General features: G+C 50.6%; 2 protein-coding genes across 6 annotated transcripts; one reads left to right on the top strand and one right to left on the bottom strand.

Moving 5' to 3' along the window:
• The first annotated feature begins 581 nt into the window (after window positions 1-581).
• Window positions 582-8,564, top strand: PAFAH1B3 (platelet activating factor acetylhydrolase 1b catalytic subunit 3). The gene is made up of 5 exons (XM_060257883.1): window positions 582-841; window positions 1,646-1,735; window positions 1,849-1,965; window positions 7,582-7,704; window positions 7,987-8,564. Exons 1-5 carry the CDS (start codon window positions 761-763, stop codon window positions 8,251-8,253), a joined length of 678 nt encoding a protein of 225 aa, XP_060113866.1. The 5' UTR covers window positions 582-760; the 3' UTR covers window positions 8,254-8,564.
• A 5,760-nt stretch (window positions 8,565-14,324) lies between these two features.
• CIC (capicua transcriptional repressor) lies at window positions 14,325-90,291 on the bottom strand. Of its 5 annotated transcripts, none has more exons than XM_060258148.1 (21): window positions 90,181-90,291; window positions 80,668-83,256; window positions 50,482-50,631; window positions 49,677-49,893; window positions 48,027-48,156; window positions 47,074-47,259; window positions 45,958-46,117; window positions 44,658-44,848; window positions 42,059-42,278; window positions 37,447-37,547; window positions 34,350-35,619; window positions 33,436-33,659; window positions 33,042-33,208; window positions 32,730-32,923; window positions 32,284-32,553; window positions 29,975-30,450; window positions 29,005-29,255; window positions 27,108-27,262; window positions 24,111-24,242; window positions 23,653-23,784; window positions 14,325-15,570 (listed from the first exon to the last, which is right to left on the bottom strand). In XM_060258148.1, the coding sequence occupies exons 2-21, from the start codon at window positions 83,222-83,224 to the stop codon at window positions 15,233-15,235; spliced, it is 7,521 nt and encodes a 2,506-aa protein (XP_060114131.1). In that variant the 5' UTR covers window positions 83,225-83,256; window positions 90,181-90,291; the 3' UTR covers window positions 14,325-15,232. The 5 variants fall into 5 exon arrangements, with proteins under 5 accessions (XP_060114131.1, XP_060114132.1, XP_060114130.1 ...); XM_060258149.1 differs by lacking the exon at window positions 90,181-90,291 and adding an exon at window positions 88,930-89,067 and having other exon boundaries at window positions 47,074-47,256; XM_060258147.1 differs by lacking the exon at window positions 90,181-90,291 and adding an exon at window positions 88,930-89,067.
• Between the last annotated feature and the right edge of the window lie 43,789 nt (window positions 90,292-134,080).

The following is a 134,080-nucleotide window of genomic DNA, read 5'->3' on the forward strand; positions in this document are numbered from 1 at the left end:
GGACCGTACCAATAGGCGCGGGAGGGAGGACCGGGCAGAACCATTATGACCGCAGGCGGGGGAGGGGGAAGCCGCAGAGGTATTGTTCTCCTGCGCTGCTTGGGGCTCCCGGGTTTTATTGGCAACTTTTGCACCCCTTGCAAGTGTGCCCTTGTCTTAAAAAGGTAAAACTGCAACCGATATAGCATTTATTGTACTAATTAAAATAATAAAATACTATATGGGAGGGTAGGTAAATACCCCAAATGGGAGGAATCTCTCCTTATGAATGGAGCACCGTTGTGCACCTAGACTTAATGGAGAAGGGCGGGGCGGGGGCAGGAATAGGTCTCGCTTGGCGCTTAGCCCCCTCGCGATCCTCCGGGTAACTATCTCCACCTTCCAGGGCTTGCACACTTTCGCAAAAGAGGGTTTTGCGAAAACGACACATCTCCCCCTTTCTTTGTGGAATGGGCCTGCCGGTTCTTTGTGAGGTTGAGGAAGGCTGGATTAAACCACTCGCCTTGGGCGGGGGTGGGGTGAAGGAGAATGCGAGCAGTTTTGATTGCTGAATTATTTGCAGCAGCGATTGCTTTGGACTGATCCGCTGCGAGCACAATCCAGATTCACCTCGCCTAGGCTACTCCTCGTTTTGTTGCGGTGCAGCCCATTCTCCCACCCTGCAGGGGGAGAACAGAAGAGAGATGTGACGTGTGTGTGTGTGTGGTTTGTGCCGTTTCTTCCTTTCCTTCCCTTCCCCTTGCAGGAACCACAAGAGACCATGGGTGACGGAGACAAGAACCCAGCTGCCATGCCCACCTCGGTCGTTGATGTTCATGGAGATGGGCGGTGGATGTCCTTGGTGAGCAATTGGGGTGGGGAGGTCAGACAGCCACTAGGAGGCGAGGTGCTGCAGAAAACAGCTGGGGATTAGAGGGGGGAGGTGGTCTAAGTGGGATTCTAGTTGTCATTTCTGTCTTTTGTCCCTATTCCCTGGAAAGAACTGATCAGCAGCTGTGAACCTTTCAGAAGAGCTCCTGTCACCAGCTCTTCCAATTCCTTTAGATTGCTCAGATCTCCCAGCTCTTTTAGATTGCTCAAATTAATTTAATGCAATTGCTGTGTGGGTTCGGAATTATCCCTAACTTAACAAGGAAGAACAAAGTTTTGAGTCCAGTGGCACCTTTTAAGCCAACAGAGTTTTATTCAAGGTATAAGTTGTGTGCAGGCACACTTCTTCCAGAGTGCATGCAGATAAAAGCTTACACCTTGAATGAAACTTTGGTGGTCTTCAAGGTCCCACTAGACTTAAACTTTGTTCCGTGGCTTCAGACCAACATAGCTGCCTGCCTGCGTGAACCTATTAACAAGGGAGACAGAGCCATAGAAAAACCCTTCCAGCAGAGGCCAGATGCCTTTATGACCCACCTCATGGGGCGTTTGTTGTGGGGGAGAAAGATTGTGAGCCACTCTGAGATTCAGAGTGGAGGGTGGGATAAATCCAGTATTTTCTTCTTCTTCTTCTTCTTGGAGGATTGGCTACATCAGGGATGTGTGGCCTAATATGCAAAGGCGTTCCTGTCACAAAAAAAGCCCTGGCCCCCCCTTGCCTCCTCCATGGGCATCGTTCTCTTGACACTCCTCCGCTTGTCTCCTGTCTACATAGCACCAGCGCTTCATCGCCGACAGCAAAGACAAGGAGCCCGAAGTTGTGTTCATCGGTGATTCTCTGCTGCAGCTTCTGCATCAGTTTGAGGTGAGGCAGCCTTGGGGGACATGACCTGCAAACTCCAGCCGCAAGAGGGATGGGTGGGGTGGAACGGACTAGTGGGCTCTTTGACAGTCGACGCTCCTTCCTTTTCTTCTCAGATTTGGAGGGAGCTGTTCTCTCCTCTCCACGCGCTCAATTTTGGCATGGCAGGAGACGCGACGCAGCACGTCCTCTGGCGCCTGCAGGACGGGGAGCTGCAGCACATCCGGCCGAAGGTACGAGGCTGAACGGCAACACGCGCCGTATGCTTAGGCAACCTGTCCACCTAGCCCAACGCTTTCCAAGATTATGCATGAGATAGAGAAGGTAGAGAAAGAAGTCCTTTTCTCCCTGTCTCACAATACAAGAACTCGTGGACATACAATGAAATTGCTGAGCAGTCAGGTTAGAACAGATAAAAGGAAGTCCTTCTTCACTCAAAGGGTGATTACCACGTGGAATTCACTGCCACAGGAGGTGATGGTGGCTACAAGCATAGCCGGCTTCAAGGGGGGATTGGATAAGCATATGGAGCGGAGGTCCATCAGTGTCTACTAGCCACAGCGTATTGTTGGAATTCTCTGTCTGGGGCAGTGATGCTCTGTATTCTTGGTGCTTGGGGGGTCACAGTGGGAGGTCTTCTAGTGTCCTGGCCCCACTGGTGGACCTCCTGATGGCACCTGGGTTTTGGCCACTGTGTGACACAGAGTGTTGGACTGGATGGGCCATTGGCCGGATCCAACATGGCTTCTCTTATGTTCTTATGCTTAGCAACCATGAGCCAAGGTTTCCAGTAGATGTTCTCCCGCAGTTCTTGGTACATGATATCCTTTAACTGGGGATTGCCCCTGGGACTTTGGATGTGCAAAGCATTTGCCCTTGTAGTAAACAGAACGCCCTTCGCATGAGTTGTTTCTCCCATCCAGGAGATTTCTGAAGCATGTTTAACAGAAAGAGGTAGAGGTCACCCTAGGGCAGGGGGTGTCAAACTCATTTGTTATGAGGGCCGGATGTGACGTAAATGAGACCTTGCCAGCCCGGGCAATGTGTGTCATAAGATGTGATGCTGGGTAATGGAGATGTAAACTTTATAAGAGACATGGACAAACACAATGAAAGGTTTTGTATCTCTTCCGTGTGATCGAGGGAACTGGGCAAAGGAAGCTCTGGATCTTTCCCTCCCTTCCCAGGGAATAAGCCTCAGCCGATAGAAGGAATAGAGGTTTGGCACAGTAGCTCTGCAGTATGATTGAGAGAGCCTGGCAAAGCAAGCTCTCCCTCCTCTCCAAAGGAGGAGCCTCAGCCAATGGAGAAAATAGAGGCTTTTCTCTGTAGCTGCTGTGCGATTGAGCAAGCCTGGCAAAGCAAGCTGTGGCGCAGAAGGAAGCAGACTTGCTCACGGGCCTGAAAGGACGCAGGCTCCCAGGCCGCATGTTTGACACCCCTACCCTAGGGGACAGAAGAGGAGGCAGAAATGATGGATGTCACAGATGAGTAAAAGCCCGGCCAAATTGACACATCCAGCAGTGCTCGGGAATTCCCCCTGCTGTGCTGTCACGTCTGGGTTTCCACCTGGATATGGCATTGACACGTAGAGTGATGTCATTTCTACCTCCTGCACTGCTTCCAGCTTTTATGCCCCCTGCAGGTGTGCCCTTTTCTAAAAAGAAAGGTAAACACTCAGGCCTACCTAAATAAAATAAAAGTAAAGGTAGTCCCTTGTGCAAGCAGCAGTCATTTCTGACTCCGAGGTGACGTCACATCACGACATTTTCACGGCAGACTTTTTACGGGGTGGTTTGCCATTGCCTTCCCCAGTCATCTACGCTTTCCCCCCAGCAAGCTGGGGACTCATTTTACTGACCTCGGAAGGATGGAAGGCTCAGTCAACCTCGAGCCAGCTACCTTAAAACCCAGCTTCTGCCAGGGATCAAACTCAGGTCGTGAGCAGAGAGCTTGGGACTGCAGTACTGCAGCTTTACCACTCTGCGCCACGGGGCTGCTCTAAATAAAATACAAGCTCTGTATTTAAGAAAACACACAACTGAAATGATCTTGATACTAATCTCCACGGCTCGTACTGCAACTGCAGCAAAGCAGATGGAAAAACATCCTCCCACCATATCCCAACGATTTAATCGCATCTGGGATTAATTCATTCTAAGCAAATAACATACAATATAACAGACAATAACCCTGAACACTGTGAATCAAGATTTGTCACTATTTGGTTTCCCTTCTTGACGTATGCAGCTGATAAGGAAATAATCCCAATAAACCCTCCAAATAAAAAAATCGGTGTCTTTAAAAGATGAAACAGCTATTTAAACAACTTGGATATTGTTACAATTTGTGTTTATTTTTTTGATATTATGGTTTAAGTCAGGGGTGGCCAAGCTGTGCCTCTTTCACACGCATTGTGCTGCTCTGCAAGCCCCCTCCATCCTGTTGGCCAGCTTGGAGAAGCCATTTAAAATTAAAGTTGCCTTCTTTCCACCAGTGTGGTGTAGTGGCTAAGTGTGCGGACTCTTATCTGGGAGAACCGGGTTTGATTCCCCACTCTTACACTTGCAGCTGCTGGAATGGCCTTGGGTCAGCCATAGCTATCGCAGGAGTTGTCCTTGAAAGACCAGCTGCTGTGAGAGCCCTCTCAGCCCCAACCACCTCACTGGGTGTCTGTTGTGGGGGGAGAAGGTATAGGAGATTGTAAGCTGCTCTGAGTCTCTGATTCAGAGAGAAGGGCGGGGTATAAATCTGCAGTCGTCTTCTTCTTCTCTCCCGCCTCCCCTCCTCCTCCCTCCCTCCCTCCGTCTTGCAGCTCTGTAGCATCCAGCATTCATGCCTCACAGCTCTCAAACATCTGACATTTATTTAGGTGGCTCTTACACTAAAAGCAAGTTTGGCCACCCCTGGTTTAAGTCCTGATGTTTTATATCAGTATTGTAAATTCAGATTTTTTTTAGGCTATAACAATGGAAAAATGTAGTTAAAAAAGAGAAAAGGTAAACACCCAAAAATTTTCCAGTGGCTGGTACCATGTTTTCCAGGACACAAGATGATGATGATATTGGATTTCTATCCCATCCTCCACTCCGAATTTCAGAGCCTCAGAGTGGTTCACAACCTCTCTTATCTTCCTCCCCCACAGCAGACACCCTGGGAGTTGGGTGGGGCTGAGAGGGCTCTCACAGCATCTGCCCTTTCAAGGACAACCTCTGCCAGAGCTATGGCTGACCCAAGGCCATTCCAGCAGCTGCAAGTGGAGGAGTGGGGAATCAAACCCAGTTCTCCCAGATAAGAGTCCGCACACCTAACCACTACACCAAACTGGCAGGAGGGAGGGGACACACTGCACGGAGCTTGCACACCCAATGTAGGGGAACAGTAAGTCTAGAAAGTCTCAGTTTCTTTTCCCCCAAAAGATAACCGATATAGCTAATGCAACTGTTTTGAGAGGAGGGGTGCATCTGTTCTGCACCCAAGGAGGACCAAATAAATCATGCAGATTTGCTTGAAATGGTTTTTCCAATTTATTCTCCCTCCAGAAATAAGATTTTTGAGAACAAATTTTGTTCTTTCCTTTTTGCAAGCCTGGGAGGGAACGATTAGGAAATTATATCAGCCGCAGCAGCCAAGGAACAGTATCAATAGAGTGCCTCCCCCCCCCCCCCCCGAATAGCCGGAACTCTTTGGCAGTGCATACAAACTAAAATAGGCATGTGCCAAATCCATCTTGCATAATTATGGTTTATTTTGGAGAGGGGCCGTTGCTCAGTGGCAGAGCCTCTGCTTGGCGCATGGAAGGTCCCAGGTTCAATCCCCACCATCTCCAGTCAAAACAACCAGGTTGTCGGGAATGGAAAAGACCTCTGCCCGAGAACCCTGAAGAGCCAGGCTAGTCTGAGTAAGCAATATTGACCTTGATGGACCAAGGGCCCGATTCAGTATAAGGCAGTTTCATGTGCGCAAGCTAGAAGGAGAAACTGAACTCCTGTTTCACTGTTTTCTCTCTCATCATCTATGATGGCATTGGTGGCCAAATCAGGCCCCCCGAGGCTCCTATCAGGCCCTCAAGCAACTGGCTGTCATCTGCTTCCTTCTTCCTGTCTCTTGCTCCCTTCTGCATCACAGCTTGCTTAATCACACAGGAGCTACAGAGCAAAACCTATTTTCTCCATTGGCTGAGGCGCCTCCCTCGGGGAGGAAGGGGGCGGGGAAGCAGAGCTTGCTTTGCCAGGCTCTCTCAATCACAGAGCTACTGAGCCAAGCCTCTCTTCCTTCTATTGGCTGAGGCTCCTTCCCATCCTGGTCCCCTGGGGAAGGAAAGAGCCAGAGCTTCCTTTGCTCAGTTCCCTGGATCCCATGGAAGAAATACAAAGAAAGCATCTTTTAAGACCAATAAATGCTAACGTTTTAAGCATGTTTTAAGGTTTTTTTAATCTCTGCTGCCTAATCTTAAATAGATACACGCGTGGCCTGGCCTGACATGGCCCGGCCGTATATGGCCTGGGACCTGCCTACCTGAAGGACCGTCTCCCCCCACATGTTCCCCAGAGAGTACTGAGGTGGGGAACCCAAAACCTTCTCGCTATCCCTGGGCCAAAAGAAGCCCGCCTTAAATCGACTAGGGACAGGGCCTTCTCTGTTATGGCCCCTACGTGGTGGAACCAGCTACCGGAGGAGGTGAGGGCCCTGCGGGACCTTATTCAGTTCCGCAGGGCCTGTAAGACAACCCTCTTCCGGCTAGCTTACACCTAACTGATATGGGAAAGTAGTGTAGCTTACCAGATTCTTGCTATTTATACTGTTATAAGGTTTGATGTTTTAAGGTTTTAAATGTTTTGACTGTTTTAACTGCTTATATATTTAAATGTTAATTTAATTTTTTGTTTTATTATCTGTTGTGAGCCGCCCTGAGCCATCTTTGTGGGAAGGGCGGGATATAAATCATAAATAAATAAATAAAACAAGGTCTCATTTATGTCCTCATAACAAATGAGTTAGACACCCCAGGACAAGAACCAGGAAAGAAAACAGAAGCCGAGATTTGTCTGGTTGGTGAATTCTTCTGCTCCCAAATTATGTTTAATGAAATCCATTGTTTTCAGAATGCATCAGATCCCTGCTGGGATCCTCTTTCCCTGGTCATCTATATCAGGGTTAACGAATTCATTTGTTATAAGGGTCGGATCTGACATAAATGAGACCTTGTCAAGCCGGGCCGTGCGTGTCATGAAATGTAACAGCAGGCAGCAGAGATGTAAACTTTATGAAGCGCACAAACACAAAAGATTTTTTTTTAACCTAAAATAAAACATGCTTAAAGTATTAGCACTCTTGCAGTATTGTGGTATCAAAGCAAGCTCTCCCTCCCCAAGAGAGGAGCCTCAGCCAATGGAGAAAACAAGAGGCTTTGCTCTGTAGCTCCTGTGTGATTGAGAAATCCTGACAAGGCAAGCTGTGACACAAAAAGAAGCAAGAGAGAGGGAGAAGGAATCAGACTTGCTCGTGGGCCTGATAGGAGCCCTCCAGGAGCCTTGTCTCACCCACAGGCCGCGTGTTTGACGCCCCTGATCTATATCCTGTGACACTTTTTATGGGTTTTTTCCCCTTGGCCTCTGCTCTTTCTGCAAAGGTCTCTCAATCCCCACCTCTAAAAACTAGTAAGTGGCTTTTAGGGGGGAAAGAATTACTGCTATAACATTCCAAGTTTTGCACATCTTGGCAGCCAAACCAAAACCTGCAGAAGGCAGGCAGTAGTTCTTGCATTAGGGGGATTTTGCAGAAGGAATGGCTGCGGTGAGCAAAGCCGCTAAAACGTTCTTGTTTTGCTTTCTCTCCCCCTCCGCAAGATTGTGGTCGTCGGCGTGGGCACCAACAACCACGGCCACACCGCGGAGCAGGTGGCAGCTGGCATAGAGGCCATCGTGCGTGTCATCCAGCAGCAGCAGCCGCAGGCCCGCGTGGTCGTCTTGGTGAGTGCAGAGCTCTGGGTGCGGATCTCTAGGGGGTGGGGCTGCCCAGGGCTCTTTTTCTACTTTGCATATTAGGCCACGCCTCCCTGATGTAGCCAATCATCCCGGAGCTTACAGTAGGCCCTGTACTAAGAGCCCTGTAAGCACTTGGAGGATTGGCTACATCAGGGGAGGCGTGGCCTAATATGCAGAGGAGCTCCTGCTAGAAAAAGAGCCTTAGGGCTACCCCCCCCCCCCCCGACCTGCTTTAGACTTGCCTTTGTCACTTCTGTCTTGGTCTAGGGTTTGCTTCCGCGAGGGAAGAACCCCAACCCGCTCCGGGAGAAGAACCAGCGAGTGAACGAACTGCTGGAGGCCAAGGTGCCGCAGCTGCCCAACGCCACCTTCCTCAACGCCGACCCGGGCTTCGTGCACTCGGACGGGACCATCAGTCACCACGACATGTACGATTACCTCCACCTGAGCCGCCACGGCTACGCCCGCTTCTGCCCGGCGCTGCACCGGCTGCTGCTGAGCATGCTGGGAGAACGCAACACCAAGGCCTCTTGACCGCTCTGCTTCCTGTTCGGCAGGGACGGAGGGCTCCCCCCCCCCCTCTCTGGGCCCAAGGAAGCGGGACCACGGCCCGCCTTCGGTCTTCCTTAAACACAGATCATCCAGAGGTTCCTCTCCTTCACCCACCTGACCAAATTGGATACGTTCGCCTGGGCATTCGGTTCTTGAAACAGTTGAAGCTGCTGGGTGACAGGGTGGTGTCAGAAAGCGCGTCGGCTGACAAAAACGCCAAGAAGTTGAGCAGAGAACGAGCCAGAGGAAACTTGCTTTTTGTTTACTTAATAAAAATGGTGCATATTTCCAAATGCGGTGTGTTTGAGTACTTTCTTCTCTCCCCCCCCCCCCCCCACCAGCGGTGGTGGTGGTTGGAAGGGTGAGTGAAAGGTTAGGGCAGGAGTGGCCAAACTTGCATCACACGTTTGAGCCACAAGACATGAATGTCATCAGTTCCATGCTCTTTAACTTGTTCATTAATGTTTTGGAGTTGGGAGTAAGCAGTGAAGTTTGCAGATGACACTAAATTGTTCAGGGTGGTGAGAACGAGAGAGGATTGTGAGGCACTCCAAAGGGATCTGTCGAGGCCGGGTCAGTGGGCATCAACGTGGCAAATGAGGTTCAATGAGGCCAAGTGCAAAGTAATGCACATTGGGGCCAAAAATCCTAGCTACAAATACAAGTTGATGGGGTGTGAGCTGGCAGAGACTGACCGAGAGAGAGAACTTGGGGTCATGGTAGATAACTCACTGAAAATGTCGAGACAGTGTGCAATTGTAATAAAAAAGGCCAATGCCATGCTGGGAATTATTAGGAAGGGAACTGAAAACAAATCATCCGGTATCATAATGCCCCTGTATAAATCGATGGTGCGGCTTCATTTGGAGTACTGTGTACAATTCTGGTCACTACACCTCAAAAAAGATATGGCTTTGGAAAAGGGCAACTAGAATGATTAACACTGTCCCTATGAAGAAAAGTTAAAACGCTTGGGGCTCTTTAGCTTGGAGAAACGTCAGCCGCGGGGTGACATGATAAGAGGTTTACAAGATTATGCATGGGATAGAAAAGGTAGAGTAAGAAGTACTTTTCTCCCTTTCTCACAATACGAGAACTCGTGGGCACTCAATGAAATTGCTGAGCAGTTGGGTTAGAACAGATAAAAGGAAGTCCTTCACCCAAAGGGTGATTGATGTGGAATTCACTGCCACAGGAGGTAGTGGTGGCTACAAGAGGCGACTGGATAAGCATATGAAGCAGAGGTACATCACTGGCTATTAGCCACAGCTTATTGTTGGAACTCTCTGGGGCAGTGATGCTCTGTATTCTGGGTGCTTGGGGGGGGCACAGTGGGAGGGCTTCTAGCCCCACTGGTGGAGCTCCTGATGGCACTGGGTTTTTGGCCACTGTGTGACACAGTGTTGGACTGGATGGACCATTGGTCTGATCCAACATGGCTTCTCTTATGTTCTAATGTCAGATGCTTGAGAGCTGGAAGGAAAGGTGGAAAGAAAGCAACTTTTAAACTTTAAATGCATTCTCCAAGCAACTGCCTGGCTTCATTTGGAGAAGTGATCTAAAGAGAGAAATGCCTTCTCCAAGCTGGCCAAAGCAGGGGGGGGGGGCTTTGAGAGCCACACGATATGTGTGAAAGAGCCTCATGTGGCTCCCAAGCCACAGTTTGGCCACCTGTGGGTTAGGGCCTTCACAAATTCATTGTACTAAGCTTTGGTGGCTCCCAAAGATTAAAAGGACGGAGAGGTTCCACTTGCCCCTCTCTTAGTTCTCACTGGCTGCTTTGCTGATCTAAGGGAGTTTCCTGGAAGGAACAGCCAGCTGGACTGGCGAGATCTGCCCTGGATTATCACAGAAAGCCCCTCCCCACCAGAGGGGCAGAAGGCACTTTAGTCCAAACGCACATGACTCCTAGCATGTGAGGGAATTCGCACAGCCATGCAAGTCACAGGTCAGAATCCTGCCGCTCTGGCATGTTTGCCAGGGCAACTAATAGAGCTAATCTCTTGCGGATGGGTTTCTGAGCTTTTAGACGCAAATTGATAGAGGGATGATGCTTCTGCACTGAATGGAGAATAAAATGGAGGAAAGATGAAAACCAATATCCACACTAGAAGAAATTAGATTTATACCCTGCCCTTCTCTCTGAACCAGAGACTCAGAGCGGCTTACAATCTCCACCCCACCCCCCCCAACAGACACCCTGTGAGGTGAGTGGGGCTGAGAGGGCTCTCCCAGAAGCTGCCCTTTCAAGGACGACTCTTGTGAGAGCTATGGCTGACCCAAGGAGGCCATCCCAGCAGCTGCAAGTGGAGGACTGGGGAATCAAACCCGGTTCTCCCAGATAAGAGTCTGCCCTTTCAAGGACAACCTCTGCCAGAGCTCTGGCTGACCCAAGGCCATCCCAGCAGCTGCAAGTGGAGGACTGGGGAATCAAACCCGGTTCTCCCAGATAAGAGGCTGCCCTTTCAAGGACAACCTCTGCCAGAGCTCTGGCTGACCCAAGGCCATCCCAGCAGCTGCAAGTGGAGGAGTGGGGAATCAAACCTGGTTCTCCCAGATAAGAGCCCACACACTTAACCACTCCACCAAACTGGCTCTTAGGGAAGAGGTGGGGTATAAATGATTAAATAAACTACCCTCAACTGGGGGCCCCTGCAGGCTTATTCCTTCTCCGTTGCTCAAAGTATGGGACGCTGGGCCTTCTTTGGGGCCTGAATACGATCCTGGAAAAGGAAACGAAGAAAACAACAAAATCCAGCAGGGGGAGGGGAGGTGAAGTTACAGTTTGCAGGTCAGGGAGAAAGAAGCCCGAAAGACAGTTGTTTGGTTAAAGAAGTCCACAGTTCTCAATGCCAGGACAAAGTTTTGAGTCCAGTGGCACTTTTAAGAGCAATGAAGTTTTATTCAAGGTAGGTGCTTTCATGTGCCTGCCTACTTCCTCAGGTACAATGAAATGAAATTGACCAGTTCATACATAAAACGCAGAGGTCAAACAGCAAATCAGCATACCGCATAATGAAGATCTTTTAGCAGGTGTAAACAGGAACGGCTAGCTGAGTTTATAAAGTCGCCCCTGCTTGGATTTAATTCCGGGGCAAACTCAGTGAAGCAATAAATATGTCAAAACTGGAAACAGATGTGCAAATGTATCTTAATTGTGGAGTGCTAAAAGTAATTAACTGAGTCCCTATTGTTGACACTCCCATCTGTCTCCTTCTCAAGCATGGAAACAGCTAACAGCATCCTTTTCTTTTCTTTTCTTTTCTTTTCTCTGGAGTGTAGTCGTTACATCTCACCAAGAAGGGTTGTACATTCTCTTTATTTTAGTGTCTTTCTTTCTTACTTGGAATAGTAGATTGGAAACGTGATTGTTCTTTAATGCAATGACTATTAGAATCATAAGAGTTGGAAGGGTCCTCGAGGCAGTCATCTAGTCCAAACCTCCCCCCCACAAGCACAATGCAGGAAACTCATAAGTACCACCCTCCCACACACCCCATGACCCCGCTCCATGCCCAGAAGAGGTCCAAAAAACAACACCCTCCAGGATCCCTGGCAAAACCGGCCTGGAGAAAAATCGCTGCCTCACCCCAAAGTGGTGAACAGCACTTCCCTGGGTGTGTAAGAAGCGGCCACGGGAACTACGCCTTTCCTGCCCGCCCTTCTCTTATCTGCCCAAATCCACAGAATCAGCACTGATGTCAGATGGCCATCTAGCCTCCGCTTAAAAACCTCCAAAGGCGAATCCACCACCTCCAGAGGAAGCCCGTTGCACTGAGGAACCACTCTGTCCGGAAGTTCTAACTAATGTGTAGCCAAAATCTTGATTTAAACCCGTTGGTTCTTGTCCGACCTTCTGGGGCAACAGAAAACAACTTCACACCATCCTCTACATGACAGTCAAGTACTTGAAGACGGTGATATCACCTCTGTCGTTTCCTCTCCAGGCTAAATATACCCAGCTCCTTCAACCTTTCTTCATAGGACTTGCTCTCCTGACCCCTTCGTTGCCTTTCTCTGGACCGTTCCAGCTTGTCTATATCCTTCTTAAATTGTGGTGCCCAGAACTGAACACAATACTCTAGGGTGAGTTCTAACCAGAGCACAGTAACGTGATACCATCACTTTGTGCGATCTGGACACTATACTTCTGTTGATACAGCCCAAAATTGCATTTGCCTTTTTAGCTGCTGCATCACACTCTGCTGACTCATGTTCAATGTATGGTCCACTAAGACCCCTATCTCCACTACCAGGGGTTATATTTTATAACAAACACGGCCTGGCCTGACAAAGTTTCATTTATGTCAGATCTGGCCATCATAAGAAATGAGTTCGACACCCCTTCCCTAGATCCTTTTGGCATAAACTACTGCCAAGACAATTCTCTCCATCCTATAATTATGCAGTTGATTTTTCCTAGCTAAATGCAGAACTCAACATTTATCCTCATTATAATTCATTTTATAAATTTTGCTTGCTATTCCTGTTTGGCGTAGTGGTGAAGTGCGTGGACTCTTATCTGGGAGAACAAGGTTTGATTCCCCACTCCTCCACTTGCAGCTGCTGGAATGGCCTTGGGTCAGCCATAGCTCCAGCAGAGGTTGTCCTTGAAAGGGCAGCTGCTGTGAGAGCTCTTTCAGCCCCACCCACCTCACAGGGCGTCTGTTGTGGGGGAGGGAGATAAAAGAGATTGTGAGCTACTCTGAGACTCTCTGATTCAGAGAGAAGGGCGGGGTATAAATCTGCAGTCGTCTTCTGTTTGCACCTGTTAAAAAATTTTCATTATGTCATATGCTAACTTGCTGCTCAACCTTTTGCCTTACACGCATTGACTGGTCTATTCCATTTCGTTGTTATCTAAGAAAGCACACAAAAGCTCCCACCTTGAATGAAACCTGGTCAGTCTTAAAAGATGCCCCTGATTCTAACTTTGTTCTGCTATTTTAGGCCAACACGGCTGCCTGTCTAATTCTAAATGTCGACGGCCCAGTCCTGCATGCCTGAACTCTGAACCCTGTAAAAGATGCAAATGTGCACAGTTTATTCTGCTGCTGCCAAACTTAAGACCTACACAGAACACACCTGAAGCTCAGCCCCTGCGGCCCAAGTGGGATCTCTGCTTTCGACTCCTGTAGGCACCACGTATCTATCCCTTTAAAGGCACGTGGCCTAAAACACCGCCTTTGGCAAAACCAAGCAGCCAACCAAACACCCCTGCCAAAAACAATTAACACTTCCGTTAAAGCAGAAAAGTATCAAAGTATTGACAAGTACACAGGCATCCATTTGAGAATTCAGAAATGGGCGTGTACAAGAGTTACGTCAGGATGACACTACAAGCATATTTATGCGGCTTACGAAAAAGCTTTATGCAGTGAAACGTGGTATCAAACTGGCGATCGCGTGAAGGTGGATTTTCCTTGGAAGCCGATTTCTGTGGATAGGCTCCGGACTGCAAATGTCTTGGGAGTTACTACAAGTTGCAACCCTCCGAGGACTGAGAATTCTTCCGGAGTCATGCAGCGAAATTGACATACTCTTTATGGGACTCTTGTAAATGTCGTACTAATTCCTTGGATGCTCGTGCACTTATAAATACTTTGATACTTTTCTATTTTTTAACAAGAGTGTTAATTGTTTTTGGCACAGTTGTCTGGTTTGCTGCTTTTTACTGTGCTGCCACTCTCTCCTCTCTTTCCCTGTTTGACGAAACCAAAGCAGCAGAGCCGGGGCTTTTTTTTGTAGCAGGTACTCCTTTGCATATTAGGCCACACCCCGCTGATGTACAGTAGGCCCTGTAAGAAGAACCCTGTCTGCTCCTGGAGGATTGGCCACATCAGGGGGTGTGGCCTAATATACAAAGGAGTTCTGGCTACAAAATGAGCCCTGACCACAACAATCTTAGGGGGTCGATTTCTAGGCAGCCCAGTGCCCCCCCCCCCCCCCACTTCTGGCTGCACTTCTTGCAGAATTACCCAAACTTGCAACTGAAATATAACGAGGAATGATGCTTCGGGAATATTCGTGACGTACAACTCCGCAGCCAAAGCGATTGTTAAAGAGCTTTAATAGCATGTGAGGTGGGGCCACCCCGATACAGAAGGGGTTACACATGGTCAACATGTGGCTTCGGCCACCAGCGCGCTCACGCCTGGGGGGAGCCCCCGCCTGCTGGCACAGCTCTCCAACCGGGTCACCTTCTGCACCCAAGGACCATCTCTGCTCCCGGCTGGATTCCGGCTGCGCGCTGCTGAGTCAGCAAAGTCTCATCTCCCCCCAATAACTCTACTCCGCTCCCAGGTTTGACCACATGGGAAAAGTCACCTTCCGGTACGCGCTCTGCCTCCTCCTCTCCTAATCAGGCCTTTCCGAACGAAGGGCCAAAAGCAAATTTCCCGTGAAGGAGGCACGTCCCTCCCTTCTCTGCTGCAGTGGGTGGAAAGACTTCCCTCACCCTCCCCGGTTACTGACACAGAAGCAACGAGTATGCATTGGGGGGAGTGGGGTACAGTCTGAAAATATTTAACATTGTTAAAAGGAGGAAGAGGACTAGAACCCGTGGCTTGACATGTATCCGCTGCCCACGATCTACTGCACCCTCCCCCGCACGCCCCGGAGATCCCACGGGCATCTCCGCTCATGTCCTGGAATGGCTGCTATTTCCCCCGTGCCACCCCTCCTGTCCGTGGGAGGGACCCGAAGGAGCCCACAACCCCCCCCCCCCGCCCAACCAGCAAAATAGCCAAGGAGGAGCATGAGGAGGGAGGCCAGGAAGAGTTCGCGCAGGACAAGGGTAGCCAATATCCCCCCTTTCCAGTCCCTTTTGGGGAAGGCAAAAGTTAGCAGGGGAAGAGCATGTGTGGGGAGGAGAGATGGGGAGGGGGCAAAGCTCCAGGATCCCTCCCTCCCTCCCCGCAAGGCTGTTTTATATCTCGCTCGGCCGCTCGTCGCCGTCCGTTCATCTGCTGCTGGTGTTGCTGTTGCCGCCGCCCCCAGGGGAAGACTGCTGGTTACAGTCCCAGCCGGCAGCTGCGGTGGAAGGTGGGGCTGGGGGGGCTGCGGCCTCTGCTCCACCCGGCGTCGAGTCCTGTGCCAGAGCCAGTTCCGAAGGCTGCCCTTCGGCGGAGCCGCTCTGGCCGGCAAAGCTGCCGGGCTCCGGCATGCTGGGCGCCTGCTGCTCCGTGGGGGTGGCCGCCTGCATGATCTTCTGCCGCACCTCTCGGATCTTGAGCTGCAAGCAGACCTTGGTGGGGAAGATGTCGGAGTAGCGGGTCTGGAACGCCGCCGTGGCCTGGGCTGTGGAGGAAGGACACGGCTCCCGTCAGCCCCACGGCAGGAGGGGGGGTCAGATGACCGTACAAGCAGCCCACCCCACTGCAGACGGATATGGGAGCAGAAGGGAAAGGTGCGCTGTCCTGAAGCAGCAGCCCAGCCTCCTGGGAGACCTCTTGGGGATGACGGACGGGAGGGCAAAAATGCCAACGGAATGTAGCAAAAGTGCCTCTCCACCCCCACCTCTCCGGCTAGGTCTCTGCCATGCAGATACGGTGCTCTCAACAGAGCTTTTTCTGCAGCAGGAACTCCTTTGCAGATTAGGCCACAAACCCGATGTAGCCAATCGCCCAAAAGTAGGCCCTGTAAGAAGAGCCCTGTAAGCTCTTCGAGGATTGGTTACATCGGAGGGTGCGGCCGAATATGCAAAGGAGTTCCTGCGAGAAAAAAAAAGCCCTGGCTCTCAAGGCAGTACCTGTGAGTACTAATCAAACTGCACTATGTATTCGATCAAGACGGGTAACTACCTTTGCCTGCAGCAGTAGAAAGAGCAAGAATCCAGGAGCACCTTGAAGACTAACAAAATTGGTGGCAGGGCACGAGCTCTCGTGAGTCACTGCTCACTTCTTCAGATGTTTATCTGAAGATGATGATGATATTGGATTTATATCCTGCTCTCCACCCTTAATCTCAGAGCGGCTCACAATCCCCTTTACCTTCTTCCCCCACAACAGACACCCTGTGAGGTGGGTGGGGCTGAGAGAGCTCTCACGGAAGCTGCCCTTTCAAGGACAACCTCTGCCAGAGCTGTGGTCGACCCAAGGCCATTCCAGCAGCTGCAAGTGGAGGAGTGGGGAATCAAACCCGGTTCTCCCAGAGAGTCTGCACACTTAACCACTACACCAAATTTAGGTGGGGAGCAGTACTCCCTCTTAAGCTGTGGAGACTTGTGAGCAAAAATTCTACTTAGTGAGCTACTGCCGTTAAAAGTTGTGAGCGAGCAATTTGGCTGCTGCATCAATTAGTTTGCTCCAGGGCCATCTTTCCTGAGCTAAGACAGAAACGTGTGAGCCGGAGACTAAAAAAACCCAAGTTGCTTACCTGTAACTTATGATCTTCAAGTGGTCATCTGTGCCGTCCCACACATGGGTCTTGCCACTGGCAACGGATCCGTACCTCAGAGTCTCCACTAGCTCGCCTAGAGCGCTTTTTTTGGCACGCTCTCCCGCTCGCCCTGGGGAGCAGGCATCGACTGCGCGTGCCTGGAGCAAGCGGGAGGCACCCCTCCCACTCAGTTTCTTCCAGCCACTACTGACAGTCTATGTGGGCAAAACCAGAGCAGAAAAGCCAGCAGAGGGGAAGGCTGGGTGGGAGTGTGTGACTGCACAGATGACCACTCGAAGGTCGTAAGTTACAGGTAAGCAACCTATTTATCTTCATCGTGGTCTCTGTGCAGTCCCACACATGGGTGATTAGCAAGCTGAAGATCAAAGAAGGAGGTGGGTGCTGGCAAGAAAAATTAAATACTTACAATGTATGCAGGCACTCACCTGGGATGACTTCAATGGAAGATGGCCCTGAGAACCGCTTGGCCAAAAGAGGTGTCACGTCTGGCATGAACGTCCAAAGCATAGTGGGAGACGAACGTGGACGGAGAGGACCATGATGTAGCAGAGCAAATGTCCTCTAAGGAGACGCCCTCCAGGAAGGCCGAGGAGGTCGAGACCGCGCTAGTCGAATGAGCCTTGAGACCCTCCGGTAAAAGTTGCTTAGCAACCTCATAGCACAACCGAATTGCATTGAATAGCCACTTAGAGAGTCTCTGGGTAGAAATTTTACAACCTCTGTGGGGATTGCTGTAGGCCACAAACAAGTTAGGGTCCTTATGGAAGGGTTGTGTACGAGAGAGGTAAAAGGACAAAGCCTGTCTGATGTCGAGAGTGAGCAGAGCTCTTTGTCCAGAATCTTTAGGTTCAGGGAAAAACGTTGGTAATGAAGTAGAACTCGAGAGATGAAATTTTGAAACAACCTTTGGGAGGAAGGCCGGATCCGCCCTTAGGACTACCTTGTTCCTGTGAAAAACTGTATAAGGAGGGTCAGAGCAGAACCCACACAAATCACTAGCTCGCTTGCCGGAGGTGAGTGCAACCAACATGGTAGTCTTCCAGGAAAGGTTGAGATCAACGGTAGCTAAGGGCTCAAACGGAGGTTTCATAAGCTGTGCCAGAACTAGTGACGGACTCCAAACGGGCACAATAGGTTTAACAGGAGAGTGAAGGTGTAACATGCCCCTGAGAAATTATTTGGACAGTCTATGGGAGAAAACAGCCTGACCGTCGACAGGCTGATGGAAAGCCGAGATGGCTGAAAGATGAACCTTCAAAGAGGAATAACTGAGTCCAGAAACTTGTAATGACAGAAGATATTTTAAGATCGAAGGGAGAGGCACAGTCTCTGGATCAGATTGTTCAGAAAGCGCAAAAGAACAGAAGCGCTTCCATTTACACTGGTATGAACATCTAGTAGAGGGTTTCCTGGCATTTAGGATAACCTGTGCAACATCTAATGGTAAGTCTACGGCCGTATTCTCCATGCTGTGAGCCCCAGGATCTGGGGGTTGTGATGCCATATCTGGCCCTGATTCTGGGTGAGAAGGTAGTCTGCCAAAGGAAGGCGATGGTAGGTGTGATGAGCCAGCTGAAAGTCTCGTGAACCACAGTTGCCATGACCACCATGGCGTTATTAGGATGCAATCTGCACCATCCCGAATGATCTTGAGAAGCGATCGAGTAATTAGAGGGGTTGGGGGAAAAGGTAATGTAGTGGTCCTTTCCAAACGTGAAGAAAAGCATCGTTGCTTCTCCTGGAGTAAAAGCGATGGCATTTTGAGTTGGCCCTCGCTGCAAAGACATCTATTCGTGGGACTCTGAAGCATGCGAAGATGCGATGCAGATAGCGTGGATTGAGGGACCATTCATGGTTGTCCAGGAAAATCCTGCTGAGGGTGTTGGCCAACATGTTCTCTCTCCCTGGCAAATGGACAGCAGTCAGGTAGATGTCGTTCCTGATGCACCACTCTCACAGGGCTATGGCTAATAGACATAGATGGACGGACTTGGTCCCGCCCTGCCTACTCACATAGAAAACTGTAGCCATGTTGTCCATTGTAATCTGAACATGCTGGTCAGTTAAAGACGGAAGGAAGGACTGAAGAGCCCTGTGAACAGCAATAAGTTCCAGACAGTTTATGTGCATGGCACTCTCCAAGACAGTCCACAGACTTCTGACAGTCTTGTCCTCTAAGTGGGCTCCCCATCCCAACTTGGAGACATCTGTAGGTACAACTGCAGAAGGAGGGGGAAAAACGAAAGGCATTTCACAGAGCAGGTTGTTCGGAACGGTCCACTAGGAAAGGGAGAGTAGAACTCTCTGAGGTACAGTAAGGATGGTGCCCTGAGGTTGTATGCGAGGGTGGTAGGCACGAACAAACCAGAGCTGGAGGGGCCGCATACACAGTCTGGCAAAATGGAGTGCCGAAGTAGTTGCAGCCATGAGGCCCAAAAGACGTTGAATGATGATTGCAGGTTGTGTCAGAGAAAGTATGACATCCTGGGCCAACGGTTTGGGCCCGATCCAAGGGAAGAAAGACAAGGTGAGGGCACGTGCAAAGATGAGCACCTATGAATTGTAGATCCTGTGTTGGGGTGAGATGCGACTTGGTAACATTCACACACAGACCCAAGGAGGCCAGAAGAGAAAGGGTCATTTTGAGATCCTTCACAAATTGATGTGCTGTAGGGGCGATTATCAAACAATCGTCTATGTACGGGAAAACAAAGATGCTGCAAAGACACAGGGCAGCAGCCACCACTGCCATGCATTTCATGAACACTCTAGGGATGGTGGACAGCCCAAAAGGAAGAGCTCGATACTGGAAATGTTGTCCCATGGCGAAACGCAGATATTTGTGGTGTTGAGGTCTGATGGTCATGTGGAAATAGGCATCCTGGAGATCCAGGAAAGCCATCCATGAATCCTGAGGTATTAAGGGCAGGATCGACTGAACAGAGATCATTCTGAATTTTTTGTAGACTATCCGTTTGTTTAGTCTCCTGAGATCCAGAATGGGTCTCTTGCCCCCATCCCTCTTGGGAACCAGAAAGTACCGTGAATAGAAACCTGTTCTGCAGTGGTGATGGGGAACAGGCTCTATCGCATCTTTTTGGAGCAAGTCCAAAATCTCTTGCTGAAGATGAAGAGACGGCGGAGTGGCAACGAAGTGGTGATGGTGTGGGGGTAAAATGAACTCGATGGCGTAACCTAGACGAATTATGGTGAGCACCCAAGAGTCCATGGTGATCGAATGCCAAATCTGGTAGAAAGGGAAAAGTCTGGTCTGATAGAGAGGATCCAGCTGTCGAAAGGGGCAGGGAACGAATTCAAAAAGACTGCTCGGATGGCGGGGTAGACTTCTTGGCTTGTTGAGAGCATGATTTCTGGTGGAAAGGCTGCTTGGATTGAGGGGCTTTTCACTTCCAGTATTCACTGTTTTGGAGAACGCTGATGCCTTTGATATACTGGTTTCCAAGGTCTCAGCCGGTTTGACTGCTGTGGAACGGGTTTGAGTGACTCCAAGCCGCTTAGCTCTCTTACGGCCGTCATCAATAGATGTGAGAATCTCATCAGTGGAGGCGTGAAACAATCCAAGACCATCAAAGGGGAGGTCCTAGATTGTCTGCTTGATATCTGGATGCAGATTTGCGGATTGAAGCCAAGCATGGCGCCTTAACACAACCGAGGATGCAAAAACTCTAGAAGAGCACGAAACAGCATGCCTGATGGTATTTATTTGCTGCTTAGACACTCTGGAGAGCTCAGAAACTAAGTTGGAAGCCACCCTCTGAGAAGTCTCCAGGAGAGAAGAGATGAGTGGTGTGAATTGGTTAGCAAGATTGAAGGCGTAGGCGAAGTAAGCCAAGTAATTATTGATTTTAGAGTTGGTAGAGGCAAGATTGTAAATTTTGCGGGCTAGAGTGTCCAACTTATGTCCCTCACGATCTGGTGGAGTAGGATGTCTTGAAGGTTTCGCTTTAGATGCGGAATGGACAATAATGGAATTTGGAGCTGGATGTGAGGCCAAAAATTTTGATTCTGGAGCATGGATCCTATACAAGGAATCAAAACACTTCAAAGTAGGTGGAACCGAGGCAGCTTTGTCCCAAGCCTCACAAAGTCCTTCCAAATGCATTGGTAGCATAGGCAGGAGTGATCCAGTAGGACAATCAGCCTGAACTAGATCATGCACTACATCTGAAATCTTGGGCGAGTCCGATGGGAGAGTCACATTTAGGGCCTCAGCCACAGTGGTGATGAGGTTGAGGTAGGCTTTAGATCCATCAGACGGGGAAAGATGGTCTGGTTGAGTAGTGTCAGAGCTGGGGGAACCCGGTGGATGTTCAGAATTGGAAGTGCATGAACTTTCATTCTTGGATTCAGAGTCGTCTGGGTCCCGAGGAGGTGTGTTGGGTTTAGTTGGTGCAGCCTCAGAGTCCTCTCGAGGAGGAATAATATTAGAGGGCGAGGTTTGAAGAGGCTTAGGTCGTGATGGCAGAGTGCTTGAAGTCGTGGCAGGTACCGCAGGCATAGTAAAGCAAGTTGGAGCATAATGGATTCCAGGTGGCATGTGAGACTCACAGCACCGAGAAGGTTCACGGTATTGAGACGAAAGGTAGTCGATGTCTTGGGTTCGAGATGGTGAGGGTTCGAGGTCACGGAGTCAAGGAAGTGCAGCTTTGAAGTCTCTATGAGAAGTGACATCTAGTTCACGGTACCGAGAACATCTGAATCCCTCATCCGAAGGTGAGCGCGAGTAGCAATGATAGACTCGACGTGTCGAGGAGATGGAGATCTAGAGACCGAGGAGTATTCGTACCAACCGGCGCGACAGTAGTCGCGATAAGTCGCAATGAGATGGAGAGCGGAAGCAGAAATCGCGGCGACAAACCGGGGAATGAGAGCGGAGTTGCTGAGTGGACATTTGACTGGAAGACTCCTGGTACAGGGGAGAAACCCCAATGTCCCGAAGAGACCCGAGTTGGAGTAGAGACTGTGCACGATACTGTGAGAGGATCAGAGGATCAGTAAGAGGGTCGGGTTCGAGAATGTCCAAAGGGACAGCACTGTGGACCAAAGGTGATCGAGACCAAATCGGAATAATCTCTATAGGAACATTAGGAGTGAATTGAGGGACATCCGAAATCATGTTGGACAGTGCCAAGAGCTCTGGAGGTATTAGTGGTTGAGTCGAAGCCAAAGAAAGTCCAGGTTGGGTAGAAACCAAAGCCACAGGAGTCGAGGAGATGGTACCTGTTGTGGTCGATAAGGCCGCCGGAGTCGACTTGGCTATGGGGTCACGAGGTTTTTTCGGAGCCGTAGCCAATGAGTCGGACTGGTGCCGGGACTTCTTCGAAGATTTATGTCCCGAATCGGAGTGTTTAGATGTTCCCTTGTCGGACTTATGCTTTTTTAGGGATTGCACAGCAGCCAACACAGCCAAATCTCCCGCTCAATGTGGAGGAGGCGGCAAATCGGAACGAGGCATGGCCTGGAGGGATTTTTCAAGCAGAAAACTTTGGAGCCTTGATGCTCGATTTTTTCATGCGTTTTCCAAAATTGGCACAGTGCGGACAGGTATCAACCCGATGAGCTTCACCCAAGCAAAAAAGGCAATGAGAATGTCCATCGGAAGTAGGGATTTTAGTCCCACACCTCTGGCATTTTTTAAAAGTAGTTTTCCCTTCCATACGCTCCGGACAAGGGAGGGGGGAAAGGGAAAGGAAAGCGCAGAAATAAGGGCTCTCTCTTTTTTGTTTGTTTTTTAGGATGAAGAAAGAAGAAAATGAAGAAAATAAGAGAAGGAATACAATACCACAGGTGGAAAAAGACAATCTGAGGAGAAGGGAACGCAGCAAGGTAGGTGTTGTCTGAGCAGTGGTTAGGAAGAAACTGAGTGGGAGGGGTGCCTCCCACTTGCTCCAGGCATGCGCAGTCGATGCCTGCTCCCCAGGGCGAGCGGGAGAGCGCGCCAAAAAACGCTCTAGGCGAGCTAGTGGAGACTCCGAGGTATGGACCCGTTGCCAGTGGCAAGACCCATGTGTGGGACTGCACAGAGACCACGGTGAAGATCTGTGAGCAAGCTCCCAGTAACTCAGCTTAGAGGGAACACTGGTGGGGAGGTGTGCTGGTCCGAAGCAACGGAATAAGGTGAGAGTCCAGTGGCTCCTTTAAGACCAACAAACTCTAATTCTGGGTATAAGCTTGCATGGGCGTGCGCGCTTCTTCAGATACATTGGAACAGACTTCTTCAAGCCTTAGGAAGAGAGCAGGGGTGGGGTTAGTTTTCAGGAAGGGCTAGTTAGAGTTAAGATGCATAAGTAATCGGACAGTAAGACTAACAAATTTTGTTAAGTGTTGATGGTACTACTAAACTCTTGCTCTTTTCAACTGCACTAGGATATTGGGAGCCCTCGCGGTGGGGCTGTGGCTCAGTGGTATAACATCTGCCATCAAGCTCTGGTGTCTCCTGTTAAAACAATTGGGCAAGATGTGATGTCACTTCCGCCTGAGACCCTGCAGAGCTGCGAAATTAAAAGGCTCAAGTTGTTGGAGACATGAACAGACCCCCGAAACCCTAGAGAGCAGTTGCTAGTCTGGATAGACAGTACTGACTTTGGTGGAACAGTGGGTTTGATTCAGTATATTCAGTTGGGGAGGGACGGCGGCTCAGTGGTAGAGCATCGGCTTGGTTAGTGGAAGGTCCCAGGTTCAATCCCTGGCATCTCCAACTAAAAAGGGTCCACACAAATGGATGTGAAAAACCTCAGCTTGAGACCCTGGAGAGCTGCTGCCTGTCTGCGTAGACAATACTGACTTTGATGGACCCAGGGTCTGATTCAGTATAAGGCAGCTTCATATGCTCAAGGCAACTTCCCATGTTTGGTTTAGAAGCCTTTTTAAAAGGAGGGAGGTGGAGGGGCATGACTAAAGATGAACAATGCATGCTGTAGAATCCGGCTGCTGGTCACCCTCTTAAAACATCCTTTGTACCTGAAGGGAAGAAGCCATGATCCTGAAAGAGCTGCATGACCAAAGCTCTCCTCTGGTCCAAGGTGCGTCGGAGTGATGAGTACGGCACCTTCTCGTACTCCAGCTCTCCAAGTACGTCGTCTGTGTCAGTGCCTGCAGGGAGACAAGGATGACTTAGCTGGAGTCTGCCGTAATCAGGAGAGCGATCATGACGTCTGCCAACTCGTTGGTGCTCCAGGGCCGCTCCATCCCTCTTCTCCTACCGAGACCCTCTGAGCTCAGCAGTCTCGCTGCATCTTGAGACTGTGCAGCTCTTAATTGTTGACCAGGTTCACGATGAACCATTTTTGGTGTTGCAACTCAGAAAGGGGCTGGGGCGCCAAAGGGGAACCAGGAACTGTCTTGGCAGCCAGGAAAGGGGTACTTTTGCTTCAAGAGCAACCCTGAGTCCTTCCCCCCAGCCTCTTCCCCTCACCTACCGGTTTTGTCGAAGGTAAAGATGTCTCCTTCGCACTTGGCGCTCTTGGGGGTGTTGGGTTCTGAGCTGCAGCTGGAGCGACGGCGCATCTTCCGCTTGGGGGAGATGGGGTCTTCCGTGGAGGAGTCGAGGTCTGAAAAAGGAACACAAACCCCTCTCGTGAATCGGCAGGCCAGAGAGAAAGGCACACAAACTCTGCATCCGAGGAAAGCCAACTAACACAGCTCTAACTTCAGAATGGCCCAAGGCCTTTGAAATCTTTTGTGTCCACTCCCAACAGTCCTCCAACGTAGATTACTTCTCTCTCATCTTATCTACAGCATTTGTAAAGCGCTTCCTCTAGGGAGATCAGGGTAGAATTTTGCAAGGCCACTCAACTTGGCTGAGACACAACTTGAACTCAGTGCTCCCAAGATCTAAAGCCACCTCCTTATGCGCAGCCGTAAGATACTCAGAAAGATGTTTAATCCAGTCTTGCGCCACCGAGCGCAAAGAAGTTGCTAGCACATGAACATTTCCACAAACCCACAGGCTCACGTGTGCCAGTGCTATTCCCCTTCACGGCATGTTAAGTAGTTTATTTTCCTTCTTTTCCAATTTATAAAAGCTTTCCCTGACTGGTCCTATGAAGGACATTCTTAGTTCTAACACAGGCAACCATGCAAATGGTCAGGTTTGTATTGAGCTAAATATTCCGTGTTATCCTAAACAGCAGTTTGAGGGGATTGGATAAACATATGGAGCAGAGGTCCATCAGTGGCTATGAGCCACAGCATATTGATGGAACTCTCTGTCTGGGGCAGTGATGCTCTGTATTCTTGGTGCTTGGGGGGCAGGCAACAGTGGGATGGCATCTGGAGTTCTGGCCCCACTGTTAGACCTCCTGATGGCTTCTCTTATGTTCTTATGTGACACAGAGTGTTGGACTGGATGGGCCACTGGCCTCATCCAACATGGCTTCTCTTATGTTCTTATGTGACAACAAAGTGTTGGACTGGAGGGGCCACTGGCCTCATCCAACATGGCTTCTCTTCTGTTCTTATATGACACAGTGTTGGACTGGATGGGCCATTGGCCTCATCCAACATGGCTTCTCTTATGTTCTTATGTGACACAGTGTTGGACTGGATGGGCCACTGGCCTCATCCAACATGGCTTCTCTTATGTGACACAGAGTGTTGGACTGGATGGGCCATTGGCCTGATCCAACATGGCTTCTCTTATGTGACACAGTGTTGGACTGGATGGGCCACTGGCCTGATCCAACATGGCTTCTCTTATGTTGTTATGTGACACAGAGTGTTGGACTGGATGGGCCACTGGCCTGATCCAACATGGCTTCTCTTATGTGACACAGAGTGTTGGACTGGATGGGCCACTGGCCTGATCCAACACGGCTTCTCTTATGTGACACAGAGTGTTGGACTGGATGGGCCACTGGCCTGATCCAACATGGCTTCTCTTATGTGACACAGAGTGTTGGACTGGATTGGCCACTGGCCTGATCCAACAGGGCTTCTCTTATGTGACACAGAGTGTTGGACTGGATGGGCCACTGGCCTGATCCCACAGGGCTTCTCTTATGTTCTTAGCAGGCACAGAACCTTATACTCAGATGAAGAACCAGAGAAGGCCCATGATAAGGGATGCAATTCAAGAGGAGGCACACCCTCCAGATGAGTGTGGTTTCAATTCTATGTCTAATACAGTGCCTGGCACACGACTGCTACGTAGGACTGCCAGGAATCCTCACAAGGAGTTTCCAAAGCCCATATATGCTATGCCGAGGGACTTAAGCAACAGCTCTAAGGGAAGTTCCACACACAATGATTCTTACTCTGCATTATACCATTAACATGGGAATGCAAGACTTCCTCCTGCAAAGCTTGAGATTTGTGCATGCCTTTTTTCCCCACAATTCTGAATTTTTGGTGGCCAACGCTTCTTCACAACCATAAGGACTAGAGAGCCTGCCTTTTTAATTTACTATACTTCAAGTCCCCCTCACCCATCGGCCTCTCAGTGGTCAATAAAACACTGTAATAAGATGATGAAGATGATATTGGAATTATACCCTGTCCTACACTCTGAATCTAAGGGTCTCAGAGTGGCTTACAATGTCCTTTACTTTCCCCACACACACAACAGACACCCTGTGAGGTGGGTGAGGCTGAGAGAACTCTGACAGAAGCTGCCCTTTCAAGGACAACTGAGAGAGCTACGGCTGACCCAAGGCCATTCCAGCAGCTGCAAGAGGAGGAGTGGGGACTCAAACCTGGTTCTCCCAGATAAGAGTCCACACACTTAACCACTACACCAGATCCAAAATGTTTATTATTTAAACCTGTTGAAAGCCAGAGGTCTGAAATGTAATATACCCTCCCCGCCTGCTCCCACTGCGCACACTCCTAAACAATGCCCCACTGTCCGGAGCTCTCAGCTTCTCCCACTTTGCAAATGGAGACTGGCTAGAAGAAGGACGACGACTGCAGATTTATACCCCGCCCTTCTCTCTGAACTGGAGACTCAGAACAGCTTACAATCTCCTATATCTTCTCCGCCCACAACAGACACCCTGTGAGGTGGGTGGGGCTGAGAGGGCTCTCACAGCACCTGCCCTTTCAAGGACAACCTCTGCCAGAGCTATGGCTGACCCAAGGCCATTCCAGCAGGTGCAAGAGGAGGAGCGGGGAATCAAACCTGGTTCTCCCAGATAAGAGTCCACACACTTAACCACTACACCAAACTGGCTATTCTGCATTAAGTTTCCTGTCATTTGTCCATCTCACTCTGCACCCTTGCCCAGTAGCCAAGCCACACCCAGACCTCCCACTCATCTGTCAGTCATGTCTTTATCCAGCCCCTCTCTTCACGGATTTGAACTGAAGCCTCCCAAATCCAGAGCCTGATGCTCCCACCTCTCAGAGCGCACCAGACTTCCCCGTGTGGGCTACCACTCCACCCACGGCCCCTGCTCAGGTCCAGCTGCCCAGCTCACCGGTGGAGTTCTTGCGTTTCTTGCGGTAGCTGCCCAGGATGGCGCGGGGCGAAGTGGCGAGGGACTGCAGAGTGGGCGAGGGCAGCACCTCCTCCGGCTTGAATTCGGGCAGCTCGGCAAAACGCTCCTCGAAATCCACCTCCGACAGAACCCTGCTGGTGGGGGGGAAGGGCAGGGGGAGGGGTAAGGGTCACACAGCGTGGTTAAACTGCTCCCCCAGGACGGGCCCGGAAGGCTTCCCAGCGTAACTGCCTGCTTGTGCTTCGCCCCCTGAAACGGGGCTCCCCCCCCCCCCCTACGCCCAGCTCTGAGGTCTGCTCTCCCAACAGCACCACGGGACGCTGGACAAGCTCCGTAAGTCATGAGACTGCAAGAGAGCAACACTGAGCAAAGCCGGCGTGACTTGGTACGGACGGTCGAGGACACCAGTTTGGGCCCAAGAAAAATAGTTACGCCTATCAGCTTCCAGAGGCAAGAGAGCAGCACACGGGCACGTAAGGGGAGGCACATGCTTAGCAAGGCATTAAGGGGAGCAAGAACACATGCGAAAGAGCGGCGCAAGAAGGAGCTGTTGTGTTCAGGTCAACGACGTGCCCCAGAAGCCTCCGCCACACACGTGTGTTCAGCACCTGACATAACCCAATTCCCTTCACGTGGGATCCAGACTACAGGGAGTGTGGCGGAGGCTTCTGGGGCACGTCGTTGATCTGAACACAACAGCTCCTTCTCATGCCATTCTTGAGGGTCTCCTGGGGGAAGTGCAATTTCGGCCAGCTTTCCCTTCCCTTAATTCCGTTCTTGAGGGTCTCTTGCCTCTCAGGAGCAGCAGTGCAGGGAGATCCATGAACTGCAGCGGGAGGCAAGGAAGAAGAGTTCTGTTCCACTGACTGAAGTGCCTTCCATTTGTGGAAAGTTTAGTCTGGCTCAGGGTTAATGGGAGCCAGCTCACAGTTTTTTAGCCTTTGGCTCACACAGTTTTGTCTCAGCTCAGGAAAAACAGCCCCAGAGCAAGCCAATGTATGCAGCAGCTCACCACTTGAACGCCAGGAGCTCACAAAGTAGAATTTTTTGCTCACAAGACTCCACAGTTCAGAGGGAGGATTGGGCTGGGTTCAACCTCCTTTTGCTTCACAACCATTCTGCCTTAAATGGAACCCCTTTTCCACACTGCCTTGGCCCACGGGGCGCGTAACTCATTCATGCAGAGCAGCAAACAGGTACGTTGAGCCTTGCCATCTCTCAACGGAGCGTTCCATATTCCCTTCTGTCTGCCTGGGAGTCACACGGATCCTTAGGAGACTGCTCGCTTAACATTTCACAGGGACACAGCAGCAGAAAAATATGCTTTGTGCACAGGAGGTCTCAAGTCCAATTTGTGGCACTAGGAGCCCAAACATGCCTGGCAGCAGCTGTTACTAAAGAGCAGGGGTGGCCAAATTGTGGGTTGGGAGCCACATGTAGCTCTTCCGCACGTATTGTGTGGCTCTTGAAGCCCCCACTGCCCCATCAGCTGGCTTGGAGACGGCATTTGTCTCTTTAAATCATGTCTCCAAGGCAAGCCAGCCGACAGCTTGGAAAATGCATTTAAAGTTGCTTTCTCTCCATCTTTCCCTCCCCCATCTATTTTCCTTCCTTCCTTCCGGCTCTCAAACATTTGACGTTCACGTCTTGTGGCTCTCAAACATTTGCTATTTATTCTCTGTGGCTCTTACATGAAGCAAGTTTGGCCACCCCTGTTAAAGAGCGTCCCCTGTGAAGAACCCCGGACAACCACTGCCAGTGGGAACACTGAGCTAAACGAATCAAGAGCTTAAAATGAATCTGCCCCAACGGCCATCTTAGCAAGCCAGGGACCAAAGTCAGGCTCCTCGCCCCCAACCAGCTCCCCATCACTCACTTGTCAACCGAGTCGAACGTTTTCTTCAGCGGAGGAGGCCGGACTTTCACTTTCTTCCCCACGGGCCCCTCCTTTGGTTCGGGCCCTTCGGACACAGGGGCTGTCGGTGCCACGAGTGCCGAGGCCCCGCCTCTGGAGCCCTCACCCGGGCTCAGCAGGCCAGGACTGTGGGAAGACGACCCCATGGGTGCTACCGAAGCTTCAGAGCGACCCTCTGCTCTCCAATCGGGAGACGTGGGGAATTTCAGAGCCTGCAGAAGAATGTGGCGAATGCCGGTGAGAGGTTTGGAGAAGTAACGGCGAAGACAAACGGCAAGACGGAAATCAGAAGGAAACTATTCGTGGACAACTTGTATTTGCAGGGTAAGATGGAAGGGCTTGGCAGCTGGGGGGATGCAACTGAATCTAAGCTTCAGAAGGTAATGGTACCTAAAATAAAACCGCCAAATCTAAGTCTAGCTCCACCTTAGAGACCAACCTTCTAACAAAGGGAGCTCCGACTTGGGGGGGGGATCAAATCCCAGCTGATTTATGGTAACCCCACAGAGTTTCCAAGGCAAGAGACATTCAGAGGTGGTGGTCTGCTTTGGTGTAGAGGCCTGGGAATTCCTTGGTGGTCTCCCTTCCAAACACTGACCAGGGCCGACCCTGCTTACGTTTCCAAGTTCTGATGAGATCGGGCTACCCGGGGCCACATCCAGGCCAGGGTGGACTCAGATCTAACCAACTCTGAACCCACAACTCTCGGCAGACCTAACCCTTGGTTTAAAAAATGAAAATTCTGTAAGCAGCTCAAGCCTGGGTTCGGGAGGAGTCTCCCAAAGAGCAAAGTTCTCTAACGAGGGAAGAACGGTAGCGAGAAGGCCTTTTCTGAACGTGATGTGCAGGCAGGATTGCTAAGACGGTGCTGAATGTTGCGGCTTCTGGGGATGAAACAACACCAGGAAGGGGGGTGGGGAAGGGGCCTTACCGCCTCAGTCCCTTTGCTGCTCGATGGTGGGGCGGGCAGTGGATCACGGACCGCCCTCTCCTCACTGGGCCCGGTTGACGTTTCCCGCTGGCTCCAAGCTTCGGCGGTTTGCATCTCCGTCACTGGGGGCTGCTGGGGAGACGGGGGAGACACTGGCTCCCAGGAATCCCGCTTCAGTTCCTGGGGCTTGGCTGGCCCCGCCGGACTCTGTTCGGCGCCACGAGAGGCAGGGGAAGGAGGCGGCTCCTGGGGCCCCATGTCTCGCGAAACCCGCTCCCCGGCGCCTTCAGCCTCCCGGTGGTAGCGCGTCCCCCCGGGCTCCTGCTGCTGGCCCATGGTGGGGCGAACCGAACCCGGGGAGGGGGCAGATTCGTAGGAGCCGATGGGGATGCTGGCGATGGCGGCCTTCACCTTCTGGGGAGGCTTGAGGGGCGGGCGTTGAGGCCGGGCGGCTGCTGAAGGGACGACCTGAGTGGCTGGAAGGAACATAAGAGAAGCCATGTTGGATCAGGCCAGTGGCCCATCCAGTCCAACACTCAGTGTCACACAGTGGCCAAAAAAAACCCCAAGTGCCATCAAGAGGTCCACCAGTGGGGCTAGAAGCCCTTCCACTGTGCCCCCCCCAAGCACCAGAATACAGAGCATCACTGCCCCAGACAGAGTTCCAACAATAAGCTGTGGCTAATAGCCACTGATGGACCTCTGCTCCACATGCTTATCCATTTCCCTCTTGAAGTTGTCTATGCTTGTAGCTGCCACCACAGTCCTGTGGCAGTGAATTCCACGTGTTAATCACCCTTTGGGTGAAGAAGGACTTCCTTTTATCAGTTCTAACCCGACTGCTCAGCAATTTCATTGCTGAACGAAGGTGGGGGCAACCGTCCCAGAGAGTCACAGTCAGTCGCCCAACAAGAGAGTCTGCCTGCTGGTGTCCATTCCCACCGTCTCCTCTCTGTACTCGGGACCAGATGCACCCTGGGATTGATTGCAGGCAGGCTCACAAAAACATCCAGAACTCAGAATGGAATGCTGGACTGTCTGCAGCTGCCTTTTTATAAAATGCCGTAGCAGAAACAAAAGAGACCGTGGGAGACAGATTAAAAGTCCTAAGTACTCACTGCAGACTTCTTCCAGTATTTCTTTTAGGTACCTCGGGACCAATGTTCCCTCTAAGCTGCAGAGTCCTGTGAGCAAAAATTCTACTTTGTGAGCTACTGGCGTTAAAGCTGTGAGCTCTGGGGTCATCCTTCCTGAGCTAAGAAAAAAATGCATGAGCTGGAGGCTAAAAATCTGTGAGCTAGCTCACGCTAATTCAGCTTAGAGCAGGGGTGGCCAAACTTGCTTAACCTAAGAGCCACAAAGAACAAATGTCAGATGTCTGAGAGCCACAAAACATGAACATCAGCTGTTCGAGAGCCACAAGGAAGGAAGGTAGAGAGGCAGGCAAGTAGATGGGGGAGGGTGGAAAGAAAGCAACTTTAAATGCATTCTCCAGGCCTCCAGCTGGCTTGGCAAAGTGATTTGAAGAGACTTTAAATGCCTTCTCCAAGCCAGCCAATGGGGCAGCGGGGGCTTCAAGAGCCACACAATGTGTGTGAAAGAGCCACGTGTGGCTCCCGATCCACAGTTTGGCCACCCCTGGTTTAGAGGGAACCTGCTCAGGGCTACACTAGACCAGGAGACTTATATCTCCAAATGGGGCCAGAGGAAGGACCGTGAAGTACCTAGGAGTTTTACAAAGACCTACTCTTGATGACCTACTTCTGCTGGTTGGAATGGACGCTGTGGGAGATTGTTGACTATTGTTACATTGATTGCAGGATTTCTATGAATTATTTTTACTGGGATGTACTGTTGAATATTTTGTATTGACTTCTGTCAACTGCCTTTATTATATTTACTGTGGCTTAATCTGTCTCCCATGGTCTCTTTTGTTTCTGCTGCGGCGACTTTAAAAACCGTGCTTTCCCATGAGTGCTCATTTTTCCCATAAAATGAGCAAAACCTCTCAAGTTTCTAGCCCTTATTGGTCATCCTTAAGAGCACGTTGGCTGTGGTGAAATCTCCAGCACCAGAAAGGGGTACAGCAAGATTTCAGGGGGGGGGGGGGGGGTGCGCTATCCCATATAAACAGCAGAAATTAAATTATGGAAAATAAGTAATTGCATGTACAACATCTTGTTTTGCAAGGTATCATCGCTGCAGAACGTAAACATTCTAAGGCAAAACTCTGATTCGGAGAGCACACGGAGACGAAACGAAGACTAGAGAATGACCTCTGCTGCCACTGCTTCCCCCCTTCCTTGTACCTGAGGAGACGAGGCCTTGGCTGGGGCCTCCGGAAGTCTGGGCACTGCCCGCTTTGGGCAGGATGGCCGTGGGAGAAGAGACGGTGGCAGTGCTCGTGGCTGCTACCGTGTAGACCACGCTGGGGGTGGGCGGCTGCACTGGTCCGGTCCCCGCGGGGCTGGGGTAGATGGCAGTGATGACCTGCCCCTGTCCGGTGCAGGAAGCCGGCAGCTGGGGGCTTTGGAGCGGGGACACCCCAACTTGCCCCGGAGCCAACAGAGGGCTTTGACCTGAGAGGAAGCAGAAATCAGACGGACGGCAATCACACAGCCACACGCGAAGCTGATTCCACCGCAACCAACCCTGAGCTCTTCTCCCCGCCACCCCTGCTTCCCACCCCCAACGGATCCACCCGCCCCTGGCCCCAGCCTCCCCGCCCCTCCCCCAGCTGCCTCCCCGGCCTTACCCGAGAGCAGCGGCTGCACAATGGCCTGCCCGTTTGGCCCGATCGCCGTGAAACCCAGCGCCATGGGGGCAGGGCCCACCGGGGACTGGACGTAGGTGGTGGCAGGGGCGGCCGGGGGGGCACTGGGCTGTGTGTGGGAGGCCGAGGTTCCCAGGGAGAGGGGGTGCCCGGCCGCTGACTGCACGTAGGTGATCCTGGGGGCAGAGAGAGGGAGTGGGGGGTTAAAGGGGTCTGGCTGCTGAAACGGCACGAGAACACCTCCCTGCGTGCCCCCAGGATCGGGCACGGCAGTTGGCGCAGCCCCAGACGCACCTGGTGGAGGAGGGCAACAGGACCTTCTGGGCTTGGCTCGGGGAGCCCACGACGGCCGTGGCGACTGTGCCCTGGAGAGCAGCAGGGCTGAGCGGGGGCACCAGCACGGCGTTGCTTTGTGTGGAGGGCTGGGGCTGAACCACCGGCACCGGCGTGAGCTGGATGATCTGGGGGGAGCAGCAAAAGAGACGGCATCAGCACCGAGCGAGACAGACTGGAAAGGCACCAAACCAGCTGGCGTTTGAGAGCTTAGTGGATAAGCTGCCCCTCAACCACAAAAGGTCACAAAATCTGGGATCCCCAGCATGCGCTTCCAGGTCTAAGCTGGATGGCACCCCTCTGCTCCTCCCCTCTTCCCCCACCTGAGCCATTCTCCTCCCCTCAAACCTCTCACCTTGCTTGCTGGCTGGCTCCCGTTCTGCACCGGCACGGGGAATGGCGGGGTCACCAGAGGCAGCTGGGCGGCCGTGGTGGTCCGCACGGTCACCTGGGAGGGGGCTGCCATGGGCACCAGGACCTTGCCTTGCACTTGGAGGCTGGCAGGAGGGACCACCTGCCCAGACCTGAGGTGGGCTGAACTTCCAGGAGACGGGGCTTGTACTGGAGACACAGACTGAACTGCAACGGGAAGGGAGACCAAAAAAGGGGGGGGGGGGAGGAGAGGAAAGACTGGCTATTACAATAGGGTCGGCTGGTGAACATCTAGTCCAGCAACGCTTCATTCCAGCAACAGCCAACACATACGAATGTACGTCTTATGGCAGGGGTGGCCAAATTGTGGCTGTTTCACACACATCGTGTGGTTCTCAAAGCCCCCACTGCCTCATTGGCCAGCTTGGAAGAAAACATTTCTCTTTAAAAATCACTTCGCCAAGCCAAGTCAGCAGTTTGGAGAATGCATTTAAAGTTGCTTTCTTTCCACCTCTCTCTTCCCATCTTTTTTCCTTCCTTCCTTCCTTCCTTCCTCCCTCCCTCAAACATCTTGACGTTTCTTGTCTTGTGGCTCCCAAGCATCTGGGCATTTCTTCTCTGTGGCTCTTACATTAAGCAAGTTTGGCCACCCCTGATCTAAAGTCTCAGGCGGAGGCCTTTCCCATCACCCTTGGCCCTTTTAACTGGGGATTGAACCTGGGAATTTCTGCAGCCAAAGTGCAGCCCCTGCCACTGAGCCAAGGCCGCCTCCCACTGAGCCAAGGCCTCCTCCCAGTATACAGAGCAGTGTGGGCTACTGATCAAAGACACGCAAGATCAGCCTGCAAGGCACAGAAAAATTCCGTCTTCATCAGGCCCTGAAAAGTCTGCGCCTACCTTTGGGTGCTGAAGAGACAACAGTGACGCTGTTATTACTGCTTCCTGGTACAGGCTGGATGATGGGGATCGCCTGGGGCGCCGTGATGACCTTCCCATTGGCCGGGGGCAGAGTGAAGTGAATGCTGGTGGCTCCGGGGCCGCCTGCCCCGGCTGGCACTTTCCCTCCGGCCACCTGCAACTGCTGAGACAAGGTGGGCAAGATGTACTGCACCTGGGTGATGCCGCCGGCCTTGCCCGCCGTCCCGGAGAGGATGCCTTGGGGCTGCAGGATGCTGAGGGGCACCGGGCCGTTCTGCCCCGGCCCGGGAGGATTCTGGGTGATGAACTGCACCGAGGGCTGCTGGGTAATGGCGGCGCCGGGCGGCAAGACTGTCACTGGGATGCCGGCCCCTCCGGCGCTACTTGGCTGCCCGTAACCCTGAGTCCCCACCAGAAGGTTGGTCACGACGCTGCCCTGGTTGGGAGGGCCTTTGCCGACGGCAGCCAAGCCTTGCCCGATGAGCGGCCCGGCGACTAAATGAGGAGATGTGGCTTGAATCCCAGACATCGTGCAGGGCTGCGGGTGCTTCTTGTCGGCGTAAATAAGTCCGATGCGCCCCATGGAAACCCCTTCGAGCTTGCCGCTGCCGTCCGAGGGGGGAGGGCTGAGCAACGGCGGCCCCTCCCCTGACCCGCGTGGGAAGGGCTTGCTGGCGATGGGCACGGGTGTGCTGCTGACTGGTTTGACCACGTTGGTGACCACGGTGGAAGCCGTGCGCACTGGGTTGGGTGCCCCGCTGTAGCCGATCACCCCCATGCTGGGGGCGCTCATGGAAGGGGCCGTCACCAGCACCGAGCCGGAGGTCGCGCGGACGGAATCGGGTGGTGGCAGCACCACAGCCTGCACCACGCTGCTGGGCGGGGAGATGACCGAATGTGTAGGCGCGGCTGGGAGGGGCGTTCCAGAGTCCACGGCCGCCTGGGAACCGCCAGCGCTGTCCGCCCGCTTCCGCCTGTAGGGGGCGGCGGTTGGGTCAAAGCGGGGCTCCAAACGCTTTGCCGGAGCACTGTGAGGACACAGCCCACCTCGGGAGTCTTGGCTCTTGAAGGTGCTGGACGTCATCTGGAGGGAGCCGTAGGACTTGGAAGAGGGCTGCTGCTCGGGGCCGTGAGGCGGTGGGGGCTCTAGGTCTAGGGGGGGTGGCGGACGACAGGGGACAAAGGCACCAGAGGAGGGGGGCACGGCTGCCGAGCGGATCACTGGAGGGAACAGCTTACGCCCAAAGTCCTACAAGGAGATGACGTAAATTACAAATTACGCACTTATTTACTTACTTCCTACCCCAACTTTTCCCCCCAGCGGGGACTCGGGGTGGCTTACATAATTCCCCTCTCTTCCAGTTTATGCTCACACCAAACCTGCAAGGTAGGTTAGGCCGGAGAGTGCGTGACTAGTCCAAGGTCACCCACAAACTTCCACTGCAAAGTAAGGATTCGAACCCAGTTCACCCAGATTCTAGTCTGACACACTAACCACTACACCATGTTGGACTACAGCAATGTGCTTTAGGCTGCCCTTGAAGAGTGTTTGGAGGCTATAGCTAGTGCACAATGCTGCAACTGGGTGGCTGGTTGGGTCCAGCTATCAGGAGCATGGGACCGCAATATTAAACCAATGACACTGGCTACTGATCCACTCCAAATCACAATTCATGGGGTTGGTTTTGACCATCCAAGCCACACATGGCTTAAAACTGAAGTATGTGAAGGACTGTCCTCTCACCTACGCTCCTGCCCCGGAACTAAGATCATAGGGAGAGGCCCTCTTGATTGTCCCATCAACCAAAGAAGCTCATCTGGCAGTTACACAAAGAAAGGGCCTTTTCGGTGGCAGCCCCCTGATTTATGGAACAGCTTCTCTAATGAGGTGCACCTGGCCCTTCAATCTTTAGGAGGCAGCTGAAAGTGCTTTTATTTAGGACTGCTTTTGGTTAAATCGACAAGCCATTCTGCGTAGCGATTTTAAACTTCAGTTTTATGGTTTTAGTAGGTTTTATTTGTGGTGTTTTGTCTATGTTTGTAAGCTGAAGAAAGGCAGACAACAAATGTTTCAAATAAATAAATACAGAAGCTATCACTCCACCCCCCCCCCCCCAAATGTAGTTATTGCCTTACTGTTTTGTCCGGTAACTATCACTCGATTTGTATCCGTCTGCTTAGGTTACTTAATTTTCCACCTCCACCTGCCAAGCTCAAAGAGGCGTACGGTGAAAATCAGCAACGTTCTTGCTTATAGCAATGGAACTAGCGGATGGAGTGTAGGCAAGGTATGGTGGCTAAGAAATGGAGTTCTGCATCAGCTCCTGCTTCAAATCCCATCTGGAGCTCACGAGGAAACCTTAGCCAAACCGCTCTCTCCCTGCCTCGTCCTACAACTGAAGATAATACTGTCTAATGTATTCTCATCCATCACCTTTCTCTGGGGTACTCAGCGCTCAGAGCAACATACAAGGTTCTCCTTTCTGTTTTTTGTTATCCTCACAACGCTAGGTGAGAGAGAAAGAGAGGCCCAAGGTCACACAGCAAGTTTCAAGACAGACAAGAGGCCTCCTTTCCGACCATCAACTAAGCCTGTCTGGAAGAGCCTGCTTGCGGGGAGGGCGGGATACAAATACAAAGTTTATTTATTATTTATTTAACAAGAGAGAGGGCCTTTTCGGTGATAGCCCCACGGTTCTGGAACAACCTCCCCAGGGAGTAGCACTTGGCCCTCTTTACTTCCGATCTCCAGGAGGCAGCTGAAGACAATTTTGTTTAGGGTTGCATTTGTATTTGTTTTTTAATTCACCGACAGTCCTAATTGAGACTTCAAATGGTGACATTTTATATGGTTTTGTTGTTTTAAGCTGCCTCAACTTCAGCAAAAATAGAAAGGCGGCTCCCCAACGTTTTAATAATAAATCAATACATTACTGAACGCTGTTGGAACACCTGTAAAATCTCAAAGAACCACAGCAAATAGTATTCCCTTGTTTCAATACTCTTTCTCTGTGCTGTATGGCTCTGATCTCCCAACAGCTGCAGCCGTTTTGCTCTAACTTCCGGTCCCCCTCACCTTGTTGTCCGCTTCTTCGCCCAAGGACCCCTCGCTGTCACTGTCCGTCACGCGCTCCTTGCATTTCAGGTCGATGTCGGCTGGGTTGAACCCGTCTTCGGCTGCGGGGAGCAGAGTGACACGAGTCAGCGGGACGACCTGGCACATACACACCCATCCCCCACCCAAAATGCTGCAGAGGAGAGAGAGGCTATTATCCCAGAGATTGAATTACTGCAAACCTGCAAATGTATTTAATGCAAGCGTAAGCGTAATACAGCAAGGGTTTTTTTTGGGGGGGCACACGAAGGATGTTCAGAATGACAGCCGCTGCTCACTGGAAGGTCTCTAGATCAGGGGTATCAAACACACAGTTCGGGGGCCGAATCTGGCCCCCAAGAGAGCTCCTATGAGGCCCCCGAGCAACTGGCTGTCATCTGCTTCCTTCTCCCTCTCTCTTACTTCCTTCTGCATAACAGCTTGCTTTGCCAGGCTTGACAATTGCACAGGAACTACAGAGCAAAACCTCTACTTTCTCCACTGGCTGAGGCACCTCCCTTGGGGAGAAGGGGGGGAGGGAGAGCTTGGTTTGCCAGGCTCTCTCAATCACACAGCAGAGCTACTGAGCCAAGTCTCTCCTCCTATTGGCTGAGGCTCCTCGGCCCCTAGTCCCCTGGGGGGAATTAACCAGGTAATTAACCAGGATGCAAGGAAACATGGCGATGGAGAGAGAGAACACAGCAAAGGTGTCTTTTTTCCTGGTATCTGGCCCCTATGTCAGAGGGACCTGGCTACTCTGGGGGGGCTTCAGGCAGTGTGTTTCTTAGCAAATAGCGCAAGCCATGGGTGGAATTCTAGCAGGAGCTCCTTTGCATATTAGGCCACACACCCCTGATGTAGCCAATCCCACAAGAGCTTACAAAAAAAAAAGAGCCTTGTAAGCTCTTGGAGGATTGGCTACATCAGGGGTGTAATATGCAAAGGAGCTCCTGCTAGAATTCCACCCCTGCAAGCCCACATGTGGGGGGGGGAGGTAGAAAGAGGAGGAGCCATCAGAACAGATGAAAAAGACATGGGATGGGAGGGACTTGATGAAAAGGCAATAGCCACTTTTGCTACCTACCTTCTCCTACACATTTCTATGTGAGGGACAGGAAGAGAGAAAGTTTTGCCATTTTTTGAACTGTGCAGTTAAGTAGATTTTGCTCGGCCAAACTAATCGCTGCTACTGAAAAGACGTTCACGATGCTCTTTCCCCAGAATTGGTTTCCAACGACTAGGAGGACTGGGCAGTCGAAATGACCCTTGTGGTGCTTCCGAAGTGTGATCAAGTTACCTCCCCCCCTCAACAACAGACACCCTGTGAGGTAGGTGGGCTGAGAGAGCTCTTACGGCAGCTGCCCTTTCAACTCCTACGAGAGCGATGGCTGACCCAAGGCCATTCCAGCAGCTGCGAGCGGAGGAGTGGGGAATCAAACCCAGTTCTCCCAGATAAAGAGTCTGTGCACTTAACCACTGCACCAACACTGGCTCTCTACAATCTCATCGGATTTCAGAAGCTAAGCAGGGTCGCCCCTGGTCAGTACTTGGATGGGAGACCCTGCTATGCAGAGGCAGGCAACGGCAAACCACCTCTGAATGTCTCTTGCCTTGAAAACCCTACAGGGTCACCATTGTCAGCTGAGAGCGTACGACCTCGCATGACATTTCTGAAAAGCTCTAAAAATATGAGGCACCGGGGAGGTGGTTCCACCGGGCACTGTGAGAGGCTTTTCTGCTCGCCTTAGCCCCCTGTCTCTCCGGTTCTCCGAGAGCCCTAGATCTCAACTCCCTTGCCTCAGCCTTGTGGCCTGCCAATATTTCATGAGCAGCATTCTTCTCCCCGCCCAACTTAATGCTGCGCTACTTAGAAGGGACATCAGCAGACTCCGTCTCCTGCTAGGAAAAGATGTTACTTCTTCCCACTGCTGCTGAACTGAGTTTGTGTCTAGAAAAGGAAATTCCATTCATTTATCAGGCATAATAAAATGTGCACCGTTTGCCTGGGATTTGTTTAGCTTTCAGGGAACGATAACTTGGCGCCGCGAGCCAAGATAGGCTGGGGGGGTGGGGGGATTCTTATCAATTAAATGCTGGCAGAGCTACACCAAGCTAAAAAAAGAAAAATCTAATATAGTTCCGCATCTAACATAAATTCTACAAATAACGTTTGCCGCTGGCAGTCAGGCACTGAAAAAGAAAAAGGAGCTAGGAAAGGAATGAGAAACCTGCTTCCTTGAAATCCAGCCATCTTTGCCCACTCTCCGGGTTTCCACTGAGTTCTCTGGGCACTGCTCACATTTCCTCATCTGCACATCCTAGATTTGCTTGTATTCTCAGGATGCTAAAGCCACTGCCCATGCTTTCCTGGCCAGTACGTAAGGCTAGGGGAACAGGCAGTAGGGTAAGCCAGGAGAAAAGAGCCTTGTGGCTCAGAGTGGTAAAGCTGCAGTACTGCAGACCTAAACTCTGCTCATGACCTGAATTCGATCCCAGCGGAAGCCGGGTTCAGGTAGCTGGCTCAAGGTTAACTCAGCCTTCCATCCTTCTGAGGTCAGTAAAATGAGTACCCGGCTTGCTGGGGGGAAAGTGTAGATGACTGGGGAAGGCAATGGCAAACCACCCCATTGAAAAAGTCTGCCATGAAAATGTCATGATGCGACATCACCCCAGAGTTGAAATGACTGGTGTTTGCACCGGGGACTACCTTTAAGCCAGGAGAGGTCAACTCCAAACTCACTGACATACACCACGGACATGTACAGTTCTCTTCTACCTCACTTATCGATGCACAGGCTTGCGCCAATGTTTCCTCTAAAACTGTTGAATCTTGTGAGCAAAAATTTAACTTTGTGAGCCTACTAGCATTAAAGTTGTGAGTATGCTCAGGACCTAAGACAAAAATGTAAAACTGTGAGCTAGTTCACATGAACTCAACTTAAGAGGGAATGGTGCTGTCACCAGCAGAAAGAGAGGGCCCCATGGCTATGCATTTATCAGAGAAGACGGTTTAGAGGACTCTAGCAAATGAGCCAAGCAACACACAAGAGCTTCTCCAGCAACAGAATCTGACTCTACACAGAGCTCTGTTGGAGAATAACTCATTACTATCCTATGGAGTAGCCAGTCTGTCCTTCACTGGAGATAAACTGGGATGACAGAAGAATTCTTTCTGTCCTGACCCCAGTGAGTGCACCACATGTGCAGCAAACAGGTGATATTTATTAGATGTGACTATATCCATCTTAGCAGCCCCGTGGCGCAGAGTGGTAAAGCTGCAGTACTGCAGTCCGAGCTCTCTGCTCACGACCTGAGTTCGATTCCGGCGGAAGCTGGGTTCAGGTAACCGGCTCAAGGTTGACTCAGCCTTCCATCCTTCCGAGGTTGGGAAAATGAGTACCCAGCTTGCTGGGGGGAAAGTGTAGATGACTGGGGAAGGCAAGGGCAAACCACTCCGTAAAAAGTCTGCCGTGAAAACATCGTGATGCGACGTCACCCCAGAGTCAGAAACGACTGGTGCTTGCACAGGGGACGACCTTTACCTTTTATCTCCATCTTTAATTCTGCAGAGTACCTTAGGATAGCCTAACTGTGGTCCCCCCCCCCGCAACCTTCCCCCAAACATGTGACATGGAATGGCTTGGAAGACCAGCCAAGAAAAGAAGAACTCTACAGAAACCTGCCCTCCCTCGACCTATAGTGTTTTATGAGAGCTAATAAAATATGCCAGTTACACAATTTATTTAGCCAGAACAAGGGGAGAGATATGCAGGGGCGGAGACCCAATCTCCTCAAGAAACAGCTTTCATCTCTGGCCATCTTGGTCCCTGGAGGCAGAACTTAATCCAATACGGAATGACCTTTTGTTCACGAGGAAAGAACAGCCAGGTAACCGAGCTACAGTTCAGAAAGTATTCAAGAACTGCACAGATCTTGTCAATAAACAAGAACGGTCCAACTTCAAACAATAAATGGGATGTGCTTGAAGCGATTCAAAACCTGCACTTAAGGGAGGGGCCGCGGCTCAGTGGCAGAGCCTCTGCTTGGCATGCAGAAGGTCCCAGGTTCAATCCTCATCATCTCCAGTCAAAACCATCAGTCAGTCTGCGATGTGAAAGACCCCAGCCTGATGTCCTGGAGAGCAGCTGCCAGTCTGAGTAGACAATACTGGCCTTAATGGACTGAGGGTCCGAGTATAAGACAGTGCCGTGTGTCCTTGCACCTAGGACAATGATTCAATGGAACGCTACTCACCCTATTATACATCAAAACGCAAACGCTTTATCTAGCGCCAGCTTCTAGCAAATGGAAGCTTGCAGGAATAAGAGGGTCCACAATTTGGAAGCACAAGGTCACACTGTTGGTAGAAAAGTCTAACGTTTCAGTTGCGCTTGTGAATAAGCTGCATTTTTCCCCTAGTGCAGGGGTGGCCAACGGTAGCTCTCCAGATGTTTTTTGCCTACAACTCCCATCAGCCCCAGCCATTGGCCATGCTGACTGGGGCTGATGGGAGTTGTAGGCAATAAAACATCTGGAAAGCTACCGTTGGCCACCCCTGGCCTACTGTTTTCAAGGGGGGGGGTCATCTCCTTACCAATTACGTCATCGTCGCCCTCCTCTTCGCAAATCACCATGCGCTCTTCGTCACTGGTCATGTCCTCACTGGTAGTGCGCTGAGACCGGGAAGCCCGGGAGGGATGCGGGAGCAGGGAAGGGCGGGGTCCTTCGCCTGGAGTGGCAAAGGGGGACCCCGAGGGGCCCAGCCCCCCGTACTGCCCCTTCCCGCTGACGTATGGAGACTGTCCTGAGCACATCTGGAATTGAACACAAGTTATTCCTTAGGCCTGGCTCCACATTTAACATCAGGTGGGAACACGCTGGCCGACACTGTCTGTGTTGAAGCACTACCGCTACCGCCAATCTCTGGCCAAGTGAGGGAATGACAACGAAAATGACTTATGTGGCAAAGGAGGCCCTTCAAAATGAGCAGCTCTGACTGAATCACGGGCTTACTTTCTTGCATTTTTAAAGTTTCCAGGACAGACATGTTCACTGACATGACAAACGCTGGCTTTGCCTTTTCTCATATACTCCTGCGGCGCCCCCTGGCTTTGCCTTTTCTCATATACTCCTGCGGCGCCCCCTGTTGGTGTCGCCTCCCCGCGGAGCCTCTGCCGTGGTGAGGGAGGGAGGCCAGGGTGTGCTTAAGGCCTCAGAAATGCAAAGCGGGATGAGTTACAGCACTCAGCCGCCGACTCCACAGAGTATGTTCACTGAGCAACCTCTCTCTCTCTGTCTGCCTTTACTCCGCTCGTCTTCCTACCTGTTCGGCAGCAGTGTCTTCCTCCCCATCCAGCAGCAGTGTTTTCCCTTTATTGCTTCAGTCCTCTGTGCCTATTTCCGTTCCGAAGTGCCACTCCCCCACCCCACTGTCAGTCCCCTTTTTCCCTTTCTCACTGGTACCTGGTTCCTCCCTCCCATATCCAGCCCCTTCCCCAGTGCTTCTAGGGGCGTCCCTCTATGGGGCGTGGTTGGCCCGCTGTGCTCTGATGACGGCAGCCTTCATCGGCTTATCTTTCTGGTCCCACCATGCCTGGGTGCCACGCACATCAGACCAGCTGACCGCAGCCTTGCCTTTGCCTGCTAGCCAGGCTGTCCCCACCGTTTGCCTCCACTCCTCCACAGGGCCCCAGGACGCCCACTGCCAAGCTGGTAGATAGGAGGCTGTGGGCCCTCAGGTGGGGCTGCTCTTCCCCTGCCCGCTATTTCTTCTCTGGAAGAGGGTCTCTCTTGGGACGGGATTGTCGGGAGCCCGGGAGAGGCCAGGACATTGCAGCCCGGACAACTCCCCACATGAACTCGGCAGAAACAGGGTTTGAAGCGGACAAGAATTCCTTATTCACTGGGATAAAGAGACCCCCTTGCTCCATATTCCCCGAATTCCAAACATGTTCAGAACCTGCCCCTCTCAAACCCTCTGGGCCTATCCTTACTCCCAGAAGCCCACTTGCTGACATATTTTATAGAATCAGAGTTAGAAAGGGACCCCCCAGGGTCATCTAGTCCAACCCCTTGCACAATGCAGGAAATTCACAAACTCCTCTGCCTAAGTTCACAGGATCAGCATATTTGAAGGACTGTCTCCTTCCATATGTCCCTGTGTCTCAGCTACAGTCACCAGAGCAAACTAGAGAGAGAATCACGGAAGAAATTGTAATGAGGAATCTACAAACCATGTGTGATATCAGTAATAAAAAAAAAATCTTAGAAGGGAGGGATTGGTGATGCATTGGTGAACAATACTGATGCACTGGTGAAGTTTTTTGCGACTTCTGCACATGGAATACTGTTATATAAGAGAAATTTTTGCATGAACCTTTTATTAATGGTATTTACAAATATTACAGTAGAAGTTTATTCCAGGAGTGGCCAAACTTACTCAATGTAAGAGCCACACAGAATAAACATCAGGTGTATGAGAGCCACGTAGAATAAATGTCAGATGTTTTAGAGCCGCAAGGCAGGCAGATAGGCAGGCAGGAAAATCGATGAGGAAGGAGGGAGAGGTGGAAAGAAAGCAACTTTAACTTTAAATGCATTATCCAAACTACTGGCTGGCTTGGAGAAGTGGCTTAAAAAGAGAAATGCCTTCTCCAATCCAGTCAACAGGACAGCAGGGGCTTCGAGAGCCACACAATACGCATGAAATAGCCACGTGTGGCTCCTGAACTGCAGTGTGGCCACCACGGGTTTATACTTTTTAAAGTTTTTTTCATTACTGATACCACAGTCTGTAGACTCCTCATTACAGCTACAATCATAAGGCAGTTACTAGGCTATCCCTCCACTTAGGATGACCTATCCGGCCTTGACCAGGGCTTGGGCCTTTTCCATCACAGCTCTGGCTCTGTGGGGGGGGGGGGCTGCCAGAAGAGGTAAGGGGGGGGTCCCTTCATTGGATATCTCCAAGAGGCGTCGCAAGGCCTGCCTGTTTGCCAGGAGTTTCAAGCGCATTTAAATTGGCAGGCACAGTTAATGACCGGGGGTGTGTGTAGGGAGGGGGGAGAAATTTGAAGATTTGCTATTTTATTTTTGGTTTTAATTTGAAACACTTTAAACTATTGCCGTAAGGTTTCTTGAACCATGAAGCAATGGGAGATATAAACGTTTTAATAAATCCAATACATAAGTACCTGAGTGAGCTCCTGCAGCACCTGGCTGTCACGGTCATTCTCCATCCCATGCACCCCGCTGTGGGAGAAGGCCCGCGGCCGCTGAGCCCCAGGTCCCGACATGGGCAGGATCCGTTCCCCATGGCCGTGCCCGGATCCCACAACACCCACTTTGCCCTCTGATCCCAGCAGCGCCTGCATCTCCGAAGGGCCTGCAGGGAAAGGGAGAGAGAGAGGTAAGAATCATAGAGTTTGAAGGGAGCTTCAGGGCCATCTAGTCCAACCCCCTGCACTATGCAGGAAATTCAAATACTGCCCCGCCCACAATTCACAGGCTCCTCATTGCTGTCAGATGGCCATCCAGTCTCTGTTTAAAAACCTCCAAAGGAGAGCCCACCACTTCCCGAGGAAGCCCGTTCCACTGAGAAGGAGGAGGAAGGAGGAGGCCCTTCTATTATTATTATTATTATTACTACTACTACTACTACTATTGTCATTGTTAGTTTATTTCTATTTCGCCCCTTCCCCCTTTTGGAGGGCTCAGAGCGGAGTACAACAATTTGAATTAAAATCACAATAAAATCGTAATAAAATCAACATTCAGTAACGTGCAACAGGTTAGTTCAGCAAGATGATATGAAGCAAGATAGTATAGCACAAAAGTAATGTCACATTACAGCACCACAATACAGTGGTGCAGCGGGCCATGAGGGCATAGGGGGAGGCCAAGCGATCTAATAGACAGAGGCCCGCTGCCTCATCCAAAGACCTGGCAGAACAGCTCCGTTTTTCAGGCCCTACGAAAGGCCAGCAAGCCAGGTACGGCCCAGATCTCCATAGGGAGCTGATTCCACCAGGTTGGGGCCAGGACCGAAAAAGTCCTGGCCCCGGTAGAGGCAAGACAGGCATCCCTTGGGCCAGGGACTATCAAAAGATCCTGGCAGGCCGAGCAAAGCAACCTCCGGGGCGTATATGGAAGGAGACGATCCTGTAGGTATGTTGATCCCAGGTCACGTAAGGCTTTAAAAGTCAAAACTAACACCTTGAAACGGATCCGGTACTCTATAGGCAGCCAGTGCAGATCGTGGAGTGCCAGACGAATGCTCACCCGTATAGGTGATGCAGTCAGCAGGCAAGCTGCCGCATTCTGCACCCGCTGCAGTTTCCGGATCAGTTTCAGGGCCAAGCCAGCGTAGAGCGAGTTACAGTAGTCCAGCCTGGAAGTGACCACTGCATGGATCACTGTAGCCAGATCTTTGGAGGATAGGTATGGTGCTAGCTGCCTTCTACGCGATAACCAAGCAATGAGGAGGGTTCTCACCTCCTGGCAGAGCAGCAGTGCCTGTCTCCGACATGCTGCGTTCTCGCATCTCCTTGGTGCACCCCCCCGGACCTGCGGGCTTCACGTCCGAGCTGGACTTTTTCCTGTCTTTGTTACACCACTTCCAGTCGGGGTGTGCTTTGAAGTGGGCCTCCTTCACCTGGGATGTGGAGGAGCCAAGGCCACAGAGAGGGAGGGAGAAAAAAAGAGAACAATTGCTGGGCAAACTGGGAATGGCCATCCTCAGTGCTGTGCATATGCACGCTGAAAAGTTACACGTTCCGTGCCAAGGTAAACTTAGTCCTTCACCAACAAAAGTTGAATACTGCAACCTGCATTTACTACATAAATAAGGGAAAGGTGTATGCTTTATTGTACTGTAATTAGCATCGTGAAGGGGACGCAAGGAATTATGCAAAGCAATGCAGCCCTACCTGTGACCCCAGGAAAAAGATCATCTTCAAGCGTCCCCTTGGCTTTTAAAATCTCAATGGGCTCTCTTCCTTTTCTGCCATAAAGGCTGGGTTTTTAAAAAAATAAATAAAGCAAAGGCCAGTGTTCCCAAGAAACTCAGCTCTGCAAGCAACACCACATTCTGTGAAACTTCCCACATTCCTTGCCTGAAAGCACTCTGTCAGCTCATGCAGATGGCGCCCAGTACACTGAAGCAGGCAACAGCACTCCCAAAGTGAATTTGGGCTGAATCCAGGCAGCCGATTTGGGCCGACACAGGCACCCCCCCATATCCAGATTAAAAAGCGGTGTTCGAACATGCGCATCTGGGTCCCACCTCGCTCCCACCCTTCCCTCATCCTCCGCTGCCTTTCTCCCACTTTAAAAAGCCACCAGTTCATAACTGGAGGCAAATCACTGAAGCACTTCCAGGACGCCTTTCCCGGCCATGTGAAAAGCTGGCGAGCGCCAGGAAACCACCTCCCATTCGCTTGAGCAGTGTGACTGCTCCTCTGGGGTGCGCGCAGCCCGTCCCTGTTCCAGCAGAAGGCCATGAGCTGTCTGACCGCCCTGGGACACTTGCCACTAAGCTGGTTTTCTTCTGAGATGGGAGGCTGCCTGTCTGCACTGAGCCTCAGAGACCTAAATCTGGAGGGACTGTACCTGGAAGGCCAGATCGTGGTATTTCTGCTTTTCCTTGGGCCCCAGCGCATACCACCACTCTCCCAAGATCTTGCTGACCGTACGGTTGTCCTGGTTGGGATGCCGCTGATGCACCAGAGCCCGATGCCTCTTGCTGAAGATCATGAAAGCGTTCATAGGCCGCCGAATGTGATCCTTTTCTCTCTGCTAGAGAAAAAGGGGGCGTGCAAATGATGTCATGGCCGTGACCCATCTTAGCCTTTCTCTGGGAGAAAGAGTGAGCAATGCAGTCCGGCAGAAGCAGGGGTGTCAAACATGCAGTTCGAGGGTCAAATCAGGCAACTGGAAGGCTCCTATAAGGCCCCCGAGCAACTGGCTGTCATCTGCTTCCTTCTCCCTCTCTCTTGCTTCCTTCTGCATAACAGTTTGCTTTGCAAGGCTTGCTCAATTGCATAGGAGCAAAACCTCTATTTTCTCCATTGGCTGAGGCTCCTCCCTTAAAGAGGATGGGAGGGGGAGGCAGAGCTTGCTTTGCCATGCTCTCTTAATCACACAGCAGAGCTACTGAGCTGCCAAGCCTCTCTTCCTTCTATTGGTTGAGGCTCCTCCCCCTCCTGGTCCCCGGGAAAGGAAGGAAAGAGCCAGAGCTTCCTTTGCCCAGTTCCCTGGATCCCATGGGAGAAATGCAAAGAAAGAACCTTTAAGACCAACAAATGCTAACATTTTAAGCATGTTTTAAGTTTTTTAAAAAAATGTATTTTGTTGTGTTTTTTTGTGTCCTTTATAAAGTTTATACCTCTGCTACCTAATCTTAGATAGGTACACACATGGCCTGGCCCAACCCGACATGGCCCAGCCCAACAAGGTCTCATTTATGTCAAAGCCAGTCCTCATAACAAATGAGTTCGACACCCCTGGCATAAAGGGTAGAAGAATTGTTCTGTAATGTTAAGGAAAAAAACAACAGCACCTACCTTATTAGGACTGCGTCCGTCCTTCTCGGAAGAGGAATCCCGCTCCTTGGGTAAGGCGCTTAACGACTGGGTACGGCGCTTCCCGGGCGGCAGAGGGAGCTGGATTTCAGGAGATACGACAGACAGGAACCTACAGAGTAGATTTGGGGGTTGGATCACCTTCTGCTAGCCAGTTCCCGAGAGCTCCAAGAGTCCTTGTACCATCCAACATCTCTATTTTTCACCTTCAACTATTTTATTTATTGATTGGGCTCTTTTGCTAGCAGGAGCTCCTCTGCATATTAGGCCACGCCTCCCTGATGCAGCCAATCCTCCTGTTACAGCAGACCCTGTACTAAGAGCCCTCTAAGCTCTTGGAAGATTGGCTACATCAGGGGGGCGTGGCCTAATATGCAGAGGAGCTCCTGCTAGAAAAAGAGCCCTGGACTTTTTATCTAAAGCATTTTATGCTGCCTCTCGGCCCAATCAGGATCTCCAGAGATGACCAAGAAGATAAACGTGAAAACTTTTGAACAATCAGAAAAATTTCAAATCATAAAATAATCTAATAAAACCATAAAATAATCCAATAAACAACACATAAACACCACCAGAACTGGGGACAGAGGCCAATAATGGTTATTGGGGGTATGCCAAACAAACAAAAAAAGTCTTCATCCACTGGTGGGAAGACATTGTTAAGAGACTGACAAATCTCCCTGGGGAGGAATTTCCAAAATCTGGGAATCACAACCAAGAAAGACCTTTCTTGGGTTGTCATCCACCAAATTTCAGATGGAGGGGTCGACCGAAGCAGGGCTTCCAGAGATTACCAGAATGAATGAGGAGGTTCATACAGGAGAACATGGTCCTTAAAGCCCGCATAGGGCTTTAAGCCTCATTACCAGCACTTTGAATTAGACCCGGACAAAAACTAGGAGACAGACCAGAACCGAACTGATATGATCCCTACAACCCACTCCAGTCCAACATGCTGATAGCAGCATTCTGGACCACTTACAGTGTTCCCTCTAAGCTATGTGTGTGAGCTCATTAACAAAGGAAGCCCCACTCAACATCTACGCAAGATCTTCCACTGCACACTGCCCTCTTTATTACAGCAGTTATATTCTGAACAGGATGTGCACTGCTCTGCTCAATAGGGGAGGGAAAATGGAGAGAATATTGACCACCCAACATTTTTTTCCCCTAACCACCCAACATTTCTGATTTTCTTAAGGGTAGACCTGTGTAAAGCCTGCTACAGTAGCCTTACATAGACGTCATCAGGGCATGCACCACATACCAGCACCTTGAACTGACCCAAAAAGCAAACTACTGCTGTGTTCCCCCTCAGTCCAGGTTCTCCCCCAGCCACTGCCCCTTAAATTCCTCCAAGGTGTGCACTCCACCCGTGTACTCCCCAGCCTTGCACCAAGGTCCCACCACCAGCTACTCAGGTGTGAACCGGTGTGTAAGACGGCAGACCCAACTCTGCCATGGACTCACTGCACAGCCTCGGGCAAGTCATTCTCTCTCGGCCTCAGTTTCCCCATCTGCAAAACAGGAGCCACCGCAGCCTCACAAGTCTGCCTGGGAGCGCGTGCGAAACAAAAGCTGACAGATAACGATGGAAAAAAAGAAAGACCGAGAATGCGCGACGGTGCTTACGCATCATCGTGGTCGCTCTCCGTCTCGCTGTCCAGACGCGGGTGCCCGGGGACATCATCGTCATGCTGTGGGGGCCCACCGCCCCCTCCCGGTGTCACTGTCAATGGTTGGGGAACTGGGGCCGGGCTGTCGGGGTGAGAGGTGTTTGGTCTTCCCATCTCAGCCCCCGAAGACGCACCAGGAAGCTCATGAGCCACTGCGGCCGATTCTGGAGGCTCTGAGAAAGCACACGTCACAGGCAGAGACTCAATGAATGATAGCAAACCGGCAGGAGAAGAAGGAGGGACACACATGCACATCTCATGGTGAGGAGTCCCAAGTTGGGGAGGAGCCATGGCTTGCAGCAGAGCATCTGCATGGCATGCAGAAGGTCCTCGGTTCAATCCTCAGCATCCCCAGTCAGAAGGATCAGGTAATAAGTGATATGCAGGACCTCCACCTGAGAACCTGAAGAACTGCTGCTGGTCTGAATAGACAATACTGACCTTGATGGGCCAGTGGTCTGATTCGATGTAAGCAGGGGTGGAATTCTAGCAGAAGCTCCTTTGCATATTAAGCCACACACCCTGATGTAGCCAATCCTCCAAGAGCTTACAATGCTCTTCTTTTGTAAGCTCCAGGAGGATTGGCTACATCAGGGGCGTATAACCCAATATGCAAAGGAGCTCCTGCTAGAATTCCACCCTTGGATATAAGGCAGATTCATAAGTTCATGTTCCTCTATTGTCCCACTCAATGGGCTCAATGAGACACACCCTGGGAATTACACACATGCACCACATCCCTCTTAGCCACAGATCCTTACCTTTGTTCTGACTGGATGTGGAGGGGTGACTGACAGGCTGCTGGCCTTCGCTGGGCTGTACAGAGGAATCCGGTTGGCTGGGAGCCAGAAAGGGGACCAGGGAGTGCCACGGGAACACCGCCACAGACCGTGGCTCCACATTTGTCCACACTAAAAGAGGAGGAAAGAAACGAAAGTCATCAGGCAGATGACTTAAACCAAAAAGTTGAAAGAAGCGGAGTGGGATTCTGGACTTCAGGGATCCATTACTGGTGAATCATGCCAAGTTTCTCTCTCTCTCTCTCACGTGCACACACGCACATTCACCCTTCTTCTTTCTAACATTATCGTTCCCTTCACAGGAAAGATGTTCTCTTTTTCTGGCTACATCCCTCTCAAGTCGCAATCTGTGTCATGCCTTATCGCTAGTCACTTTGGTCCCTGGGGAAGGGAGAGAGGGGGCAGCAGGGAAATTTTCTCCTCCGTCTGCCAGGAAGCAACCCTGGCCTCCCCCACCCTTCCCAGCTGGAAGCCAGGCAAAGGAATTTTACAGCTGCAGGAGGGGAAGAGGAGGGGGGGGGCTGAGGGGCCCAGCTCACTCAGACTCCCACGCTTGCTCAGGGCAGCCAAACTCCTTGGCTTCATCCCAGCCGGGGCGCCTGTGAGCATCCCCAGGAGTTCAGCCTGCTCAGGACAAGAAGAGTATGCTAATGGGCAGCAGGCAGTTCAGCCCATCTGAAAATCCTCTGTGAATAAGGAGAGAAGCCCACATCAGGGCACTGCTTAAAATTCATTTACTTCTTACACGAAGAAACAAACCGTTACTTCCTGTGCCCCCCCCCAACAGACTAAGCGTAATTTCCGCCTCAGGGTATCCAGGAAAAAACTCAGTACTGAGGAAGAATGAAGACACAGCAGCAGCCGCTTCTGCACAGGCAGCCTATAAAACACCTGCACTCTCTAATTCTGTGACCCCCAAGCCCTCCCCTTGCAAAATCATACGTACAACGTCTAGTAAGTCTAAATGCAGGCATTTTATCCCCTCTATGGGACCAACAGATGCTTAAAGGAGGCAACAAGGAAGAGAAACCAGAGCAGTGCGCTGTTGCAAGAGAGTGCCCGATTGTGTCGCTGTCAGGAGGCAAGTTACTCATATACACACTCACGCACAAGGCACTGTGGGCTCCTCCGGCTAAGCAGCACTGGATTCCCACTGCAGCTCCACAATAAAACCTTTACTTCGCTGCTTGCTAGCCAACCGCTTGCTAGCCAACACAGCAAGTTACGAATGGGAAGAAAAAGTACACCCTAACCAGCTTTGGACCCAGAAGATCCTAGCTCGGTTCTGCAGAGAGTGTTAAACTTGCAAATAACTTATGGTGTGTCTGTTCACAGTGTGTGTGTGTGCATACAGAAGCTGGGGGTGGGGAGACAAAGCTCCCGCCTGAACTCACTGCTCCCGTAATGTCTATGTCCTTGGACACTCAGTACAACAGCAATGTAAGAACAGCTAGAGTTACCATTTATCATTCTTTTTTGAAATGGGGCTGAAAGGCTTGTGGGGTTTTTGGGCTGTATTTTACTGTAAATTGCATCTGAGAGGCTGGTCCGTCAACTTATTTGTAAAAGCAAGGTAATGAAATTGCAAAACGAAAAGATTAATTGTGGGGCGGGTGCTTTTGCTTCTTCCAAGGAGAAGCCCACTCCCAAAGGAACACTTGCCTCCCTTTGGATACGATGCCTCTTTTCCCATCACTCCCCTCCCCTCCCTTTGCAACTCTCAGATGATCAGTAGCTCTCCCCTCCCTGCCCCCCCCCCCCCGTAAAGTTAACTCAATTATTAAAAGCCCTGAGTGCATCGTGGTCAGAGCTCTGCCGGGAAGCGCTGGCTCAGTGGCTTCCTGTTCTCCGGCTGGTGACCACATCCCTGTGCGGGGGGGGGGGGGGGGGGGAGGATGGTAAGGAAAGAGGGACAGCTAAAGCAAGGGCATGAAACATTAAGGGACCCTCCTCCCCAAATGCTGTAGTCTTCCATAGTGAGGAACGAAGGATGACCAGAACTGTGAGGTCACACGCTCCAAACAAAAACTACGGATCTGCTTTCCAAAGTTAAAGCCCACCATCAGCAAAGCAAAGCTGCACAAGACGCGTGACAAAGAAAGCACAGACACACTGCCAGAGGGGCGTACTAGGGCCCAGTCCAAAGCTGGCACGGTGAGTCCCAGACCGAACCCGAGCGTCTTGGCATCCTGCGCCCACCCTCAAACCTGCAAATGGGCAGAGAGAGATTTGGAAGCAGAACTACTGAGCTCAGGTTTACGCTTCTACTAAGGACCAACCAAGTGGCCTCGGGGCCCCTCGCCCTCTTGCCAGCTTCACCACCTTGTCTGCTAACAAAGGCGAACCAACTTGACAGGGCTGGCCACAATCAAAGAATTGGAAGGGACCTCCAGGGTCATCTAGTCGAACCCCCTGCACAATGCAGGAAACTCACAAATCCCTCCCCCTAAATGCACAGGATCCTCATTGCTGTCAGACGGCCATCTAGCCTCTGTTGAAAAACCTCCAAGGAAGGAAAGCCCACCACCTCCCGAGGAAGCCTGTTCCACTGAAATGCAGGCACAAAGATCCCAATGTTTTCTTTGTGCAAAATCAAGAGTACTCTGTAAGTTTTCTACAACAAACTGCCACTGCCCCGGTATCTTTCACCAACCACCACTTCTCCCTTAAACATCACAGGTGTAGAACGCTCGCTCTGATCATTCCAGTATCTGCCAATAAAGGGTGAATGTCAAGACGGCCACAAGAGAAGGGCTTCTGCTGAAATACAATGTGCCCAAGTACCCAACCTACTGATGTGACCGCCTCAACTTTTTAAAAAACTGATTTTGCTTCCAAGTTTTTGGCAATATCCCCAATACCCGTTAATTTAACAGCTACCCGTCACGGGGCCAAGAACTTCACCTGCTAAGTTTGTACATCTCAGAAGACATACAGATTTCCATCCAATTAAAAAGTGTCAATCTCAGACCCAACACTTGCTCTTTTGTCTTAAAAAGCAGGGCTGCCCAGAGAGAAGTGGGAAGGCCGTGCCGAAGCCCCTCCCTGAAGCCAACCTGCCTTCTAAAAACCCAAGAAGACTCAGGCGGACGCTGTTGAGAGCGCAAACTCCAAGAAACTACACTCCCTCCTCCGCTTTCGATCACACAAAATGCAAACCCCAGCAAAATCGGCGCAGTGCTAAACAACTGACCCCTTCAAAGTCTTGACACGGGTGAGGTGAAAGGTCACCATCGCATCCTCCGAAATCGCGCCAGGTGAGGACACCTGCGTCCCACTTGTATACATACACATGCACATGTACACTTTTCACAGTTGGTATTGCAAATACATTCGACAACCCAGTCCACTGACCGAACATGCCTAGCCCCCTGTGTGGCAGAGAGGGCAACGCCGCTGGGGGACTTTCTGTGGAGAACATCCCTGAGGAGCGTGGAGTTGTTGTCTTGACGACAGGTCGGACCGCTTCTGGGTGTCTTCTCAGAGGCCTTGCCTGGAGAACATGCTCCCCTCTCTCCTCCCCCCCTCCCTGGGGGACGGAGGAGCGGAGACGGGTCTCCCAGCAGAGGCGTCGGTCCGCAGCTTTGGGTGCAGGCAGGTGGGCTGCGGGTCAGCAAGACGACTCCCCCCTGGGGGCGAGGCCAGGGGATGCCATTCAAGGGAGACTACCGCAGCTGGACGTCAGACGAGCCACCACGTGCAACAGCAACAGGAGGGATGGGAGGAATAGGAGGGAACCACGCTGCTTCTCCCTTCCTGGCCCTCCCTACAGGGGGAGCGTCACTCCGGGCGGGCGGCAGCAAGCAGGGGGAAGTCAGAAAAGCATCTTTAGGGGAGGGGGAAGCGAGGGGAGGGGGCTCGGCAGGCTGGCGAAGAGAAAGGCGAGGCCCATTTCTCTGGTTTGCAGGACCCCCCTCGCCAAATGCACCGCCGAGGCATGCAAATCAACAGCAGCAGTGCAAGAGTGGTCTGGGAAGAAGTATGCAAGAGAAATAAAAGAAAAGGGGGGAAGGAAAGGGGGGGAGCTGTCCAGCACCCCGCCTCGGTCTCCAGCTGCAGCAAGGGAGGGGTGAGGGTCTCCTAAAGGGGGGGAGGGAAGAGCGTCTCCCGGCCGCCAGCGACTGGAACTCGGCTGGATCACAGCGATCGAGCAAGCGTGCCTGGAAGAAGCGAGAGACGGGGGCTTGCCGTAGCGGGGTGGGTGGGAGATAGCGCGGAGCGGGGAGGGGAGGGGGGGAAGGTTGTTAGGAGAGAAGCGCGAGTTGTCCGGCTGTTCCGCCCTCTCGACTCTCCTCCCTCCTCGTTAGGGGGGCGCGCGGGGGGGGGCGGCGGTTGTCGCTGCTGTCGGCGACAGGCGGCTTCTGATTGGCTGTCGCGGCGCCTCTTGGCGAGGGAGGGGGGAGATAGATGTCGAGGCGGGGAAGGATTGAGGGGGGGGGGTGAGTGGTCGTTGCTGCCGCCGTCCGCCTCCTCCTCCTCCTGCCGCCCGGTTTGTAACCCAACACCATTCACTCCCGCCCTTTTGCCTTCCCCTCAGCCGAACAAGGGCGGCCCCCTCCACCCGAGCCTTCCCTCCCTCCCGCTCCCCCTCAGAGCGCCCGTCACGCATGCCCAATTAGCCCGCGTCACGCCATTGGCTGCCGTTCACGCCGGGTCATTCACATGCAAATCGAGGAGAGGCGCCTTCCCCACCCCCCCGCCTCTCTCACACATACACAGAAAGAGAACAACATACACCGCAGCCTCCCATTGGCCGACTCAGGAATGTCAGTCATATGCAAATAAAGGCCCCGCCGCGCGCGAGAGAGGGGAAGGAGGGGGCAAGCGGGGAGGGAGGCAGGCAGGGAGGAGAGCGCGGGATCACGAGGGCGGAGGGGGCCTCACGTGATTGGCTGCCGTTTACTCCAGGCTTGACTCCTCCTCCCTGCTGCTTCTTCTTACTCTACACTCCGGGGCCAAGGGAGAGAGAGAGAGACCACGCCCGAGAGGGAAGGGGAGGAGGGGACGGAAGGAAGGGGCAAATGCCAAAGGGGGAGGAGCAAATTGGTAGGAAGGGGATTTAATCTGGGGAGGCAAACTAGCAAAAAGGAGGGGGACAAATGGGGTGAGAAATTATGGAGGATAAGAATTTATTAAAGAAGTGGTAGAGGTGATAAGGAGTGGAGGGGGGCGCCGCAAGGGAACCTGTGGGTAGCCAAACTGGCTTGGGAGCCACATGTGGCTCTTTTACACATATTATGCGGCTCTCAAAGGCCCCACCATCCTGTCGGCCAGCTTGGAGAAAGCACTTGTCACTTTAAATCACTTCTCCAAGTCAAACCAGCCAGCAGCTTGGAGAAGGTATTTAAAGTTAAAGTTGCTCTCCTTCCACCTCTTCCCCCCATGCATTTGTTTTCTTTCCACCTTTCTTCAATTTTTCCGTTCTCCCTTCCCTGCTTGTGGCTCTCAAACATCTGATGTTCATGTCTTGCAGCTCTCAAACATCTGGCATTTATTCTTCATGGCTCTTGCGTTAAGCAAGTTTGGCCACCCCTGGTGTAGAGCTAGCTTGGGAGGTGGGGCTGCAATGCAGGTTGGGGGGGGGGGGGTCCTTCATGAGAATGGAGAGGGCTACTAGTTGCCTGGAAAGGAACCGGTAAGCATGGAGATCAGCTGTGAAGCCAGAACTCCAGGCCTCCACACGCAGTTCTCTATACTCTCAACTTTCCCTCTGCGCTTATACATTTTTCCTGACCATGTAGATAGATCCAGGTGGGCGGCCGTGTTGGTCTGAAGCAATAGAACAAAGTAGGAATCCCGTAGCACCTTTAAGACCAACAAAGTTTTATTTAGAATATAAGCTTACATCCTGACCGCTGTAGTTTGCCCTGCCCTGCCCACTCAGCTTGATGCCCACCTCTGTGGCACACACAAAAACTCTTGGTACACGCGTACGAAGATGGGTGCAGCATTTAGCCATGTACATCTGGCATTTAGCTAGGTACATCCTGATGAGTCTGCACGTAGGGGCACCGAACCCAGCAGAGCACGCACAGAGCCCAGGGAGGCATGTTAAGATGTGTACGTTTCCCTCTAAGCCAGGGATGGCCAAGCTTGCTTAACATAAGAGCCACACAGAATAAACGTCAGATGTTTGAGAGCTGCAAGACATGAACATCAGACATTTTGAGAGCCGGGAGGGAGGGAGGGAGGAAGGAAGGAAGGAAGGAAGGAAGGAAGGAAGGAAGGAAGGAAGGAAGGAAGGAAGGAAGGAAGGAAGGAAGGAAGGAAGGAAGGAAAATAGACGGGGAGGAGGGAGGAAGATGTGGAAAGAAAGCAACTTTAACTTTAAATGCATTCCCCAAGCCACCAGCTGGCTTGGGTTGAAGATGTAATTTAAAGAGACAGATGCCTTCTCAAAGCCAGCCAATGGGGCAGTGGGGCTTCGAGAGCCACACAATATGTTTGAAAGAGCCACGTGTGCCTCCCGGGCCACAGTTTGGCCACCCCTGTTCTAAGCAGAGTTAGCATAAGTTGTCTCACAGAATTTTAGCCTCCGGCTCGCACAATTTTGTCTTAGCGCAGGAACGATGACCCCAAAGCAGTAGCTCACAACTTGAATGCCAGCAGGTCACAAAGCAGAATTTTTGCTTACAAGCCTCTTCGGCTTAGAGGGAACACCAGTTGTCGTGCGCTCATGTATGCACAGGCCTGTGAATTACAGTCGCTCCTGCCCTCTTCTTTAACTCACACATGCATGCGCGCAGAGCCACTGGAGCGGCTTCTCCTGGCAGGCAGCCCAGTGCGGCTGGGGATTAAGAGCTTGCAGCACAGACGCATTCCTGGGATGATCCATGCTCCCCGGGGCAGAGTGGTGGGAAAGTGGGGGGGGGGGGAGGGAGAGAGACATACATGTGGAGAAAAGACAGTGAGCGTCCCTGCACTATAGGGTACCCCCTTGCCTCCTCTTCCAGGGAGCCGCCTCTGCTCGGCTCCCCGTGACTCATGCGCTTCTCCTCCTCCCCTTCCCCCGCAAGCCTGACTCAACACTGCCTCTGCTCACAGCTGGGGGTGGGTGGGACTCAGCCAGCCTCCTTCCCTCCACTGGCAGCCAATAAACTCGGAGGTGAAGTGAGGAGACACACAGGAACACCCCCACACAGACACACACACACAGACAGGACTCTGGGCGCCTGGCCAAGCCTGGGCGAGGATCCCATTGTTGAGAGAATGGAGAACGGGAGGGGGGAGAGAAAGAGGACACAAATATGCCACTCCCAGCACGCACCGCACTACGCCAAGGGCATGTGTGTATGCGGGGGGTCGGGGACGGGCGGCGACGGCATACAAAAGCACTGCCCGCACGGCCCACGAGCATACACCCACTTGCACGCAGGCTCCTACGCGCCTGCTTGACGCGCATGGACGCTCCCCAGATTTTAACCTGTGCACAGCCGCACATGTTGTGTGCACATTCGGGACTCGCCGCTTGTCCAGCCTGACTCGCTGCAAGCACACTTCTGCCCAGCAATCGTGGAGCAAAATGCAGTGCGTGGAAGGGGAGAGAAACCCAACAGCGCTCGGCGACGCCCTGCCCTTTCAAAAAGCAGGAAGTTCATAGGAACAACACTGCGGCACCGCCATGCGCGTCATGCTCAAGCTCGAGGAAGCAACGGCGATAACAAGTTTTACTGTAACGTCTGCGCTCCACGAGGGGCGTTAAGGGAAGACCAGCTCTAAGTGGCTTTGGGAGCCAGGACTAGAAACGACAATAATGCTAGGAAAGGCAGCAAGAAAAGGGGAAGCGCCAACGTGACACGGATAGACTCGGTCAAGGAAGCTGCGGCCCTCTCGGTTTGCAAGACCTGACAGAGGCTGTCAATAACAGGATGTTTTGGAGATCATTAATTCATAGGGCCACCCTGTCAGAGGTGATTAGGCAGCATTTCACACGGATGCACGAGAGTCCACTAAGCCTGCTCAGATCCTCAATTTCTTCCCCCAGGAACCTAAAAAAGCACCACATAGCAGGGCTTTTTTTAATAGAAAAAGCCCAGCAGGAACTCGTTTGCATATCAGGCCACATCCTCTGACGTCTGTTGTTTCGTATAGGGCTTTTAAAAAGCCTAGCAGGAGCTCATTTGCATATTAGGCTACACCACCTGACATCACCATTGTTTTGCACAGGGCTTTTTTTAAAAAAGCCCAGCAGGAGCTCATTTGTGTATTAGGTCACACCCCCTGACGTCACCATTGTTTCACACGGGTCTTATTTTAAAAGCCCAGCCGGAGCTCATTTGCATATTAGGCCACACCTCTGGTGTCAAGCCAGCTGGAACTGCATTCCTGCTGGAAAAATAGCTCTGCCAGGTAGGAATGTGGCTTCAGCGGTTGGTTGCTGGGCCATCGTCCAAACTTCTCACTGGATGGATGCCCAAGAGCCGTGCGTAGTTCGGATAGGCCTATAAGGAAGTTGCTCTTCTGGATTTATTTATTTTTTTAAACTTGTGGCCCTAGATAATACTACGGCACACTTGATGGGTGGTAACAGATGAATGGTTAGGAACCACCTGCTGTTCTAGCTGACCCTGGCGAGAAGGCATGAGTGGACTCGAATGAAGCTGGGAGTGAAAACACCTGAGGGACTCTGCCCCTCCCCCTCCCCCGCCACAGGAGGTGGGCCGGGGGGGGGGGAGTGTCCCCACTCATTTATTACTTCCACACAGAACTCGCTTTCTGCCCTCCCACCGGGGACCGCCTAAGGCAATGGTTCCCAACTTTTTTGGCATCACGAACTGGTTTCATGGAAGACAATTTTTCCATGGACCAGTGGGGGGGAGGTGCTGGGGTCTTTGATGCCCCAGGCTGTCCCCCTGCCCCATCCCTGCCCCCTGGGGGTCTTTAAATGAGGGGTAGGTGAAGGTTGCTGCCACGCTGTCCCTTCTGCCCGCCTAGGACCCGGGCAGATGAAAGACGTGGTGTTTTGGAGTGAGGCCGTGCTGCCTCTTTCATGTGCCCAGGTTCTGGGCAGGCAGAAGGGGCAGTGCGGTGCCTCTGCTTCATTCTGCGGCCTGGTTACTAACAGGCCACTACCTGTCCATGGCCCGGGGGTTGGGGGACCCCTGGACTAAGGAACCCAGCTGAGCCTCTCTCTCAGGAACACGAACACGAACACTTAAGGGTTTTTTTTTTTACAGAATTCCACATGTCATTTCTGCAATATGAACATGTAACTGATGTGGAACTGATATTGGACAGAAAGGCATGCTGGAACTCTGGGCAACCCAGGTTCGAATCCCCACTTCTACCTTGGAAGCTCACTGGGTGACCTTGGGCCCAGCATAAAAACTCAGTCTGGCCCGCCTTGCAGGGGTGTTGTGACAAAATGCAGGAAGGGAGAATGATGTTTTAGAAGCAGCTTTGGAGTCCCAACTGGAGAGAAAAGCAGGATATAAATAAATATATGCAATTCAAATGCGTAAGTTCTCCACCCTGCCCAAAACCTCGTATTTGGGTAGGTCACTGGAAGATATCCCAAGGCTCTCCTCTATTAGGAGACCTATCAGGGCTGTGGCTCAGTGGAAGAGCCTCTGCTTGGGTTGCAGAACATCCCTGGTTCAATCCCCAGCATCTCCAGTTAGAAAGAACCAGGTAGGAGATATGAAAGACCTCTGCCTGAAAACCTGGAGAGCCACAGCCAGTCTGAGTAGACAATACTGGAAGTTGGACTAGAGGACCCTGGAGGTCCCTTCCAACTCTACGATTCTGACCTTTGATGGACCAAGGGTCTAAATCAGTATAAGGCAGCTTATAAGTGTGTATTTTCTGCTTTCTAGAGAGAAAAGAGGCCTCTCTATGGTACTTGGGTACTCGTAATATTTTTGCAGTGCTCAGAAATAGGGGTGTGTGTTCCACCTACTCTCTACTTCTATTCTGCCTTTCCTGAAGCCTATCGAACTGTCATATAAAGGAAACCTATCTGCTCAAAGCCACAACCAAAAAAGCTGGAACCCTGAGGGGTAATTTTTTATGTGCAGGGATTTCTTTAAAAAGAAAAAAAGGGGGGGACACTTAGTGATATGAGTCCTTGCACAGGTAAACCATCTGTGTGAAGAAGAACAGGCCCCATTTTGGGCAGGAGCTCACTGGAGCAGAGCTTCAGAACCTCTACATCAGGGATGTCAAACATGCAGTTCAGGGGCCGAATCAGGCCCCTGAGCAACTCGCTGTCATCTGCTTCCTTCTCCCTATATCTTGCTTCCTTCTACATAACATTGTTTTGCCAGGCTCTCTCAATTGCACAGTAGAGCTACTGAGCCAAGCCTTTTCCTTCTATTCTCTGAGGCTCCCCCCCCAGTCCCCTGGGGAAGGGAGGAAAGAGCCAGAGCTTCCTTTGCCCAGTTCCCTGGATCCCGTGGGAGAAATACAAACAAAGCATCTTTAAGACCAATGAGTGCTGACATTTTAAGCATGTTTTAAGTTTTTTAAAAAATATATTTGTGTTTGTGTCCTTTATCAAATTTATATCTCTGCTACCTAATCTTAAATAGGTACACGCATGGCCCGGCTCAACATGGCTCAGCCCAACCCAACATGGTCTGGCCCAACAAGGTCTCATTTATGTTAGATCCGGCCCTCATAACAAATGAGTTCGACACCCCTGCTCTACATTTTATTGTGCTCTCTTACCTCCCCCTGCAAAAGAAATACTTGCTTCTGGGCTCCATTGTTCAAACCCCCTGTGGAATTTTGCTGAACTCTAAGGTCTGACAAGCTTTCTAATATTTCCAACCCACAAAAAATGGGAAAATAACCAAAACATATAAAGCAGAAAGATGGAGAGCCAGTTTGGTGTAGTGGTTAAGTGTGCGGACTCTTATCTGGGAGAACCGGGTTTGATTCCCCACTCCTCCACTTGCACCTGCTGGAATGGCCTTGGGTCAGCCATAGCTCTGGCAGAAGTTGTCCTTGAAAGGCCAGCTGCTGTGAGAGCCCTCTCCAGCCCCACCCACCTCACAGGGGGTCTGTTGTGGGGGAGGAAGGTAAAGGAGATTGTGAGGCGCTCTGAGACTCTTTGCAGTGGAGGGCGGGATATAAATCCAATATATTCTTCTTCTTCTTCTTCTTCTCATGTCACTGTGGCCACGTACGAGAAAGTAATTTAAAAAGTATGATGGGAGTAAGGTTTTATTATGGCAATTCTAATTCAAGAAGCATTTGAAGGTAGATGCTGAGCTGATATAATTTAGTACGCCTTCCGGTGATGTCAAGGGGTGTGTGGCAGATGCAAATGAGTTATGCGAATGAGTTGTGCTGATGAGTTCAGGCACCTCTTTTTCTACAAAATGACCCCTGAGGAAGAGACTGGTGTTAAAGTGCTTTGCAACACTTTAAGTGGATGCAGCTCTCCTTACAAATGCAATACAAGTTTCTACCAGGAAGGCAGAGGAATCCCTGTATGCATACGCAAAAAAGACAAAAAGCACAGCTGCCTGATTCTTTACACCACCGTGTGGATGTCAGCGCAGCGTCAGGATCTGCATCCACTGGGACTGTCGTGCAGGGAGTTGTGTGCCCCCCCCCCCTTACAGCAGCAAGCATGTGTTTTGAAATGCACTTGTCGGTAATAACCCCCTTTGCGCCACACCAGGGATCTCCAACCTTTCTCAGAAGAAGAAAAAGACTGCAGATTTATACCTCACCCTTCTCTCTGAATCAGAGTCCCAGAGCGGCTTACAACCTCCTATATCTTCTCCCCCCACAACAGACACCCTGTGAGGTGGGTGGGGCTGAGAGGGCTCTCCCAGAAGCTGCCCTTTCAAGGACAACTCCTGTGAGAGCTATAGCTAACCCAAGGCCATTCCAGCAGGTGCAAGTGGAAAAGGAATGGAAAGGTCCCCTGTGCAAGCACCAGTCGTTTCCGACTCTGGGGTGATGTTGCTTTCACAACGTTTTCACGGCAGACTTTTTATGGGGTGGTTTGCCATTGTCTTCCCCAGTCCCCTACACTTTCTCCCCAGCAAGCTGGGTACTCATTTTACCAACCTTGGAAGGATGGAAGGCTGAGTCAACCTCGAGCCGGCTACCTGAATACCCAGCTTCCACCGGGGATCGAACTCAGGTCGTGAACAGAGCTTAGGACTTCAGTACTGCAGCTTTAACAAGCGGAGGAGTGGGGAATCAAACCTGGTTCTCCCAGATAAGAGCCGGCACATCTAACCGCTACACCAAACTGAGCCTGTGGGCGCCTTTGGAAGTTCAACACAATGTGGAGGGCACAATCGTAAAAATGACCTTTGCGGGAGGCAGGGCCAACCACAAAACACCAGGGAGTGGAATTACACATAACTCTCAAAGCAAGTCATCCACCTTTCTAGCAAAAGCTCTGTTCTAAAAGGAGGCCTTTTAATCAGCACAGCCAATCAGGAGCACTGCAGAGCAAAAGCCCCACCCACTGGCAGGCACTAGGGAAGGTGGTGGCGGGCACCGCACTGGGAATACCTGCGCTATACTCCACAAGCCCATTCATAAACTGGATTTTTGCCAAATGGCTCATGTGCTATGTTCATGCATGGCATTGATTTCCAGAAGAGAACTGCATACACGCTGCATGCCCAGGAGAGTCACTTTGTGCCAACATCCAGACGCATAACTAACCCACTGTATAGGCCAGGAATGGCCAAACTGCGGCTCGGGAGCCACATGTGTCTCTTTCACACACATTGTGCGGCTCTTGAAGCCCTCACTGTCCTGTCAGCTGGCTTGGGGAAGCCATTCCTCTCTTTGAATCACTTCGCCAAGCCAGCTGGCAGCTTGGAAAGCACACTTAAAGTTTAAAGTTGTTTTCTTTCCCCCTGTCCCTCCCCATCTATTTTCCTTCCTTCCTTTCCCCCTCCCTCCCAGCTCTCAAACATCTGGTGTTTATTCTATGTGGCTCTTGTGTTAAGCTAGTTTGGCCACCACTGGTATAGGCTGATTTGTACTTCTATCCCCCCCCCTCTTTTTTTTAGTTATTGTTATGCCAATAAAGGTTTTTGGATCAGATTGAACTAACCCAGTTTGGGAGAGAGCCAGTTTGGTGTAGTGGTTAAGTGTGCGGACTCTTATCTGGGAGAGCCAGGTTTGATACCCCACTCCTCCACTTGCACCCGCTAGCATGGCCTTGGGTCAGCCATAGCTCTGGCAGAGGTTGTCCTTGAAAGGGCAGCTGTTGTGAGAGCCCTCTCCAGCCCCACCCACCTCACAGGGTGTCTGTTGTGGGGGAGGAAGGTAAAGGAGATTGTGAGCCGCTCTGAGACTCTTCGGAGTGGAGGGCGGGATATAAATCCAATATCTTCTTCTTCTTCTAACCCACTGGTGCCTGCTGCTGTAAAGGGCAAAGGGAAGACATGCTTCCTCCAACCCTCTCCCAAACATGCCACACTTGAGGGATTTGGCTGGGCACATGCCAGAAAGCTTCTTAGTGCATGCATGTCTTCTCCATGTTGCGTGACACATGCTTTCCCTTTCCCACGTTATCATGACGAGCACTGGTGAATCTGGGCTGTAAAATGAAACATGAAGCCCCTGTTGCACCCGCTTGCTGGAGCGGTAAAACAGTGCCACTTTTGGAACTATAATTTATATTTCCAAAGCACAAGGTGAGGCGTATCAGCTCGCGAGCACGACATCAGCGCCGACAAAGTTTACACGGTGTGGGGGGTGGCTGAAGGCCGCCTAGCCCAGTTTCAAAGACTGCGATGGCAATAAAAAAGGCCAGTTCCATGCTGGGAACTATTAGGAAGGGAATTGAAAACAAATCAGCATCATAAGATCCCTGTATGAATTGGTGAGCCCTCGTTTGGAATACTGTGTAGAATTCTGGTCACCACACCTCAAAAAAGATATTATAGCATTGGAAAAAATGCAGAAAAGGGCAACTGGAATGATTAAAGGGTTGGAACACTTTCCCTATGAAGAAAGGTTAAAACGCTTGGGGCTCTCTGGATTGGAGAAACGTCAACTGTGGGGTGACATGACAGAGGTTGACAAGATTATGCACGGGATAGAGAAGGGAGAGAAAGAAGTCATTTTCTCCCTTTCTCACAATAGGAGAACTCGTGGACATTCAATGAAATTGCTGAGCAGTCGAGTTAGAACGGATAAAAGGACGTTCTTCTTCACCCAAAGGGTGATTAGCACATGGAATTCACTACCACAGAAGGTGGTGGTGGCTACGAGCACAGACAGCTTCAAGAGGGGATTGGATAAACATATGGAGCAGAGGTCCATCAGCAGCCATTAGCCACAGTTTATCGTTGGAACTCTCTGCCTGGGGCAGTGATGCTCTGTATTCTGGGTGCTTGGGGGGGCACAGTGGGAAGGCTTCCAATGTCCTGGCGCCACTGGTGGACCTCCTGATGGCACTTGGGGGGTTTTTGGCCACTGTGTGGCTGGACTGGATGGGCCATTGGCCTGATCCAACATGGCTTCTCTTATGTTCTTATGTTCTAAAGGGGGGCTGCTGTGCAAGAATGCATGCATGGTGCACCACCGCAGAACCTGGCCACACATACAAGGGACACAGGCTCTTGGGACCACGAGATGGGGCCTGCAAAAAGTACATCTGTGTGCATATGGTGCCCTTATGAAAACAACAAGCCCATCACAGGCAAGCGTGGGGGTGCACAAGAGCTGGCGCAGCTGCATCACCCCTCTGAGCCATACGTGCGCCTGGCCCTGAGCCGTACGTGCTGAAGTTGAAGGTGGGGAGGGGACCCACAAAACACCTCTCTGGATCTGGCCCCTACCCATTGCTGTTAAAAATAGAGCACAGGGCTTCAGGCGAGCAGCAGGGAAACAGTAGCCTTGGTAACCCGTTGCCAAGAGACAGCAAGCTGCATTCGTGATGCTGCGGGAAGCGAGAGCTTTGGGAACAGAAGAACCGTGCCACGCTCCTTACGTCACGTGCGTGGGCACTTTCCCCTAAGCTAGGGCATTCCCATCCCTTCATATATATCCCAGCTCTTCAGGACATGACACGTCCAGATCTGTGCAAGATCAAACACGTACACCCTGGGGACACAAAGTTTTGCACACGCCCGCCCTTTATGACCAAACAAACACTCCACAAAAGCGATTCCCGGGTGCTTTGCTGTGCCTGAGTCTGCCCCGCGGGCAGAGAAACAGGGCAGAACCCAAAACGCTTCTCTCACAACCAACGTTCCCCTCTAAGCTGCAGAGTCTTGCGAACAAAAATTGTGAGCTGCCGGCATTCAAGTTGTGAGTTACAGCACGAATGAGCGTGCTTTGGGGGGGTCATCCTTTATGAACCGAGACGAAAATGTGAGCTGGAGGCTAAAAATCAGTGAACTGGCTCACGCTGACTCAGCTTCGAGGGAACACTGCTCACGACCCCCACGTAGCAGTAGAGAGACGTGCAGTAAACCAGGGGACCCGCCAGCGCAGATGCGAGGCCATTATTTTTGCCTTAGTGACTTAAAACATTTATACCCTGCTTATTGATTTTAAAAATTTCAAAGCAGCTAACAGGGCCGGTAGCGAAAGAAACTAAAATACTGTACAAAACAGCAGTGTGCAACACCAGGGGTCCCCAACCACCGGGCCGTGAACCAGTACCGGTCCATAGCCTGCTAGCAACTGGGCCGTGGAGCAAGGCAGAGCAGCTCCGCCTCTCCTTCTGCCTGGGACCCAGGCGGACAAAAGAGGCAGTGCAGCCTCGGCTTCAAGGCTGCCTCCCCTTGCAGGCTAACAGAGTAACGTGAAAAGGCAGAGCGGAAGGAGAAAGCCACACAGGCATTCACATTAAAGCAACCTCAAATACTTAAGAGATTCGATTATTTATATAGCAAATTATTCGTAGAAAATACAGTGTATCACAAAGCGCAAAGAAAAACTTGCCCGAAACAACCATTCCTATATTGATATCCGACAATCTGTTCCTTGAAATTGGAGTTGGGGAATAGTGTGCAATGCCGTGGAAACAGAGTCCAATGCTCCAATTCTTCGCTGTTAGCCAATATCTGGATGGAATGCAGCAAGGCAATAAGACACAACAGGGATGCGCTAAATGCCCTGTTTCATGCGAGGCTTCAACGAGCTGCATAGACAGAAGTTAAAAATCACTTATACATAAACACTGCAGTTTCTGAAAATACAATACATGATACTTGTAAATACCTTCGGAAATGACTAAAACCATTCATATTTGAGACCAACGCTCCTACGTTCGACAGACAAATGACGGCAATAGGAAATTGCCCATAATGCACTTATAAACAATAGGTGTTGAGAATTTCATAAGGTCACAGACACAGAGTTTACAGTGGCATACTTAATACATACAACTTAATTACAAAAAACACGACAAATCCCAGTCAATTTCCTATTGCTGTCATTTGTCTGTCGAATGTAGGCACGTTGGTCTCCAATAGGAATGGTTTTAGTCATTTCCGAAGGCATTTACAAGTATCATGTATTGTATTTTCAGGAACTGTAGTGTTTATGTATTAGTGATTTTTTAACTTCTGTCTATGCAGCTCGTTGAAGCCTCGCGTGAAACAGGGCATTTAGCGCATCCCTGTTGCGTCTTATTGCCTTGCTGCATTCCATCCAGATACTGGCTAACAGAGAAGAATTGGAGCACTGGACTCAGTTTCCACGGCATTGCACACAACTTCCCAGCTCCAATTTCACGACTTCCCGACTCCCATTTCAAGGAACAGACTGTCGGACATCAATATAGGATATAGTTTTTCTTTGCACTTTGTGATAGATATATATATACTGTACTGTAGCACCTTTAATTTGTAGTGGTTTTGATTAATTTATTTACCTAATGTGTTTTAACTGTATTTTATTGTACAATTATATTTATTATAATCATGGTACACTCCATGTCTTGTGAGCCGCCCTGAGCCTGCCTCGGCGGGGAGGGCAGGATATAAATAAAAGCTTATTATTATTATTATTATTATTAATTATACATTGTATTTTCTATGAATAATTTGCTACATAAATAATGGAATTTCTAAGTATTTGAGGTTGCTTTAACGTGAATGCCTGTGTGGCTTTCTCCTCCTGCTCCCCTTGCAGGCTGGCAGAAGGGGCGGTGCTGCTGCGACCTTAGCCTACCCTTCATTTATAGACTGCTGCCAATCAGCTGATCGGTGGGGGTCTTTAAATGGGAGGGGGAGGCAGTCTGGCCTGCTGCCTGGCCACCTGGTGTGTGGGGGGTGTGTGTGGCAGAAACAGCCCCAGTCTCCCCTTCCCATTTAAAGACCCCCGTGGGGGCAGGGATGGGCACAGGTGGGAGGGGGACAGTCTGGGGCAGCAATACCCCCAGTGCCTCCACCCACCACTACCAGTTTGTGGAAAAATTTTCTTCCATGAAACCGGCCCTGGTACCAAAAAGGTTGGGGGCCACTGTGCTACACCATCAGAAAGAAGAACCGACAGTTCAAACCAAGGAAGGAGTGGGGGTCGATCCCGGCTTGGCACCCAAATGCTAGCAGGAAAGAAACAAGATGAATGGAACCCATTCGAGCATTTCAGTTCTATTGCTGGAAATACCCTGAACATCTGTATATCGGACAGAGGGTCACAGGGAACTCTGTCCCGCGGATGAATCTCAACGTGTGGGTAAGTTCACACAGGAGCAGACCTCCTTAAGGCTTCAGAACTATTTATGGCTGTAAAAGATCACAGCCAGCACCATGGCTTTTGTAGCAGCAACTCCTTTGCATATTTAGGTTACATCCCCCTGATGTAGCCAATCCTCCAAGAGCTTACAATAGGCCCCTGTACTAGGAGCCCTGTAAGCTCCAAGATCGGCTACATCAAGGGCACGTGGCCTAATATGCAAAGGAGTTCCTGCTACAAAAAAAGTCCTGGCTGGCGCTATGAATCAGATTTGTGATTTTTAGCAACAAAAGCCTTGAAGTTTTTGCAGCTTAGGCAGCTGGTGAATTGGCCATTTCACTTAATTTCCTGGTAGCTCCACTGCCCTAGAGCGCTGCCGGCAGTCAGAAGCGAGTGTGACCAAGCTCAAACACAGGGATCCCCAACACAGTGCCCATAGGACGCCACGGTGCCCTTGATGTGCTGCTGCCTTGAAGTGTCGGTTTCATTTTCTCCGGCTCCTTTTCCCCAGTGTATTTCTTTTTATTATCCCTCTTCTGTCCAGGACTTGGGCTTTCGCTGGTTAGTTGGCTCTGCCTCCTGCCCAACAGACGCTTTGTGGTTGCGCCCAGGGCTCTTTTTGTATCCAGAACTCCTTTGCATATTAGGCCACACACCCCCTGATGTAGCCAATCCTCCAAGAGTTTACAGGGCTTTTAGTGCAGGGCCTACTGTGAGTTCCAAGAGCTTACAGGGCTCTTAGTACAGGGCCTACTGTAAGCTCCAAGAGGATTGGCTACATCAGGGGTGTGTGGCCTAATACGCAAAGGAGCTCCTGCTACAAAAAAAGCCCTGTTTGTACCACACCCTCCAGAGTGGCTTACAATCACTTTCCCTTCCCCTCCCCACAACAGATACCCTGTGAGATAAGTGGGGCTGAGAGAGCTCTGAGAGAACTGTGACTGGCCCAAGGTCACCCAGCTGGCTGCATGTGGAGGAGTGGGGAATCAAACCCGGTTTTCCAGATTAGAGTCCGCCACTCTTAACCACTACACCACAGCTGGCTCTCTGAGAAGACAAGTTGGTTTTATATTCCACGCTTCACTACCTGAAGGAACCTCCCAGTGGCTTACAATCTCCTCTGCCTTCCTCTCTCCACAGCAGACACCTTGCGATGTAGGTGGGGCTGAGAGAGCTCTGGGAGAACTGCTCTTGAGAGAACAATGTTGGGTCCTCCACTCTTCACCACTATTCCCTCTAAGCTGAGTTGGTGTGAGCTAGCTCACAGCTGTTTAGCCTTTGGCTCATGCATTTTTCTCCTAGCTCAGGAAGGATGGCCCCTGAGCAAACTAATTTATGCAGGAGCCAAATCACTCCCTCACAACTTTAATGCCAGTAGCCCACAAAGCAGAACTTTTGCTTACAAGACTATGCAGCTTAGAGGGATGATTGCTCTTCACTCTACCAAACTGGCACTCACTGGCTGGCCACTGTGTGAGAGAGAATGGCCTAGGTGTCAAACATGCAGTCCGGGGGCCGAATCAGGCCCCCGGAGGACTCCTATCAGGCCCCCAAGCAACTGGCTGTCATCTCCTTCCTTCTCCCTATATCTTGCTTCCTTCTTCATAACAGCTTGCTTTGCTAGGCTTGCTCCATCACACAAGAGCTACAGAGCAAAACCTCTGTTTTCTCCATTGGCTGAGGCTCCTCCTTCAGGAAGGAAGGGGGGAGGCAGAACTTGTTTTTCCAGACTCTCTCAATCACACAGCAGAGCTACTGAGCCAAGCCTCTCTTCCTTCTATTGGTTGAGGCTCCTCCCCACCCCAATCCCCTGTGGAAGGAAGGAAAGAGACAGAGCTTCCTTTGCCCAGTTCCCTGGATCCCATGGGAGAAATACAAAGAAAGCACCTTTAAGACAAATGAGCGCTAATGTTTTAAGAACGTTTTAACTTTTTAATATATATAATTTATATATTATATAATTTTTTTTATATAATTGTGTTTGTGTCCTTTATAAAGTTTATATCTCTGCTACCTAATCTTAAATATACACATGGCCTGGCCCAACATGATTCGGCCCTACCCAACATGTCCTGGCCCAACAAGGAATCATTTATGTCAGATCTGGCTCTCTCATAACAAATGAGTTAGCCTAGCCTAGATGGACCACTGGTCTGATCCAGCAGGGCTCTTCTGATGTTCCTATGATACCTACTGTTTGCACTGCTGAGTGCGGAGGCGGCTTGTACCACCTCAGCGATCGCTCCGCTTGGTTTGCTCTACAGCCATTTTTTCATCTCCCAGTCAACTCCTGGGCTTAGGAAAGCAGACAGAAACCACCATTTCTTGCTCTCCCCGCCCAACTCCATTCAGTGCTTCAGATGGGAACATGCTCAGCTGCTACGGGGGCACGTACGTTGGTGTGCAAAGACAAGAGACCAGAGAGGGTAGCTGAAGGTGTAGGTGTGTGATCTCTTTGTTTGCAGTGATACCTCTAGGGCAGGGGTGGCCAAACTGTGGCTCAGGAGCCACATGTGGCTCTTTCATACATACTGTGTGGCTCTTGAAGCCTCCACTACTGCACAGAGAAGGCATTTGTCCTTTAAATCACTTCTCCAAGCCAAGTTGCTTTCTTTCTGCCTCTCCCTCCATCTATTTCCCTCCCTTTTCTGCGGCTCTCAGACATCTGATGTTCATGTCTTGTGGCTCTCAGACATCTGACATTTATTCTATGTGGCTCTTACGTTAAGCAAGTTTGGCCACCCTTGTTCTAGGGGCAAATCCTTTTCCAGCCACCGTGGATCCTTCCTGTGACTGCATGCCCCAACGCTGCAAGATTCAGCAACACAGACCGAGCGTCAACTCCCTACCTGCAGCCGATGCGCTCAGCAGTTTTCAAGAGTGGCACCAACATCCGGTTTAAAAGAAAAACCTTATCAATACTGGGGAAGTCCTTCTACACTCAACAAGCAATTAGCCGCCCTGAGCCTGTCAGGGGAGGGTGGGATATAAATATGATAAGGGTATGAAATTGTTTTCTGTGGCCCCAGAGGGTAGGACCAGAACCAATGAGTTGAAATTAAATCAAAAGAGTTTATGGCTCAACGTTAGGAAGAACTTCCCGGCCGTTCGAGCGGTTCCTCAGTGGAACAGGCTTCCTCGGGAGGTGGTGGGCTCTCCTTCCTTGGAGGTTTTTAAACAGAGGCTCGATGGCCATCAGACAGCAATGAGGATCCTGTGAATTTAGGGGGAGGCATTTGCGAGTTTCCTGCATTGTGCAGGGGGTTGGACTAGATGACCCTGGAGGTCCCTTCCAACTCTATGATTCTATGAAATAATAAACAAATCGCTTGTGGAATTTGCTGCTACCGGAAGCTAACGTCTTGTCATTTTAGAACAACGTTTGAGTCCCATGGCACCCTTATGACCAACGAAGTTTCGTTCTGGGTATAAGCTTCTGCGTGCATGCAGGTATCTGAAGAAGTGTGCATGCATATAAAAGCTTATACCCAGAATTAAACGTTGTCAGTCTTAAAGGGGCCCCTGGACAAAAACTTTGTTCTGCTGCTTCTCAGACCATCACGGCTGCCCACCTGGGTCTATTCTTACAGTTCTGACCTGGGAAGGCCAGGCTAGCCCCAGTCTAACCAGATCTTTGGAGATGAGCAAGGTCAGCCCTGGTTAGCATTTGGATGGGAGACCCCCAAGGAAGTCCAGGGTCGGTATGCAGAGGCAGGCAATGGCAAACCAGCTCTGAAGTCTCTTGCCTTGGAAACCCAGAAATCAGCTGGGATCAGTCCTTTTTTTGTAGCAGGAACTCCTTTGCATATTAGGCCACACCCCCTGATTTAGCCAATCCTCCTGGAGCTTACAGCAGGCCCTTTACAAAGAGCCCTATAAGCTCCAGGAAGATTGGCTACATCAGGGGTGCGTGGCCTAATATGCAAAGGAGTTCCTGCTACAAAAAAAGCACTGGACTGTGACTTCACGGCAAAAGGGGAGGTGGGGGAGAAGTAGGGCTATATTATAATGGAACAAGTCAGGAAAGCATTTTTATAAAGGGAATGGAGCTGTAGGCAATACCAGTAGGTACTGTGTATGTACTATCAGTTTGCCATATGTATTACCCTTATCGCATTGTTGTCTACATTTTCTGTATCAATTAACTAATACCTATATGCTTTGGTTCAGATCTTTGTAATGCTAACGCTTTCACATTGCTTATTAGTCGCCTCATTCGACTGCATCCACTTTTGCTACATAACCCACCTTGAGTCTCAGTGAGAAATAGGATTACAAGGTCCATGTTGGAAAATACCTGGAGACTTCGGGGAGGGGGGGATCCGGGAAAGGGGGGGTTAGGAAGGGAAGGGGCCTCAGCAGGGTCCAATGCCATAGAGAGCACCCTTCCAAGCAGCCATTTTCTCCAGGGAAGCTGATCTCTCCCAGCTGGAGATCAGTTGGAAAAGCAGATCTCCAGGCCCCACCTGGAGGCTGGCAACCCTCAGTAGGAAAGGGTACAAATGAAGTAAGTAAATAAATAAAGAAGATTGTCTGGTGGGACAAATAAACTAAGTAAATAATATTTTCTGATGCCCACTTGGAGGCTGGCAATCTCTGGAGAAAGTAAATAAAAATAAATATAAAATGAAAGAGTTTCTGGCTCAACATTAGGAAGAACTTCCTGACCATTAGAGCCGTTCCTCAGTGGAACAGGCTTCCTCCTCAGGAGGTGGTGGGCTCTCCTTCCTTGGAGATTCATAAACAGAGGCTAGATGGCCATCTGACAGCAATGCTAACTCTGCAAACTTCAGCAGATCACGAGGAGGAGGGCCGGAAGGGTTGCATCAGTGCTTCGTTCTCGTGGTCCTTTCTTACACACCCAGGGAAATGCCGATTGACACTTTGGGGTCATTCAGCCATTTTTCTCCTGGCCACTTTGACCAGGGATCCTGGAAGTGTTTGCCACCTTCTGGGCATGGAGCAGGGGGGTCACAGGGGATGAACGTGTGTGTGTGTGGGGGGGAGGGGTTGGGTTACCAAGTCCAATTCAAGATATATCTGGAGACTTTGAGGGTGGGGCCAGGAGACATTGGGGGTGGAGCCAGGAGCAAGGGTGTGACAAGCATCATTGAACTCCAAAGGGAGTTCTGGCCATCACAAAACACCTTTTAAATGCTTTCCCTCCACTGGAAATAATGAAGGATAGGGGCAACTTATTTGGGGGCTCATGGAAGTGGACCCCCTGGTCCAATCTTTATGAAACATGGAGGGTGCTTTGAGGAAAGGCATCAAACGCTATGCTGCAGATTTGGTGCATCTGCATCAAAGAACATCCCCCTCAGAGCCCCAGATACCCACGGATCAATTCCCCATTATTCCCTATGGGAATCATTCTCCATAGGGAATAATAGAGTGGCCAGTAGACATTTCTCTGCCCCCCATTTTCTAAAGCGGGGGGAGGGCCTCCAAACCGGGGAATCCCCTGCACCCTCCCTCTCTCACACACACTTACTGGGTCTGGTTCCTCCACAACTTTACTTGCTCTGAAAACGAAAGCAAAAGAAACCGAGGGTCTGTGCTCTGATAAAATTGCTGCTTGCTGACCCTTCCTCATGAAGCACTTCTGGTTTCCTGCTTCCTGCTCAACTTTAAAGGCACGCATTTTAAAAACGGACCTGTTTGCAGGTTTCTAAACCTGAGCTCTAGAAGTGCATGGTGACTGTGGGGGCGGGGCTTCCCTGGCCAGCTAGCTGGGGTGGGGGGAAGCTTATAAAACCAGGGGGTCCCCCGCTGAGACCTGGGGATTGGGAAGCCTAGGGGGAGGTATTTGTGAAGTTCCTGCATCATGCAGGGGGTTGGACTAGATGACCCTGGAGTTCCCTTCCATTCTATGATTCTATTCTATAAATTTTGGGCTGTATGAACAGTATAGTGCCCAGATCACGTGAAGTGATGGTACCGCTTTACTCTGCTCTGGTAAGACCTCACCTGGAGTATTGCGGTCAGTTTTGGGCACCACATTTTAAGAAGGATATAGACAAGCTGGAGGGGGTCCAGAGGGTGGCGATGAAGACGGTGAGGGGTCTGGAGACCAAGTCCTATGAGAAAAGGTTGAAGGAGCTGGGCATGTTTAGCCTGGAGAGGAGGCGGCTGAGAAGTGATATGATCACCAAGTACCTGAAGGGCTGTCATCTAGATCAGGGGTGGCCAACGGTAGCTCTCCAGATGTTTTTTGCCTACAACTCCCATCAGCCCCAGACAGCATGGCTGATGGCTGGGGCTGATGGGAGTTGTAGGCAAAAAACATCTGGAGGGCTACCGTTGGCCACCCCTGCTTTAGAGGATGGTGTTGAATTGTTTTCTGTGGCCCCAGAAGGTAGGACCAGAACCAATGGGTTGAAATTAAAAAAAAAGAGTTTCCAGCTCAACATTAGGAAGAACTTCCTGACGGTTAAAGCAGTTCCTCAGTGGAAGAGGCTTCCTCGGGAGGTGGTGGGCTCTCCTTCCTTGGAGGTTTTTAAACAGAGGCTAGATGGCCATCTGACGGCAATGAAGATCCTGTGAATTTAGGGGGAGGCATTTGTGAGTTTCCTGCATTGTGCAGGGGGCTGGACTAGATGACCCTGGAGGTCACTTCCAACTCTGTGATTCTATGAAATAACTTCAATGCATTTCAAAGGCATCAAACCTCCATGTTCAGAGGCATAAACCTCAGAATGCCCAGGCTGGAATGAGGGACGAGAACAGGAGTACAACTTCCAGCAGGGAAGGAGTTCACGCAGACGTGATCGCCATTACAGCCCGCCCCCCTTTCCTGGTGTTGACTCTGCACACAAAATAGCCAAAGCCTGAGAACGTCAATGTCTAAAGTACCAGTTTCTCCTTGTAGCGGGATTGATCCAGTATGTATCCACAGGGAGTATCAGACATAAGGCTTAGGGATTGAGACTGGACTGTCCAGGGCTTTTAACCCAGCTCACAAGCAACTGGTATGTATGGAAATATAAGAATCATAGAATCACAGAGCTGGAAGGGACCCTCCAGGGTCATCTAGTCCAACCTCCTGCACAATGGAGGAAAATCACAAATGTCTCCCCCTAAATTCACAGGATCTTCATTGCTGTCAGATGGCCATCTAGCCTCTGTTGAAAAACCTCCCAGGAAGGAGAGCCCACCACCTCCCGAGGAAGCCTGTTCCACTGAGGAACCGCTCTAACCGTCAGGAAGTTCTTCCTAATGTTGAGCCGGAAACTCTTTTGATTTAATTTCAACCCCATTGGTTTAATTTCAACCCACTGAAATAAGGTACTCCCCCCTCCTTTTATGGCATCCCTTGGAGGGAAACCTAGTTTTGCATATATTTAAATACATTTATTGGGGTTTTGTGGGTTCAACTGCTATCGTTTGTATTTTGAGTAAAAAATATATATATTATTCATAGGGGTTTGCCTGTGTCCTTTATAAAATTTCTATCTCTGGTACCTGGCATTGCATTTTACGGCCTGGCCCAACAAAACGGCATTTATGTCAGATCCTATGAGTCCCAACACTTCTGCACTAGATCAAGGGCGGGCAGCCTTTTTGGCTCAAGTTCCTCCCATGATGTGTCTATCTGTGAAAATGTTAGTGCGCTGCGAAAGAAAACTGGGGAACAGACGACTGTTGTACCTGGCCAGACATGCCTGGGGAAAGTCTCTGGGTGGTGCCAGCACCTTGGGAATTCAGCCTGGACTCGTCTGGAACTGTGTGGCTCTAAGAGGCAATGACGCACCGACAGCCATGGCCCTTCCCTTCAACATCGCCAATGGCCCCAGCATCCCTGCCAACGCCTCGGTTGCTCAGGCAAAAGATCTGGCTCCAGGCGCCAAGCAAAAGGGCCTGGTGAGCCGCTGTGAGCTCATGCGGCTCGCTGCCCATCCCTGCGCTAGATGCAAGTTGGCAACCCTACAAGAACCACCCCTAAAGGTAGCAGCCCACAAAGATGCTTCAGCCCCTTTTGCGTTACAGCGAACACACAAGACACCCTGCTTGTGGGTATGTACATCGTATAGGGTTGCCAACCTCCAGGTGGTGTCTGAAGACCTCTGGTTATTAACCACTACGCCAAACTGGCTCCCACCCAATGGCAAACCATCCCATTAAAAGTCTGCCAAGAAAATGTCGCAATGTGACATCACCCTATTGGTCAGTATGACGCGGTGCTTGCACAAGGACAGACTACCTTTACCTTTATAAGCTTTCATGTGTTTGCACACGGTATCTGAAGAAGTGTGCATGCACATGAAAGCTTATACCCAGCATTAAACTCCCGTCAGCCTTAAAGGTGCCAGTGGACTCAACGTTGTTCAGCTGACCACCAGATCAGTTCCCCTGGGAGAAAATGGATGCTTTGGAGAGTGGAAGATGATGAAGAAGAAGATATTGGATTTATATCCTGCCCTCCACTCCGAAGAGTCTCAGAGCGGCTCACAATCTCCTTTACCTTCCTCCCCCACAACAAACACCCTGTGAGGTGGGTGGGGCTGGAGAGGGCTCTCACAGCAGCTGCCCTTTCAAGGACAACCTCTGTGATAACTATGGCTGACCCAAGGCCATTTCAGCAGGTGTAAGTGGAGGAGTGGGGAATCAAACCCGGTTCTCCCAGATAAGAGTCCGCACACTTAACCACTACACCAAACTGGCTCTGTGGCATTATCCCCTGCACCAGTCCCTCCTGTCCCCAAACCCTGCCCTCCCCAGGCTTCAGCCTCCCCCCCCCCCCACATCTCCAGGTATTTCCCAACTCAGAGCTGGCAAGCCTATCTGGTTGTAAGAAAGAGCTGGCAATCAGGGGTGGAATTCTAGCAGGAGCTCCTTTGCATATTAGGCCACATACTCCTGATGTAGTCAATCCTCCAAGAGCTTAGAAAAAAGAGCCTTGTAAGCTCCTGGAGGATTGGCTACATCAGGGGTGCGTGGCATTATATGCAAAGGAGCTCCTGCTAGAATTCTACCCCTGGCCGGCAGAACTTTGCTTTGCAGCTGAGACTGGGATCCAGGGACTGGGTAACTGTGGGGTGCCTATTAGCTGTTCAGCTGTACAGGCATCGAGTCCAACATGAGAATTACTCAACACAGATTTTTTTTAAAAAATCAGATGTACACTAAACACAGGTTATGTGCATTCGCTGGAACGTGTGGAAAGGGCACCTGCTAGCCCCATTTTCAGTGTGCACGAGACACGAGATTGTTATGCGCGTTCACTGCAACTGGTTGACGGGGCTCTCGTTAGTCCCATTAACATACAAACAGCCATGTTGGATCATGCCAGTGGCCCATCCAGTCCAAGACTCTGCACACACGGTGGCAAAAAATCCCCCAAGTGCCATCAAGAGGTCCACCAGTGGGGCTAGAAGCCCTCCCACTGTGCCCTCCCTCAAGCACCAAGAATGCAGAGCATCACTGCCCCAGACAGAGTTCCAACAATACACTGTGGCTAATAGCCACTGATGGACCTCTGCCCCATATGCTTATCCAATCCCCTCTTGAAGCCGTCTATGCTTGTAGCCACCATCACCTCCTGTGGCAGTGAATTCCATGTGTTCCTTTTATCCGTTCTAACCCGACTGCTCAGCAATTTCATTGAATGTCCACGAGTTCTCGTATTGTGAGAAAGGGAGAAAAGTAGTTCTTTCTCTCCCTTCTCTATCCCGTGCATAATCTTGTCAACCTCTATCATGTCACCCTGCAGTCGACGTTTCTCCAAGCTAAAGAGCCCCAAGCGTTTTAACCTTTCTTCATGGGGAAAGTGTTCCAACCCTTGAATCATTCCAGTTGCCCTTTTCTGCACTTCCCTTCCCAGGGAGTACCTTGCGACACGGGGATCGCCTGAAAGGAACCGATTATCTTCCCATCCCTAAAAGGTTCCCAGCCTTGGTTGCCTGGAGGCAATCTTTATTTGTCAAACTGGCAACCAAGGAGCAGCTATTTCCAAGCCTTCGAGATGGCGCTGTCGCTTCCCGCCGAGCTACAAGCAAATGTCAGGAGCCGACCGAGCTAAAGAAACCAAAACGGGTCATGCTCACGCGGCCCAAACGCCAGTGGCGTAACCAGACTGGCTTGGGCGCCCAGCCCCGCCTCGTTCTTCGAAACCCTCCCCGCCGCTTTAATGTAGATGAGACCAGAAGGACTGCTTCGGGCACTCGACAGATTCAGACAGGAAACCGACTAACTGTCGCTGGGCAGGCACAAGGCCTCCTTTCAACAACAGCTAGATCGGTGTTTTTCGATGAGCTGGCGATGCCAGACAGGGCTTGCCCAGCTTGCGAGCCGAAGGAAACCCACTGGCTATGTATGCAACCCAGGGCTGGCGGCCTGCAGGAAACTTGATTGCCTTCCTGGTGGTCTGCAAAAAAACAGGAAGGGCTTGGAGCCATTCTGACAGGCTGTGATTGATGGGCTACATTTGGGCTTGGTGGGTCAGGCGTTGTTCAGACCTGTAACATGGGCAACCCCGAAAACGAAACCTGAAGCCAGAACCCCAGAATACGGGAGCCTTACAACCAGTCTTCCCTCTAAGCTGAGTTAGCGTGAGCTGGCTCACAGTTTTTTAGCCTCTGGCTCACACATTTTGGTCTTAGCTCATAAAAAATGGCCCCAGAGCAAACTCATTTATGCAGTAGCTCACAACTTTAATGCTAGTAACTCACAAAGTAGAATTTCTGCTCACAAGATTGCACAGCTTAGAGGGAACATTGCTTACAACTGGCTCTCCTCTCAGGCGCCGGGGGACTAAAACAAAGCAACTCTGCACCTTCAAAAAGCACAGAAAGAACCAGTCTGAGTGGCTGGACTAGGATCTGGGAGAGCTGGGTTCAAGTTCCTGCTATGCCACTGAAGCTTACGGAATGACCTTGGGGCAGTCACGTACTTGCATCTACCTCGCAGGATTGTTGGTGAGGATAAAAGGGAAACAATGTAAGCTGCTGGTTTGGTATAAATCAGGGGTGGTCAAACTGTGGCTCTTTCACACATATTGTGTGGCTCTCGGGAGCCCCCACTGCCCCATCGGCTGGCTTGGAGAAGGCATTTAAAGTCCCTTTAAATCACTTTGCCAAGCCAGCCAGAGGCCTGGAGAATGCATTTAAAGTTACAGTTGCTTTCTTTCCATTCTCCCTCCTTCCCCCCATCTATTTGCCTGCCTCCCTCCCTTCTGACTATTAAACATCTAGAAGAAGAAGAAGATATTGGATTTATATCCCGCCCTCCACTCCAAAGAGTCTCTGAGCAGCTCACAATCTCTTTTACCTTCCTCCCCCACAAGATACCCTGTGAGGCGGGTGGGGCTGGAGAGGGCTCTCACAGCAGCTGCCCTTTCAAGGACAACCTCTGCCAGAGCTATGGCTGACCCAAGGCCATTCCAGCAGCTGCAAGTGGAGGAGTGGGGAATTAAACCCGGTTCTCCCAGATAAGAATCTGCCCTTTCAAGGACAACCTCTGCCAGAGCTACGGCTGACCCAAGGCCATTCCAGGAGGTGCAAGTGGAGGAGTGGGGAAGCAAACCTGGTTCTCCCAGATAAGAGTCTGCCCTTTCAAGGACAACCTCTGCGAGAGCTATGGCTGACCCAAGGCCATGCTAGCAGGTGCAAGTGGAGGAGTGGGAAATCAAACCTGGTTCTCCCAGATAAGAGTCCGCACACTTAACCACTACACCAAACTGGCTCTCCTGAATCTAATGTTCATGTTTTGTGATTCTCAAACATCTGACATTTCTTCTATGTGGCTCTTAGGTTAAGGAAGTTTGCCCACCCCTGGTATAAATGAAGTCAGGAAAGAAGAGAGTTTTCAGAGGGGCCTAGGAGCTCAGAGTGAAATTTAGATCTGAAGAAGTGGGCCTGCACACGGAAGCTTATACCCAGAATTAAATTTTGTTGGTCTTAAAGGTGCTGCTGGACTCCCACTTCGTTTTATTTCTTCTATCGAGACAGAGACTCCGACTTTCTCAGCTAGACCAAATCTGAGATTAAAGCAGTGCTTGCGGAGTTGCACACCTGCCAGGTGTAGGAAACTGAGCAAACACTGGTGTTCCCTCTAAGCGGAGTTAGGGTGAGCTGGTTCACAGTTTTTTAGCCTCCAACTCACACATTTTTGTTTTAGTTCAGGAAAAATGGCCCCGGAGCAAGCTAACTTATGCAGTAGCTCACCACTTTAATGCCAGCAGCTCACAAAGTAGAATTTTTGCTCACAAGGCTCCACAGCGTAGAGGGAGTATTGGCGGATGCTTGTATCAAAACCAGGGCTTTTTTTGTAGCAGGAACTCCTTTGCATATTAGGCCACACACCCCTGATGTAGCCAGGACTCCTGGAGCTTACAGTAGGCCCTGTAAGAAGAGCCCTGTAAGCTCCAAGAGGACTGGCTACATCAGGGGTGTGTGGCTTAATATGCAAAGGAGTTCCTGCTATGAAGAAAGCTCTGATCAAAACTCATTCCAAGGAGACGCATACATGGCACTGCATGCCCCCACACAGAGACCAGTCAGCAGCAGTAGCAAAGAGGAGGCTCCTTACCTGTGCCGGGTCTTCCCATGATAATCTCCTTCTTGGGGGCAGGGTGGCTAGTGTACTCGCCAGGGACGATGACAGGCAAGAGGGCAGCTGGAGAGGGGTGGAAGGCGACAGGCTGGAAAGGGGAGGAGACGCTGAAAATGGGTGGGGCCTGCTCAGGGGCAGAGGTCGCGCTGGGCTGGCTGGAAGGCAGAGTCCGGCCCACGTTAATGGGCACCGGCACCTGCAGCTGCCCCTTGCCCACCAGGTGTTCCTTGGAGCCGGCCTTGCCCATTCGGGGGCTGCCCACCCGGCCCTCCATAGGTTTCTCGGTGAACTTGGAGGGCAGCGGGACATCCGGGTTGCGCACAATGACAGGAGAGTCCCTCTGCACCGCGGGCACTCTGCGCACGGTGGGGCTGGGATCAGAGGTCAACCCGGCGGGCGGCGGCACCAACAGAAGCGGAGAAGCCTGCTGGGAGCGGGACGAGAAAGGCCCTGCACCCGCGGGTGATACGGCCCGGAAGCCGGCGGGCGTGGAAGGGGTGGGCGTGTGCGAGACAGACTCCACCCCCGAGTCGAGACTGTCAGTCTTGTGGAAGTCGGTCGCCGAGCCGGTACTGCTGTGGTGGGAGTCGGCTTTCCGTTTGCCAGGGCTCATTGGGACCGTGAAAGTCAGGTTGGTCTGGAAGGCGGACAAGATCCCTGAATGGTGGCGCTCCCGAGGAGAGGCGTGGTGCAACATCTCCGGGCTCAGCACGGTGCCCCCGACACCCTTGGGGGTGCTCGCGCTAACGTGACGGCTGCGGGGGGCCCCCCGTTGGATCACAGGCGATGCATTGATGGGGCTGAAATTGGCTGGACGGAAGCCGAAGAGCGGGGAGGGGGACGGCGAAGGTGCAGGGGAGAAGGGGGACTGGTTGGAGACGGGGGAGAAGGAGGGAGTGCCAGAACGAGAACTTCCTAGGGAGACCAACATGACGGCTGCCTCGCACTCGTCAAACTCGAATCGCGACAAGTCAGCCGGGGCCACCAGGCGGGGCCGCGAGTCCCCCCGAGCGCTGCTGGTCTCGCTGTCCCGAGAGGTCTCGTCCCAGTCAAACTCAGCGCTGCCTTCCCGCAGCCCGCTGGCCCGTCCCTCCGAGAGGCTCTCCATCTCCTTCGTGCGCATGGACAGGTGGCGGGAGCAGTAGCCCCGGCGCTGCGACTCCTTCATGCAGCCCTCCCGCGAGCAAAGCCGCCGCCACTGCTTGCCGTTGAACTTCTTGCGGATGCCGTTGGGGGTGCACACCACGTCCCCTTTCTTGTACTTCTGCTGAGCGGCCGTGAGGGGTGTGCGGGAGCGAGAAGAGCCTGGAGTGCTGCACTTGTCCACCGACATCACGCTGCTGCTACGACTGCCGGTTGCTTCTGGGCTCAGCAAAGGTGACGGCTGCTCGGGCAGGCGAGGGAATGCGGGGGACTTGGGAGGCGACAGAATCTGGGGGGGCACAGCCACAGACTTTTCCTCTGCCCGCACCCCAGCGCTGATCTTTGAGACCTCTGCGTCTTCTGGCTGTTTTGGCTCCGGGCACGGGTGAGCCAAAGACACCTCCTCCTCTTCCGGCAAGGGAGGGGGCTTCTCAGGTTGTCTGTTATCATCGGGGAGGGATTCAGATCGCCAAGGGGGACGCAGAAGGCGCAGGGCGGAGCGTGGTACCCAGGCAGAGTCTTTCCGGGCAGCAGCGGAGCCAGGGAGGACCACCGGCCGGGCAAAGAGAACTTTGTACGAGGGTGGCTTGGCACTCACTTCAACCACGGTGCCTTCCCGATACGCCGTCTCCTCGGAGTCCACGCAAGCACAGACGGCTGTGCCCACCGTCAAAGCAGCTGGCGGTGGGATGGCATCCAGGACCACGTCCACAGCGCTGGACCCCAGCGCCCCTTCATAGTAGGCCGTGACACGGTCGGCAACAAACTGCACCCCCAAGTCCTGCCCCCGCCGGATTTGCTTCACGATAGCCGGTTGAAAGATCCCGTCCCGCTGGGCTAACACCCGCTGTGAGCGCAACTGCCGCATGTCATACCCACTCGGGGGCACCGACCACAGGTCCCCTGCCCCTTTGTCGTTCTCGTCAGCGGAGTGCTCGCTGGCCGTGTCCGTGCTGGAGGAGGGACAGCGCCTGGGTTCGTCCTCTGCAGGCACCGCCAGGCCCTCGCTGCCATTGGACTCCTCGCCCCCCGGGTACTTCCTGCTGGGCACGCGGACTTTAAAAGCTGCCCTGCGGTTCAGCGAGACCTCCGGCCCGCAGGCATCAGCTCCCGGCTCTCCCTCCCCTTCCGGCAGCTTATAAGGGTCATCGTGAGCTCCCGCCAACTCCCGCAGGCTGGGGTCCATCTTCACTTGCATGCGCCGAGCCCCCACAAATGCCGGGGGTTGATCGGGAGCCTCCTCCCCACCCCCTTCCTCAGGTTGAGGCCCCTCCTCGAGGGTGGTCTTGCGTTTCTGAGCCTTGGCCCGGGTGGAGGGCGGAGACCGGCTGCTGCTACTGGAAGAAGAGGAAGAGGAGGAGGAGCTGGCGGCCTTCTTCGCTGGTTTCATCTTCCCCCCAGGCTGGATGTGGGCTTGAGGAGCTAAGGAGAGAAAAGCAGAGGGAAAGGTTAAAGGGCATGCCTGGGTTCAGCATGCATAGGGAGGGGTGGTAGCTCAGTGGTAGAGAATCAGCTTGGCATGCAGAAGGTCCCAGGTTCAATCCCCAGCACCTAATGTTAAGACGACCAAGTTAGGAGGTGATGGGAAAGACCTCTGCTTGAGACCCTGGAGAGCTGCTACCAGTCTGAGTAGTGACTTGGGATGGACCAAAGTTCTGATTCAGTATGTGGCAGTTCCATATGCACATATGCCTGTGGCTCAGTGGCTGAACATCTGCTTTGCATGCAGAAGGTGCCAGGCCCAATACCTGGCATCTCCAGTTTACAAGGACCAGGCAGTAGGTGATAGAAAGACCTCAACCTGAGAGCCAGGAAGTGGGGCTGTACCTCAGTGGTAGAGCATCTGCTTGGCATGCAGAAGGTCCTAGGTTCAATCCCTGGCATCTCTAGTTAAAAGGATCAGGCAGGAGGTGATGGGAAAGACCTCAGACTGAAACCCTGGAGAGCCATGAAGTGGGGCTGTAGCTCAGTGGTAGAGCCTCTGCTTGGAATGCAGAAGGTCCCAGGTTCAATACCCGGCATCTCTAGTTAAAAGGACCAGGCAGGAGGTGATGGGAAAGACCACAGACTGAAACCCTGAAGAGCCACGAAGTGGGGCTGTAGCTCAGTGGTAGAGCATCTGCTTATCAAGCAGAAGGTCCCAGAGTCAATCCCCGGCACCCCCAGTTAAAACCCCAGCACCACCAGGCAGGACGTGATGGGAAAGACCTCAACCTGAGACCCTGGAGAGCCGCTGCCATTCTGAGCAGACTATACTGACCTTGATGGACCAAGGGTCTAAGTCAGTATAAGGAAGCTTCAAGCATGTTCACTACAACAATACAGCAGCCCTGAGCATTGAACCCCAGCTCTACACCAACTGTGCTCCACCTGCCCTCCCATTCAGCCCATTATTTTGCTCCCACCACCTCTGCTAATGTTTTTCATTGCTTCTGCTGTTCTTAGTCCCTACAAAGAGCCAGTTTGATATAGAGATTAAGTGTGCGGACTCTTATCTGGGAGAACCGGGGTTGATTCCCCACTCCTCCACTTTTGCACCTGCTGGAATGGCCTTGGGTCAGCCATAGCTCTGGCAGAGGTTGTCCTTGAAAAGACAACTGCTGTGAGAACCCTCTCCGCTTCACCCACCTCACAAGGTGTCTGTTGTGGAGGAGGAAGTTAAAGGAGATTGTGAGCCACTCTGAGAGGAGGGCAGGATATAAATCCAATATCTTCTTCTTCTCCTAACACCCTGCCTATGAAGGCAGGGCTGTTGTTCAGTGGTAGAGAATCTGCTTGTCACTCAAGTTCGATCCCTGGCATCTCCAGGTTAAAGGAGCAGGTGGTAAGTGATGAGAATTGACCTTCTCCTGAAACCCTTCACTTGAGACCCTGGAGAGCCACTGCCAGTCTGAGTAGACAACACTGACCTTAATGGACCAATGGTCTAAATTAGTATTAGGCAGCTTCATCTGCCCATGAAAGAGAAATGCCCCCCCCCAATACAGTTTCTCAGTCACCAAGCTGACATACAAAATCAGACCAATGAGCTGTCAAGGCAGTCCCGTAGCCAAAAAATTTTGGGTGGAGGGGCTCGGGAGCTAAAAAAATTGGTGGGGGCTTGGCTACTTCTTCCCTCCTGGCCCCAGCTCTCTCTTGCACACTCTCTCTCTGGCTGTTGCTCTCTCTCTCTCTCTCTCTCTCCCTGGTCGCTGTTGGTTTCCCACTTTCTATCTCGCTGCCACTCTCTCACGGTCCCCTTCTCTCTCTCGCTGCCCCTCTCTCACGGTCCCCTTCTCTCTCTCGCTGCCCCTCTCTCACGGTCCCCTTCTCTCTCTCGCTGCCCCTCTCTCAAAGTCCCCTTCTCTCTCTCGCTGCCCCTCTCCCACGCTCCCCTTCTCTCTCTCGCTGCCCCTTTCTCACGCTCCCCTTCTCTCTCTCTCGCTGCCGCTCTCTCAAAGTCCCCTTCTCTCTCTCGCTGCCCCTCTCTCAAAGTCCCCTTCTCTCTCTCGCTGCCCCTCTCTCACGCTCCCCTTCTCTCTCTCGCTGCCCCTTTCTCACGCTCCCCTTCTCTCTCTCTCGCTGCCCCTCTCTCACGGTCCCCTTCTCTCTCTCGCTGCCGCTCTCTCACGGTCCCCTTCTCTCTCTCGCTGCCCCTCTCTCATGGTCCCCTTCTCTCTCTTGCTGCCACACTCTCACAGTCCCCTCCTCTCTCTCGCTGCTGCTGCTCTCTCACTGTCCCCTTCTCTCTCTCACTGCCGTTATCTCACGGTCTCCTTCTCTCTCTCTGGCTACATCACAGGTGTGTGGCCAAATATGCAAAGGAGTTCCTGCTACACAAAAAGCCCTGCTAGTTGCCATCTCAGGTAGAGCACTTTCATACCCATGTGGTGTAGCAGTCAAGAGCATTGGACTCTAATCTGGACAGTTGAGTTTGATTCCCCTTTCCACCACATGGAAGCCTGCTGGGTGACCTTGGGGCAGCCACGGCTCTCAGAACTCTCTCAGCCCCACCTACCTCACAAGGTGCCTGTTGTGGGGAGAGGGAAAGAAATGTGATTGTGAGCCACTTTGAGACTCCCTAAAGCAGAGAAAAGTGGGGTATTAAAAGAACCCTACTTTTCTTTTTCATGCCATCAGCTGCTTGATCTTTAAGCTGGAGGTTGAACCTGGAGCACTTTCTGCATGGTAAGGAGACCTCCACCACCGAGTCACAGCCCCTCCATTAGGAAAGACAGGAGACCAATAGCCCTACACTATATTCTCTTGCCGCCACCCTTTCCATCTTCCTCAGGTCAAATGCACGATCACCCACAAACAGCACAAGCAGAAATACCGGTGCACCTTGAGGAAAAGGTTATTTCCTTCCTATATCACCTTTAGAAAACAGTCAGCAAGTGCAGAATTACCTGGTGACTGAACCTAGTCCTAAAGTCCCACATACCAGAAGTGCAAGCTTTTGGTTCACACAGAACACTTTTGCGGGAGTTTAAAGAACAAAGAAATCATCAATAAAACTTTAACTCCCTAGCAGCATTTTTATTTTAAGTTAAGTCCTATGTTGGTGCTTTTTTGGCTCAGCCAGAGACCAGGCTGTAAACTGGGCAAGAGTTGAGGGCCAGCAAGTTCGGCTCCACCTACTCTGGCCCGGCGTGGGCACAAGGAAAAAGCCCGTCTAACACCTTCCTCTTAAGAGTCAACATCCACGTGATGTTGGAGCCCTTTCTGAGCACCACCCAAGGATGAAGGAGCAGAGACTTTGCATGAGACGCTGAGCTGGCTGAACCTCCCTCCTGTTGAACATATGAACATATGAAGCTGCCTTATACTGAATCAGACCCTTGGTCCATCAAAGTCAGTATTGTCTTCTCAGACTGGCAGTGGCTCTCCAGGTCTCAAGCTGAGGTTTTTCACACCTATTTGCCTAGACCCTTTTTTTGGAGATGCCAGGGATTGAACCTGGGACCTTCTGCTTCCCAAGCAGATGCTCTACCACGGAGCCACCGTTCCTGTTAACGCCAGAGGGAAGAACAGGTTAAAGAGTCATCTGCCTTGTGTTTTTTGCTCACGCACAAAGAATCCCACATCCAGATTAAGAAGGGGGGGGGGGGAATCTTTCCCAACTGGGTACTAGGAAAGAGCCAGATGGCAAGGCCCCCCCCCCCAACTTTGTTAAGACTGCAGGCTACCAACTGCCCATTGTGATGTCAAGTAACCATTAAAAAAAGGCAAATGTTTAATGGGGCTGCTTCTAAATACTTTGATTTTTTTTCAAAGTGTGATTATACACTAAGCTAGGCCTGGAGTATTTTGTATTCCTTCTTCGCAACGTCACAGCATACAGCACCCCAAGCTCTGTAGGCCTAAACCTGGGACGGCTGTTTGTGGAAAGTTATTGTCTTCCCCATAGGGGGAGGGGAAGAGAGACGTGAAAAGAAGAAACAGCCATTTACTGGGAACCCTCCCAAGGAATTCCCCCCCCCTCCGCCACACGCACACAAACGCTCCCATCTCAGTCGTTGCCCAAAGATAGGATCACAAAGCTTTCCACTAACAAATCAAGCAGGATTTGGTCTGGCTTTCCTACTCTTTTCTCTTTCCCCCCCACCCCAACCCCCCAAAAAAGAGAGGAACAAGAGGCTTCCTGGAAAAACAGAGGGCAGCTGAACAATCTCAAGGTCCGGAGGCAAAACATTTTGAGTTTTTTCATTCTGAACTCTCCATAATAATATTTATTTATTATCCACTGTCGCAATCGGGGGGGGGCACCCTGCCAACGTCAGCTTCCTCAAGAGAGGGTCATCCCCAATTCTCCATAGCCATAGAGTATTCAGAGCCCTGAAACATGCCCCCCTCCATTTCCTCTCTGGGTCATTTCTAAAACCAAAGGCTTTTGAAGTCCTCCCCACATGGGGGCACAAGCCCGTTTCCAGATGGAGAGGAGAAGGCACTCGTGCATACCTAAAAACACTTAGTCGCTGGTGCCACCCTTATTCTTGGGTCCGAAACCTGGAGTTCAGAATGCTAAAATCACCCTCCGGTGCAAATTCTACAGCAGGGGTGGCCAAACTGTGGCTCTTACACAAATATTGTGTGGCTCTCGAAAGCCCCCACTGCCCCATTGGCCGGCTTGGAAAAGGCATTTAAAGTCTCTTTAAATCACTTTGCCAAGCCAGCTGGAGGCCTGGAGAATGCATTTAAAGTTGCTTTCTTTCCACCCTCCCCCCATCTACTTGCCTGCCTCTCTACCTTCCTACCTTGTGGCTCTCAAACATCTGACGTTCATATTTTGCGGCTATCAAACATCTGACATTTATTCTATGTGGCTCTTAGCTTAAGCAAGTTTGGCCAACCCCTGTTCTACAGGGTCAGTCTTTCCCTGCTTATTCTTCCTGGAACCCCCCCCCCCCCATGCAGGAAATGTTCGGAAGGATTTTCTTCCCTGCCTCCATCTTTCCCCCCTACTCCCAAGTCAACAAGGTGCAAACAGTTCCCACGCACAAATTCGTCTTATCAAGCCTGAACGCCCCACCACCTCCCGCCAGGTGTCCTTGTTCCTTTCAAAGTGTGCGATTTTCTTCTCTTCCCCCACCGCCCCATGCACTCCTCTCCCTTCCCTCCTCCCCGCACTTCCCTAAGACCCTCCCCTCTTATGCAATTCCTTCCCCGCACACGCACTGGCCAGGCCTTTCTCCCGATCCCAGCAGAACCGGCGCCGGGGTCGCCCGATGCTACCTTGGAGCCAACCCATAATAGTCACACACCCCCAACTCCCCAAATAGCCCTTAACTCCCTGCCTGCATTCCTGGGGACTGGAGTGGGGGGCGCAAAGTTGCAATCTCCGTTTCTGGATCCGTGCAATCGGCCCCTCGCTTCAGCCTAGATCCCCTGTCAGGGGAAGCGAACTAAGTTGCGGCGCGCTGAAAGTGGACAAGAGACCCCCCCTAGACCCTCCCCCATTTTTTGTTGCACCTCCCAGAACAGAACTGGGGCAGCAAAGTTGGTGCATTCGATCCCTTCTTTGCAGGGCTCTTTGCAGATATTGCCTTTTGTGGGTCTTCCTATTGCCCCCTCCATAGGGGGGCACTAGAGTTGGGACCTCCCAAAGCCCCTTACCTGAATGACCCCCTTTCCGTGGAGTTCAGTAAAGCCGGAACCCACCCCTATGCAAGGAGCCTTGGTACAGTCCAATCCTTTCCCCCCCCCCTCCCCCCGGCCTCCGATGATCCAGCCCGAGCCCCTCTCGGCCCCTCCGAGCCCCTTTTACTCCAACAGACAAAATGGTGAATGAATCTGGACCAGCTGGAGCCGCTGCCCAATCAGCTGCCACAACTAAGTGACAGATTTTCACGACGACCAATAGGAAGTCGGAAGGGCTTGCGCATTAGCCAACCTATCGGGACAGGCATCCGATTTAGCCTATCAACGTCGAGAAGGGGCGGTGACCTCTTTAAAGTATGCCTGCCAGTCTCTGGAGAAGAGCAGTTACAGTAGCCAATAGCAAAACCAATGAGAGAAGGAGCAGGAGAAGCTCTACATACAGTATCCAATAGGGAAAAAGAGGAGGAGCCAAGAATACAGAACTTGTTTACCTGGCGCTAGGCGAACAGGAAGAGTTAGCTTCTTCAAGCTTCATGGGACATGTAGTCCTCCAGGACTTTCTATACGACTGGTTAATCCGTTTAATGCTCACAAAAAAACTTTATTTCCCAGGATGCCTCAAGAAAGGAACGCAGGCCGAAAGAAGACGCGGTGCTTTCTGGGACATTTGCTTCTCAATACTATTCTCCCTGCTCGGGATGGCTAAACCATGGCAAGGCAAAGACACCCATTCCCATCTCGCTTTGCTCGGCGCAGAAGCCCCTCACGGCCCTAGTAGTCCAGCTATTCTGGAGGATACTCGTTTTTCACGGGAAGAACTTCAACTCCCAAGAAGCACCGCGCGCCAATTTCTTCAGGGCGGGTGCCTCATGGGAACGATAGTCTTCAAGACCAGCACTTCCTCCCCTCATAGGAAAAGAGGAAGGACGCGACAGTAAAAAGACTAGGTCACCCATCATGCTTTTGGACACCGCAGCTTTTTAAACAAGCGACGGGCCCACGCAAGGCCTTATGGGATTGGTGGTCCGCAGGGGCTACCACCCCATAGGCTATCCTAAGGAGTTCCCTCAGGAAAGACTACAACTCCCATCAACCCCCGCTTTGGTTACTCCTCAAGCCCGTCCCCTCCCCCCTCGGAGCAGCAAAGTACAACTCCTGAGGTGTGTGAGTGGGGGGAGGGTGGACTTCGTCCCCCTGTTAAAGTCCCCTCCGCGGAAGTCTCATTTGAATGTAATTTGCATGTCATTAGCATATCCATCCACTCACCCGACGTCCGCTCCTGGCCTCTCTTGCCCTGGGCCGGGGCCCCTCTCGCTTCCCCTCAGCAACAGCGGAGCCGCCGCCGACAGCGCCGCGGCCAATCAGCGAGCGGACCGGGATCCCTCTTCCCCACGTGGGGCCGAAAAGGCGGGCCCGGCCACAGCCAATCCGCGAGCGGGGCGGCCGAGGGATGAGGTCACCGCGGCTCTCGCGCATTGGTGGAGACGCGTGGGGCTCGGAGCCAATCGGGAGGGCGCTCTGCGCGGGACCGGACCAGGGCGAGGAAGAGCGGGGCTGCTTCGGAGTTGGGTGTTTAAGGGAACGTGAAGACGCGGCTTCTTACTGGGATTCATGACTGCCTTGCGCGGGCACCCCCGTGCTGTCACGTGCAATGCAACGCGCATCACTGCCAGCATCGCCACCCAAGTGCCATGGAAAGTAGGGTTGCCAATCCCCAGGTGGGGGCAGGAGATCCCCCGGGTTGGAGGCCCTCCTCTCGCTTCAGGGTCATCAGAAAGTGGAGGGCGGGGAGAGAGGGAAATGTCTGCTGGCAACCCTATCATTCCCTATGGATATTATTCCCCTAGGAAATAATGGCGAATTGATCTGGGGAGAGGCTGTTTTTTGAGCTAGAGGCACCAAATTTTCAGTATAGCATCTAGTGCCTCTCCCCCAAATACCCCCCATGTTTCAAAAAAATTTGACCAGGGGGTCCAATTCTATGAGCCCCAAAAGAAGATGCCGCCATCATCATTTCTTATGGAACGAAGGCATTTAAAAGGCATGTGGTCCCTTTAAATGTGATGGCCAGAACTTCCTTTGGAGTTCATTTGTGCTCCTCACACCCTTGCTCCTGGCTCCACACCCAATGTCTCCTGGCTCCACCCCCAAAGTCCCCAGATATTTCTTGAATTGGACTTGGCAACCCTAATGGAGAGTCATGCACTAAAACTTTGAATGCTTACCTAACACGCATGATCCCGACAGTGGTGCAGTTTTGCTCTGGCTCGCCGCTAAACTAGCGCGTGCCTTGGGGAAAAAGCACTCAGGCTTTCCGTGCAGAATGCGCTCCCCCTATGCGGGGCGGTTCTGGTGCTCACCCATGCTTCCTTTCCTTTGTCAGGACTGTTAGACCATACGCCCTCCGCCTGTTGGGTGTGGGATTCAGACTTTCCTCCGCCCACCCCGCCTTGCAAGTTTCCTTTCTTGCAAGAGCCAAGCAAGATGCTGACCATGACACTATAGAAATAGTTCCCTGAGTTCTTTCCCTTTGGGAAATTCCCTGCCTCCCTGACTCATCCGTTGCACAGAATTCTGGGGCCAGATGGGAGTCTGCTTAGCCTTATTCGGGCTTGCTCGTGACCCCGCACAAACTGTAGAATCGGGGGTCTTCACCCTCCGGAAGCCTGGAACCTAATCCTTCCATGGAGGACCCATGGATAAACTTCCAAAAGCACACCAGAGCTTGCCATAAATGTGGACTCTTTGTTGACTGGTGCTTAGCAGTGTCCCCTCTTAAGCTGAGTTAGTGTGAGCTAGCTCACATATTTTTAGCCTCCAACTCACACATTTTTGTCTTAGCTCATGAAAAATGGTCCCAGAGCACAATAATTGATGCAGTAGCTCACAACTTTAATGCTGGTAGCTCACAAGGTAGAATTTTTGCTTACAATACTCTGCAGCTTACAGGAAACATTGGTGCCTAGTATTAAGATTGAGGAATGCAATGAGCAGTGGATTTATTCCGATTTGGGCCTGAAGCTGCTAGAAACGGTAGGTTAAGAACACGATCACAGTTTTGAACTGCGTCAGTCCCTTTTAGGCTCTGTGCAGCTCCGAACACGTTTCCAAATTTCTGAGCATTTGCAACAGAGCCATTTCCCTGAGTGGAACAGAACTATGTTCCATGCCTTGAGACAAAAGGGTTTCTGAGCATGCCCAGAAAGCCTTTCCCATCTGTCATAAAATTCTTTTGAGTACCTGCAAAGTTATCCCCACTTTGAAGGGCACTGCCTTTTCTTAAGTGCAAATTCAAACATACACTTCTTTTTTGGGTTGGCACTGTTCTGTTTCGTTGGGGTTTTTTGTTTACTTCATTTGCGCGGTGCCCTACTTTTCTCCTGTTCCCCCAAGTGACCTCAAAAATGCCATTCTACAGTCTGGTGCTTCTGGCCCAATGGCAGTCTTACATCTGACGCTAAGTACTTGTCACATAGCAGTAGAAGAATGAGAAATAGAATCGGCCAGGTATGAAATCAGTAACATGGGGAAGAATATCCATGCATTTTTGCGGGGAGTCTTGAACACATGAAGCTGTCTTCTATTAAATCACACTTTTGGTTCATCGAGGTCAGTATTGTCTAGTCAGACCGGCAGCAGATCTCCAGGGCGGGGATGTTGAACTCGGATCTGACATAAACGAGACCTGGCCAGGCCATGTGTGTAATAAAATGTAATGCCAGGTAGCCAGGGCTTTTTTTGTACACAAAGCCCAACAGGAACTCATTTGCATATCAGACCACACCCCCTGGTGCCAAGCCAGCCGGAACTTTTTCTGCTCAAAAACCCTGCAGGTATCAGAGATATGGACTTTATAAAGCACACAGACGCAAAGATTTTTTTAAACACTTAAAATAAAACATGCTTAAAACATTAGGGCTTGGTGGTCTTAAAAATGCCCTCTTATCTCTCCTGGGCAATCCAGGCTCTCTAAATCACACAGCAGCTACTGAGCCAAGCTACTCTTCCTTCTATTGACTGAGGCTCCTCCCCCTCCTGGTCCCCTGGCGAAGGAAGGAAAGAGCCAGAGCTTCCTTTGAAGCAAGCTATCCCTCCCCCTTCCTCCCCAAAGGAGAAGCCTCAGCCAATGGAGAAAATAGAGGCTTTGTTCTGTAGCTTCTGTGCAATTGAGCAAGCTTGGCAAAGCAAGCTGTGATGCAGAAGGAAGCAAGAGAGGGAGAAGGAAGCAGATGGCAGCCAGTTGCTCAGGGGCCTGATGGGAGCCCTCTGGGGGCCTCATTTCGCCCCCTGGGCTGCATGTTTGACACCCTGGGTCACAGCAGAAGGTCTTTCACATTATCTGCTACCTGATGCTTTGAACTGGAGATGCTGGGGATTGAACTTGGGACCTTCTGCATGCCAAGCAGATGTTCTACCACTGAGCCACAGTCCTTCCCCTAACATAATGGCTTGACCTGTGAACTCCTTTTAGTTTTAAGGGATTGATAGTTTTAACGGCTTGACCTGTGTGCTCCTTTCAGCCCTCTCCTATGCATCCGGGAGCACAGCAGAATCACTGCAAAATGCAACGGACACTACCGTCCTAAACAGAGTTACACCTTTCTAAGTGTATTGACTTCAATGGACCTAGAAGGGCCCAACTGCACTTAGGATGGCTTTTTGCAAGAGTTGTTTGTTCGCAAAGCATCCCAGGTGAGTGAAAGCCTCACCTGGGCACGTCCTAGCAGATTCCACTTGATTTCAGGTTTCTTTGCCTCCCTTGCTAGCGGAGAACAAGTTCTGACAAAACTGCAGGAGATCTTAAAGGAACCGCTCAAATGTCTCCTCTTCCAGCCCTGTGTGGTTCTCATGAAGAGCTTTTTTGGAACAGGAACACAGTTCTGGCTGCCTTGGTGGCAGGGGGTGTGACCTAATATGCAAATGAGTTTCTGCTGGGCTTTTTCTGCAAAATGAGGGCAACGATTGTGCTGTCAAAGGGGTGTGGCTTAATATGCAAATGAGTTCCCCACTGGGCTTTTCTACAACAAGCCCCGTGGGAAACACTGGTGATGCCAGTGGTGTGGCCTAATATGCAAATGAGTTCCTGCTGGGCTTTTTGTGCAAAAAAAAATAGCCCTGCGCAAAACAATGGATCTTCACCGCCACTTATAGCAGGGGTGGCCAATGGTAGCGCTCCAGATGTTTTTTTTGCCTACAACTCCCATCAGCCCCAGCCAGCATGGCCAATGGCTGGGGCTGATGGGAGTTGTAGGCAAAAAACATCTGGAGAGGTACCATTGGCCACCCCTGACTTATAGGGTTTGCCAGCCTCCAGGGTGGCACCTGGAGATCTCCCGCTGTTACTATGAATCTCCAGATTATCAAAATCCATTCCCCTGGAGAAAACGGCTGCTTTGGAGGGTGAACTCTATAGCAGGGGTGGCCAATGGTAGCTCTCCAGATGTTTTTTGCCTACATGCTGGCTGGGGCTGATGGGAGTTGTAGGCAAAAAACATCTGGAGAGCTACCGTTGGCCACCCCTGCTCTATAGCATTCTGCCGTGCCGAAGTCCTTCCCTGCCCCAAACCCTGCCCTCGTGAGGCTCCACCCCCCTCCCAAATCTCCAAATTATTTCCCAAACCACGGCTTGGTAACACTCTCACTGTGTCACTCAAACTGAGCTGTGGTGGCCATTTTGTGGCTGTGCCCAATACACTGTGTCACAGTTTCAGAGCCGCCCACAGGCTCAAAAGTGTTGGGGACCCCTGCTCTCCATGGAAATAGCTCCTATATTAATAAAACCCCAACTACTTTAAGCTTAACTCCTGATTCCAGGACCCTGGAGTGGGGTTGTCAGTCCCCAGTTGGGGAAGGGGATCCTCCGATTTGGAGGCCCTCCTGCCTCCCCACCACTTCAGGGTTAGCAGAAAGGGGGGGGGAGGGAAATGACTGCTGGGTACTCCATTATACCCTACGGAGACCAGTTCCCATAGGATATAATGGAGAATCAGTCCATGGCTATCTGGGACTCAGGGGGCCTGTTTTTTGAGGTAGAGGGACCAAATTTTCAGCATAGCATCTGGTGCCTCTCCTCTAACCCCCCTCTCCAGTTTTGAAATGATTGGATTGAATTCTATGAGCCGTAAAAGAAGATGCCCCTACGCTCCACAAGGAGGGAAGGCATTTAAAAGGAAGCGCAGGCCCGTTAAATGTGATAGCCAGAACTCCCTTTGGAGTTCAGTGATGCTTGTCACACCCTTGCTCCTGGCTCCACCCACAAAGTCCCCAGATATTTCTTGAGTTAGACCTGGCAACCTACCCCGGAGATTTATATAGTAGCCAAATTGCCCTTTGCAGAAAGCTTTTCTTCAACAAAAGTTTGGTATATCTTTGCTTCAAAAGTGGTATGGTATGGAGGAGGGCAAATCCCCTGTTAACACTACGTACCCACAGAAAGGAAGTGCTTCAAAGAATTCCTTGTTGATCACAAAAGCCCACATTCATGCTTATCTGAGTGCGTTCCGTTGCGCGCATGCGTCGACGGATGGGCCGACAACTGTGGTGCCGCTGCCCTGTGTGCCAGATCCACACCCCTATGATAATGGTGGTTATATAAATATATGACGCCGTTTTATACCGAGTCAGAGCACTTGGGTCCATTTAGCTAAAAGGCAACTATTGAAAGGAGCAGAAAAGGACTTTCTTCCACCCTTTTGTAGTCCTGGCAATCACGGCCGGATTAACAATTAAGCCAAGCAGGCACTGGCCTGTGGGCCCCCATGCCTTTAGGGGCCCCAGGACGGCTTTCCCCTCCCTGCCCCGGTTTTCTCCCTGATTGCAGCCCCCAGAGCTTGCATGTGCAGCCAGCAACTGAGCCACTCTTTGCCCGACTTGCCTGCTGCGGCTGCTGCTGGCGTTGTTGCCAAGTTTGCCTCTCTCCGCCTCTCCCCTGCAGCTTTGTCAAAGGGGCTTTTGAGAAGGTGCCTGCAGGCTGCAGCAGGGGCCACGGGCAGAGGGGCAGGCGCTCGGACTCTGTGATAAATTTGCAAGGGGTCCCCCAAGGTTTTAACTGCCTAGGAGCCAGTTTGATGGAGTGGTTTAAGTGCGCGGTCTTAGTATGTAGTTACCAATAAAGCGTGTTCCTGGTTGAACTCTAATGCATCGAACCCAGCAGGAGTGGAATTCTAGTTGGAGCTTCTTTACATATTAGGCCACACACCCCTGATGTAGCCAATCCTCCAAGAGCTTACAAGGCTCTTTCTTGTAAGGGGTCCCAAGATAGGTCGTTCCAAGGTACCCTCTATTGATCTATCTCGTTTCCAGTGCTTTTTTTGTAGCAGGAACTCCTTTGCGTATTAGGCCACACACCCTGATGTAGCCAATCCCCCTGGAGCTTACAGTAGGCCCTGTACTAATAGCCCTGTAAGCTTTTGGAGGATTGGCTACATCAGGGGCGTGTGGCCTCATATTAGGGTTGCCAATCCCCAGGTGAGGGCAGGGGATCCCCCGATTTGGAGGCCCTCCCCCCGCTTCAGGGTCATCAGAAAGTGGGGGGAGGGGAGGGAAATGTCTGCTGGGAACTCTATTATTCTATGGAAGAGCACCTCATTTCGTTGCTCTCTTTTTGTTGAGAACAATGACAATAAATTCATCTATCTATCTATCTATCTATCTATCTATCTATCTATCTATCTATCTATCTATCTATCTATCTATCTATCTATCTATCTATCTATCTATCTATTCCTTTGGAGACTTATTCCCATAGGAAATAATGGAGAATTGATCTGCAGGAATCTGGGGCTCTGGGGGGGGCTATTTTTAGAGGTAGAGGCACCAAATTTTTAGTATAGCATCCAGTGCCTCTCTTCAAAAGATCCCCCAAGTTTCAAAAAGAGTGGACCAGGGGGTCCAATTCTATGAGCGCCAAAATAAGGTGCCCCTATCCTTCATTATTTCCTATGGAAGGAAGGCATTTAAAAAGGTGTATAGTACTTTTAAATGTGATGGCCAGAACTCCCTTTGGAGTTCAATGATGCTTGTCGCACCCTTGCTCCTGGCTCCACCCGAATGTCTCCTGGCTCCACCCCCAAAGTCTCCTGGCTCCATCCCCAAAGTCCCCAGATATTTCTTGAATTGGACTTGTCAACCCTACCTCATATGCAAGGGGATTCCTTCTACAAAAAAAGCCCTGTGTTTCCCTCTGTCCACCCCATCAGAATCATGCCTAGGGACAGCCATAGAAATATCATTCCTGTTATCATGAGACTGGAATCAGAGGAGGGTTCTCAGTTTTAGGGTAGGGGCCGTGGCTCCGTGGAAGAGTCTCTGCTTGGCGTGCAGAAGGTCCTCGGTTCAATCCCCAGCATCTCCAGCTGAAAGGACCACAAGAGCAGGCAATGTGAAAGGCCTCTCTCTGATACTCCTTCTGGTCTGAGTAGACAATATTGACCTGGATGGGCTGATGGTCTGGTCAGTATAAAGCAGCTTTGTGTGCAATTGCCTGGAAAGAACGGTTGGGAAAGATGCCCTGTCCTTTTGGTAAAGGTAGTCCCCTGTGCAAGCACCAGTCGTTTCCAACCCTGGGGCGACATCACATCGTGGTGTTTTCACGGCAGACTTTTTGCAGGGTGGGTTGCCCTTGCCTTCCCCAGTCATCTACACTTTCCCCCCAGCAATTTGGGTACTCATTTTACCGACCTCGGAAGGATGGAAGGCTGAGTCAACCTCGAGCCGGCTACCTGAACCCACCTTCTGCCGGGATCGAACTCAGGTTGTGAGCAGAAGGTTCCGACTGCAGTACTGCAGCTTTATCAAGCTGTGTCACGGGGCTACTGTCCTTTTACTAGAGACTTAAAGGGATGTTTACTACAGTTCTAAGCTCTGCTTGCAACCTGAGTTTGATCCTGGTGGAAGCTGGGTTCAGCTCGAGGTTGACTCAGCTTTCCATCCTCCCGAAGTCGGTAAAATGAATACCCAGCTTGCTGGGGGGGAAGTGTAGATGACTGAGGAAAGCAAGGGCAGACCACCCCATAAGAAGTCTGCTGTGAAAACGTCGTGACGCGACGTCACTCCAGAGTTGGAAATGATGTGCTTGCACAGGGGACTACCTTTACCTTTAATGGGATGGTATACCAAAGGATGCTATTTAATTCCAGTGGGAAAGCTTCAACTGCCCATTTCTGCACATTAAGTCTTTATTAAAAGGACACAGCACTTTTTCCCCCTCCAGGCCTGTTGGCAACTCGAAATCAGAGTGGGTATGACCCTGAACTGTTGTTCTATGGGATCCGGATTCTTGCTGGGAACGGATGCCCTGGAAAATGGCTCTTGAATTAATTGCAACGACGTAACTGCGTTGTGTAATGCTGCAGATAAAACGCGGGTGTACTAAACTACAGTGTGTCTGAGTGTCTCTGTGTGTGTGACTCGAGATCTTATTATAGTTATTAAGGTCAGCATATACCGCAAGGATTGCTCGCTGTGTTCTTGGGGTTCCATTTGAGAAGGTTTGGGTAAGAACGAACTCAAAAAAACCCTTCCACGGTGCCCAAGCCATTTTGGAAAATGGCTGCCGCAGCCAGGCAAAACCCAATGCAAGCTGTCCCTGTTTTAGTTTCCTCTCAAAAAACACATACGACCGAGCCAGATTTCCTGCGTGTGTAATGATATGAGCAATGCCTCTCGGATGCATTTGCTGTTTTAACGCCCATCTGCCCATGTACCAACAGACATGTTTGCGTCCAAGGCGGATTCACACTCTCTTCCGCTCCCGCACGTCCCCCCGCCCCCCAACCGCTTCTCATTTGCCTGTACTAAAATTTGAAATCAGAACTAAAATAGACCAATTCACCGAGTCCTGGTCACGCTACGGGTGCCTATGCAAAGAAATAATGGAATAAAATAACAGCACATGCGATACAGGTGGTTCTTTTACCTCTCAAAAATTACATAAAACTTGACACAGGTGGTTCTTTTACCTCTCAAAAATTACATAAAACTTGAGCAGAAAATGCAGGGCTATTTTTGTAGGAAAAGCCCAGCAGGAACTTATTTGAATATTAAGGCCACACCCCCTGATGTCACCATAGTTTCTCTCATTACTTTTTTTGTAGAAAAGCCCAGTAGGAACTCATTTGCATGTTAGGCCGCACCCCCTGACACCAAGCCAGCTGGAACTGCATTCCTGCTCAAAAAAAGCCCTAAGACATACATTCCAAACCCATTGCAGAGTTTGTGTGCGGTTGGAGTACATGAGGTAATCCTTTCGTGTGAGAGAACACTGTGGTGTAGTGGTTAGAGAGTCAGTCTAGGATCAAGGAGGCTCCAGGTTCGAATCCCCCCTCTGTGCCATGGAAGTTTGCTGGGCGGTCTTAGGCTAATTGCACTGCTCTCAGCCTAACCTACCTCAAAAGGTTGTTGTGAGGATAAAACAGAGGCGATGAGAAGGATGTAAGCAGGGTATGAATCAAGTAAAATTATTACAATTAAATTAAAATAATTAAACGGTGTCAAACTGATATTGGGGAACCCTGATTGGATCTTCTGATACATGGCAAAAGGGTGAAGGGGTCAGACTCAGATCTGGGAAACCCCAGTTCGAATTCCCACTCTGACAGGGAACCTTGGCCAGGTCACCCCCATGTGGCCTCACCTACCTCCAGGGCCGGCCCTGCCAAACTAGGCGATTGCCTGGAGCACTGGGAGTAACAGTCCCCAAAAGAACAGCACAGGGAAAGGTCAGGAAATTATTTTTTGGCACCAGTGGGAGATGGAAACACATACGTACCATATAAATCACTGACCATCTTTATGCGTCTCTCTTTGCCTTGACACTAAGGTTAGTAAATACAGCTCCTACAAGAACTATGAAACTAAGGGGGAACCCTGCGCTGCCCTCTTTAATTCTGTCCCTCCTTCCAGTGGCTCTCTTGGCTCTTGCACTCTCTTTCCCCCACTCTAGGTGACCTCTGTGGTGGAGGAGAAGAGCTTGCAAGCCTGCCTGTTTCCCTCTCCTTCCCCGCTTCACACATGGCGGAAATAGTCCCATATCTATGAGTCAGCACTCGGAGGCTGACTGAGCTCATGATGCTAAGCATGCTTATTTGAGAGTAAGCCTGTGTTAAGTTCTTCCTAGACCTCCAGGAACAGCACAACATGTGTGAAAGGGCCACATGTAGCTCCTGAGCCAGTTTGGCTGCCCCTGTACTAGAATAATCTCACAGGGAGACGTCTCAGCAGGAGGGTGAAAGCAAACGGATTGACGCATGGTGCACTGATAGGGTTGCCGGGTCCAATTCAAGAAATCTCTCAGGACTTTGGAGGTGGGGCCAGGAGACTTTGGGGGTGGGGTCAGGAGACATTGGGGGTGGAGCCAGGAGCAAGGGTGTGACAAGCATAATTGAACTCCAAAGGGAGTTCTGGCCATCACACAAAAAGGGACCTTTTAAATGCTTTCCCTCCATTGGAAATAATGAAGGATAGGGGCACCTTATTTGGGGGCTCATGGAAGTGGACCCCGTGGTCCAATCTTTTTGAAACATGGAAGGTGCTTTGAGGAGAGGCACCGGATGCAGTGCTGCAAATTTGCTGCCTCTACCTAAAAAAACAGCCCTCCATTGAGCCCCAGATACCTACGGGTCAATTCTTCATCATACCCTGCGGGAATTGGTCTCCATAGGGAATAATGGAGTTCCCAGCAGACATTTCCTCCCCCCCCCCCCGCTTTCTGATGACCCTGAAGTGTGGGGAGGGCCTCCAAACCGGGGGATCCCCTGCCCTGACGGGGAATTGACAACCCTATGCATTGGTGTGAAATAACCAAACCAAGTGGGGGCGATGTAGGCTTAGGCCTGGGTCCAGGTGAGCAGCCTCATTCACTTGTTCATCATTCAGGCTCATCTACTTGCTCATCTTCCAATGTTATATATGCCATTAAATGCCAACAATGCCCTTCGGTTCTCTACATAGGGCAAACAGGACAAAACCAATGCCAAAGGATGAATGGACACAAATCTAACATCAGGAATCACAAAATTGAGAAACCTGTAGGAGAACACTTCAGCTTTCCAGGACGTTCAATGGGTGACCTCAAAGTAGCTGTTTTACTGCAAAGGAACTACTGGAACAAAATGGAAAGGGAAACTGCTGAACTACAACTTATTATGTAACTTGGAACCACCCCCACCCCAGGACTTAACAGAGATATTGGTTTCTTACCTTATTACATATGCTAAACTCACTCAGTCATTACAAATGTATTCTCACCAAGAAGGGCTAAAATCTATATTTTAGTTCCTTCTTTTCTTCTTTCTCTCCTTCTCTCCTTCCTTCCTTCCTTCCTTCCTTCCTTCCTTCCTTCCTTCCTTCCTTCCTTCCTTCCTTCCTTCCTTCCTTCCTTCCTTCCTCCCTCCCTCCCTTCTTTCAAATATCTGACATTCATGTCTTGTGGCTCTCAAACAGCTGACATTTATTCTATGTGGCTCTTGTTAAGCAATTTGGCCTTCCTTCCTTCCTTCCTTCCTTCCTTCCTTCCTTCCTTCCTTCCTTCCTTCCTGGAATAGTGTATTGGAATAGTAAACATGATGTAATACAATGAATGTCGGAACGTATCCCTCCAACATAACACTGCATCCCATCTCAAAGGAAAGGATGCTCTTAGCTAACTCCATGTTTGAGAAGAGATGAATGGAGCATAACAACAGAGTCTTAACAAATAAGAAGGATACTTTTACACATTGTTGTCCTACTTTGACATATGTATTGCTCCACTGTTTCCCCCCTGTAATTAAATCCTAACATACTGTGACCTATAAACTTAGCTTGTTATTGCTATGTAGTATTTGCATATATCAGAACATCTTCATTAAGTTGTATGCTAATTTGATGTTCACCTGTGTTGAGGCATCCGCCTCTCTATATGGACTGCTAGCTTCCATTTCTATGCATCCGGGTAAATGTGCCTTCAGTTTGGTGAAGAGCCAGTTCGGTGTAGTGGTTAAGTGTGTGAACTCTTATCTGGGAGAACCAGGTTGGATTCCCCACTCCTCCACTTGCATCTGCTGGAATGGCCTTGGGTCAGCCATAGCTCTGGCAGAGGTTGTCCTTGAAAGGGCAGCTGCTGTGAGAGCCCTCTCCAGCCCCACCCACCTCACAGGGTGTCTGTTGTGGGGGAGGAAGGTAAAGGAGATTGTGAGCCGCTCTGAGACTCTTCGGAGTGGAGGGCGGGATATAAATCCAATATCTTCTTCATCTTCTTCTTCTTCACACAAAAGCTTGTATCTGGAATAAACTTTTTGTTGGTCTTAAAGGTGCCACTGGCCTCAAAATTGGTTCTACTGCTTAGGACTGTCTTCTAAGAAGAAACACAGTATTCTTCCTCAGACAAAATGGGAAACTGCCGCCCCCCCCCCCCCCCGCACTCCCAAAGTACATACTTCTCACTTCAGAGACAAAAGTGAACTAATCCCATAACATAGTGCTTTTTCCCATGGGCAAGCAAGACGTTCTAATGGCCCGTGAAGCTAAGATCTCCGTTGTTGGTAAAGAGTTTTGTGCTGCTCACAAGCTCACATACTTCTGCCCCCCCCCCAAAAAAAGGCCCACACTGATTTATTCCACAATGGGAGACCAGGTCTTGGTACATGCACAGAGTTTTTGAGTAGTACTGTACAGATTGCAGGATTGAGCTGTAGCACTGAAAACAGGTTCCGGCGCTAATTCTTGGTGGCTTCTGAATTGCATTGCAGATAATGGTGGTGGGTAGCTCTTCACACACCTGGACTTTTAAAATTAGGAATAGAAGCTTAGTGTTGATCTAGGAGACCCAGGTTCGAATTCCCACGCTGCTGTGGAAGCTTGTTGGGTGACCTTGGGCCTGTCACTCACTCTCAACCTAATCTACCTTGCAGGGCTGTTGTGAGAATATAGTGGAAGACAGGAGAATGGTGTAAGTCACTTTGGGTGCCTTTCGGGGAATGAATGAAGAAAAAAATAAAGAGTGTTTAAGGAGACTGACTTGTGTTTTTGTAAGGCAAGCGAAATCTTCGGGAACATACTGAAAAGATGAGCAAAGAGAGCCTTTGAGGACACCTAGACTCAATTACCAGCGTTTCTGCTTGTGTTACTCCTCCCGGTGCTCCTCCAGATTCCTCATCATACAGAGACACAACAGGGAAACTATTTTGAGGATGTGGTATATTTATTGAAAGCAGGGCGTTTCTTGAGCAGGAATGCACAAGAACACAGTTCTGGCTGGCTTGCTGTCAGGGATGTTCCCTAATATGCAAATGAGTTCCTGCTGGGCTTTTTTCCTACAAAAAAAGACCTGTGCAAAACAATGGTGATGCCAGAGGGTGTGACTTTTTATGCAAATGAGTTCCTGCTGGGCTTTTTCTACCTAAAAAAAGCACCCCGCTGGAAAGGGGGATATAAGAGAGAGCGGCTAATTCTGCTGGGTCTCTGTTACACTTCCAGTTCCGTAGATGCAGATAAGAAGGCAGCAAGGTCAGAGCAGAGACTCAACAAGCAGCCTCCTCCGCCCAGGGGCAACTCCCCTGCCATTGCAGAATGAACGCTCCAACCTCCATCTTCCCCGGGGAGAACGAGCGGCAGGAGATGGGCAGGCAGTAAAGTCCGGAGGGCGACTCATCCCGAGACGCGGCCAAGCCCGAACAGCGACTCATCCCGAGACGCAGCAGCAAAGCAGGAGACAGCCCGGCGGAGTTCCTTGAGTCCTGCCACCCAACCTCTCTACTCTCTGCCAGCGCCTCCTACCGGCCGCGTTAGTAGCCGTCCGCCGGCAGGAGGCGCTGCGCCGCCGAGGCACGGCAGAAGCCAGCTAGCCCGGGCGGTGTGCGGTGCAAGGGCAGCAGCAGCCGCGGGCGGGAGGCGTGTTGTTGTTGGGTTGTGTGCGTGCGAACGGCCGTGCGGGCCCGTGCTTGCGCCTCGCCCGGAGCTTGCCCAGACCCGGGCAGGGCAGGGCAAGAGCGCGGTGCCAGCTGGCACAGGCACCCCGGGGCGGGGAGGCGGCGGCGGCGCAAGGAAGCAGCAGCAGCAGCAGCAGCAAGCCCAGATTTCACAGCGGCTGTTTTTAGCGCCTGCTGCTAATTCAGCTGCAGGAACAAACTTTTCCTTTCGCCTCCCCGCTGCTATTTCTGCGGATGGCGAAGAGTCACAAGGCGCCCGGCCTGGGCGGCTAAGTTTAAGCCTCCTTTTTTTTTTTTGCGCCTTCTTTTGCCGCCGCCGCTTCCGAACCCGACCCCGCCCTGGAGCTAAATATACTCCTCGCCTTCGCCCTCTCCGGACCCCTTTGCCTTGCTTGCTAGGGGGGGCAGATCGCGCGGACGCGGCTGCTCTATGGAGGGCTGCAGCCCCACAAAAGCGACTTTCCCCTTTTGATTTTTCTTGCCCTTCTCCCCCTACTTTCTCCTCCTCCACGGCCCCGCCACCTCCTGTCTCCTCTTTTTGCTCTGTAAGTGTCTACTTGGGGGCCTGGTTTGGGGCGGTGGGGGGGGGAGTTGGATGTGGGGCGCTTGGCAGATCGGGGGAGAGGCGGCTTGCGTAAAAGGCACCCACATAATCCTGATTTGGGGGGGCGAGTTGCGGGGGGGTACTATAATATATATATAATTTGAAAACGCAAAACACAGTGGGTGGCAGATTGATGCCAGATTTTGATTCTCAAGCCCTCTCTTCCCCATATTTTTCACACAGGAGGTTTGGGGGGGGGGGGGAAGCCCACCTTAGAGCTTCCATGCAAACTTTCACGTGCTTGGGCCGGCCATTCATCGCTGCGACTTAGGGAGCGATATGGAGCCATTTTAAGGCGGCACGCGGATTCCAAATCATCTTTGGTTTCTCCAGTTGGGCTGCGATCACACGCACTAATGCACCTTCAATCCACTTTTGATGCGCTTTCCAGCTGGATTTTACTGCGTGAACTGGCAAAATCCTGTTGAAAGTGCGTTGGAAATGGATTGAAAGTGCATTATTTAGTGTGTGTGATCGCAGTCTTGGTTTGGCGGACAACTGCTGTCAAAAACTTTAGCCTATGCTAAAAACTCCCCCCGGCTGTGGAAAATGGAGGGGAGGCGAGGGGGGGGGGGAACCAAACGTGGTTGTGAGCATCTCTTGTGCAAGTGAAAGAAAGATCTTTTCAGGTTTCTGGAGAACGAGGACTTCTGGGGTTTTCTTCTGTCGCTCTGGCCCAAGGAAGCTTGCTTAAACTTTCTTTCCACAATTTCTTAACTCGCTGGGATCATACCTGTTTTCTCTTTCCAACAAACCGGGCAGGTGGATTGGATTGAGAAAGGGCAAATGGCCAGGGGGCCACCCAGGGAGTTGTGTGAATGACATAGAGGCTGTGATTTCTTACACACTTAGTGTGTCTCACCTCTGAGGTATCTCTGCAGAGGGGTGGGGGCAGGATCCATCTTGAAGGGGAGGTGAGAGGCTTTGGTTCTGGCATGAAATTGGAAACAGGGTGAGGGTGGGAATCCACATGCTGGTGTGCTTCTTCCCTGCAACTAATCCCCCTCCCTGCGGAGCCTGCCTCAGTTTCCCCTTGCATAGTAGCGGAACGCTGGCGATTTGCTGAGATCTTGCCTGTAGCAGAGTTTTGAGGTATTGGTCTGTGTGTGTGTTAGGGGGGGGGAGGTGATATTTACTAAAATCCCCGCCAGGGAGGAAAAAGAGTGGAAGCAAAAAGTGATTAAATGGATTTAATGGTCTGCATCTTAATAATGGAGTTAAAGGAGGTGGGATTTGACTGGTGGGGTTAGTGGTTAGAGTAGGGGTGTCAAACTCATTTGTTATGAGGGCCAGATCTGACATAAATGAGACCTACTTGGGCTGGGCCATGTTGGGCCGGGCCATATGTGTGCCTTTTTAAGATTAGGTGATGTCACAATGTAAATGAGACCACGGAGGAGAGACTAAGCCACAACAAAACGAAAAAAACTCTCCATGTAAAATGCAGTTTTAACTTGTTGTGAATAATAAGTATCAAAATACAAAACGGATAATATCAGTACATATCACCAAGTTAAAACCTCATACGTTACTCAGTGCTCCTGCTGTCCTTATGTGGCTGAAAGCCACTAAATAACATTCAGTCCAGTGTTAAAAGTAGGTGGTCCAACGGAGAACCGGTTCGCTTTGCAAGCCGTTTCGGATCTCAGATTCTTCTTCCAGGGACCATTCTTATAAGTGTTGTACAATATTCCCAGGTCCAGTAGTGTCAAAAGAATTCCTAGCTTTCTCTAATTAGCAAGCATAATAGCGGGAACGCCATAGTAAGTGCTATCCTTATCAGCAATGCAGGCTATTATGTGTGCTATTTAGAGGAAGCTAGGGATTCTTTTGGCACTACTGGACCTGGGAAATTGTACAACACTTATAAGAATGGTCCCTGGATGAAGGATCTGAGATCCGAAACGGCTGGCAAAGCGGACTGGTTCTCCGTTGGACCACCTACTTTTAACACTGGACTGAATATTATTTAGTGGCTTTCAGCCACATAAGGACAGTAGGAGCACTGAGTAACGTATGAGGTTTTAACTTGGTGATATGTACTGATATTATTCGCTTTGTATTTTGATACTTATTATTCACAACAAGTTAAAATCACATTTTACACGGAGAGTTTTTTTGTTGTGGTATTTAAGACTAGGTAGCAGAGATATAAGCTTTATAAAGGACACAGACAAACACAATTAAAGATTTAAAAAAAAAAAACTTCTCCAAAGGACCAGGATGGGGAGGACCCTCAGCCAATAGAAGGAAGAAAGGCTTGGCTCAATAGCTCTGCTGTGTGATTGAGAGAGCCTGGCAAAGCAAGTTCCGTCTCCCCACCCTTCATCCCCAAGGGTGGAGACTCAGCCAATAGAGAAAACAAAGGTTTTGCTCTAGCTCCTGTGTGATTGAGCACGCTTTCCAAAGCAAGCTGTGATGCGGAAGGAAGCAAGAGAGAGGGGAAAGGAAGCAGATGACAGCCAGTTGCTTAGGGGCCTAATTTGGCCCCCTGGCCACAAGTTTGACACCCTTGGGTTAGAGCATGGGCCTATGGAAGCTTGCTGGGTGATATCGGGCCAGTCCATCTTTCTGTCTCTCAGCCAACCTACCTCAGGGGGATGTTGTGAGAAGAATAGTGTAAGCTGGTTTAGGTTCCCATTGGGGACAGAGGTGGGATAGGGTTGCCAACCCCCAGGTGGTACCTGGAGAATCTCCCTCTATGACAATTGACCTTCATAGGACCAAAATCAGCTCCCCTGGAGAACATGGCTATTTTGGCAGGTGGTCCATGTGGTATTATACCCTGCTGAGGTCCCTCCCCTCCCCAAATCCTCTCCTCCTTAAGCTCCGCCTCCCCAAATCTCCAGGTATTTCCCAACCCAGACCCGGCAACCCCCTAGGTATAAAGGAAGTAAAGAAATGCATGGGGAATGCTTGTGTTCTGAGATCACAGCACAGTGGTGCTGTTGGAACAGATCTGAATTCATGCAAGAGCCTAGTAGGTGCCGGGGACCCGTTCTGCAGTGTATCAAGAGTGCCTCTGAGCGTTCACGGTGTACCTTTCTCTATTGCGTAAACACAGGTGCATCAGATTAGGGCACAGAGTCTTTAGGAAAGGGGTCAGAGGACATGTCTTCCAGAGAACTTGGGGAGGTGAAATATCTCCTCAAATCACCTGTTTGTTCAGACTGGGGTCGCCACCAGCTCCGGTTGGAAAATACACGGAGGTTTGGGGGTGTGTGCCTGTGGAGTTTGGGGAGGGGTGGGACTTCAGTGGGGTAGACTGCAAGAGAATCCACCTTGCAAAGTGTCCATTTTCTCCAGGGGAATGGATCTCCGTCACCTGGAGATCAGCTGTAACACCAAGAGATCTCCAGCCACTGCCTTGGAGGTTGGCAACATTGTTTAAGACTCAGTTTCCTAATGTCCCCTGCAACACACACACACAGTGAGATACAAATTTGAGTCCAGTGGCATTTTTAAGACCAACACATTTAATTCTGGGTATAAGCTTTTGTGTGCATGCAGAAGAAGAAGATGATATTGGATTTATATCCCGCCCTGCACTCCAAATCTCAGCGTCTCAGAGCAGCTCGCAATCTCCTTTACCTTCCTACCCCACAGCAGACACCCTATGAAATGGGGGGAGGGGGGCTGAGAGAGTTCTCACAGCAGCTGCCCTTTCAAGGACAACTCTTGCCATAGCTATGGCTGACCCAAGGCCATTCCAGCAACTGGAAGCGGAAGAGTGGGGAATCAAACCCAGTTCTCCCAGATAAGAGTCCGCGCACTTAAACACTACGCCAAACTGGCTCTCTTACTTCTCTGAATTAAACTCTGTTGGTCTTCAGGATGTCACGGGGCTCAGGCTTTGTTCTGTTGCTTTTGACCCACACGGCAACCCAACCGTATCTTCACAGCGGGTTGTAGCTTGGCTCCATTATTTCCCATCATGCTGAAATGAAGAGGATGCGGTTTGAGCTGCAGGGACTTTTCTTAGTGCTCCAGGCCCAGGGTAATGGAAGGATCCGGTTCTCAAGCCCGCCAGCCTATTTGTCACTCTGGCAGAAGGGGCAGCCAATACGTCGGCGGGGAAGGGGTGTCAATTAGGAAGCCGGCCTGGAAGGAGGCGGGAGGGGTGCCAGCCTCCAGCCCCCAGATTACGCCAGGGCCCGGCCACAAACTTCCCACCCGATAATTATAGAGAGAATAATGCTGCATTATTTATAACACCGGCTATTTATAACCGAGGCCCAGAATATGTGGCACCAGACCTCAGCTGCTGATGCTGGGCTTGTGACCCCCCCCTCCCCTCCCGCCCTTGGCAGCCTCTTACACCCTCCTTTGACCCAGCCCAAGGAGAGTGGGGATGTGGGGCAGAGAGGAGTGGTCACCCTGAGGGGCTCCGGTTTGGAGGCTCCGGAGGAGGAGATGGGGGGGAGAGCGGGACAGGTCAGGATCGGTGCCGGGCAGCTCCGAACTCTTCCTCCCCCTCCCAGCTGCTAGGTCCTCGTTCAGCCTCTACCCCCCACCCCACCCACTTTCATTCCATTCCCCCGGAGATGTCAGTTTTCATGCCTGGGGAGATGGTTCCCATATTTTGGCCTGCTTCCCCGGTAGCCTGGTCGCCAGGGGTCAGCAGCAGGGGTCAGGACCGGAAAATTCCCACATGTCCTTTTCGACAGGTGGCCAGATCTGAAGCAGCGGTTAACCCTTTGCTTTCGGCATGTGTGCGTGGCGGGGGCAATACTCCCTCTAAGCTGGCGTAATGTCTTGTGAGCAAAAAATTCTACTTGGTGAGCTGCTGCATCAATGAGTTTGTTCTGGGTCCATTTTGCCTGAGCTAGGACAAAAATGTGTGTGCCAGAAAGGGCCAGTTTGGTGTAGTGGTTAAGTGTGTGAACTCTTATCTGGGAGAACCGGGTTTGATTCACTGCTCCTCCACTTGCACCGGCTGGAATGGCCTTGGGTCAGCCATAGCTCTGGCAGAGGTTGTCCTTGAAAGGGCACCTGCTGTGAGAGCCGTCTCAGCCCCACCGACCTCACAGGGCATCTGTTGTGGGGGAAGAAGATATAGGAGATTATAAGCCGCTCTGAGTCTCTGATTCAGAGAGAAGGGCGGGGTATAAATCTGCAGTCTTCTTCTTGCTTTCTCTCTCTATGCAGCAAAGGTGCTTTTTAAAAAACAACAACAGCATAATATAAGTGTGTGGCGCAGCCATCTTTTATAACATCACATACTGCCAGTCTGGTGTAGTGGTTGAGTGTGCAGACTCTTATCTGGGAGAACCAGGTTTGATTCCCCACTCCTCCACTTGCACCTGCTGGAATGGCCTTGGGTCCGCCATAGCTCTGGCAGAGGTTGTCCTTGAAAGGGCAGCTTCTGGGAGAGCTCTCTCAGCCCCACCCACCTCACAGGGTGTCTGTTGTGCGGGGAGAAGACATAGGAGATTGTAAGCCGCTCCGAGTCTCTGATTCAGAGAGAAGGGCGGGGTATAAATCTGCAGTCTTCTTAATAACTACAAGCTAGCTCACACTAACTCAGCCTAGAGGGAACACTGGGCGGGGTGTGTGGTGGGATCGTTCGTCCTTTCTCCAGCTTTTTGGCTCGATTGCTGTTTGCAGTGGTCTGGTCGCTGAGCCGCGCAGCGTGCTCTTTTTATAAAAGAAAAAAAGGGAGTTAAAACTGGAGGCAAATTTCACTCTCGTGGCTAGGAAGGTTTAGAATCCCAAAGTGGGCCATAGAGGCCCTCTAGTCCAGCCCCCGGCTCAGTGCAGGATCAGCCTAAAGCAGGGGTAGCCAACTTTGCTTAATGTATGAGCCACATAGAATAAACATCAGATGTTTGAATGTCAGGTGTTTGAGAGCCTCAAGACAAGGGGGGCGGGAAGGAAGGCTTTTTTGTAGTAGGAACTCCTTTGCATATTAGGCCACACACCCCTGATGTAGCCAGTCCTCCTGGAGCTTACAGTAGGCCCTGTGAGAAGAGCCCTGTAAGGAATTCTAGCAGGACCTCCTTTGCATATTAGGCCACGCCCCCCTGATGCAGCCAATCCTCCTGGAGCTTACAGTAGGCCCTGTGAGAAGAGCCCTGTAAGGAATTCTAGCAGGACCTCCTTTGCATATTAGGCCACACACCCCTGATGTAGCCAGTCCTCCTGGAGCTTACAGTAGGCCCTGTGAGAAGAGCCCTGTAAGGAATTCTAGCAGGACCTCCTTTGCATATTAGGCCACGCCCCCCTGATGCAGCCAATCCTCCTGGAGCTTGCAGTAGGCCCTGTACGAAGAGCCCTGTAAGGAATTCTAGCAGGACCTCCTTTGCATATTAGGCCACGCCCCCCTGATGCAGCCAATCCTCCTGGAGCTTGCAGTAGGCCCTGTACGAAGAGCCCTGTAAGGAATTCTAGCAGGACCTCCTTTGCATATTAGGCCACGCCCCCCTGATGCAGCCAATCCTCCTGGAGCTTGCAGTAGGCCCTGTACGAAGAGCCCTGTAAGGAATTCTAGCAGGACCTCCTTTGCATATTAGGCCACGCCCCCCTGATGCAGCCAATCCTCCTGGAGCTTGCAGTAGGCCCTGTACGAAGAGCCCTGTAAGGAATTCTAGCAGGACCTCCTTTGCATATTAGGCCACACACCCCTGATGTAGCCAGTCCTCCTGGAGCTTACAGCAGGCCCTGTACGAAGAGCCCTGTAAGGAATTCTAGCAGGACCTCCTTTGCATATTAGGCCATGCCCCCCTGATGCAGCCAATCCTCCTGGAGCTTACAGTAGGCCCTGTACGAAGAGCCCTGTAAGGAATTCTAGCAGGACCTCCTTTGCATATTAGGCCACGCCCCCCTGATGTAGCCAGTCCTCCTGGAGCTTACAGCAGGCCCTGTACGAAGAGCCCTGTAAGGAATTCTAGCAGGACCTCCTTTGCATATTAGGCCACACACCCCCTGATGTAGCCAATCATCCTGGAGCTTACAGTAGGCCCTGTACGAAGAGCCCTGTAAGCTCTTGGAAGATTGGCTACATCAGGGGTGTGTGGCCTAATATGCAAAGGAGTTCCTGCTACAAAAAAAAAGCCCTGGGAGGAAGGGAAATAGATGGGGGAGGAGGGAGGGAGGGGTGGAAAGAAAGCAACTTTAAATACATTTGCCAAGCTGCTGGCTGGCTTGGAGATGTGATTTAAAGAGAAATGCCTTCTCCAAGCTGGCCAAGAGGGCGGAGGGGACTTTGAGAGCCACATAATATGTATGAAGGAGCCACATGTGGCTCCTGAGCTGCTCTTTGGCCATCTCTGAGCAGTGTTCGTCCAGCCGCTGCTGAAAGACCGCCACCGAGGGGGGAGCTGACCACCTCCCTTGGCAGCCAGCTCCATTGCTAAGCGACTCTTACTATTTTTTAAAAAAAGTATTGTCCTAATATTCAGCCAGTACCTTTCCGCCCATAATGCAAACCCATTATTGTGAGTCCTGACCTCAACAGGAATGGCTCTCTGCCCTCCTCTAAGTGACAGCCCTTCAAATACTTAGAGCAGCTGCTTCCCCCCTTAACCTTCATGGGCAGGAGATTTGGGACAGACAAAAGGAAATACTTCTTCACACAGAGAGCGGTCAAAATGTGGAATTGGCTGCCCAGAGAATGTTGTGATGGCCGCAGTCGCAGACAGCTTGGAAAGCGAGTGAGAAGATTCGCGGAGGATTGGCCCATCAGGGCTACCGTCCATGGTGACGGAAGGGAACCACATTCAGAGGTGGTGGACCTCTGAATCCCAGAGCCAGAAGGCAATATGAAGGGAGGTCCTAAGCCTCTGTTCCCTGTTGTCGAACCTCCAGAGAAAGTGGTTGGCTGCTCTGTGAGACAGGATGCTGGACTGGATGGACCACTGGTCTGATCCACCGGGGCTCTTCTTATGTTCTTATGAAGGCCTCGGCCTCTCTGCGCTGTTGGCTCTCCAGAGGAACTGGCTGGCCACTGTGTGAGACAGGATGCTGGACCTGATGGACCACTGGTCTGATCCACCAGGGCTCTTCCGATGTTCTTATGAAGGCCTCAGCCTCTCTGCCCTGTTGTTGGCTCTCCAGAAGAACTGGTTGACCACTGTGTGAGACAGGATGCTGGACTAAATGGGCCACTGGTCTACTTCAGCAAGGCTCTTCTGATGTTCTTATGTTCTTAGTGTCTGAGCATGACCCATTGACTTTGCGCACGGTGGCCCACAGGAAAGCTTGGCATACCACATTTTCCCTTGCCTGTCTTGGGGGTGGATTTAGGCTGACTGCTGCATGCATCTTGGGAGGGGCCAGCCCTTTGGACTTAGCCTTCCCATCTGCAAAATGGGAATAACATTCAACCATCTCCCAGGGGTGGCTACAGGGATGGAGGAGGTGGGGGGGGGGGAGTATCAACATGACAGGATGCGATAGGCAGGGCTTTTTTTGGAGCAGGAACTCCTTTGCATACAAGGCCACACCTCTCTTATGTAGCCAATCCTCCTCTTTTCCAGACTGAACACTCCCAAGTCCCACAGCCTTTCTTCCTAGGGCTTGGTCTCAGAGTATGCAGGAGCGAGAGATGCTTACTTGCTTTTCCTGTGTGAGTTACTGTTCTGGTGGTTTGTCCTCTGAAGGCAGGAAATTCTACTTCCACCCTGTGATTAAGTGACTGATAACAGTCGTTGCGGCAATCCTGCACGGCTGGTTGGAAGGAGGCAAAGATAAGAGCCCATTCGGAGACGCAGAGGGAGGTGGGTACTTTTCCAGAGAGGAGGAGAAACTGGATGGTGGAAATGGGATTTCTCAGGGCGAGACTACCCGGCAACAATGAACTGCCCAGAAATGAGGCAGCCTCTCACTAGATCAACCCACATGTTGAAATAATTGGGCAAATGGCTCGCTCTGGAAACAAAGAGAAGGGTACGAAATTCTTTTGGTCCCAGAGTTGTGGATATGGGAAAGTATGCAGAGAGCTGCGATTACATATTAAAGGAAAAAGAGAATACTAAGGTTATTTCTGTTTATTGCAGGGTAGTCTATAGCAGGGGTGGTCAAACTGGCTCGGGAGCCATATGTGGCTCTTTCAGACATACTATGTAGTTCTGGAAGCCCTCACCACCCCGTTGTACAGCTTGGAGAAGGCATTTGTTTCTTTAAATCACTTCTCCAAGCCTAGCCAGCCAGCGGCTTAGAAAATGTATTTAAAGGTAAAGTTGCTTTCTTTCCACCTCTCTCTCCCCATCAATTTTTCCTTCCTTCCTTCCTTCCCCTCCCTCCCTCAAACATCCAGCCTTCCTGTCTTGTGGCTCTCAAACATCTGACATTTATCTCGTGTGGCTCTTACATTAAGCAAGTTTGGCCACCCATGCTCTATAGGAATCACTCACAAGCCAATTTTCCTTTGTGGACCACAGACCAGTTGTGAACAATTGCTGTTGTGCCACAGTACTGCAATATATAGCAATGTATGGATATGTCCCATGAGAGGCATTAGGTTTGGGATTGTATTCTGCAGGTGATCAGCGGTCCAATGTGGCACAGGGTGAACCCAAGACTTTCCCAGGCTCAGAGATCCGCAATCCTCTTTTGGAGATGTGTCTGGTTTCTGTTTTTCCATACTTTCTGGCAGATATTTCAGGAATATGGTACTCCCATATTATTTTTCTCGAGCTACTAAAGTGTCTTGAGCTACTAAAGAAAGCCAGTTTGGTGTAGTGGTTAAGTGTGTGGACTCTTATCTGGGAGAACCAGGTTTGATTCCCCACTCCTCCACCTGCTGCTGCTGGAATGGCCTTGGGTCAGCCACAGCTCTTGCAGAGGTTGTCCTTGAAAGGGCAGCTTCTGGGAGAGGTCTCTCAGCCCCTCCCACCTCACAGGGTGTCTGTTGTGGGAGAAGGAGAGAAAGGAGAGAAAGGAGATTGTAAGCGAGTCTGAGTCTCTGATTCAGAGAGGAGGGCGGGGTATAAATCTGCAATTCTTCTTTGCCCTGACTTGGACGGCTCAGGCTAGTCCAATCTCCTCAGTTCCTTGGAAGCTAAGCAGGGTCAGTTCTGGTTAGTATTTGGATGGGAGACCACTGAAGAAGTCCAGGGTGACTCTGCAGAGGCAGGCAATCTGTTTCTCTCTTGCCTTGCAAACCCTACAGTGGCAAGAGTGTCAAACTAATTTGTTATGAGGGGACCTTGCTGGGCCGAGCCATGTCTGGCCATGTGTGTACCTATTTAAGATTAGGTAGAAGAGATATAAACTTTACAAAGGACACAGATTAACACAAATATTTTTTTTTTAGAAAAAAATCCCTTAAAATAAAACATGCTTAAAACATTAGCACCCGTTGGTCTTAAAGGTGCTTTCTTCGTATCTCTCCCACGGGATCCAGGGAACTGGACAAAGGAAGCTCTGACTTTTTCCTTCCTTCCCCAGGGGACCAGGAGGGGGAGGAGCCTCAGCCAATAGAAGGAAGAGAGGCTTGGCTCAGTAGCTCTGCTGTGCAATTGAGAGAGCCTGGCAAAACAAGCTCTCCCTTCCCCCCCAAGGGAGGAGCCTCAGCCAATGGCGAAAATAGAGTCTTTGCTCTGTAGCTCCTGTACGATCGAGCAAGCCTTGCAAAGCAAGCTGTTATGCAGAAGGAAGAGGGAGAAGTAAGCAGACGACAGCCAGTTACTTGGGGGCCTGGTAGGAGCCCTCCAGGGGCCTGATTTGGCCCCCGAGCCGCATGTTTGACACCCCTGCCCTACAGGGTCACCATATGTCCAACAACATGGCACTGTACCACCACTAAAGTGGTTTTATGTAGTTAAATGATGTATTTTGATTGGGCTTGGGTAGGGTGAGGCATCCTCTTCAAAGCTAAGGCATTATTTTGGGAGGACGGGTCAGGCCCGGTGCCCCCTCCCTTCCTTTTCCGTGTCCATAGCCTAACTCTCTCTTCCTTTTGCACAGCAGCCATCTACCCAGCTCTGGAATGTTCTGCCGATGTCGATCTCCGGTGACCAAACGAGATGGAGTTGCAGACTGGAGGCAAGGTACCATAGGCCTCACACCTTTTTGCTCTATCACAGGTGCCCTGCTGTTAGGCCCCACTTCTGCCAGGCCCAGTGTTCGCAGACGCCACTGAGTGCGCACCCATGCTCACGTGCTCGCTTGCGGTAGCCCCAGGTGTTGCGAACGCCATAATTAATAAAGGCAAGAGTAATTTGGGCCTGTTCCCTGGCCACCACGCCCTCCCTTCCCCTCATAGTTAACAGTGCTTCTAATTTTAGGCCTCGCTGCCTCAAAAGAGCCTGTCTCCAGGGGGGTTGCCTGGGCCTTCGTTTGACTGGGCCATCCTGGAGATTTAGGGCTTGTGGAAGAAGTGTTGAGATGGCCCCCTAAATGTTTGTGGCTCAAAAGGGTTATTCTGTTCCCCCCACACCAACTTCATGGGTGTTACCTCTCAGCATCTTAGCAGAGGAGGCGTGTTTTCTGTTTATTAAGAGGAGAATGGGCAATATCTTTCTCTGAGTGTTGGGCTGTTGCGTCGGACATACATATGTGTGTGTGTGTTGTGTGTGTCTCTCTATATATATATAGAAAGAGAGACACACATACACGTGCACAGAGACAAGGTGGGTTCTACACTGAACGAAAGCCACTTGTGTCTAAATGAGGCAATCGAAAACAAACACCTTTATAATTACCCCTTTGGGCCTCAAGCTAGCAGTCTAGAGACCCAGAGGAGAGAAGCAGGCAAGTCTCCAGGGGGATCAGGTTGTGGGAGAGGATTGCGTCTGCATGCATACAGACACTAGCTTAACCTCTCAGCAAGAGCGTTGGAGAGCCGCGTTCGAATCGTGCCTCAGTCCCGGCTGCCTGCAGAACAACCCGGGGCCGGTGACGATCTCTCCGTTCCAACGCCCTGTCCGAGTAACAATGAATTATCCCTGACCAGTTTGGGGCGTCCACGAAAAAAGAGCGATAATTTATATGGTTTATAATTAACCTGTGCCGTTTGCCGCTGCGAGATGCGGTCGCTGACTTGAGAGGGCTTTTAAAAAGAATAATGGAGAACGATAATTGCTCTGTCAACGGCTACTAACCGTGATAGCTCAATGGATAACTCAACGCTTGGAGATCCACTTCCTGGTGGCATTCAGCTTGCCGCTGTTGGAAACAGGACTCTAGCCTACATGGACGCTTGGACATCCGTTACCATGAGGACGTCTGTTACCATGAGGTCCAGGACTTTTTTTTTGTAGCAGGAACGCCTTTGCATATTAGGCCATGCACCCCTGATGTAGCCAATCCTCCTGGAGCTTATAGTAGGCCCTGTACTAAGAGCCCTATAAGCTCTTGGAGGATTGGCTACATCGGGGGGTGTGGCCTAATATGCAAAGGAGTTCCTGCTACAAAAAAAAAGCCCTGGTGAAGTCCCAACTTTTATTATACCAGCTTCCAAGAATATGTGCTTTTCTCTTTCCCCATTTCTTGCGACCATAAGTTTGGCTGTCCTTAATAACAGTACTGTGAGTTCCTTTCTGACTGGAGGGATTGCTTTACTGTCCAAAACTCCTGGAAGAATTATTTTGGGTTGTAGGAGAATGGAATAGCCTGTTATTTTAGTGATACGATATCTGATTAGTGTTTAGAAGCATTGCGTCGTGACAGTACCCCCCCCCCACACACACACCAGGTATGAAAATAGGAAACAGTTTTGCCACGATTCTTCCAGAAAGACAATGGATATTAGTAGAATCAGGGCTTTGTTTGAGCAGTTCTGGCTGGCTTGGCATCAGGAGGTGTGGCCTAATATGCAAATAAGTTCCTGCTGGGCTTTTGCTACAAAAACCCCCGTGTGAAACAATGGTGATGCCATAGGCTTTCCAATCCCCAGGTCCCAGCGGGGGGGTCTTCTGCTTTCCCAGTCTCCTTCTCGCCCCCAGTCAGCTGGCCGGTGGGGGGAAGCCCCACCCCCAAAGCCACCATGTGATTTTTTTCCCCTCCGGAGGCTCCAGTCTCCGATTGGAAAGGCTTCCTCTTGGGATGGGGTGTCTGTGTTACGTGGAAGAAGTTGGCTGCAACTCGTGAGTAGAGGGCCAACCCCTCAATTCAGAGTTGCCAGAAAAGGGGGGGAGGGGGAGACGGGAGGAACATCTGCTGAGCACTTCATTATTTCCTATGTGGAGATCAATTCTCATAGGGTATAATGGGGAATTGATCTGGAGGTTTCGGGGGCTCTGGGGGAGCTGTTTTTTGAGGTAGAGGCACCAAATTTTCAGTATAATATCTAGTGCCTCTCCCCAAAGTACCCCCCAAGTTTCAAAACGATTGGACCAGGGAGTCCAATTCTATGAGCCCCAAAAGAAGGTGCCCCTATCCTTCATTATTTCCTATGGAAGGAAGACATTTAAAAAGGTGTGCTGTCCCTTTAAATGTGATGGCCAGAATTCCCTTGGAGTTCAATTATGTTTGTCACACCCTTGTTCCTGGCTCCGCCCACAATGTCTCCTGGCTCCACCCCCAAAGTCCCCAGATATTTCTTGAATTGGACTTGGCAACCCTATGATGCCAGGAGGTGTGGCCTAATATGCAAATGAGTTCCTGCTGGGCTTTTTCTATACAAAAAGCGCTGAGTAGAATTATATAACCTATCCGGAGTTAGGTACCATCTTGTTTATAGCTTTAGGCAGTGGTGGGATTCTAGCAGGAGCTCCTTTGCCTACTATGCCACACACCCCTGATGTAGCCAATCCTTCAAGAGCTTACAAAGCTCTTTTTTGTAAGCTCTTGGAGGATTGGCTACATCAGGGCTGTGTGGCCTAATATGCAAAGCAGCTCCTGCTAGAATTCCACCTCTGACTTTAGGACCTTTGCTCTTGACCCAGCTAGGTTTGAAACTTTTTCGGTTATTGCAAGTATAAATAACCATAGAAAGGTGTGAGTAGAAAGCATAGTATACGATAAAAGGCCTGTCGGTAATTAGGGATAATAATAGTATGGCGTCCCCATGGGGTCTGCACAATGTGGCATCTGTAGCCCACACAAATTGTGCATGCTAGCAGTACAGAAATGTGTGCATATGTTACTTCTTACTTCTCTGAACATAAAACACTTTCTTGTATTGAGACAGATCAACGATTCATGCCGAACAGTGCTAGAGAATCTGATGGATAGTTCCTCTCTGAGGTTGCAGGCAGAGATCTTTCTCAGCTTTGCCCGTGGAGATCCCTGAACTCAGGGCCTTACATATTTATAATGTGTTTTAAGAGTTTGCAAGGACCTTTGGACCCATTGTTTCAGTTATTGGGGGGGGGTCCAAGCAGCGCTAAGCTACAGCCTCATCTGATAAGTTATTCCCTTAGATCTCTCCAGGGGTTGTTTCATAGAAAAAGAGGTGATGGAGCTCATTAGCACAACTCATTTGCATATGCCACTCACCCCTGACATCACCGGAAAGCGTACTAAGTTATATCAGCTCAGCATCTACCTTAAAATGCTTCTTGAATTATAATTGTCGTAATAAAACCTTTCTGCCATCATATTTTTAAAATTACTTTGTCCAGTGTGGCCGCATTGGCATGATGAAGATTTCCATCTGTCTGCTTTATATGTTTCGGTTATTTTCCCATTTTTTGTGGGGGGAAATATTAGAAAGTCTGTAAAATCTTAAGAGTTAAGCAAAATTCTCACAGGGGGTTTGAACAATGGAGCCCAGAAGCAGGGGTTTTTTTAGGGGGGGGGGGGGCGTTAAGAAAGAAAGAGCACAATAAAATTTAGAAGCTCCGGAACTCCGTTCCTGTGAGCTCCTGGCCAAAATGAGATCTGGATCTCTCATAGACTTCAAGGGCTTGTTTTGTCTTTTCATTAAGTAAGCTTGTGATCCACGCCGAGCCCCACAAACTTCATAGCCGAAGTGCTATTTGAACTCAGATCTTCCAGGGCTAACTCTGCATTTTGTCTTCTTTTGCACTCCAAGTCCTGAAATATTGAGGGTTAACAGCCCTGAGAGACTGGGAGTAATTTGGTAGCATAAAAGGGGTGATGCTAGCCATGCTTGCCGGCATGTAAATCTTCTGAAACTCAGCAGATCTTTGTTGAGCATTTTTACTTTTATCTATAAACCGCTCCTGAGCTAAAAAAGTCCACAAGGTGGCTTATAAAATAAATAGAAACCAGGAGATAACTTGAAGATGCCTCCTAGCGCAATACGTAATCTGTTGGGGTAAAATAATTGGCGTCAGGGTGAAAGCTGCCGAAATGGGACTATCTAAACGGTGAGCTGTCAAAAACATTCACGTTCTTCTCCCTGCTTTTCCTCCAACAACCTAACTCCAACTGGGGCGATCAACTTTTCCAACAGCGGCTCGTTTGAGCAGATTAAATTTGTTTTCTGGTATGCAGATTCCTTCCCCCCACCCCCCACCCCACTGTTTGTAACTTCAGGTTGTAGCTAAGATAAACACCTGAGGCCTCAACCTACAGTTGTCGGGCAGGTTAAGAACCTGTCAGGTTGCAGCCTTAATCCCACCTTTCCAAGCCTCTTGTTCAAACAGAGGGAGTCACGCATCTGTTGGATGCATTTAAAAGACATGTAACACCAGATGTAGCATGATGTGTCTATTCCTAAAGAGGACCTAGGGGGAGAAATTGGATATATAGACACAGAGATCTCCTGCATGCACGCTGCCAGCAAACGGCTGGGAAAATGGCTTTGTCTGGGTGAAGTTTCCAGCTGTGGTGCACTTGATATCCCTAGAAGGGGGGTCTCCAACCTTTTTGGTCACTTGTGGAATGCTGACACAGGATGGTGGGCACAACTACAAAATGGCTGCCGGAGGGGGTGAAGTCCAATAGAAAATGGCTGCCGCAGGAGGCAGAGCCACACCCTCAGAGAAAGCCCAAGCGTAGGGAGGAAGAGGAGCAATTTTAAACATACACTGGGAAAGAAGAGTGTGAGAGAGTAAAACCCACCACTGTTGTAGCAGCTACAGCTGAAAGAATATTGATTTCATCTGCCCAGCTGGTTGGATCTCCAGTGACCCATCAGAAGCCCTGCTGGGCAGGAGCCCCATATGGCTCCACCCAGGGGTGGAATTCTAGCAGGAGCTCCTTGGCATATTAGGCCACACTCCCCTGATGTAGCCAATCCTCCAAGAGCTTACAAAAAAGAGCCTTGGAGGATTGGCTACATCAGGGGTGTGTGATCTAATATGCAAAAGAGCTCCTGCTGGAATTCCACCCCTGGCTCCACCCACTTTCTAAAACCACTTGGTAGGCATCAGGAAAGGGGTTGGTGGGCGCCGTGGTGCTCATGGGTGGCACGTTGGAGACCCCCTGCCTGGGAAGTTTGTGAGCTGCTCATGAAAGCAGTGGCTGTCGGTTCTCATGGGGAAGTTGTGCAGACCCCTGCACTGCCTGCAAATCTAGGAAACAGGGCCTTTTTTTGTAGCAGGAACTCATCTCCATATTAGGCCACACAACCTTGATATAGCCCAGGGGTGGCCAAACTTGTTTAATTAAAGAGCCACATAGAATAAACATCAGATGCCTGAGAGCCTTAAGACATGAATATCAGATGTCTGAGAGCTGCAAGACGGACGGACGGAAGGAAGGAAAATAGATGGGGATGGAGAGGTGGAAATAAAGCAACTTTAACTTTAGATGCATTTTCCAAGCTGCCAGCTGGCTTGGCTTGGAGAAGTGATTTAAAGAGACACATGCCACAAAAGTCCTCTCAGCCCCACCCACCTCACAGGGTGTCTATTGGGGAGGAAGACAAAGGAGATTGTGAGCCGCTCTGAGACTCTAAGATTCGGAGTGGAGGGCAGGATATAAATCCAATGTCGTCTTCTTCTTCTCCAAGCCAGCTGGTGGGGGCTTCGAGAGTCACACAATATTTGTGAAAGAGCCACAGTTTGGCCACCCCTGATGTAGCCAGTCCTTGGAGATTACAGTAGGCCCTGTACTAAGAGCCCTGTATGCTCTTGGAGGATTGGCTGCATCAGGGGCATGTGGCCTAGTATGCAAAGGAGTTCCTGTTACAAAAATAAGCCCTGCTAGGAATAAATATCTCAGCTTTACCGTTGAGGTAACAGGTGCTCTAACTCGGGAGAAAGTTGAAGGAGCGATCTTGAGGTTGTCAGATGGAACAGGAAAAGATGGTTCAGAGTTCTCGAGGAGCCAGCCTTGCATAAGGCTGAAAAAAAGGTTTCAAATCTCTAGGCATTTGCATCCACTTTCTAGTACCTGGACGACCAGGCCCCAGGGATTTCTCTCTTCCTGGTAAGACAGCGTTGAGACTGTTAAGTTCAAGGGACAATCAATATTGGAAGGAGGGGCAAGTTTTCTTACAGAAAAAAGTTGCCTGCCTTCTCATTAAAGACCCCTTGCTTCCCAGCAAGTCTTTAAAGCGCAGATGGAAAAGCCACTGAACCGGAACATCAAATCTTATCTACATGAAAGAGGACCTTCCAGACTTGGCCTGCATTCACACATCATGATAAAACTCACATTTTTTAAAACAATACTTTGATCTAACTCCAAATGCACAAGGTCCAACAAATTTGGGGAGGGGGGGAGAGAATGAAGCTGGATCAGCACCGAACCTGCGTTTAAATGAGGAGTTTGTGGCTGATTTTGGTACCTGTCGTTTATACTAAACTGTGGTTGGCTGTGATAGCTGAACTCACAAACTGCGGTTAGCTGAGTCATGTGACTCTTTGCAACAGCCTTACCACTGAGATACTGGGATAGGGAGAGTATCTCCCTATCTCCATTCTGGCAGGCGAGAGAGAGACAAGAAGCAGGTAAACAAAGGTTGGCAATCAAGGTGTGTTCCATACAGCTTGTAGACCAGGGGTGGCCAAACTGCGGCTCAGGAGCCACAAGTGGCTTTTCCATACATATTGTGTTTCATACATGTTGTGAGAGCCAGTTTGGTGTAACAGTTAAGTGTGCGGACTCTTATCTGGGAGAGCCGGGTTTGATTCCCCAACTCCTCCACTTGCACCTGCTGGAATGGCCTTGGGTCAGCCATAGCTCTTGCAGAGTTGTCCTTGAAAGGGCAGCTTCTGGGGAGAGCTCTCTCAGCCCCACCCACCTCACAGGGTGTCTGTTTTGGGGGGAGAAGATATAGGAGATTGTGAGCCGCTCTGAGTCTCTGATTCAGAGAGAAGGGTTGGGTATAAATCTGGAGTCGTCTTCTTCTCTCAAAGCCCCCAATGCCGCCCCCCCCCCCGTTGGCCAGCTTGGAGAAGGCATTTGTCTCTTTAAATCACTTTGCCAAGTCAGGTTAGCCAACACCTTGCAGAGTGAATTTAAAGTTGCTTTCTTTCCACAGCTCTCTTCCTCCCCATCTATTTTCCTTCCTCCCTCCCTCCCTCCCACATCTGACATTCATGTCTTGTGGCTCTCAAACACCTGATGTTTATTCTATGTGACTCTTATATAAAGCAAGTTCGGCCATCCCCCGTTCTAAGGGGAAAGTACTGCCTTAACAAAGGCCAAAAGCTGTTGAAAATGAATTTGCATGATCCTTCTCTAGGAAAGAAGATTATAATATTGGTATGACCTATCCAAAAGGTACACTTGGGCAATATTTATTTCACTGCCGTGCTGATATGGCACCCTCTTTCTGAGGAATTTAGTGGCTTATGTATCGTTCACCAGCGCTCTCCTGTCCAGTTTATAGAGCCGAACCCACTTACCATTTAGAAGCAGTAGTACTTTAGAGTCTCATTTGTCGAATTCATTTGCTATGAGGGCCAGATCTGACTATAAATGAGACCTTGTAGGGCCAGGCCATGCGTGTCATAAAATGTAATGCCAGGTCGCAGAGATATAAACTTTATAAAAGACGCACACAAACAATTTAAAACAAAAACAAAAACCCTTAAAATAAAACATTTGTTTTATTTTATCAAATTTATATCCCGCCCTCCCCTGACGGGCTCAGGGCAGCTCACAACAATTAAACATAAAATTTTAAAACCGGATATACAACAAAATCATTTCCGTACAAAACATGCGCAAAAGATTAGCACTCTTGCACTATTTTGTTTCTTCAACAGTTTCTGATAACTGACGCCTCTTGCTCTGTGTTATTGCATCAAAATCTGGAGACAGTGTCTGTACTTAAGTTGCTTCATGTGCCGGTCAGTCAATGGAGAACACAGAGGCTTTGCTCTGTGGCTCCTGTGCAATTGAGCAAGCCTGGCAAAGCAAGCCGTGATGCAGAAGGAAGCAAGAGAGAGAGAGAAGGAAGCAGATGACAGTGAGTTGCTTGAGGGCCTGATAGGAGCCCTCGAGGGCAGGGGTGGCCAACGGTAGCTCTTCAAATTTTATTTTATTTTTGCCTACAACTCCCATCAGCCCCAGCCAGCATGGCCAATGGCTGGGGCTGATGGGAGTTGTAGGCAAAGAAAATTTGGAGAGCTACCGTTGGCCACCCCTGCTCTAGGGGCCTTATCTGGCCCTCAGGTCACACATTTGACACCCCTGCTTTAGACATCGGCTGGGCCACGTAGTAGACTTACCCATACCCTCAAAGGGCCAGCATCCAGGACAAGAGTCCTAGCTGCCTGACTGTATCTCCTCCAGCCCACGAAGCTCCAGTGGGAAACACTGGCTGTTTGTGACCTAATTCTCTCATGCAGATGGAGCTAGCACTTTTGTCACGCACCATGTGAGGAGATAAGCGCAGCCAGTTTGATGTAGTGGTTAAGTGTGTGGACTCTTAAGTGGGAGAACCGGGTTTGATTCCCAGCTTCTCCACTTGCAGCTGCTGGAGTGGCCTTGGGTTAGCCATAGCTCTGGCAGAGTTGTCCTTGAAAGGGCAGCTTCTGGGAGAGCCCTCTTGGCCCCACCCACCTCGCAGGGTGTCTGTTGTGGGGGAGGAAGATAAAGGTGATTGTAAGCTGCTCTGAGACCCTGATTCAGAGAGAAGGACAGGGTATAAGCTACAGTCTCCTCCTTCTCCTCCTCCTCTCCGAAAAGTGCTCCATCTGGTGAAATTTCCTGTCTGTGTCTGCAGCCAGACCTGGCTATTGGAGGAAGTTCTAACCCCATGTGGTGTGCATACCATACGCTGCTCCCCACCATTCATGCCTGCCTTTCAGTGTTAGAAGAACACTAAAGGAGTGGAACAAAATAGGAGTCAGTTGCACCTTTAAGACCAACTTAGTTTTATTCTAAGCGTTCTCTGCTTACTGTACCTCATTCCTCGTCTGAAGAAGTGTGCATGCACACGAAAGCTTATGCTCTGAATAAAGCTAAGTAGGTCTTAAAGGTGCAATTGACTCCTGTTTTGTTCTGCTACTTCATTCAGACCGACACAGCTGCCTATTTGGATCTAACTTAAGGAGTGCTTAAGCAGGAAATTTACAGAGAGCACCCTTCCTTTCTTAACCTGTTGTTGGTGTGATTCTCAAGTCTTGCTAGCCCCTTTTTGTTACCAGCCCGTCTGTCCAGCTTATACCCCCCCTCTCCCCTGTCCCCATAGGCCCCTTTTAAGCTCCGGCTTGGCGGAGCTTTCCAGGTAAACCCCTCCCAGAACTATGACTACGTACCATTATTGTTTACTTTCATGGGGTGGAGTGGAAAAAATGTAAGTGAAAAAGCAGTGGAACTGCAAGCCCTCGGGCTGTGAGCTGTCCACAGGGCGGCTGGGATTTCACCAGGCCTCGTGCGCACGTCGTTGAGCCGAAAGGTGGAACTTTTTTGAAAAGTAAAAATGAATGTTTCAAGCCTGTCTTTGTAACCACAAAAAGACTTCCCCCTTTTTTTTTCCTTAAAAGAAAACTGCAGTTCTCAGATTGCTGAATTCTGGGGCTTTTGCCTTTTCTGTCTTTATAGGTTCAGGTGGGTCACCATGTGGATCTTAAGCAACAGAACAAAGTTTGAATCCAGTGGCTCCTTTAAGACCAGCAAAGTTTGTTTAATTTGCAGGGCTTTTTTTGTAGCAGGAACTCCTTTGCATGTTAGGCCACACACCCCTGATGTAGCCAATCCTCCTGGAGCTTACAGTTGGCCCTGTACTGAAAGCCCTGTCAGCTCTTGGAGGATTGGCTACAGCAAGGAGATTAGGCCTAATATGCAAAGGAGTTCCTGCTACCAAAAAAGCCCTGATTCTGGGTATAAGTGTTTCTGTGCATGCACACAGAGCCAGTCCTAGACTGTCCGGCACCCTAGGTAAGGCTAACTTCTGGCACCTCCCCCCCTCGCATTGATAACATCACAAGTCACATAAGGGTGCCCAATTCTGTGCCCCAGAAGGCCGGTGCCCTAGGCAATCGCCTAATTTGCCTAGTGGCAGGGCTAGCCCTGCATGCACACTTCTTCAGAAGAGAGAGGCTGCGATCACACACACTAAATAATGCACTTTCAATGCATGGTTTTCTCAAGAACAAGTCATGTCAGACTAACCTGATCTCTTTTTTTGAGAAAGTGACTACCTTGCTGGTTCAGGAGAATGCTCTAGACATCATTTATCTTGATTTCAGTAAGGCTTTTGATAAAGTTCCACATACTATCCTTGTTGACAAGTTGGTAAAATGTGGTTTGGATCCTGTTATCGTTAGGTGGATCTGTAACTGGTTGACAGATCGCACCCTAAGAGTGCTTGTGAATGGTTCCTCATGCTCTTGGAGAGGAGTGACAAGTGGAGTGCCTCAAGGATCTGTCCTGGGACCTGTTTTGTTCAACATCTTTATAAATGATTTGGGTGAAGGAATAGAGGGAATGCTTATTAAATTTGCAGATGATACTAAATTGGGAGGGGTTGCAAACACAGAAGAAGACAGAAACAGGATACAGGATGACCTTGACAGGCTGGAAAACTAGACTAAAACCAATAAAATGAATTTTAACAGGGATAAATGTAAAGTTCTGCATTTAGGTAGGAAAAATCCAATGCATGGTTATAGGATGGGGGAGACTTGTCTTAGCAGTAGTGTGTGTGAAAAGGATCTAGGGGTCTTAGCGGATCATACGCTGAACATGAGTCAACAGTGTGATGCAGTGGCTAAAAAGGCAAATGCAATTTTGGGCTGTATCAACAGAAGTATAGTGTCCAGATCATGTGATGTGACGGTATCGCTTTACTTTGCTCTGGTAAGACCTCACCTGGAGTATTGTATTCAGTTTTGGGCACCACATTTTAAGGAGGATATAGACAAGCTGGAACGGGTCCAGAGGAGGGCGACGAAGATGGTGAGGGGTCTGGAGACCAAGTCCTATGAGGAAAGGTTGAAGGAGCTGGGGATGTTTAGCCTGGAGAGGAAGCGGCTGAGAGGTGATAGGATCACCATCAAGTACTTGAAGGGCTGTCATATAGAGGATGGTGTGGAATTGTTTTCTGTAGCCCCGGAAGGTAGGACCAGAACCAAAGGGTTGAAATTAAATGAGTTTCCAGCTAAACATGAGGAAGAACTTCCTGACCGTTAGAGCGATTCCTCAGTGGAACAGGCTTCCTCGGAAGGTGGTGGGCTTTCCTTCCTTGGAGGTTTTTCAACAGAGGCTAGATGGCCATCTGAGAGCAATGAAGATCCTGTGAATTTAGGGGGAAGTGTTTGTGAGTTTCCTGCATTGTGCAGGGGGTTGGACTAGATGACCCTAGAGGTCCCTTCCAACTCTATGATTCTATGCACTTTCCAACTGCATTTTACTATGTAAACAGTGAAAAAAAACACTGCGATCACACACATTATATAATGCACTTTCAAGCACTTTCCAATTGCATTTTACGGTGTGATCTGGCAAGATCCATTTGGAAAGTGCATTGAAAGTGCATTATTTTAGTGTGTGTGATCACAGCCATAGAGACCTGATAAAGTTCTCTCCAGGCTTACCCAAAGGTGTCCTTGATTTGACGGTTGTCGCTGGTGTAGCGGGAAGGTCTAACTTGCTTCTCACCTGAGCCTGTATCCCTGTAGGGTCCTTGTATGCATATCCACTTCCCATAGTTTTGCCTTGGGATATGTCTTTGGACGTGTGTCAGCAACAGACTTATGGTGACTCCTCGCGGTTTTCAAAGCAAGAGACGGTTAGAGGTTGTTTGCCGTGGCTGCCTCTGCATAGCAGTCCTGGACTTCCTTGCTGGTCTCCCTCCAAGCACAAACCAGGGCTGACCCCTCTTAGCTTCTGAGATCTGATGAGATCCAGTTTAGGGGACTGGCCATTGGCTTAATTTAAAATCCCCCCCCCCCAAGTGGCAAGACCTATATGGGCTTGTTTTTTCTTGCCCTTTAGCTTTGCCTCAGGCAGCATCTGTATGTTTAGATGACACATAGAATTCACTGCCACAGGAAGTGGCAGCGGCTACAAGCACAGCCATCTTCAAGAGGGGATTGGACAAGCATCTGGAGCACAGGTCCATCAGTGGCTACTAGCCACAGCGTATTGTTGGAACTCTCTGGGGCAGCGATGCTCTGTATTCTTGGTGCTTGGGAGAGGCAACAGTGGGAGAGCTTCTAGTGTCCTGGCCCCACTGATGGACCTCCTGATGGCACCTGGGAATTTTTTGGCCACTGTGTGACACAGTGTGTAGGAATGGATGGGCCATTGGCTTGATCCAACATGACTTCTCTTATGTTCTAATGATGTGACTGTCCCTTTTGTGACTAAAAGTCGCTTCATATTACTGTGTTTTAGAACTAATTAAGTTGGAGAAACTGTGATCTGTAATGGGGCCGTTGTGATGTAGTGGTTAGGCGAGGATCGGGGAGGCTCCAGGTTCAAATCCCCACTCTGCCCTGGAAGCTTGCTGGTCGACGTTGGACCAGTCGCACGGTCTCAGCCTAACGTACCTCATGGGGTTGTTGTAAGGTTAAAACGGAGGGGAGGGGAATGATGTAAGCTGCTTTGGGTCCCCCAATGTGGAAAAAAGTGAAGTTATAAATTGTGCGTTGGGTGGAGAGAGTTGACAAAGAGAACTTCTCCCTCTCTCAAAATATTAGAATACAGCGGCTATGGGCAGTAGGTTCAGGACAGGCAAAATGCAGGGCTTTTTTTGTAGCAGGAGCTCCTTTGCATATTAGGCCACACACCCCTGATGTAGCCAATCCTCCAAGACCTTACAGGGCTCTTCTTACAGGGCCTACTGTAAGCTCCAGGAGGATTGGCTACATCAAGGGGGTGTGGCCTAATATGCAAAGGAGTCACAGCTGCAAAAAAAAGCCCTGAATGTAGCCAATCCTCCAAGAGCTTACAGGGCTCTTAGCACAGGGCCTACTGTAAGCTCTGGGAGGATTGGCTACATCAGGGTGTGTGTGGCCTAATATGCAAAGGAGTTCCTGCTACAAAAAAAGCCCTGTGCAAAAGGAAATACTACTTCACACCGAGAGTGATTAAAATGTGGAATTCACTGCCACGTGATGTAGTGATGGCCACAGGAATAGACAGCTTTAAAAGGGGATGAGAAAGATCAGGGGTGGCCAAACTTGTGTAATAAAAGAGACTAATAGAATAAAGTCAAAAGGTGGGAGAGCTGCAAGACATGAACGTCAGATGTTTGAGAGCTGCAAGGAAGGAAGGCAAATAGTTGGGAGAGAGGTGGAAAGAAAGCAACTTTGAATGCATTCTCCAAGCCGCTAGCTGGCTTGGCTTGGAGAAGTGATGTAAAGAGACAAATGCGTTCTCCAAGCTGGCCAATGAGGTAGTGGGGGCTTTAGGACACACATAATATGTGTGAAAGAGCCACATGTGGTTCCCGAGCCGCAGTTTGGCCACCTCTGAGATAGATTCACGGAGGATAAGTCTTATCAGGGGAAGGCTGTGGCCTCTATGACCTGTTGCTGGACCTCCAAAGGAACCGGTTGGCTATTGTGTGCAGCAGGATGCTGGGCTAGATGGACTTATTGGTCAGATCTTATGTTCTTAAATGAAAGAAGTAAATAAATAAAAATAAATAAATATTTGAATGGGGTCACAAGCAATGCTCCCTCTAAGCTGTGGAGTCCTGTGAGCAAAAAGTCTACGTTGTGAGCTACTGGCATGAAAGTTGAGAATTCCTGCATCAATTAGTTTGCTCTGGGGCTAACCTTCCTGAGGTAAAACAAAAATGAGTGAGCTGGAGGCTAAAAAAAAGTGAGCTAGCTCACACTAACTGAGCTTAGAGGGAACACTGGTCACAAGTGCTTCTCCTAAGCACGCGTTCAGGGCAAGGTGCCAGCTTGGAACGGTTGCACACTAGGGTCCATCCAACGTGGCTTATAAGGATCGGACTGGTGTTATACCCTGATTCTGAAGGGGGGGGCGGTTTCTTCCTTATATACAAGCAGGGGTGGAATTCTAGCAGGAGCTCCTTTGCCTATTAGGCCACACACCCTGATGTAACCAATCCTTCGAGAGCTTACAAGGCTCTTTTTTGTAAGCTCTCGGAGGATTGGCTACATCAGGGCTGTGTGGCCTAATATGCAAAAGAGCTCCTGCTAGAATTCTCCCCCCTCCCCCCCGTATACAAGGAAGTTAGGAACGAGCCCCAGGCTAGCCCAATCGCGTAAGATCTTGGAAGCTAAGCAGGGTCGGCTGTGGTCAGTATTTGGATGGAAGACCAGCGAGGAAGACATACATAAGAGAAGCCATGTTGGATCAGGCTGGTGGCCCATCCAGTTCAGCATTCTGTCACACAGTGGCCAAAAGACCCAGGTACCATCAGGAAGTCCACTAGAAACGTTTCCACTGTTGCCCCCCGCCAGGACCAATAAGTTCAGGGTCACTACGCAAAGGCAAGCCAATGGCCAAAACCAGCTCTGAACGTCTCTTGCCTCGAAAACTTGATGCACACAAGGAATGAGCAGTTGTGTCCCTTGTCTCCACCCTTCCTCAGCTCCCCAAATCAATATCCTGTGCCCTGTAAAATTGGCCGTCCTTTCATTAGAGAGAGGAAGGTAGGCGCTCGGGACAGAACTGTACGTTTATGGGAATGTGGAAATCTTCTTTCCTTCCCATGGGCTCTGCCCACAGGGCCCCCTCTTCTCCCTGTTTTCTGCAGCCCTGGGTCATTATGTCTCCTGTCTGTCTGCGGAGAAGATGGAATCTTCCGTGTTCTCCAACTTGCCCGGGCAGGGATCTCTTCTCTCGCATTCCTGCGGATCTGCCAGTACATGTTGAACGCCCCGTGGCCTAGGAACAAGCTTCTTCTGCCTTTCCCATCCCTGCTTTTCTCTTGGAGCCTTCTCCCTTCAAGCTGAACTCTCCCCCACCCCTACATAGGGGCACCGTACCTCAAGCGTTGCCTGCGACTCCAAAGCTTTTTCATGAATTAATATTCCCACTTTACAGAAAGGCAGCGATTAACCGGGCAACGCCTGCCCTGTTCTGTTTGGCCCTTCTGGGTCCCATAAGAACATAAGAGAAGCCATGTTGGATCAGGTCAATGGCCCATCCAGTCCACCATTCTGTGTCACACAGTGGCAAAAAAAACCAAGTGCCATCAGGAGGTCCACCGGGTGGGGCTAGAAGCCCTCCCACCGTACCCCACCCCCAAGCATCAAGAATACAGAGCATCACTGCCCCGGACAGAGAGTTCCAACAATACACTGTAGCTAATCGCCACTGATGGACCTCTGCTCCATATGCTTATCCAATCCCCTCTTGAAGCTGTCTATGCTTGTAGCCACCACCACCTCCTGTGGCAGTGAATTCCACGTGTTAATCACCCTATGGGTGAAGAAGGACTTCCTTTTACCCGTTCTAACCCGACTGCTCAGCAATTTCATTGAATGTCCACGAGTTCTCGTATTGTGAGAAAGGGAGAAAAGGACTTCTTTCTCTACCTTCTCTATCCCATGCATAATCTTGTAAACCTCTGTCGTGTCACCCCACAGTCGACGTTTCTCCAAGATAAAGAGCCCCAAGCGTTTTAACCTTTCTTCAAAGGGAAAATGTCCCAACCTTTTAATCACTCTAGTTGCCCTTCTCTGCACTTTTTTCCAATGCTATAATATCCTTTTTGAGGTGCGGTGACCAGAATTGTAGACAGTACTCCAAATGAGGCCACACCATCGATTTCTACAGGGGCCTTATGATACTGGCTGATTTGTTTTCAATTCCCTTCCTAATAATTCGCAGCATGGCGGTGGCCTTTTTTATTGCAGTCACACACTGTCTCGACATTTTCAGTGAGTTATCTACCACGACCCCAAGATCTCTCTCTTGGTCAGTCTCTGCCAGTTCACACCCCATCAACTTGCATTTATAGCTAGGATTTTTGGCCCCAGCGTGCGTCACTTTGCACTTGGCCACACTGAACCTCATCTGCCACGTTGACGCCATGTTTCTAAGTGACTTGCATGGGCATCTCCGGCCCTGCCACTGGGCAAACTAGGCAATTGCCTAGGGCGCTGGCCTTCGGGGGCATCAAATCGGGTGCCCCCAGGTGACTTGGTGACGTTATCGGGGGGGGGGGGCGCACCAGAAGTTAGCCTTGCCTAAGGTGCCGGACAGTCTACGGCTGTCCCTGTGCTTGTATTTCTTATATTTTAGTAGTCAACCATGCCCCATTTTGTGGATCTCCAAATCTGCAGATGGTGGCCACGCTGGCTAAATGGATAGCTCTGAAAATGTGCAGCAAAATTGGAAAAAACTTGCAGAAAAATCATGGTGGGTGTGTGTGTGGAATTTCTTCCAAACAATATTATTGTCTGTGCATGCTAATAAATAATAATAATAATAATAATAAATAATAAATTTATTCTTATATCCCGCCCTCCCCCGCCAAAGCGGGCTCAGGGCGGCTCACGTGACATGGTTTACACCATGATTACACTAAAATCCAATCATTACAATAAAAGACAATTAAAATAGTTAAATACATTCAATTAAATTAAATAAACAATTAAAATTATTAACAGCTACAAATAATAATAATTATTATTGCTAGTCTCGTAGCCTCTATCCTGCAAGTCTCACAGACCCCCCTCCACTTGTATGTATATATTTTAAAAGAAGAAGATGATGATGATATTGGATTTATATCCCGCCCTATACTCTGAATCTCAGAGCTGTCACAACAGACCTCCCCCCCCCCTCACAGCAGAGACCCTGTGAGGCAGGTGGGGCTGAGAGAGCTCTGATGGAAGTTGCCCTTTCAAGGACAGCTCTACCAGAGCCGTGGCTGACCCAAGGCCATTCCAGGAGGAATGGAGAATCAAACCCAGTTCTCGCCATATAAGAGTCCGCGCACTTAACCTCTACACCAAACTGGCTCTCTAGGTGGGGTGAGTGTTGGTGTCCTAACAGGAACCGTGCGTGAGCCCCTTTCTTGTGTGACGGAGGAATGTTGAGACACAATCCCCCCCCCCATTGTGTCAGGATCCAGCTATACCAGATGCAGCACGCCCCCTGTTGCTTTTTCCATGTCTGGTGGGTGCCCCTGCGTAGGGGCACCCTAGGCGTGTCCCTAGTTGGCTTGTTTGGTTGAGCCGGCCCCGGTTATATTGTCTCCACTCTAGGCTATGACCTGCTTAGGTTTAACAAATGGAATAGCATCACGTGCCCCCCAGACTATTGTCTGGGCGGTCTTCCTTGGCCTTTTATCTTATCTGTATCCTCTCCTCTCTTTCTTCCTCCGGCTATTCCAAGAATTTTTGGGTCCTTTCCTCTTCCCCTGAGTCACTCGTGCCGTTTGTTTTGGATCTGGAGTATGTGTTTAAAAAAAACCTTTGTGAGCCATAAATCTTTTCCTACAAGGCCTTCTACAGACACCACTCTATCCTGTGCTCGTACAAATTGCTGCGATTTTGCCCAGCCGAAAGCTTGGGTCCCCCTTCATCTCTGATTCCCAGGTATCCCAGTCTCTCCTTATGTACAGAAGAGAACATTTGGAAGCAGTGTTCCCTCTACGCTGAGTTAGCGTGAGCTAGCTCACAGATTTTTGTCTTAGCTCAGGAAGGATGACTCCAGAGCACACTGATTTATGTAGTCGCTCACAACTTTAATGCCAGGAGCTCACAACTTTGATACCAGTAGCTCACAAAGCAGAATTTTGTTCACAAGATTCTGCAGCTTAGAGGGAACATTGTTTGGAAGTCATTTTAATTTCCTGGTCAGCCGCAGTGGGCAGTGAGGCGGTTGATTCAACATCCCAATCTCTAGAGCAGGGGTGGCCAAACTTGTGTAATGCATGAGCCACATACAATAAATGTCAGATGTTTGAGAGCCTTAAGACGTGAACGTCAGATGTTTGAGAGCCACAAGGAAGGGAAGGAAAGGGAGGGAGGAAGGGAGGAAGGAAGGAAGGAAGGAAGGAAGGAAGGAAGGAAGGAAGGAAGGAAGGAAGGAAGGAAGGAAGGAAGGAAGGAAGGAAGGAAGGAAGGAAAATAGAAGGGAGGAGGGAGGAAGAGATGGAAATAAAGCAACTTTAAATGCATTCTCCATTGGCTTGGATAAGTGATTTAGAGAGAGAAATGCCTTCTTCAAGCCAGCTGACAAGGGGGCTTCGAGAGCCACACAATATGCGTGAAAGAGCCACATGTGGCTCCCGAGCCGCAGTTTGACTACCGTTGCTCTAGAGCTTGTCTACTGTTATGGTTGGCAAATCTGTGATGGGGAATCATGGAGATTTGCGGGTGGAGTCTGGAGATGGGTTTAGAGTGGGGAGGGACTTTAGCAGGGTATAATGGTGTACACTCCATTCTCCCAAGCAGTCATTTTCCCCAGGGGAACTGATCTCTGTAGTCTGGAGTTCAGTTGTAATTCTGGGAGAGTGCCACAC

This window comes from Heteronotia binoei, chromosome 17, assembly GCF_032191835.1.
Source record: "Heteronotia binoei isolate CCM8104 ecotype False Entrance Well chromosome 17, APGP_CSIRO_Hbin_v1, whole genome shotgun sequence".
Lineage (NCBI taxonomy): Eukaryota > Metazoa > Chordata > Lepidosauria > Squamata > Gekkonidae > Heteronotia > Heteronotia binoei.

Coding starts and splice junctions, on each gene's coding strand:
- PAFAH1B3 (XM_060257883.1), top strand. CDS start 761: ATGGGTGACGGAGACAAGAACCCAGCTGCCATGCCCACCTCGGTCGTT. Junction 1,966..7,581: donor TGCAGCACATCCGGCCGAAG/GTACGAGGCTGA, acceptor CCCCTCCGCAAG/ATTGTGGTCGTCGGCGTGGG. Junction 7,705..7,986: donor AGGCCCGCGTGGTCGTCTTG/GTGAGTGCAGAG, acceptor GTCTTGGTCTAG/GGTTTGCTTCCGCGAGGGAA.
- CIC (XM_060258148.1), bottom strand. CDS start 83,224: ATGAAACCAGCGAAGAAGGCCGCCAGCTCCTCCTCCTCTTCCTCTTCT. Junction 33,660..34,349: donor TGTCTCTTCAGCACCCAAAG/GTAGGCGCAGAC, acceptor TTCCCGTTGCAG/TTCAGTCTGTGTCTCCAGTA. Junction 23,785..24,110: donor CTTTACCTTCGACAAAACCG/GTAGGTGAGGGG, acceptor GTCTCCCTGCAG/GCACTGACACAGACGACGTA.